Source organism: Delphinus delphis, chromosome 16 (assembly GCF_949987515.2).
Source record: "Delphinus delphis chromosome 16, mDelDel1.2, whole genome shotgun sequence".
Lineage (NCBI taxonomy): Eukaryota > Metazoa > Chordata > Mammalia > Artiodactyla > Delphinidae > Delphinus > Delphinus delphis.
Window position 1 is genome coordinate 24,495,593 of NC_082698.1, and position 144,179 is coordinate 24,639,771.

The 144,179-nt window shown below is 39.0% G+C and overlaps 2 protein-coding genes across 2 annotated transcripts; one reads left to right on the forward strand and one right to left on the reverse strand.

The window, feature by feature from the left end:
- The first annotated feature begins 2,143 nt into the window (after positions 1-2,143).
- Positions 2,144-101,443, forward strand: CFAP43 (cilia and flagella associated protein 43). Its single transcript, XM_060033571.1, has 38 exons — positions 2,144-2,264; positions 3,646-3,899; positions 9,624-9,720; positions 14,928-15,095; positions 18,181-18,331; positions 22,794-22,953; positions 26,305-26,372; positions 27,974-28,105; positions 32,416-32,532; positions 39,033-39,113; positions 43,491-43,639; positions 45,424-45,527; positions 48,928-49,068; positions 49,879-50,051; positions 51,188-51,337; positions 53,421-53,551; positions 55,245-55,392; positions 57,876-57,968; positions 58,728-58,805; positions 64,259-64,384; positions 69,622-69,726; positions 71,902-72,018; positions 72,913-73,140; positions 74,726-74,932; positions 75,861-75,950; positions 76,247-76,327; positions 76,955-77,080; positions 82,193-82,312; positions 85,132-85,239; positions 86,802-86,888; positions 87,575-87,663; positions 89,284-89,497; positions 90,596-90,708; positions 92,180-92,339; positions 96,892-97,056; positions 99,071-99,151; positions 100,353-100,506; positions 100,694-101,443. Exons 1-38 carry the CDS (start codon positions 2,200-2,202, stop codon positions 100,858-100,860), a joined length of 4,998 nt encoding a protein of 1,665 aa, XP_059889554.1. The 5' UTR covers positions 2,144-2,199; the 3' UTR covers positions 100,861-101,443.
- Positions 101,444-104,862: 3,419 nt separating this feature from the next.
- SFR1 (SWI5 dependent homologous recombination repair protein 1) lies at positions 104,863-108,484 on the reverse strand. Its single transcript, XM_060033572.1, has 4 exons — positions 108,433-108,484; positions 107,504-107,619; positions 106,487-106,897; positions 104,863-105,434 (listed from the first exon to the last, which is right to left on the reverse strand). The coding sequence occupies exons 1-4, from the start codon at positions 108,443-108,445 to the stop codon at positions 105,243-105,245; spliced, it is 732 nt and encodes a 243-aa protein (XP_059889555.1). The 5' UTR covers positions 108,446-108,484; the 3' UTR covers positions 104,863-105,242.
- Between the last annotated feature and the right edge of the window lie 35,695 nt (positions 108,485-144,179).

A 144,179-nucleotide genomic window follows, 5' to 3' on the forward strand; every position in this document is an offset into this window, starting at 1 on the left:
CTGATCGCAGCCAAGGTCAGTATTTGTTTCCCAGTGTCCACACTTCCTGCCCACCTTACATCCTCTACCTACCATTTACTCTGGGAGCAGCGGCAGGACTTGCCTCATCACATTCTTCTCTAGTGGTGGCTTTAAAATGCTCAAGTTGTAGTTAAAGGTATATTGTGTTTTGGGGGGTGGTGCATGGAGAGCTTGATGGAAATACAAATAAGCCAACTAGTGAGGGAGTAGCAACAGAAATTGCCCAGAGCTTAAGAAGCACTAGAGGAGAAAGCTTGACTGTTGTCCAAGACACTTCTCCCTGTGACTCAGCAATGTGGGATTTTGTCAGCCAGTTTTGTGTTTGACACTCGCACTAAGCACTGCCTGTGTTTGGCACTCGCATTTCAGCAAAGAAATGCTTCAAGGCAGAAACACAGAGCTCCACTCCTTCCTCATGCCACCTCAGCAAAGGACACAACCATCTCTGACTGTAATAATCAGACACCCAGGACCATCCTGGATTCTTCCTTCTCTCCTACCCCTCTTTATCAATCCATCAACAAAGTCTACAGGTTTTTACCTTTAAGATATTTGTAACACATGGACTCAACAGTGGCTTTCAACTGGGCGTGATTTTGTCCCCCAGGGGACATTTGACAATGTCCGTAGATATTTTTGATTGTCACACCTGTGGAGGTGCTACTGGCAGGGATGCTGCTAAACATCCTGCAAGGCATGAGACCCACCCCCACCCCCATCCAGTCCCAAATGCCAGTAGTGCTCAGCCTGACAGCCCTGCTTTGCTTCCCTTGTTGGGACCATGAAATCGACTCCTAGCAGATCTTCCTATTTCTATTCTCTCTACTCTCCTACACAATTGATAATCCTCCTGCAGCCAGAATGATCTTTTATAAACATAAATTGGATCATGTCATTCCTCTCTTTAAAACCATTTAATATATTTCTGTGGCTCTTAGGATAAAGACCAGAATTCTCAACTTGGCCTTTACCTGGTGCTGTGCTCCTTCTCCAGCCTTCAGTGTTTTCTACTGATCCCCCTCTGCTCCAATCACACTGCCCTTCCCAGTTCACGCCATCTGTTTTCCTGCCTTAATTCCTTTACAAAAACTGTTCTCTGCCCATTCCCCATCCTCTACCCACAGCAATCACTCCTCATCCTTGAAATCTCAGTGAAAACAGCATGTGCACACAGAAACCAGCTCTGACACTACCCATCCAACCAGGAGAGGACCACAACTTAAGCCCTATAATATCATGTTCCTTTTCTTCTTAATTCAATCTGTGATTCCTACATTTGTGTAATGGAGTGGATGTCTATCCCTCACTCCCTGGGCCCCACCAAGAAGGAAGTTCTTCTAAGTTCCATGAAGGAAGGAACTGTATCTGGTTTGCTCACTATTTTGTTCCAAGTAACTACCACAATGCACAGTAATACTGGGTAAATATTTGTGAATGAAACGAAGAGAAGGTGGCAAGATGGGAAGGAGAGACCTATAGAAAGGAAGAGGAGAGGACTGGAGAGGGGGGAGGGCAGAAGGAAAGTAGGGGAGGGCAAGAGAGTGTATGAGAGGGAAGGGAAGAGGCAAGGACAAACTGCTGACCTTTTGATCAGTTACTTCCAGAAGCTTTCTTCCTCCTTGAAATAGTTGAGGGTCCATTAGAGTGTGTAATAAGTAATTAAAGGCTTGAAGCTCTAGATTTAGACTAGATCTGGCTTTAAGTCCCACTCAGTTTTGTAGCCTTGGACAAATTAATTCTCTTATCCTGTTTTCCTTTTCTATAAAATGGGGCTGATTGGGGGGTTTGAATATTAAATGAAATAATATCTGACCGCGCTTGGAAAGACGTCTGGCACGGTCACCACTCAATATTAAAGTCTGCTACTGATATTTATTAATTTTGTAATTATATGCCCTGTACTGGGCCACTCCAGCACCCACCTTGGGGCCAGCCCCTCGCTTCGCTCTCCGCTCTCCCATTGGTCAAGACCCGTCAGCGCTTCCACCAATCCGCTTGGCTCGAGATGGAGCGGCTGAAAGGACAGAGCCAATGGGCGCAGGGGTTGCGGTCTCCCGGATACGATGTAAACAGTGGAGACCGCCAACCCAGCAGCCAGGGGTCTCGGTGTAACCGTTGCAGACACTGGCCTGGGTCCGGCGTTTGCTACCCACGGCCCGGCTGAGAGACACATGGCCCATGGCGCAAGGCCGGGAGCGAGATGAAGCCCACAACGTCGCCCTCGGCGCGTCCCTGTCTGTGAGGTGAGGCGTTCGCGGCCCCGCGACTGACTCGTCTAGTGGAAATTCTTCCCTCAGAACTGCATCCTCTCCCTATCCGCTTCCTCCCATCCCTGTAGACCTGCTTTCACGCAAATTCGACCTCTTTTCCTTCAACCCCCAATGCCTTCCTGCAGACTTCCTTTCTCTGTGACTTCTCTCCATTCCCCTCGTCCCCTTATTCAATGACCACATTTCCAGCTCTTTCCACGCCCCACCCCTCCGTCCCTCACTATGCTGTGACCCCAACCCTCGCTGGCTTACCCAGTACTGGTCTCCTCCACTCTCCATTTCTGCCTCCTCTTTTTGGCTATATTACCTTCAGTGATCCGTTTTGCTTTCATATATATTCCCCACTCCCCACCCCCATCCCAATGACAGCCCTCCTCCCATCCTAGTGGGCTTTGGTGATTTTCCCCGAAGTTAGGGCCGTCAATCCCTTCCTTCTATCTCCTATCCACCGACTCTGGATTTGTTTGCACTTATACTGGCCTTTGAAAAGCATAAAGCGCTGCCCAGGTGTAAGCTGGTATTGCTCTCCTTCCACATTCTAGAGTGTTACCAGCCCTATGTTCACACAGCATCCTCCACCAGTCCTGGCTGTACTCTCCATTCCCATGAAGTTTCTCTCTAAACCAGCGTCTTTCTCTTGCCCTCTCCACCATCTTTAAGCATATCTTTACTATTTAAATAGAGGTAGACTCTCCCCCTCTTCTCAGTCTCTCTCTCTCCTTGGTCTAGCTTACACTCACCAAACAATCCTTACTTAAAAATATGTTACTTTTGTGTTCTAATCTTTTCATTCATGTTGACTTATTCCTTTTACTTGCTGCATTTATCTCTACATTTTAGATCTAAAATATGGCTACACATGCTCCATCTTTGTAAAGAAGCAATTTCCCTACTGGGCTCACAACCATAAAGCAGGCAGTTCTATTCAAAGTTGTTTTTTTAACGTTTATTTTAAAAATCAAAACTAATTTTAAAGGTAAGGACCAGGATGCACCCTGTTTTCAATTAGGACCAAGCTCTTTTCTCTCTCTGTTGTTTTTCCTTTTTCTTTTCCGAGTATACAAGACCCCAGAAATCCTTCTGAGATTTTTTCAAGTTTGAACAGAGGTTGTGCTTCACTGGAAAAGCTCTCTGAAGAAGGTGCTTGAGACCTATGGAGCTTTAGGTGGCATTTAAGTTTCTGTAGTGCCTGGACTCAAACTGGTCTCACAGCAACCTTGTGTGTTTGGGCAGAAAGGGGGTGAAAAGAGAATAGATATGTTTCAAAAATTTTGATGATCTTTTGTTTAAAAAAGAAAGAAAGAAAAAGTATTTGAAATGTATTTTATTGATGTTGATGTATCTTTTCCCAAAGATGGGTGCAAGGATTCCCCAGGCAGAATGTTCATTTTGTCAACGACAGCACCATTTGCTACCCTTGTGGGAATTTCATAATATTTATTAATATTGAAACCAAGAAAAAGACTGTACTCCAGTGTATGCATGGAATCGTGGGTGTCGTGGCAACTAACGTTCCTCATGAGGTTGTGGCTTTTTCTGACCGGCGGCTGAGACCCCTCATCTACATATACAACTTTCCTGGATTAACCAGAAGGATCAGATTAAAAGGTATCTTACAAGACGCTTCCTCTGCCATGACTGAAGGATTTTGTTTTAAGATGTGACCAGATCTAGCTCTTATAAATGAAGTCTTTTTGTTTTTGAAGGATTGTTTTTTCAGTTTTGGTGGGTTTTTTATTTGTTTTGTTTTTTGGTAATACACATTTATAAGGAAGGAATCAGGCTGATCACTTAGAATTTAATTAAGTAGGCTAGAACCTTGCTACTTAATATGTGGTCTGCTTACAATTAGCATTGCGTTACCTAGGATGCTTATTATAGATGCAGAAACTCTGCTGTCATCCAGGACCTACTGAATTGTAATCTGCGTTTTAGCCAGATTCCTTAGGTGATTCATACGCACGTTAAACTTGAGAATCACTGGGCTAGAACACTCTGTTAGAGCACTAAATGTTGTTTGTAAACCTTTTTCAGAACAGTATTTTCTTTCCTTATGATTTATGGAAAATCTAACGGAATGGATGTTGTATAACTTCTAAAGATAAGTCTCTGAGCCTCAATTTCCTTATCCATGAAATGGGGATAATGGTATCTACTGTTAAGGCTGTGGTGATAATAAATGAAATTAAGTGTAACATATGTAATTATATAATACATTTCATATATATATATGAAGTGTATATATATATATATAATATATATATGTCATATATACAATGTCAATCAATGTTTCCTACAGTTTAAGTTATTATTGACTCATTCATAACATCTGACCCAGGCTGGGCTGTTGCACATATACTAGGGCCTCCATGTAACGATTCCCTCATTTAACACATCTTGGACAGAAAGCTTAGGAAGTCTTGAGGCTGGTCTGAGTTCTGTAGCTTATGATCAGAGAAGTGTTTGGATCATGCCAAGGTATTCACTGTACTTTAACATTTTATTTGTGGGGAAATTTGTCTGGGTTCTTAACAGACTAAAACAACATTTAAAACATAACCCATTCATACATTGGGAACCGTCTACAGGCATATCTTGTTCTATTGTGCTTTGCTTTATTATGCTTCATAGATACTGCATTTTTTACACATTGAAGGTCTGTGGCAACCCTCCATTGAGCAAGTCTATTGACACCATTTTTACAATAGTATTTGCTCACTTCTTGTCTCTGTGTCACATTTTGGTAATTATTGCAATTTTTCAAACTTTCCCCATTATTATTATATTTGTTATGGTGATCAGTGATCTTTGATGTTACTATTTTATTTGTTTTGGGGTGCCACAAACTACACCCAAATAAGATGGCAAACTTAACCTAAATTTTGTATATGTTCTGACTGTTCCACCAAACAGCCATTCCCCTCTCTCCCTCTCCTCAGGCCTCCCTATTCCTTGAGACACAACAGTATTGAAATTAGGCCCATTAATAACCCTACAATAACCTCTAAGTGTTCAAGTGAAAGGAAGAGTCGCACATATCTCACTTTAAATCAAAAGCTAGAAATAATTAAGCTTAGTGAAGAAGGCATGTCAAAAGCCCAGATAGACCGGAAGCTAGGCCTCTTGCACCAAATCGTTAGTCAAGTGGTGAATGCAAAGGAAGAGTCCTTGAAGGAAATTCAGAGTGCTACTCCAGTGAACACACAAATGATAAGAAAGCAAAACAGTCTCATTGCTGATATGGAGGAAGTTTTAGTGGTCTGGATAGAAGATCAAACAGCCACAATATTTCCTTAAGCCAAAAACTAATCCAGAGCAAGGCCCTAACTCGCTTTAATTCTGTGAAGGCTGAGAGAGGTGAGAAAGCTGCAGAAGAAAAGTTTGAAGCTACCAGAGGTTGGTTCATGAAGTTTAAGGAAAGAAGTCATCTCCATAACATAAAAGTGTAAGGTGAAGCAGCAAGTGCTGATGTAGAAGCTGCAGCAAGTTATCTAGAAGATCTAGCTAAGAGAATTAATAAAGGTGGCTACACTAAGCAACAGATTTTCAATGTAGATGAAACAGCCTTATATTGGAAGAAGATACCTTCTAGGACTTTTATAGCTAGAGAAGAGAAGTCAATGCCTAGTTTTAAAACTTCAAAAGACAGGCTGACTCTCTTGTTAGGGGCTAATGCAGCTTGTGACTTGAAGTTGAAGTCAGTGCCCATTTACTATTCTGAAAATCCTAGGGCCTTTAAGAACTGTGGTAAATCTACTCTGCCTGTACTCTACAAATCCTGGATGACAGCACATCTGTTTACAACATGGCTTAATGAATATTTTAAGCTCACTATTGAGACCTACTGCTTAGAAAAGAAGATTCCTTTCAAAATATTACTGCTTATTGACAGTGCACCTGGTCACCCAAGAGCTCTGGTGGAGATGTACAATGAGATTAATGTTGTTTTCATGGCTTGCTAATGCAACATCCCTTCTGCACCCCATGGATCAAGGAGTAATTTCAACTTTCAAGTCTTATTATTCAAGAAATACATTTTGTAGGACTGCAATAGATACTGACTCTTCTGATGGATCTGGGCAAAGTAAATTGAAAACCTTCTGGAAAGGGTTTACCATTCTAGATGCCATTAAGAACATTGGTGATTCATTGAAAGAGGTTAAAATATCAATATTAACAGGAGTTTGGAAGAAGTTGATTCCAACCCTGATGGATGACTGAGGGGTTCAAGACTTTAGCGGAGGAAGTAATTGCAGGTATGGTGGAAATAGCAGGAGAACTAGAATGAGAAGTGGAGCCTGAAGATATGACTGAATTGCTGCAATCTCATTGTAAAACTTGAAGAGATGAGGAGTTTCTTCTTATGGATGAGCAAAGAAAGTGGCGTTTTGAGTTGGAATCTATTCCTGGTGAAGATGCTATGAGGTTGTTGAAATGACAAGAAAAGGTTTAGAATATTACATAAACTTAGTTGATAAAGCAGTGGCAGAGTTTGAGAAGATTGACTTTAATTTTGAAAGGAGTTCTCCCCTGGGTAAAATGCTACCAAACAGCATTGTGTGCTGCAAAGAAATCGTTCATGAAAGGAAGAGTCAGTTGATGTAGTAAACTTCATTGTCTTATTTTAGTAAATAGCCACAGCCACCCCGACCTTCAGCAGTCACCACCCTCGTCAGGCAGCAGCCGTCAACATGGAGGCAGGCCCCTCCACCAGCAAAAAGATTATGACTCACTCAAGGCTGAGGTGATGCTTAGCATCTTTTGGTTATAAAATTTTTTAAATTAAGGAAATTATTTTTTTAGACATAATGATATTTCACACTTAATAGACTACAGTATAGTGTAAATATGACTTTTATATGCACTGGGAAACGAAAAAAATTTGTTACTTTATTGCAATATTTGCTTTATTGTGGTGGTTTGAAACCAAACCCATATCTCCAAAGTATGCCTGTACATGGACCGTAACTACCCTTCATCTTTAAAATTTCCACAGCTTTACAGAAATAGAGACCCAGATGTAGAGCACAAACTTATGGATACCAAGAGGGGTGGGGTGGGATGAACTGGAGTTTGGGATTGACATGTATACACTACTATGTATAAAATAGATAACTAATGAGAACCTGCTGTATAGCACAGGGAGCTCGATGCTCTGTGGTGACCTAAATGGGAAGGAAATCTAAAAAAGGGGACATATGTCTACATATAACTGATTCACTTTGCTGTACAGCAGAAACTAACACAACATTGTAAAGCAATTATACTCCAATAAAATATTTTTTAATTAAAAATAAAATTAAAAATAATTTCCCCAGCTTTATTATTTGTCTGTAGCCCTGTACAAGCAATTGAAAGTTAATTCAAACCAATAGCCAACATTAATATTGAATAATGAAACTCTAAAGACATTTATAATAAAATTAGGACTAAGTCATCAAGGATGCCCGTTGTTACCACTAATATTAAAACCAACGTGGAGTTTCTAGCCAACGCAACAAAATATGAAACTGAAAAATTATACCTATGGGAAAGGAGTTAATGCATAATAGTGTACTGGGACTAATAAAATAATGCTCAGTAAGATGCTGGTTTCAAAATAAATATCCATACAATTAGAAGATTTAAACACTTAGGAATACTCCAAAGAAGAAATGTGACTGACCTTAATGAAGAAAACTACAAAAATCACTGATACAAAATATTTAGGCATATTCCTGCATGGAGAGTCCAGTTATTATAAAAATATTTCTCATATCTTCACAGAGTATAATTCATAGGTTTATCATATGTTTTAGAGAGCCAGGAGTACTTAAATGAAATGAATATTCTTCCAGAACAAAAAGTAGAGAATGGGAATAATTTGAAAGAGATTGATGCCAAGGCAGAGGGCCCTCCTAGCATTATGGTGCTATATTTATGTATTGGTGCAGGAATCACTCCATCAATGGAAGAGTTGAAGGCTAGGGACAGACTCTAGAATATATACAGCTAAGTATATGATGAAGATGCTCCCCTACACATATGCACACAGGAGATGATATGGATTATTCAACAATGATATTAAAACTATGAGAACAAAAGTATCAAGTTAGGTACTCATATCATACTGTACATCAAAACATATATCAAACAAAAATAAGAGTTCATTATAAACAACAAACCCATTGAAAAGTAGAAAAAACGTGGTAGAAAACTGAAATAATTTGAGGATGGAAAAGAACTTTTCACGCAAAGGATAAAATTTTAAATAGAAAGACATGTTTTTGATTACATACAAATTTAAATCTTATGAACATCAAAAATACATGAAAAACTAACAGGCAAATAATAAACAGAGGGAAATATTTGGAACAAGGATGACCAAACATTTTCAGAGCATTTATGAAACAATAAGAAAAAAGACAGATATTCATTAGAACAAGGGAACTTGCCCAAACTATAAGACTACCAACGACCAAAAACATAAAAACTCTTCCATCTCAATATTCATTTTAAAAAGTGTCTTTTAAACCAAGATGAGATTATTCTGCTTATCAAGGTCACAATTTTTTTAAAGTTCATAATTGCTAGGCAGAGTGCAGTGAAATTGATAGCATTCTTTTTTGTGGAAGGTGGGGGTAAAAATTGATACAAAGACATGAATGTAAAGACAGACATAGGAGAAGGCAAAGCTTGCATCTATGGAACCACACTGAAGAGCAGATGAAGGAGAGGAAACCAGAGGCTCATATGCAAGGAGTCAGAAGCCAACATGTCCCTGTTTTAGCATCCTCATGATGCACATTTTAAACACGTTGTTGCTAAGACTTTTAATGTCATGTTTCATTTCTTCAGCTGTAGGTACAAATGAGAATAGACCTTTTACAGTTGTTCCAAGAACTAGAAGATACTAAGCTAAGGGCCAGATATGGCCTAAGAGTCAGAGATATGGAAGTAAGCTTGAATTACTACAATTCCCCAGGGTTTTTCAAGTTGTTAGAATAATTTTTCTAATTACTATGTTTCATATAGTTATGGAATATTTTATGGTTCTTGGGCCGTTTCAAGCCAAATGGGGACATACGTGGTGCAGCATGCTCAGTTTTGCACTGAAGACTAGAGAGAGTGACCTTGTGGTCTTAATTCACTCTAAAATCTTTTAAACATGTATCTGAACTTAGCTCATAGCTTTCTGTTAATAGTGTTAGAAATCAACCAAGACATCTCTTATTCCAGGAGCCAAATGCTTTTGAATTATGTAAAAATTATTAGCTAAGGGAAATTAAACTATAAAACTATAGTTAATATGAACATAATGGTTAAATCCTTGTAATGGATTTTGTATTTTAGGCAATGTTCTTCTGGACTACACTTTACTTTCATTCAGTTACTGTGGCACCTACCTGGCTAGTTACTCCTCCCTCCCAGAATTTGAACTGGCCCTCTGGTAAGTTGCAGCCTCCTGCAGAATTCCTTTCATTGGGTCACATTTTAATCCTGTCCTTCTGGATTGTATCAAAGGACATATACATGAAAAATCCAGAACAAGGAAAAATGGAAGGAATAAAAGTCCTAATCATAAGGTTTAATATAGTCACTACTTTCAGGCAGAAAATTGGCAGGGCAAAAGCTAAAAGAGATTAATTACCGTCTTTCTCTTTTTGTTAACCTGTTATAATATTTCCTTTGTCAGGTACAGAACACATGGATAAGTACATAAAGTTTCATCTTTTCTTAAAACAAATTGTACCTTTGAAGTATTTTCATATTTTCCACTAATGTTGAAATTAAGATGGTCTCTATATTAGAGCTCAGTTTGAGTAATTGTTTTTAGGGACATTGGAACAATTATATGTTCAGAGAATGGAACATTATATCCCATTTTCCAGCTGTAGAGGAAATACTTGTGAATAAGACACATGCCTGGTCTTTTCTGGGTCACTTCATGTGGCCACCTTCAAAGCTGCACTCACTCTTCCATCCATAATATAAACTGCTTCGGGGGGGAATTTATCTTATTAAGGGGAAATACAGAACGTTCCACCAATGGTTGAGGACACTCCTTACATACCCGCATTTCTCAGGAAAAAATGTAATAATCTAGATTCTGAGAACAACATTTAGTTTATGCAGAGTTACTTTTTGAAAAAACAGCTTTACTGAGGTATGACTGGCGTATAATATAATGCTCACACACACACACACACACACACACACACACACACACACACACCTTGATAACTCTTGACTTACCCATAAATCATCACCATAATCAGGATAATGAATATATCCATCACGTCCAAAAGTTTCCCTTTGCTCTTCAGACCCTTCCTTACTGGCTCTTGCCACACATTCCTGTACACCATCGTTGCCCTGCCCCTCGCCCCCAGGGAACCACTGATGTGTTTACTCACACTCTGGATTACTTTGCTTTTTCTAGACTTGCACACACATTATATACTCTCTTTTTTGGTCTGGCTTCTTCCATGCAGCAGTTATTTTGAAACTCTCTCATGTACTGTGTGTTTCAATAGTTCATTCCTTTCTATTCCATGGTATGGATGTACCACAGTTCGTTTACCCACTCACCTGTTGATGGTTGTCTTGGTTTGCTAGGGCTGCCATTAACAAAGTACCACAAACTGAGTGGCTTAAACATAGAAGTTTATTGTCTCACAGTTCTGGAGGCCAGAAGTCTGAGATCAAGGTGTCAGCAGGGTTGGCTCCTGCTGAGGACTGTGAGGGACAATCTGTTCCAGACTGTGAATAACTGTCTTTGTGTTCACATGGTGTTCTCCTTGTATGTGTATCTGTCTCTTAATTTCCCCTTTTTATAAGGATACTAGTCATATTGGAGTAGGGCCACGCTAAATGGCTTCATTTAATTCAGTAAAGACCCTCCTTCCAAATAAGGTCACATTCTGAGATACTGAGGGTGAGGACATCCACCCTTGAATTGTGGGGGACACAGTTCAACCATAGCAGTACTTAAAGGATGAGTAGGAATCAGCTTTGTGAAGAGGAAAAGGAAGAGGATTCTAAGCAGAGGAAAGACATGTGCAAAGGCCATGAGGTCAGAAAATATGGCGAGTTTGCAGATTTAATTAAGAGATCATAATGATGAGAACAAGAGATCAGCCATGACAGGCAAGCCCAGAGGGACAGTCTGAGGCCAGCTCACGAGCAGCCTTGTAAATATGTGACCGTGTAGTTTACCATCCAAATCAGGACGCTTGTGAGAGTGAAAGGGGTATGTTATCAATAATTAATACAGAAGGATACTCACCCTACGTATAAGTCATGCTAGTAGGCACATCCTTTATCCTAGAGACATTGGGAGACTATTAAGGATTTTAACCAGGGATGTGACATGATTAGATCTGCATGTAAGGACACTCCTAGTCACATCATGGAAGGATATTGGAGGGAAGTAAGCCATGAACATCAATTAGGAGGCTGTGGTGGTCCAGATGAGAGATGGTTGTGGCATGGACTGGGGTGGTGAGTATAGGGACAGAGAAAAGTGGAGATGTTTAGGAGGCAGTACCATGAGGCTTGGTGACCGACTGAAAGTTGGGTGTGGTGCTGACAGAGAGGGACAGTTGAGGGTTTTACCCAGAGTTGTGACTTGGGAAACTTGAGGACGTTGTGGTGCTTTTCAGAAAGATATAGAGAGCATGGGTGGAGGGAGGTAGGACGAGGCAATGGGGAAGATGAGTTGGGACAGCGGAGTGTGCCTGAGATAAAGAAATGGGGACGTCTAGTTGGCAGTTGATATATCAGTTAGGATTTAGGTTCAGTTGCTGTCACAGAAGCCCAAATCACCCTAAAGAGGTGGCTTAAACAAGACTGAAGTTTCTTTCCCTCCCATGCAGCAGTCCAGGTATGAGCAGCCCATGGCTGGTCTGCTGGCTCCCCAGTGTCTGGGACCTGTCCACCCTATTTTGTTGTTCTCCTACTCCTAGCGTGTTGCCCTCATCTCTAGTCTGAAGTGGGGCACCAGCCGTGTATTCTGGGGAGCCATGTGGAAAGGAAAAGCATAAGGGGAAGGGCACAAACATTTGTTGGAATGCCCAGCCTGGGAGCTGCACACACCACTGCCACTTAGATCCCACTGGCCAGCTTAGTCACAAGTCAAATCAAGCTACAAGGGAAGCTGGGAAATATGGTCCTCACTGTGGGTGACATGTGCCTGGCTAAAAACCAGGGGTTCTGTTACTCAGAGGAAGAAATGGAGAACAGATGTTGAGAGACACAATCTGTCACTGTCCTAGATAGCCAGACCCAGAGCACAGGAGAGAGGGCTGGAGTTTAACATTTGGGTGTTGTTACATCAGTTTAGTAACCAAAGTGCGAAAAGTGGATTAGAGCACCTACAGAGGAACCTCAGACAGAACCTAGAGGAAGAACAATAAAAGGGATTGAAAGAGGCAGAGGGATCTCACAGGACACTCAGAAGGAGCAGTCATGGAGCAAAGAGGGACAGAGGCATGGAGATTCCAGAATATGCCTCAGCCTGGATTCCAGAGAAAGCAGAGCCTGAGGCGGAAGCTCACCAGCGACTTCTTTAGGAGGGAGTAAAGTTCCAGGTGGGAGGCAAGCTGGAAAAGCGGGCAGGGAAGGGGAAGGAGCCAATGTGAATGCGCATTACTTTACTGGGCACCACTTGGCTGCTCTGTCCCGCAGGTGGTCTTCTGAGAGGCCGTAATGGACTCCTGTGAACATGGACAGTCCCTGGGCTATGACACAGGGGGCTGGCGAAGGGAGAGGAAGATATGGGAACTTACCCACCTACTCCCGTTACCCTATCGATCAAAGTTTCCCTGCCCAGGGTATTAACTCCGCCGTGCTTTCAGGTTTATTGCAACCTGGGATGGCCCTGTGCGTGTGGAGCAGGCATGAGGTGTGCCCGTGAAGTTAGTTGAAGCCTACACTGCTGGCCAGCCACCGAGTCAGCTAGGCAGAACAGGTGCTCCAGGTCCCAGAGACAGTGCGAGGCCGACAGGTATGGGGTGTCCCATGAGAGCTGTGTGACAGTCCAAGAGTCATCCCAGAAGGTAGTTGTGGTGAGCGGAGTCCAATCCTGCAGAAGTGGAGTTAGACAAGGACTGAGAAGTGCCTGCTGGGTTTGAGATGAAGGCGGATGTCAGTGGATCTTGGAGACACACCGCTTTGTCGATGGAATGGTGGTGATGGGAGGCACATTTCCTGGAATGAGAGAGTGGGCGTGAGAAAGAGGAGGCGGTGAGTTTAGAACAACTGGCTCGGGAAGTCTGGCAAGAAGGGAGGGAGAGAGACGTGGAATGGTGAGACTGAGGGAGGGCTTTTTTTTTTTTTTTTTTAAGATAGTACAGATGAGCGCTTAATTTAAGTGCTGACAGGGAGGAGTCAGGAGAGAGGGAGAGTCTGAAGATGCAGAAGAGAAGGGACAATGGATAAACTAACGTTCCTAAGAAGTCAGGACCTGTAGGGTTCAGAGCACAGGTGGTGAAATTGGCCTTAGGCAGGAGGAAGGGTATGCCTTCACTGTAACAGAAGAGGAGAGGGAAAGAATGATACAGATCCTGGCAGGTCACTACACTCGCTAGCAGAAATTTGGAGGAATTCTCAGCTGATGGCCTCTGTTTTCTTTGTGGAAATCAAAGCCATTTACTGAGAGTAAGAAAGAGGCGGAGGAGTTTGAGGCTTCAGGAAAGTGGAGAGTATTAAAAAATCAGCACTTTAGAGAACAGGAGAGAAAACCAACCAGAGAAACATAGCAGGACTGGAGGTGGTATAGAGGGTCCCTGGGGGTGGTAACCACGAATTCATAATGTCACTGACGCACATAGTCCTGTGATCTTTCTTGTTTTCTCTCAACTGCCCAGACTTTCAGTCGTATCCATCCAGGGTTCATGGGTTTTCCTAGGCATCTGAAGCAGAAAGTCAAAAAATCCAGGGAACCAGTGGTACCAGCAAGAGAATGGTTGATATTGATGGATGGGACCTTTGTGACGGGGATGGAAAGAGGTGGAAGCAGGAGGGAGCTGATAGACAAGGCGAGCTCCACACCTATTAGTTCCAATTCGCAAACCACAACCCTGAATGGAGTTCTGGCTCCATTCAGGAGCCAGACAGCTCAACATTAATTTTTTTTCTGTGTATGTCATCTAGCAAAGGAACTTGCTCGTGATAGGCATTCACGATATTCTCTCAAATAGGTAAATGATTTAGTCTGTTTCAAGGTACTAGTACTATGATTTTAAAAGCTCAGTAAATGGTCTACTGGCATCAGTGTGTACAGCACGTCTCGATCTATGAGGAGTACTCATGTGTACTAAGAGATTTAGGTACCTACACTTACTTCTCAGCAAATGTGATGATATATTCCATTTTCTAGATTTGAACGGGTCAAATCCAAATTTGATAAGGAGATAAAACAGCCTTAGTAGCATATTGAAGAGTAATATTTTAAAATAGTTATTTTGCTTCCCTAGGAGGGCACACTATAATAATAAGCATAATTATTTATAAATTTGATATTAAGATCATAGATTAATAAGCTATATCATAAATTCTCAATTTATGTAAATTGTTTTCAAATAATTAGATAAATGTTCTCAAGATATGAAGTTCAAACGAATTATTTTTCACCAAACTCAATTTTCCTCTCAGGAACTGGGAATCGGGTGTCATTTTGTGCAAGAAATCACAACCCGGTATAGATGTGAGCCAGATGACTTTTAACCCCATGAACTGGCACCAGTTGTGCTTGTCAAGTCCAAGTGCAGTGACTGTGTGGACAGTCGAAAGAAGTAACCAGGAGCATTATCTCGAAGCAAAGTAAGAGACTTCATTGCAACACAACAAAGGGGGGATTTTTGTTTGCATTCATGTAACGTGATTGGATCAGTCTGGTGAATTAAGTGGCTTTGTACGTGCATCCTTTTTTTTTCTGGTTGTTTTTTAAATACTTTTAAATTAAGTTTTATTGGAGTATAGTTGATTTACAATGTTGCGTTAGTTTCTGCTGTACAGCAAAGTGAATCAGTTATACATATACATATGTCCACTCTTTTTTAGATTCTATTCCCCTATAGGTTATTACAGAGTATTGAGTAGAGTTCCCTGAGCTATACAGAAGGTTCTTTTTTTTCCCCTTCCTTATTTATTTATTTTAAGCAGGTTCTTATTAGTTATCTATTTTATACATATTAGTGTATCTATGTCAATCCCAATCTCCCAATTCATCCCACCACCATCACCCCACGCCCCCTGCTTTCCCCCTTTGGTGTCCATACGTTTGTTCTCCGCATCTGTGTCTTTATTTCTGCCTTGTAAATGGGTTCATCTGTATATACGTGCATCTTAACTTAAAACATTCTTTCTACATATATCAATATAATTTCCTTGGAGTAGTTGTTTGCATTTCGAAAGGATTCTCTGTGCTTTGATTTCCCACTGAGTTTCTTTTAAATATCAAGCTTTTCCCACATGTTTTAAATCAAAATTGTATTTGCTCTTACTATTTCAAAACATGCCTATTGTATATATATATATATATATATATATATATTTTATAAAAAGGTCATGTTATCACTTTTTGCTCCTATTACTTTGATGCCCAACTGAAATCTCAAAAATAAGAAATTTTTAGATATGGGAAGTGTGTAGATTATACCTTCAGCCACATTATCTGTAAACAAAAGGGTAGTTGCATGTAGTGAAGTCATGGAATTGCCTGTTTAAATAGAACTGGGTCAAAGAGAAGTTCTATGACCAATGTCCTGGTGATAGCTGATAATAATGGTACCTTTGTTGAAAAGAATTCAAAGACTCAAGGTGCCCCTGAGCTGACCATTCTCATCATACTCCCCAAAGTCAAAGACTAAGGAAACGTTGGACATACACATCCTTGAAATTGCAGTTTTTGAGAAACTGCCTTCTTAAAGAGCAATGCAAAGCGAGTAAATGAAGTTTTCAAATGGAAAACCCTAAGAGAGGCACTTCTTTCTCCTCAGTATTCTTTATGTCTCAATTTCATTTTTACAAGAACCCATTGAATAGCCAAATCTGTCTCAAGGCAGAGTTGACAACACTGTACCTTTTTATAAAGTGGGTAATGTCTCTATCAGATCCTCGCCACGGCAGGCAAGTAATTTATCACATCTTTCTCTCCTTTTGCTTCCCTTGAATATGCTTCTTTAGTTCTGAATGTTGAGTTGTGATTTTTCTATAGGCAAATAAAGTGGGAGGCAAAGTGAGTGGATTGCCCTGGATCAGAAAACAAGCAGGATTTGAAAATACTTAGTTAACTAAGTCTTGCATTTGAGTAGTAAGTACTGTTTTTGCGTGATCATCTTTCAAAATTATTCATCATTCATAAAACATAACCAAAAACATTTTGAGTTTAACACATAAAGCCATGAATTCTCTAAACTCACTTTTATAGCCATGTTGTGGTTTAAAAGTAAATATTTGGCAAATCTGAAAGTAAATTCTTGATACTAGAGGTTGTAAAGGTAGCTGAATACAACCTACATTTACGTTGTTTTTGGTCCATGTGTGTTGCCAATATTTAAAATTTGACAAATTTCTCATAAATATACAGATTATGATTTTCTCTTGAAATTTTGGAACCAAAGGTCTCACAAGTCAGCAAACCCTCTTGGTTGGAACTGAGTGGTGCCTGCCAGCTTTAGGGGGTGTGTATAGAGAAAAAAACTCAGATTTTCTTTTTCTATGTAGGGAAAAGCCTAGTTCTTCCCTACTGTGTTTTTCTTCCCCATGAGTCTCCTTTACTACTCACAGTGAACACTTCAATTCTGACATTTGTGGAGGAGGTTTTTCCCGGCACCAAGCAAGTCTCCTTGATACCAGCTGGGTGTCTTACCATTCAACTCAATTCTGACGCTATCTACCCAGAGACAGAATCAGATTCCACAGGCTAAGGGTTCAGTCCTACAAGACTGTCCTCCCCTTTGCACTTCAGACGCTAGCTGCAGCCCAGGTTGTTACCTGTACTTCTGACTAAGTGGCTATAGATTAGAGGTTTCAATGACCCCCTCCTTGGGTTCCATTAATTTGCAAGAGCAGTTCACAGAACTCAGGGCAACAACACTTACTTACATTTACTAGTTTATTAAAGGATATGATAAAGGATACAAATGAGCAGCTAAATGATGAGACACGTAGGGTGAGGTCTTGGAGGGTCTTGAATGAAGGAATTTCTGTCGCATGGAGTTGGGCTGCATCACCCTCCCAAGTGTATGTGTTCACCAACCTGGAAGCTCTGCAGACTCCCTACCATTGTGATTTTATGGAGGCTTCCTCATGTCACATGATCAATTATTTGCTGCATTTCCAGCTCCTCTGCTCTCTCTGGAGGATGGGAGTTGGGGCTGAAACTTCCAAGCTTCTAGTCATGGCTTGGTCTTTCTGGTGACCAGCACCCGTTCCGGAGCCACCCAGGAGCCCACCTAGAATCGCCTCGGTAGCACAGAAGATGCTCCAAATGCTCTTATCACTTGGGGACTTACAAGGGTTTCAGGACCTCTGTGCCAGGAAACTAGGAAGAGACCTATATACATATTTTCCACTGTCTCACAGGAGGGAAACCACTTTCCCATCTGCCACAATCCTACCTGGCCACACACCACCTGCTTAACCCCTGTCAGTGTTCAAATTTACAATTCCTACTTTACATATTAACTTTTTGAAAAATCCCTATATACTTAATTTAGGACTGTGTATTACTTGTACTTTTATGATATATATTTTTAAATCTGCTATTTGGTTTCATCTGGTTTTTGCTAGGTTTTTTAATGAGTTGTAACACCTCCCATTCTGCTTACCGCTGATATGCAGCAGTTCCATCAGTGACTTATTTCTGTTGATCTGATTATTCTGACGTCTCTTTTTTCCACAGGTCAGTAAGACTGCCTTTGGAAGATGGGTCATTTTGTAATGAAACAGATGTAGTTTTTCCCCAATCATTGCCCAAAGATCCTGTCTATGGACCTGTGCTCCCTGTGTCAGCCATTGCCGGACTAGTGGGTGAAGAGGCAGAAACTTTCAGGGTAATGACTTGGCCCCTCTCCGTGTTTGCCTATTTGCGTTCATGACCATCCCATGAGACATGCAGGATAGAGAGGATCTTCCTGGTTTTTATTTCAGACTAGCCCTGGAGGCCACGAGAGATGAAGGCTCTGGAGTTTTGAGTTTGGGTGACTCGGAAGATGATGGCCTTGCTAACTGAAACAGGGGGCCCAGATGTGATTTCAGTTTTGGACATACTGACTTTGGAGTGCTGGGCAGCATCCAGGTGGAGATGCCAGGTGGAAGCTGGCAACTTGGACCTAGTGTCAGGGAGGAGAAGGCAGGGCTGGAGACACAGTGTGTGGTCAGAGTCATTCCCCCAGAGAGGATGGTGGGAGCGTGGCGGGGGGCAGGGGATAGGGGGTGAGGAAAAGGGAAGAGAGGGTGTCAGGGAAGAGAGCCGGAGAGGAAGGAGTCAGCCAAGAGACAGGAGGAAGAAGAGGAGCCTGAGGAGGAACAATCACAGAAGCAGGAGCAAATCCAGGAGGAAATGAGGCCGTGCAGAACGGTGGAAGAAAGCTTCGTAAGGGAGTTTGCCAACAGTTACTCAGTTTTTTTCATTCAGCAGATACTTATCAAGCTCCCTGTAGGTAGCAGGCACTGTTTCAGGCAACAGGGTCGTATGGCGACCAACCAGGCATAATAACCCTGCTTCTCGGAGCTTCCGTTCTACCAGGGAGACAAAGCGGCAGCGCCACCAACACCAGAAGTAAAGAGATACAGCAAATCGTTGCAAAACGTGACAGTTATTACAACAGGATAAATGAGAGGTGGGCGGGGAGGTGAGGGAGAGATTAACCTGCTGCTCAAGGAAGGCCTCTGGGGAGCTGACTGAAGGACAAGGAGGCGCTCCTCCTACTATAAGCAGCGTAAAGAGTGTTCAGGCAGAGGGAACTGCGCTCGCAAAGGCCCAAAGAAAAGAACTCAGTATGTTTGAGGAGCTGAGAAAAGAGCCCTGTGTCTGGAGCAGAGTAAGTGAGGGGGAATGAGGTGCAGTGATGGTCAAGAGCGAGGCAGGGAGCAGAGAGTGACACATGCAGGGCCTTTGGGATGAAGGTAAGAAGCTGGATTCTGCTGAGCCTCTGGAACCTGCGTTATGTGAATGCTTGTGTGAAAGCTCCAAGCCCAGAAGAACAGAAGTAGAGTTTCCCCAGTGTTTCTGAACACTGCAGAGAATTAAGCTATAGATGTTTAAAATAGTTCCATGTGATAATTAGTTTATCAAAAAATCTCTGGCCAGCAAGGGAAAAGGTTGTATGCTCTTAGTATTTCCTCTAAAGGATGACAATTACTCACTTTTTTAAATTACAGAAAATAACTAATTCCTTTTAATAGTACAGGTCCTATGCTTGGAAATGCAACCACATTCAGCCACAGTGGGGCAGCAAAGTAAAAACAAACACATCAGCCATCAAGGTTTACAACTTGAAACAATGTTTCTATGCTTAGTTTTTGATGCCAAAGAACCCACATTTTCAACCATCTCAGATTTGTGTGTGTGTGTGTGTGTGTGTGTGTGTGTGTGTGTGTGTGTGTGTGCAACAAATTTCTGTGGGAGCCCACATCATTCACCCTTTGTGCCAACTTGATGGTTCCTACATAAAACATTTAAAATACAAGCAATTGTTCTTGTTATTTGAAAAATGCTATGAAATGCCACCTTTAAATAAGTAAATGTGGAGTTACCATTTTTTAAAATGCTCATAATAAACAGACATCTTTATTTCCTAGGACTTTTGTAACTCAGTGCATTTTAACCTTTTTCTGAAAACAGAAATTTAATATTAAAATATGACATCTCTAAATCATACAGGGAACATTATTAAAGCCATTTACTTTACATTTAAATTAGAAATCAACTTTCTCAGTATTTACTTCTTTCATTTTATAGACAAATAAGGTGAGAAAAATTGCTAAAAACAATGAGTGGAAGCATAACTAAACTTAGATCTCAAATGTCTTGATTCTATTTCTTCCTGTGAATGAAATTTCTTGTGACCCAGTACCAATGGCAAAGAAACCAGTAATGACTTGACCTATTTAAGGGTCTTAAAAATTGACAAATGTGGATTTTTATAAAATTACAAATGTTAAATACTCCCCTATTTCTCTTATAGCTAACACTAGAAAGACACATTAAATAGGACTTTAAATAGGCCCGCATCACGTTACACAACTTATTTGGGGCATTAGAAATGGTATCCAATAGTAGCATGGGGGAAATCAAAGGCAGGTGTTATCTGGGCAGAATTGGATCCAAGATAGTGAATTTAATCTCAAGGGTCCAGTTTTCTTTTTCCATCTACTTTTTTTTTTTTTAAAGCAGAAGTTGCTAAACAGAAATTCCTTTTAAAACTCAAGCATTCTGACACATATTCAGATGCTTACAATTTCTAAAGCAATATTAAGTTGGGCTTGAGTTTTTTACATTTTGTCCTCGAGTGATCAAAATGTTTGATTCCAGAGGACTGAACAAGGAGGTGGTGTTACCAACAAATACTTTTAAACACTATTGGCACCTTTTCTTTTAAAATTCTCAAGTTCCAGGATTGAAAATTATTGTTTCTGCTTGCACCACATAATATTACATTCATTTTTAAATGGCACAGAACATATTTACTGATGAAAGAAAGTAATAGGAAGACAAGCCCAGGTTTCTCTTAAAGTAAGAAAAGCCACACACAATACTAGTTTAATATACCAAGGCAAGAAAATTCCAAGTTTTAATTCTCACCTTCTATGGCATACATACAGATTCACTGGTATTGTGAGAACCAGATATGTGTGGTTTTTTAAAGATTTTTGAGCCCATTGCCATACGAGGTAAGAGTCTGTCTTTTTGTGATTTATAGTCTAAGGTCATCAAGACAACCCAGGCAACTTTTAAATAATGATGATTAAATAATGATAGTCAGTGAGTAACTCTTTTCCCTCTGAGTCATATCTCAGTTTAGACACCACAAAAATGTCATTAATCAGCAACAGTTTAATCCTTTTGAGTGGTTTTGTCCCCTTTCTTTTCCTGCCCACTGGGTGGCGAAATTGTTACTCAAGTATTTATTTTCTAACAATCCAAGGCTATGAGGGCATGAAATAGGCCAATCATACAATTAAAGACAATGTATCCTTTAAAAAATTATCATATGGAGTGTTTCTATGTATGACTTCTGCCTTAGAAGAAGTCATATATGGGACTTATATGGGATGGACCTCATATTTCCAGGTCCATCCCAAATGATAATTCTCTCTCTGTCCACTTCCTTCACTCTACCAAGAAGAACAAATTGCTTTCTCATAGATTCTCTTGTAATAGTTAAACACTCTTCTACTATAGCCTACTATGTTTTCTTTTTTCTTTTTTCTTGTCCAAGAAGATGTTGGGGGTAGGAGTTTATTTATTTATTTATTTATTTTTGCCGTGTTGGGTCTTCGTTTCTGTGCGAGGGCTTTCCCTAGTTGTGGCAAGCAGGGGCCACTCTTCATCGCGGTGCTCGGGCCTCTCACTATCGCGGCCCTTCTTGTTGCGGAGCACAGGCTCCAGACGTGCAGGCTCAGTAGTTGTGGCTTATGGGCCTAGTTGCTCCGTGGCATGTGGGATCCTCCCAGACCAGGGCTCGAACCCGTGTCCCCTGTCTTAGCAGGCAGACTCTCAACCACTGCGCCACCAGGGAAGCTCCTGTTTTTTACATTTTTAAGTGATTTAAAAAAAAAAGGGATATGTGACAGAGACCTATGTGGTCTGCAAAGCCTATTCTCTACCTGGTCCTTTACAGGAAAAATTTGCCATAGACCCTTGGTCCATATTATTTTTAGTTCCCCAAACCAACATTTCTTCTAGGCACATCCCAAAGATTTGTGCATTTCTCTCTGAGTTTTCCATGGAATCAAAGTCAAGTAGGATGTTTCATGAGCTAGAGAGGCTACCAGAGGCAGATAAAGTGTCCTCTTATTCCCCGTGACAGTTAACCAAGCAGAGGATCGAGGCCAGCCTCTCCATAGCCACTCAAGGAAAATCACATTCATGCCCCCCTGCAGAACCAGGAGGGGAAAGGTTGACCAAAATCTTCCTCAAATGGTGTGATTTTAGCTAAACAATGACTTTCTTAGATCCAAGATATCAAAAAGTCTACCAAGAAACAGTGTAGAAGTTATTACTCAAGACTTTTGTGGGACTTCCCTGGTGGTGCAGTGGTTAAGAATCCGCCTGCCAATGCAGGGGACATGGGTTCGAGCCCTGGCCCAGGAAGATCCCACATGCTGCGGAGCAACTAATCCTGTGCGCCACAACTACTAAGCCAGCGCGCGTAGAGCCCGTGCTCCACAACCAGAGAAGCCACCGCATGTTCATCTATTTTGTCTTGGAAATTGTTTTTGCTGAGTATTTCTCTGGCTCTTAAGCCATGATTGTTGTCTTAACACAAGGTTTTAAATCTTTCCTTGAAGCCTAAAGACGATCTATATACTTTGGTTCACCCGACTATGCACTGCTGGACTCCAACAAGTGACCTATATGTTGGCTGTGAAGAGGGTCATCTTTTAATGATTAGTGGAGAAAACTTGAAGGTAACTGTGCTTAATAAGATAGAAGACGGACCACCAAGGGGTAAGAAACTGCTTTGCTTTATCTTCCCAGAAGTGTAGCCATTGGTGATGGTTTTGCACTTGACAATGGATGTTTTGTTCCCTATTTTTCTCTTTCTAGAGACATCTTTGATTCCTCCTTCTTTATCCTCTAGTTCATTACCGAGTCCTCTGGGTGTTTCTTGTAGCTAACTAATGTTTATTGAGTGCTCTATGCTCTAGACTTTCTGCTATCACTCTATATGTATATGTCACATAATCCTTAAGACAAATTTGTAAGGAAATACATTTTTATCTTCATGATATAGATGAGGAAATGGAGGCATTAAGAGGTTAAGAAACATGCCCAAATACACATAACTAGTAAATTATGGAGCTGACACCTGAACCCAGACAATGACTTCAGAGTCCAAGTTCGTAGCTACTATGCTATATCCTTTCCCATACATATATGCCTGTTGTGTTTAATCAGCTAATGTGCCTTCCACAATGACCCTTTCTCCACAAGACCTTCTTTTAAGACCAACTGCCGTCTTGAAAATTACTTTTTGTTGCTTGGTTAGAATTTCTGAGAGAATCTGACCTATTCTCCTTGGATCTGGTGTCCATTCCTGGTCCCATCAGCTGTGGCCAGAGTTGGGCCTGACTCAGAGAAGCCAATGTCACCTTGTGGGGGGCTACGTGTAGACACTTTGAGAAGGGATTCTCACCAGGGCAAGTTCTCCAACCTGACCAATGCACGCTCCACTCCAATTCCTCTTATTATTTCACACCTTGATTTCTGCAGCAACCTTAGGGCTGACTTCATTGACCTTAATCCGCAGCTGACCCAAATCAGGCATCTCATCCCTGCCAAACTTGAAGACCATTTTCAACATATAACTCAAGGACTACTTTGCCTTGATTTCAAGCCCTCTCTAATCTGATCTTACCTGCACCATTAATATTATTTTAATAATATTATTAAAATAAAAATATTATTATTTTAATAATATTATTTCCTGCTACTCCCCAGTATGAGTTTCTTGATCTAGCCAGTCATTTCTTCCCATCATTTTACAGACATACCACCCAGCTCATTCCCTTGCCACCTTACTCTCTGAATCCTCCAGTTCCCAGCTCAAACACCACATCCTACAGCAAGTTTTCCCAGCTGCATGTCCCTTATCTGCTCCCTCTCCTGTTCCCTGACTCACTCTACTGAGAAAGTGAAGCCATTAGGTTCAACTTTCCTACCCCAGTCCCCATCTCTCTTCCCTTTACTGTCACCTGTACTCTCCAGGCCCAGTCCACCCTCTGATCTCATGTCCACAATGCCATCCCTCAGCTCTCTAAAAACTAAGCCTCTTTTCTGGCCTATCTTTCCAGTTTCAGCTCTCCCACTTGATCCTTTTAGAAGTTCTTATCATTCCTGTGCTTTCTCTAAATTCTGCCTGCTGGCATTGGTAGTTACCTTTGTCTAGGATGCCCTTCTCTTCCTTGTCTACCTGGCAAAATTATCCATTCTGGAGCCTTCCTCTGTCCTTACCCCAACCTACAGGCAAAATCAGGTGCCCCATTTGGGGTTCCATCAGACTCACTTCTTTGTTAGAGCCTCTTCCTGTGCTGTTACAACGCCCCATGTGCCTGTCTGTCTGTCTGTCTTTGCCACTAGTCACCAACTCTTTGAAGTTAGGAACTGTGACTTACTCAAACTTTGGCTCTATAGTTTAATTCCAGAGATTGCTAGGGAGTAAATTGGCACTTCTGTGTGTTTGTAAAGTGAATTACCAAACAATGTTTCGCATTTCCAAATCCCTATCACACTTGTAATGTTTTACACAATTTAGGACTTAGTTGTACGTAGTCTTTTTTTTTTGGCCACACTTCGCGGCATGCTGGATCTTAGTTCCCTGACCAGGGATCGAACCTGCGCCCCCTGCAGTAGAAGCGCAGAGTCTTAACCAATAGACCACCAAGGAAGTCCCTGTATGTTGTCTTATATTGTTCACTATTTCCTTTCTGTACACTATTTTTTATTATTTTCATGATATATTATAAATACTTTAAAATAAATATTTATCTAGCTTCTACAATGTGGAGGACACTAAGCAAGGTGCCTCCAAGTTGACATAGGTGGCAAATATATAATCTCATAATCAGCACCTTGAAGGTGCTGATTTATATTTTATTAGAGAGAATAAGACAAGTTGACAAATAATTGCAGCCAGGAAAATTAAGATGTGAGGAGAACTTCATAAAGTGCTATGGGAATTCAGATGAGGGAAAACTGCCAAGTTAGGTCATTTTGTAGGTGGCATTTAATATAGCCCTTAAAGGATGGGTTCACAGACAGAGATGAGGGTAGGTGGAATTTGGGGCAATGGTATCTGCATAAACAAGAAAACATGGGGAAGGCTGAGAAAAAGAACTGGTCCAGTTTGTCTGGAGCATCGAGTGTTATGCAGGAATAGTGGGGAACAAAGGGACATCTATCTGATACCATATCTGACCTTGAATGTCTGACTAAGGCATTTATACTTAATTCAGCTGACAGTGGACTGACGTCAACTCCTGAATGGGGATGTACCCCAATTGGAATTGTGCTTGGGGAGATTAATTATCCATAGTTCAGGGAAGCACAATCCTAGAAGTGGGTGGCTATAAGTAGCAGGCACCTAGACTAGGCCAGGAGTCATAGCAACCTGGACTCTGGTGGCAGTTGGATTGGAAAGAAGAGACTGCTGGGGTGAATAGTCTTTGAGGAAAGGACAGTATGTGTCTTAGCATCTGGCGAAATGCCAAGCACGTAGTGTTCAGTTAGTAGAAGTCTGATACATGTCTCTGAGCCTTTGATCTTGTAGTTCTTGTGGTTTATCTACATAAAAGCTAATATGCTTTTTGTTACTTTCCCCAGGACAATATTTTATTAATAACAAAGTTCTTATAGATCACCTTTTCTTTTTACTTTTTTAAGTCCACTGTGTTTTATTTATTGAGGTATAAATTTATGTACCATAAAATGTACAAATCTTAAGTATACAGCTTAATAATAATACAGTTTTTGTCTTTTTCCTTTCTGACCCCTTAAAATTTCTGATAATTGCTTTCCTAAAAAAGAAAATATATTAACTATATAATTCCACAATGTTACTTCCATAGATCTGATGATACAGGACATTAAAAGAAAAAAACTTGTGTGAGTTACATCAGTAGTCATTGCAAAACAGCTTTTATTCTTCATTGTTTGAGAAGCATAGCACATATCCTGATAGGACGTTGATTTGTGGAAAGAAGAATTACAAAGAAATGAATAGTCCTAGGAAAGCAAGTGAGATTAATTACTCTGTACAGCACTTTTGATTACGTGTCACCTTGTTTTTCTTTTCCAAAGTTGGAAGAAATCTTGTCAGTCCAGTCACCGTGGCATATCAGAAGGGAGGCGTGCTTGCTTCTGGAATTGTAATGTATTTTTTTCTTCAAAATTAATTGCTTTCAAGAAAATATACAAACATCTGAAGCTAACACAATGTTGTAAATTAACTATACTTCAATTAAAAAATGGTTAAAAATTTATTTCAAATAGAAGGAAAAGAAAATATACAATTTCCATTTGCTTCCATTTTCTATGATGAGCCCTAATTTGGGATGTCAAGTTCTGTCAGGTTATTAATTAAAATTCTGTTTGGGGAGATGTTTATTGTAAAACTTTTTATTATGAAGAATTTCAAATGTATACAAAATTAGAGATAACAGTATAATGATCTATTATATGTCTATCTTAGTGCAAATAAGCAAAAACAGGATTAAAAAAATCCAACCCCCCAAACACACACAAACATACACACACACACACACACACACACACACACACACAAAGGAGTCAAGTCTTAGAGAGTTCACCAGCCAGTAAGTGGAGAAGCTGGGACTTGAACCCAGGTGTGGCAAACTCCAAAGTTCTTGCTCTCATTTATTAGGGCACATAGCCTCAGTAAGTATGAAAAGAGGCCAGACCAAGTTACATTTCCATGTGGTTGTAATCAATGCTAAGGTTTGGAGCTGACCTACACTAAAATCTCAGGTCTACTGGTAGCCATCCCAGAACACTGTTAGCTTTGTGTCATCTTTTGCCACAGATCACATCTCCAGGAACCTAAGGGCAGCTAGGCAATGATGTCAGAATGAGAGATGTAGCTCCACCAACAAGAAACAATCTGGAGCTCATTAACCTACATGTAGCTTGTAATCTCCTCTCCCCAACCTTGCAACGGACTACTTCCTCCTACATTTAGTCTGCATTTGTCCTTCTCAAGGCCACCCTTGGTGTGTTTTTTTAACCTATTTTAAAGGAGAGGTTGGAGCATCTGCTCTGGTGAGGGATGGAGAAGGATGATGGGCATGGAGAAAGCACCTTGCACATTTCTCCCCCCAGGTCTTAAGTGTGAACCCAGCCGTTTTTCTTGAGAGTAGTTAAATTAACCTAAAGCTGTTTACAACTAACTGATCAACATTTAACCAACCCTTTTTTTACTGGATACCTGCCCTGTTTCTAGCACTGTGTGAAAAACTAGAAAAGAAAATACAAAGGAAATAAACAGCACACTCCCTACCTTTGAGTCATTTAGAGATTTAGGAAATGCACATAATGATGATTATACATACATTAAGGCTAAGGACTTTGAAGTAAGGAGACTTCTGGATACCAGCCACACGATAAACTCTGCCTCATCTGCCCCACCTCCTATATAATGAAGAATGTGGTAAGAAGATAAATGCTAAAGAAGTTCAAAGAAAGGAGAGATCAGTAAAATTTTAGGTAATTGAAAAATGTGTCACAAAAGAGATAAAATTGAAAATTGACCAGGAAACATGGTTAAAAGTTGGCTAAATAAAGGTAAGAAGCCACGGCATTCTAGATAATGTAAACATAGATGATGATTCCAAAAATGAATAGTAGATGGTAATCAATAATTCTTAGCTTGTTTGATGAGGAAAGTATATTGAATACTATGCATTGATCAAGACTAATTTTCTTCATTTATCTCATTGTTTTTGGTGTCTAGGATGGCTTTGTGTATTCTTTTCTTATTAAAGATACAAATTACAAAGTAGAGGATTTTCTTGAGGTTGAAGAGCCTGTGGAACATTTGATGTTTTCTCCCAGTTACAGAATGTTGCTGATTCAGACAGACAAGGTATGCTAGAGGGTGGTTTCTTGACATGAAATTTCAGATATTATTATTATCATCATTGCATGACAGGAATGAAGGGCAGAGTGTGTTGCATAATGATAACACTACTAGCCAGGACTCTTTAGCTTGCAAATGAAAAAATACCCAGTTTAAAAGACCTAAATAACAGAAGGATGTTTGTTTGTTTTTGTGTGTATAACTGAAAGCAAGCAAGGAATTGATATAAATCCAGGAGCTCCCACGAGGCTGCATGCCTTGTTTTTCTGCCATATCTTGGCTCTGTTTCCTCTCTGCTTCCTCCTTTTCTATGCAGACTCGCCCCTGTGGTGTCAAGAGAGCCTTCTGCAACTCCAATTTTGTACTTTTATCCTCTTGGTGACCCTGGTAGAAAATACCAGTTGGAAAAAAATGTCCTGGAATCTAGACTCATTGTACTAACTTGGGTCACCTCTCTACCCCTGGGTCAAGTACTATGTCCAGAGGGATTCTAAACTCTCATTGACCAGGCCTAAGTCACATGTCTACCATTGGACCCTGGGTAGAGTCAATCCACCCAAACATGAACTGAGACTGGGGTCATGGGTGGTTCTCTAAGGAAAACACAGGTTCTGTAAGAGAAGAAGGGAGGGAAATAAATACAGGTTAAAATCAAATGCCCACCTGAATTATACTGTTGGGAAGACTCCTAGGTCAGGATATATTAGTTTATATTGTTAGGCAATGATTTTAGATGAATTACAAGTAGAGTTCAATGATTTTCTGCCTAAAAGAAATTTAAATTTAAATATGGAAAGACTTAAGTTTCTGTAATTACCAGAAGTTAAACTGTGCTAACGATGTTTTAATAAATGACAAATTTAAAATATCTATGGAGAACAGGAAACAATAAAAAAGTAACATAACAGAAGGGAGAAGGACACAAATAGAAGTTCTAAAAAATAAAAATATACTAACAAAGAAAAAATTAAATGAATATGTCTGACAGAAGACTGGAGAATCAATGAATGGAAGATAGATCAGAAGAAGTTGTCCAGAATGAACCCAAGTGACAAAAGTATGGGAAATACAGAAGGGAGGGTAAGAGAAATGAATGATACAGTGAAAAGATCTAACATGTATTTGATTGGAATCCCAAAGAGGAGAGAGAGTGAGATAGAGGTAATATTTAAAGAGATATTTTCCAGAACTGATTAAAGACACGAATTTACAGCTTCAAGAGGCCCAGTGAATCCCAAGCAGGAAAAATATACACACTTAGACTTAACAAAGTGAAATTTTTGAAAACCAAAGACAAAGAGAAAATCTTAAAAGCAGTCAGAGAAAAAAACAGATTATTTCAAAGGACTTTCAGTGACACTAACAGCTGACTACTCTGGCAATAATGTAAGTAAGAAAGAGTGGAATGAGATCTTCCATGTAGTGCAGGGGTCAGGAAACTGTAGACCCATGGGCCAAAACCAGCCTGCTGCTTGTTTTTGTAAATAAAGTTTTACTGGAACACAGTCAGACCCACTTGTTTATGTATTATCTATGGCTGCTTTCACACTACAATGGTAGAATTAAGTAGTTGTGAGAGACCACATGGCCTGCAAAGCCTAGTATATTTACTAGCTGTCCTTTTACAGAAAAAGTTTGCTGACCCCTGATTTAGTGAAATAAGGTTACTACCACCCGGAATTCTATACTCAGGGAAAATACTTTTCAGTACAGGGGTAAAAAAAGACTTTCTAGATACTCCAGAATTGAGAGTTTGTTAGCACATCATCACTAGAGAAAATTCTAAAGAATGTACTTCAGGCAGAAGGAAAATGACCCCAGGTGGAAGGACTGTGATGCAAAAAGAATGAAGAGCAGTAGTGAACGTGTAGAGAAATGTAAGTGAACACTGACTGTATAAAACAGCACAAATAATTCAAAGTTGGGTTTAAAAATAACATTGAATTAAAATTCCAGACAACAATAATGTCAGATGGAGGGAAAGGAGTAAATGGAATAATGTATTTCAAGTTTATTTTATTTCCTGGGAAGAGAGTAAATGTTTTAAGTAACTTCTGATATTTATAAGCTAAGTATGCATGTTCTGACTGCTAAGGTAACCATGGAAGAACTGAAGCATCAGATGAAATTTCCACATCATAGAGGGGGGAAGTGAAATGTTAAAAAAAAACGCAAAACAAGGTAAGAAAAGAGAGAAAAAGAAACACAAAACAAATGAGAAAATAGAAAGCATAAATTAAAATGTAATGTTTAATCTCAAATATACTAGTAATTACAATTAAAGCAAAACAGAATAGTTGGTCTAGTTAAAAGGCGAAGATTACCATATTTGATTAAAAAAGAATCCAGGGCTTCCCTGGTGGCACAGTGGTTGGGAGTGCGCCTGCTGATGCAGGGGACGCGGGTTCGTGCCCCGCTCTGGGAGGATCCCACATGCTGCGGAGCGGCTGGGCCCGTGAGCCATGGCCGCTGAGCCTGCACGTCCGGAGCCTGTGCTCCGCAATGGGAGAGGCCACAACAGTGAGAGGCCCGCGTACCGCAACACCACCACCACCAACAACAAAAAGGATCCAAACCTAACTCTGCACTGTTTTCAAGTGACATATCTAAAGCATAAGATTGAAAGTAAATTTTAAAAAATACAGTAACATTGAAAATAAATTAAAAATTGAAAGTAAATTTAGAAAATGGGAAAAGATATATCATGCAAACATTAACCAAAAGAAAGCCGTTGGAGATATATTAATATTAGGCAAAAAAGACTTATAGGCAAAGTTCATTACTAAGAATAAATGGGCTTATTTTAGAATAGGAAAAGGTTAAATTCACTAGGAATACATAAACTTTTAAAATATATATGTACCAAATAAAATAGCCTCAAAACATGACATAATGACAAGGAAAAACAAATTCATGATCTCAATAGGAGATTTTAGTATACTTTTCTCAGTACATGATAGAATAGACTATGTGTACTCAACATAGCAGCCAAAGTGAGCAAAGCATCTCTCTCTACTACTCAGAGCCCTCCAGTGTTTCCCCATGTTATTCTGAGTAAAAGCCAAAATCTTCACTATGCTTTACAAGGCCCTTCATGATGTGGACTCCACTCCCCACACTGGCCTTATCTCCCGCGACTCTTCTTATTCACCCTGCTTCAGTCATGCTGGTCATCATGCAGCTTGCTTACACGCACCAGGCATGCTCCTCCCTCAGAGTGTTTGCACTGGCTGTTCCTTCTGTCTGGAATGCGTTTCCCACAGAATCCACATGAATCCCTTCCTCATTTCCTTCAAGTCTTTTCTCTAAACACACCTTCTCTGTAAAGCCTTTCTCGGACACTCAGTTTAGAATTTCACCCTCTTATTTTGCCATGTCATATCCTCTTTCCCTGCTTTATTTTTTTCTTCTTATAATTATTGCTCTTTAACTTACAATATATATTATTTAGATATCTTATTCATTGGCCAAAGTCCCCAGTAGAATGTAAGCTCCATAAGGGCAGGGAACTTTTGTCTGTTTTGTCCTCTGATGCAGCCCCAGCATCCAGAGCTGTGTCTGGCACAGTGTATCCACTCATTATTTGTTGAAGGAATTAATGAAAGGTAAATGAATGAAAGGTAAAATCAGTAAATACCTACCAAATTTTAGACTTTACAGAGTTGTATTTTTTAGATAAACAGGAACGAAAATATTCATGTTTAACCTAAGTAAACTTGAAGAACTTGTGATCAGTTGAAAGCAGACTTCTTATCGCTAGTTAAATAAACAGACCGTATTACAGTTACTTGGCAGGGATGCATAATGTCCAGGATAGATTTTTTGGAGAGGTGAATTTGGAACCTGAGTATGATAAACACGTCATAAGTAACAGCTTCAGCCACACCTCTACAATTTTCACAAATGTACATTTAAAAGTTTTTGTTAGTGCCCACCATGGTCTAGTATGTGATAGAAGTTAGTTCATCTTAACAACTTTTCTGGTTTTCTACATTTTCCAAATTTTCTGCATAAGTAGACATTATTTTTAAAGTCAGGAAAAAGTGCTTTGATATGTATTTTAATCTTAAAAAAATGCTTGGAAATGGAGAAAAGAAGAAAGTCCTATTTATTGATTATGTTAATTGAGGAATGAATGAATGAATTAATAAACATTTATATTTTAAGCTCCTCAAGGTTAGGGCCTTACTGAGTTTATCTCTACTTTCCCACTACCTTTACTCACACAGTGCCTTGTTCACAGTAAGCATTTAATAACTGTTTGTTGAACTGAACACACAATTGCATTATTTTTTTCTTTTTTGGTATGTTTACAGGGATCTATTTATATTTACACTTTTGATGAGGAGCCAACCTTTGAAAAACTCCTAGCGGCTTGTGATGGGAAATTTCAGGCAACAGACTTTATCACACCTGGAAATGAATACTGCATGGTAAGGAATATGGTATTGTTTCACAGTAGGATTTAAGGGTAAGATTTTGGAAGTTCATGTGCAACCTGTTGTAAATCCCTGCATTGGGATTGGGAGCACGAAGTCTTAACCACTGGACCACCAGGGAAGTCCCCCAAGCGTACTCTTGAAGATGTGGTAGAAATGCCAACCACTTCCATCATCAAATCTACTCCCCAGTTAGAATGACATCGTCATATTGTGACTTCATAATATTAAGTCTCTGAACATGACCAAAGCAATTAAAATCTTAGGAGCCATCCTGTTTGTTTGTTTGTTTTTATTTTTTAAACTTTTTGTTTTATACTAGAGTATAGTTAACAATGTTGTGATAGTTTCAGGTGTACAGTAAAGTGATTCAGTTATACATATACATGTATCTATTCTTTTTCAAATTCTTTTCCCACTTGGGTTGCTACATGATATTGAGCAGAGTTCCCTGTAGGAGCCATCCTGTTTGTATTCACCATCCAAGCTTTCCAAGTCAGGTCGTTAAACACATTCATTGCTAATGAGTTGTCAACACTTATTAAACTATTAGTGTTTACCCTCTCAGAGTGATGCAGCCCGATCTGAAAATGAAAACGAAATAGTTGCCATGCACAAAACATGTATTCAGTCTACTTAGGAAAAAAAAAAAACTTCCCTCTACATGCAGAAAAGAAAAATTATTTCTGGTGTTTAACTGCTTACTTTTAGTTGGTCTCAAGAAACATATTTCAGTTTTCATATAATTCATCAACAAATCCATTAAGATTTGGGGAGTTCTAGCAAATAAAAAAATACATAGACTATGGAATAGGTAACACTTAAGGTTCCTTCCAATCTTCAGATTCTGATTATGTGATTTTTTTTTCTGATTATGTGATTTTTCTTCTAGATGTTCTCTGATAAGAATTATGTCTGTTTTTAGGGTTGTTTCAACTCAATAAAAAAGTTTAATACAAGATTTTCATGTTTAGGATTTAGATACTTGATCCATAGTATCATGTTACCCACTCCCTAGTATTCAAGAAACAGAATTTAAATTGTATCACATTGTAGTTACTTTAAGCTGCTTTCAGTCTTGATCCTGTGAAAGAGTAAAAATTATCTGTAAAAATGAATATGAACTTTGGGTTTCCAGTCCAGCATGTAAAGAACCTCACAACAAGAAAAAGCTGAATTGGGCTTCCCTGGTGGTGCAGTGGTTAAGAATCCACCTGCCAATGCAGGGGACACGGGTTCAAGCCCTGGTCCAGGAAGACCCCACATGCCGTGGAGCAGCTAAGCCCGTGCACCACAGCTACTGAGCCTGCACTCTAGAGCCCACGAGCCACGACTACTGAAGCCCGTGTGCCTAGAGCCCATGCTCCGCAACAAGAGAAGCCACCGCAATGAGAAGCCCGCACACCACAATGAAGAGTAGCCCCCACTTGCTGCAACTAGGGAAAGCCCATGCACAGCAACAAAGACCCAATGCAGCCAAAAATAAATTAATTAAATAAATTAATTAATATATCTTAAAAAGAAAAAAGCTGAATAAATTTAAAATCAATAATTCCTCTTAGACCCATCAGATAATTGAGGTCATAGGGAAAACCACTCCCCCCAAAATTATAGAGACAGACAGGCAGATGCAAAGAATTACAGCTTACTGGAGCAGATGCCCAGAAGTAGAAACTACCACTGGAGCCAGTACCCAGGGGGATTACAACTGGAGAAACTGCACATCTCAGACCAAAACAAGGACACCAGAGGAAATTTTAGTTTCTGACACATTCAGCTACAGCAATCAGTAAACACAGTCTAACTCCTAGCCAGATAAACATAAAACCTCACACTATAGCCTATTTAATTCATACTCTTTTACCCAGTACATCATGTCCAGCTTTGAACAAAAATTATAAGGCATACTAAAAGACAACAACAGAAGAGACAGAGCAAGCATCAGAACTAGACTCAGATATGACAGACACGTTGTAATTACCAGGCCAGAAATTTAAAACAAACTATGATTAATATACTAGGGATTCTTATGGAAACAGTGGACAACATGAAAGAATGGCTGGATAATATGAGCAGAGATGTGGAAACTCTAAGAAAGAAAAAAAGAAATATTAGAAATAAAAAGCAGTGTAACAGAAATGAAGAATGCCTTTGGTGGGCTCATCAATAGACTGAATTTTGCAAAGGAAAGAATCAATAAAGAATGTCAGTAGAACCTTCAACACTGGAATGCAAAGAGAAAAAAGAATGAAAAAGAAAGAATATCCAAGAACATGGGACAATTATAAATGGTATAACATACACATAATAGGAATACCAGAAGGAGAAGAAAGGAAGGAAGGAACAGAGGAAATGTTTCACATAATAATAGCTGAGAATTTTTCAAAATTAATGACAGATCCAGGAAGCTCAGAGAACACTAGCGGGATAAATACCAAAAAAATCTACACCAAAGCTTGTTATATTCAAATGATAGAAAATCAAAAACAAAGTAAAAATTTTGAAAAAAATCCAAAGGGAAAAAAAACCTTACCCTTGAAGAAACAAAGGTAAGAATCACAGTGGTCTGCTCTTCAGAAATCATGTAAGCAAAAGTAGAGTGAATATCTAAAGTGTTGAAAGAAAAAAAAAACAAACAAACCCAGGATTCTATATCCAGCAAAATTATCCTTCAAAAGTGAAGGAAAAAATATTTTCTCAGACAAATAAAAATTAAGGGAATTTGTCACTGGCAGAACTGCCTTGCAAGGAATGTTAAAAGAAATTTTTCAGAGAGACAGACCAGCAGGCAGAAGATCAAAATCATAGGTGAATTGAACAATACCATCAATCAACTGGATCTAATTGACATCTGTAGACTACCTCATCAAATGATAGCATAATATACATTCTTCTCAAGCTCACATGAATTATTCACCAAAATAGATCACATTCTTGGTCATAAAACATACCTTAACCATTTAAAAGAAATACGTTCTCAGGCTACATGGAATTAAATTATAAGTAAATAACAGAAAGGTAGCTGGAAACTCCCCCTACCCCAAAATAACTGGAGAGTAAACAACACACTTCTAATAACACATGGCTCAAAGAAGTCTTAAGAGTAATTAAAAATTTGAACTAAATGAAAATGAATATACTACATATCAAGATTTATGGGATTTTGCAGTGAATACAGGGCTTAGAGGGAAATTTATAGCGTTCAATGCATATATTAGAAAAGAAGAATGTTTAAGATCAATAATCTAAGCCCCCACTTTAGGAAATAGAAAAAAGAAATTAAATCCAAAGTAAGCAGAAGAAAAGAAATAATAAAAATGAGAGCAGAATGCAATGAAACTAAAAATAGGAAATCAGTAGAGAAAATCTAAGAAACCAAAAGCTGGTTCTTTAAAAAGATCAATAAAATTGATAAACTTCTAGCCAAGTTAATGAGGCAGTGGGGGGAGGGGGGAGAGAGAGAGAGAGGAGATACAAATTACTAACATCAGGAATGAAAATTAAAGAGGGGTCATTACTACTGACCCCAGGGACATTAAGAGGATAATAAAAGAGTTCAGTCACCCTTCAGTATTCATGGGGGATTGGTTACAGGACTCCCCGTGGATACCAAAATCCACGAATGGTCACGTCCTTTATATAAAATGGCATATAGTACAGTCAGCTCTCCGTATCTGCAGATGCAGAACCCACAGATACAGAGGGCCAACCATATTATGAACAACTCTATGCCTACAAATTTGATAATTTAGATGAAATGGACCAATTCTTTGAAAGATATAATCTACCAAAACTCATACAAGGAGAAATAAATAATCTGAGCCTATATCTATTAAATAAATTGAATAAGTAATTAATAATAACATTACAAAACAAAACCTCTCAGCAAACAACAAATAGTGGGTAACTTCTTCAGTCTGATAAAGGACATCTTTAAAAAAGAAAACCTTAATGAAATCAACTGGAAGTCCTAAATGCAATAAGACAAAAAAAAAAAAAAAAAAAGGGGACGTGGGGAATAAAAGGTATTAAGATTGTGAGGGAAGAAATAAAACTTTGTTCTTAGATGACCTGATTGTCTATGTAGAAAATCCCAGAGAATCAATAAAAAATCCTTCTGGAGCTAAGTGATTATAACAAGGTTGCAGGGTGCAAGTTTAATATACAAAAGTCAATTGCTTTCTTATACAAGCAGTGAAGAATTGGAATTTGAAATTTAATAGCATACAATAGCATTTATGTTAGCACTGAAAAAGTAAAATAGGAATAAATCTAACAAAATATGTACAGGATATATATGATAAAAACTATAAAACTCTGATGAAAGAAATCAAACAAAATCTAAATAAATGCATAAATATTTCATGTACATGGGTAAGAAGACTCAGTATTATTAAGATGTTGATTCTTTCTAACTTGTCTTATAGATTCAATGCAATTCCGATCAACATCCCAGTAAATTATTTTGTGGATATCAATAAACTGATTCTAGAACTTGCTGATTCTAGAACTTACTGATTCTAGAACTGATTCTAGAATTGGGTAGGACTAACACTACCCAATTTCAATATTTACTATAAAGCTACAGTAATCAAGACAGTATGGTATTTGTGAGAGAATAAACAAACAGATCAATGGAACAGTGTCTTGAAATATAGTCAACTGACCTTTCACAAATATGCAAAAGCAATTTAATTGAGAAAGCATAGATTTTTTCAACTAATGGTGCAGGAGGAAATGGACATTCACATGCCAAAAAAGAAAAAAAATCTAGTCACAGATCTTACACCCTTCACAAAAAATTAACTCAAAATGGATTGTAGACCTAAACGTAAAATACGAAAACTATAAAACTCCTAGGAGATAACAAAGGAGAAAAATCTAAGTGACCTTGGGTTTGGTAATGACTTTCTAGACACAACACCAAAAATGCAATCCATGAAAGAAAAAATTGATAAGCTGGACTTCATCAAAATTAAAAACTTCAGCTCTGCAAAAGACACTGTTAAGAGAAAGAAAAGACAAAGCACAGGCTGGAAGAAAAATCTTTGCAAAACATATATCTGATAAAATACTGGTATCCAAAATATACAAAGAACTATTAAAACTCAACAATAAGAAAATAAACAACCCCATTGAAAAATGGGGAAAAAATCTGAATAAACACCTTAACACAGAAGATATACAAATATATGGCAAATAATGATATGGCAAATAATGATGAAAAGATGTCCAACGTTTTTCGTCATTAGAGAATTGCAAATTAAAACAATACTACACACCTATTAGAATGTCTAAAATCCAAAACACTGACAATACAAAGTGCTAGTGAGGATATGGAGCAACAGAAACCCTCATTCACTACTGAGGCAAAATGGTACAGCCACTTTGGAAGACAGTTGACAGCTTCTACAAAATTAAACATACTCTTACCATATGATTCAGCAATTGGGCTTCTTAGTGTTTACCCACATTAGTTGAAATCTTATGCCCACACTAAAATCTGCATGTGAATGCTTATAGCATCTTTATTCATAATTGCCCAAACTTGGAAGCAATCAAGATGTCCTTCAATAAGAGAATGAATAAACAAACTGTGGTACATCCATACAATGGAATATTATTCAGTACTAAAAAGAAATGAGCTATAAAGCCATGAAAAGACATAGAGAAACCTTAAATGCATATTGCTCTGTGAAAGAAGGCAATCTGAGAAAGCTGTATGGTTCCCTCTGTAAGACATTCTGGACAAGGCACAATTGTGGAGACACTAAAAACAATCAGTGGTTGCCAGAGGTTCAGTGGGGAGGGAGGGAGGGATGAAGAGGTGAAGCATAGAGGATTTTTAGGGCAGTGAAACTATTCTGTATGATACTGTGATGGTGGTTACATGTCATCGTACGTTTGTCAAAACCCATAGAATGTATAACACAAAGAGTAAACCCTAATGTAAACTATGGCTTTAGTCCATAACACTGTATCAATATTGGCTCATCAATTCTAACAAATATACCACAATAGTGCAAGTTGTTAGTAACAGGGAAAATTGTATGGATATTGGGAAGGGCAGGGAGGGAAGTGCAACTCTCTACTTTCTGCTCAAATTTTCTGTAATCCTAAAACTGCTCTTTAAAGCAAAGTCTATTAATTTTTTAAAATACCAATTGTGATTTTCTATTTCTAGGCTTATTCACTAGGAAATTCATTGAATTTCCAAGTAACTTATTTCAATTATGTTACACAGAAAAAAAAAACTTTATTTCACTTTTCTAATCCTAATTAGTTATTATGTGTTACTTAAATTGCATTAAAGGTAATAGTTAATATTTGTTCAAATCAGAAGTATTGACGTTGAAATTGTAATTTTAATCCACATAAATAAAATGAAATTTTATACTAAATCATCAGATTGACATACTAGAAAGGAATTTAGAACATACTCCCATAGCAAAGTCTTGTTTTCCATTTGAGTTTTCTTTTTCTTTCTTTTACAGACTCTCACACAGTCAGGAGAAGTTTGTGTTTGGGGTATAGAGGATGGTGCTTGTGTCAGCAGGATTTATCTGAATATCCCAGTAAGTGTGCCTTATAAATGAATTTAAATATATATATATATTGAATTCTACTCCAACCTACTTTTTCATATTCACATGTCAATAGTCTGTGGAAATACTCATTACAGAGGCCTTATTGCATTTTTACCTTATATATTAGAGTAATTCTTGTGTATAAAGTATATTCCACAGCCCAGAGGGTGGAACATAAGGTACTCTATTGGTGTATGGTGGTAGTTATTCCTGAAACCCTAATGGTTTATATCTCACTCAGGCTGTAAGTTCATTGTGGATTGACAGGTTCTCTGCTCCACACGGCCTTTCAGGGAACAAAGTCGACAGAGGCTCCACCAGCTAATAGCTCCTCAGTGCCATGGTATGGGAAGAGTGCTGGAAGGTCTTGAATTAGCAGTTAAGTGCTTTTACTAAAAAATGATACATCTCCTTGGCCATAACTAGATAAATGACCCCATCTAACCTCAAGAGGATTGGTTAGAAATGAAAGAAAGGGACTTCCCTGGTGGCGCAGTGGATAAGAATCCGCCTGCCAATGCAGGGGAACATGGTTTCAAACCCTAGTCTGGGAAGATCCCACATGCCGCGGAGCAACTAAGCCCGTGCGCCACAACTGCTGAGCCAGCGCTCTAGAGCCCGCGAGCCACAACTACTGAGCCCGCATACCACAACTACTGAAGCCCATGTGCCTAGAGCCCATGCTCCACAACAAGAGAAGCTACCACAATGAGAAGCTCGTGCACCGCAATGAACAGTAGCCCCGCTCGCCAAAACTAGAGAAAGCCCACGTGCAGCAACAAAGACCCAGTGCAGCCGAAAATAAATAAATTAAAACAAACAAATGAAAGACAAGTACCACTCTAACCAACTTGAACCAAAAATTAAAAAGTGGGGGTTATTGACTCAATCAACTATAAAGTATAGAGTTTGTCTGGGCTCAGCTGTGGCTTGATCTAGCAACTCAAATGATATTACCAAGGATCTTGTTTTCCTCTCTGTCTGTATACTATGTCTTTAGTTTCATCTTAGGCTTCATTTAGTGGTACCCAAATGCCACAGGTAGCAACGTCACATCAGATCATCAGGGAAGAAAGCCTCCTACAGTGGGAGGAGGAAGAGAAAAGGTTTCTCCTTTTCAGAAGGCTTAGTAAATACCTCCTAATGTCTTAATAATAACCCTGAACTAATCACTGTAGACAGGGGGATGAGAAATGCTAACTGGCTTAAAGTCAGCCATGGAAATGGGAGTCAGATCTGTTCCACTCAGCCCTGAAAATAGGGGAGAGATGGTTTCTCAATGGATATTCAAGAAATTTTCCAGAAGGAAGGTGTGTTGATGCTGGGTGGCAAACCACAATTCCTTACCTAAACCTAACCCTAGCCTACCATAAGGTGATACCATTCTTTCCACCATGTTCATGGTGCATTTTACATAAAATAATATTTTAAAAAATATAAAAAGACCAAGAAACAGTGGTAATGCTATTTTTTCTTAAATTATCATTTTCTGTATTACACAGTTCTAGATGAGATATGGATCTTGGTAGGAGGAAGAGGAGTTATAATCCTTCTCTGTTATAAATTAAAATCTCAGTTATAATACAAGATGAAGCATCATACGTCACATAAGAGGATTACAAGATGCAAAAGGATGCAAGAGGATCATAAGATACATAAAATTCAATGAGATAAAAAACTCATCCTAAAAAGTAAAGATAAAAATTCTTACCTGAAAGAATACGTGTAGATTCCATAATCTATGTGACAAGGTTTATATGTATTCATTTCTGTTAGAATTACTAGAACTAGAAAAATCTTAAAGCTCATCTGATCACACCTTTTACAGATGAGAGACATAGAGATGTTTAACAACCCACCCAAGGGTCTGTATAATCAGGACTTACCTTGCACTTCCTGGCTAAGGAGGGATATAGGTACCACCAAAAGGCCCTCTTTCTGCTTCAGATATCTTCCCTTCCTCTGATCAGAGGGGAGAGATTCGGACGACTGTCACAGTTAATTAGACAATCCTTCATTGAGCTTCAAACCAGGCATTGTACACTCATGTAGTTCAGCTCTTATTGGGGAGAGCCAGTGGTTTCTCCTTACTGGAGGATACTGCTGCCCCGTGGGGAAATGATAAGTGTATTGACCCAGCAGTGCTGAGGCCAGATCTCCCTGCCTGTGCTGGGGACTGTGCTCCCCATGAACATTTTAGGCAGTGGTCCTTAGAGAACCCTGCTCAGCATCATGATGGCAGGATGCATGAACACTACTAGCTTCCCCTGATGGTGCCTGCTAGGGTAGCTACGACCCCTCCAAATATTGCTGTACATATTTAGCCTAGTCCACAATAGCCCTGGAATGGAGGGTAATTTCAACTGATTATTTTGAGGAAACACAGACACACAGACACACGTACACACACACACACACACACACACACACACACACACACACACACACACACACACACACACACACACACACACACACACACACACACACACACACACACACACACACACACTGAGATCTCCCATAAAGGCTTTTAGCTAAAAAAACAAACCCTCACCACTTCGTTTCCAGTTTCATACTGAGATACCACTAAAGATTCAAACTGGTTAAGGCTTGGAAAATTCACTTTAAAAAACAAAATGAAAACCTGCTCAATGGGGAAACTGTGCATTCTAATGGGGCAGGATACCTGAGTTTTCCTCTGAGCTTTGTTACAAGCTATGGGATCCTGGGGCAAATTGCTACATTTTTCTTTGCCTCTGTTTTCTAGTCTGCAAAACAGTGATCTCTTTAAGATCTTTTCTATTTCTAACATTCCATTATTTTATTCAAAACAAACTACAAAATGTAATTATGTTACCACCCCTTTCGAGTTGGGCCCCAGTAGGGGTCCTCTTCTCTGGTGTTGCCCGTGCCAATCGATTGAGACTGAGTTTGGTTCAGAAACAAAGGAAAGTTTTATTCTTTGATCGGAGAACGGAGAGGTGGGAGCTCTCGCTCTAGAGTACAGGTTTTTGGGACGGGGGATGGGTGGGGATGCTCTATATGGTTCTCCTCATTGCGGGGACGGGGTGGGGGGTGGGGTTGGAGCTCTCGCGGCGCTAGTGCAGCTGTCCTGCTTTGGTTTCACATCCAAGTTCTGGGTGCAGTGTCTCTGCGCACTGCCTGCCACTGCCGCCATCTTGAATTGCGGTGTCATTGGCAGCGCTTCTCCACACGGCCACGGAGTCGAGGTGTCACTTTCCTAGTCTGAAGTGCTGGGTGCAAGACTGCGGCACACAGCACCCTATAAGCAAGTGAAACTAGATGAAGCACAAAAGAAGAGGTTAGACCTTATCACCTAGATTCCATCTTATTTTTCCGGGGAAACCCAGTGGGCTTTGTCAGTGACAACTATAGAGGAATGAATCTGATTCCTTAAGTATCATGACAAAAAATTTATTCTCTTAGACATCATCTTCTGTAAATGATCGCGACATAAGCAGGAATCTGTGATGCATTTCTTTGGTGACAGGCCACATGGTCCAGTGATATATTGGGTTGGCCAAAAAGTTCTGTAACATCTTATGGAAAAACCCAAACAAACTTTTTGGCCAACTCAATAGTTATTTTCTTAAGTCTTCCTCAGTTATGCCAGCATCTCAGGATCTACCGTTATCCAGCAGTTGAATGCTGATTTTTAAAAATCGCTAACATTCTATAAAGATGTCCAAAAGATGCTAGGGATATATTTTAAATTTCTTATTTTATTTTTCATTATTATCAGGTATAATAATTTTGCAATCATTTAAGGATAGAAATGAAGCCATGGTTTAAAGTTCAAGCAATTTCCTTATATTTTTATCATTCTAATTTTAGGATAAAAGAGAATGATGTACAGATTGCTGTGACTTCTTATGCTATTGATTAGCTGAAGAATGTTGAGTGTATAATTTGTAATACCACACAACACTTGCCACTCTTCTTGTTCTGCAGGCTTTTCAAATAAACTGTAGAATTCTTATGTGAGGGAGAGCAGGTTTCATTTTCTGGCACAGTGAAGTTGAGCATCTGGGGGGTTATTTTATTTTATTTTATATTGAAGTGTAATTGATTTACAATACTGTGTTATTTTCAGGTGTACAGCATAGTGATTCAGTATTTTTGCAGGTTATACTCCATTATAGGTTATTACAAGATAGCAGGTATAATTCCCTGTGCTCTACAGTAGACCCTTGTTGCATATCTGTTTTATGTATAGTAGTTTGTGTCTGTTAATCCCATACCCCTAATTTGTCCCTCCCTCCTTGTCTCTTCCCTTTGGTAACCACAAGTTTGTTTTCCATATCTGTGAGTCTGTTTCTGTATGGCGTTTATTTTAAACAGGCAACAGTTCTGGCTTGCTCTCCCTCCTCCCTCTCTGCAGCCGTGGGGACCAAGGGTGGCTTTGTCCACTTCCTCGACATCCAGGACGTTGAATCCCCTCACTCAGTTCATAAGGCCTATCTCTCTGAATCGCCCGTGCAGCACCTCCTGTAAGTAATGCCTGCTTCTGGCAGCAACTTTGGCAGGCCTGTCTGTTGAGAATTCCAGTGAAGCCCTGATTTCTTTTAATTTTAAGTTTTACATGTATTGTTTTGAAAATTAATATACTGACTCAGTTCTACCTTCAAGAAGTACAGAGCAGTGTATGGTACAGTTTCCCACGCTTGTCCCTGAATACCCAGTTCTCCTCGCTGGAGGCAGCCTGTTACCAATTTCTCATGGATATATTTTATTCACAAGCAAGTAAAAAAAAAAGTACTTCCTTTTAATTATATGAATACATATCAAGCACTTAGAGTGTGCCAAGCACTTCTGTTGTATTAACTTCATGAGATAGATATTCTTATTGTGTCCATTTTAGAGATAAGGAAGATGATGCACAAAGAATTTAAATAATAATTAATATTACACGCATAGTAAATGGCAAGTTTTAGGATTTGAACCGAGGCAATTGGGCTCCAGAGTCATTGCCTTGGCTCTTACGGGGCAGCAAACCATATACAATGTTCTGCACCTCAATTTTTTCTTTTTTTTTCACTTAATGGTATGTCTTAGAGAAGGTCTTCTATCCACACATGAAGACCTTCCTCATTCTTTTTTACAGCTACATAGCATTCCATTCTATGGGTATACCATAATTTTTAAAAGACAGTATACTGATGGACATTTAGTTGATTTCCATTTTTTGTGTGTGTGTGTGCAGTACGTGGGCCTCTCACTGCTGTGGCCTCTCCCGTTGCGGAGCACAGGCTCCGGACGCGCAGGCTCAGCGGCCGTGGCTCACGGGCCCAGCCGCTCCGCGGCATGTGGGATCTTCCCGGACCGGGGCACGAACCTGTGTCCCCTGCATCGGCAGGCGGACTCTCAACCACTGTGCCACCAGGGAAGCCCGATTTCAAATGTTTTGAAGCAATACTTTTAAGAAGACAGCATAGAGCATTGGATTTAGATTCATGTTATTATTCTTTCTTTCGTTATATCATAATAGTATTAATAAGAAATGACGTTTACGCCCTGCTTTACAGCTTGAGGTGCTGTCACACACTGTAGCTTATTGAGTGTGATATTTGCCCCACATTCAGAAAAGTATTATGCTTGTTCCTATTTCACAAGTGAGATAATTTAGGTTCAGAGAGGTTAAGGGAAGCATTTGCCCAAGATTACTCAACTAGTGCCGGGAGGAGCTGGGTTTCCACCATCTGTGTTGTTCCTACAAGCTCTGCTGCCTCTGGCTCAGTGGGGAAGGATCTGTAGTCTCCCTCCATTTACATTCTGCTCCTCTGTACTGTATTTTTTGGTGCTCCTTTTTCAGATCTTTCTCTCTTACCCTAATTTGCATTTCCCACTTGTTCCAATTTGATGATAGGATAGAAACATTTCACTACATTCTTCCTCTTTCTGCCAGGATGGGTACTGAGAGGCATTGGAATGTTCCACTCATCACTACTTTGACAATTGCTTATGTCCACTTGAAATATTAAGAAAGCTTTACTGTCATATTGCATTTACTTATGATGAAATAGTTACCCATTTTTAGTGAATCTTCTTGACCATGTACTTATAAGTTGCAGTTGGGAAACAGTATTAGCCTAGAATGTAATGATTACATTTATATATAATCACTCGCCTTTTATAAGGTCTGATAATATTAAAAATCACAAACCATAAGAATAGCTGGTTTTGGATGCATCTCCATGCTGTCATTCAATAAAGTTGTTTACCATCTTATTAGTGAAACAAGTAGAATCTGATAATCAGATTTCTTCTTTTCTAGGTATGACCAGAGAGGAATATATCTATTAGTTGGAACATCAGAAGGACACGTCTTTGTTATCGATGCCAAACCCTCAAGCTTATTTCAGATTCTTGGATTCATAGGTACTTACGTAGAATGCTTATTAACTTAAAATATTGGTCACTTTATTCCAAAGAATTTAAAGTTGTGAAAATGGGGCTACGGTGAAACAATTACTTGTAGCATGTTTTCTAAAACAGAGATATTTAAATAACTGTTCAAAGTTACTTAAGAGAATTCCCACATCATATTTAGAGGTTTCGGTACATGTACTTGGTACATAGTTGATGGTAAATAAATCTTCTTGAATCAATTAATGAAATGGCTAAATGTTTCTAATGTTACTACAAAGGAATGTTGGGTTGGTTTATCCCTGAAATACTTTTTAAATAACATTTGATCTCTATTTAATTAAGATATCCAAAGAAAGTTTTGTTCCACGCATCTTTAGAGTTTCCTCTTTAAACAAAATGACATCCAGCTTTTGCAGTAATGTGCATCCAAACGCCCAGGTAAACCACAGATTTGGTAGGTGAGATAGCACTTAGGTGATAAATAATAAGAACTAATACTTTTCTTTCTGGCTTTACATACCAAATATGTATGTATATTTAAAAATCTATGTATTGATTTTTAAAAATTGAGTGCCTGCTAGGTGTAAGATGCTGAACCTAGGCTCTGTAGGAGCATCGAAAGGTCAAGGAGACAATTTAGTGGAAGAGTAATAGCAGAGATCTGTGTAGGCTCAGGGGAAGAAGCCATTAATTCTGCCATGTGTGAAGAAAGGAGTGGAAGTGATGGGGTGGCACAGAGGACTGGGGGAGAGTTTTCCAAAGACTTAAAGTAGTGGAGGATGGGGCTTGTTGGTATTCTAGCTTGGGACAAAAGTTTGAGCAAAGGCACTTGGAATGGTAAGTAGTCTAGTGTAACAGGTAAATAAGAGTTTACTAGATGATGATCATGGTGAAAAAGTCTGAAAGAAAGTGGAGCACGCTGAACATCATTCCAAGGAGTCTGGACTTTGTTCTGTAGTTAATGACACATCATCAGATGTTTTCAAGATGGGACTGGTGTGATTTGACTTGGTTTTTAGAGGATGACTCTGGCATCACTGTGAAGGCTGGAGCAGAAAGACAAGAGAATGGAATAAAAAAGACGAGTTAGGAAACTATAATATTACAGTAACTTAGGCAAGAAATGATATTAATCATAACAATAGCCAACATTTATTGAGGGATTCCTTGCCATGTGATAGCCAGTATTCTAAGTACTTGGCATGTGTTAATTCATTTAATTCTTACAGACAACTTTTATGAGGTAGAGACTACTGTTATGCCCAATTTAAACATAAGACAATTGAGGTACAATGAGGTTAAGTATTTGTTCAAAGCCGTGAAGGTAGGTGGTGGTGGAGCCGGGACTCAGACTCAGGAAGACCGGCTTCAGGGCTTGTGCTCTTTTCCACAATGTACGAGGCCATGCAGCAGTCATGGGAAGAGAAAGGAGGGGACAGCTCTGAGTGATGGAATTGGTAGGACTTGAAAATTGATTATATGTGAAAGGGAGTGATCAGCAATGACTCCAAAGTTTCTAACCTGGATGGTGGAAGTTTGTGCTGTCATCAATTGAAGTAAAAACTCAGGGAAGGGCTTCCCTGGTGGCGCAGTGGTTGAGAGTCCGCCTGCTGATTCAGGGGATATGGGTTCGTGCCCCGGTCCGGGAGGATCCCACATGCCGCAGAGCGGCTGGGCCCGTGAGCCATGGCTGCTGAGCCTGCGCGTCCGGAGCCTGTGCTCCGCAATGGGAGAGGCCACAACGGTGGGAGGCCCACGTACCGCAAAAACAAACAAACAAACAAACAAACAAAAAACCTCAGGGAAAAAGAAAGTTATGGAGGTAGAGGGATAGGGTGATAGCTCTGTAGAGTTGAAGCCAATGAACTCTTCATTTGGGAATCTTTACCATAAATTTGGAAATGAAGATTTGTAGTTCAAAGTTTAATGATAGAATTCTGATCTTGAAATCCTGGAAGCTGATGAGATAGATGGTTTAAGACAGAATTGAAGCAAATCCAATTGTTTAATGAGGTCAAACAGGTAACCTAAATATGTAAATTAGATGACATGGAATGTGGTAGGACCTATGGCTGACCTCGGAATGGGTACCAGTCCTGCCTAAATGTTACATTTTTCAACATATCTGGTCAGTCAGAGTGTGGGATGGGAAAAGCTACCTACTCTGAAGTTGTGGGCAGAGGAAGACAAGGCAGTGAAGAAAACTAAGGATGGGCCAGAGTAAAGACAGAACTGGGAGTCACCCACTCCAGGAAGAGCTTGAAGAAGGAAGGCTACGTGAAGGGGTGGATTGTGGCAGAAGTGTGAGTGGGGTGAGGGCTAGGATGAGGCAGTCAGTGTGTGAGCCCAGGGACAGCTACTCCTCTGGAACAGGGAGACAAAGAGGTTCAGGAGGGAGTGGAGGTCAGAAAAGGAAGTCAGTAAGTAGCAACTTCTGTTCTTAGAAATTTGCAGTGGAGAAAAGAGAATTAGTAACTTCTAAAAGAGAATTAGAATTAGCAGGGTTGAAGGAAGGTCCTAATTTGAAGATAGGGGAGTCTTGAGGACTGAATAGGGGAAGCCATACAAGACACAAGAAAATTAAAAGAGATAATTGATAGCCCATGGTGTAATAAGATATTAGAGGTGTGGGCTCAGAATCACAGATGGAAAGGGTTACATTTTGTTCCCACAAAAATGTCAAGAAATGAAGCAGGAAGATGGGTACAAACAGAGAGAAAATGTGAGATTCAGGATAAGAAAGTTGAGGTCAAGTTTGTGTCAGATGTTTTCTGTCTTCCTCGTTAAGTAAGACGAAAGGTCATCCAGTGAACACCTGAGGGGAGGGGCTGAGATGGGGCCTGAGAAAGTGGACATATGCTGAACAGTCCCTGGGGAGAGAGGCAGTAGTGAATCTGGAGAGAATTCAAGGTGGGCCCCAAGCACCTTGCAGAGGTCAGATCACCTGGGTTTCTGGAGGACAAACTCACAAAGGCATGTGTAATCCCACCACACCCGCAAAACCTTGACTACAGATGCAAAGAACACTGATGCCTGAGTTTATTCAGTATCGGGAATGGGCAGATGGCTGGAGGGTGCCAGAGCGTGCAAGAGGCCAGAGCGTGCAGCTGCTGCTGAGTGGGGTGGACATGGCAGACTCTGGAGGCCTCTCTGTCTGGAAAGAAGCTGAGTCCAACCGAGCTGGATTGAGTCTGCCAACCCAGACATCTACTGTGGAGAAGCCCCCATCTGTTCATCAAAAATGTTTCCATCACTTATGTTTAAAGGTCACTTAAATATCCAGTAAATAAATTTGGATCTAAAGATTTAGTGAAGGCAGTTCTGTAGTGTGATATCTTACCTGGGAGTATAAAAGATTCTATAAACTTATCAATGATGACTTGTGGTGTTGATTTCCATTTTCTTTCAGAGGTGGGCAAAGGCATTTTACAAATATCCACAGTGTCTCCTTTGGAAACAGATATAGTAGAAGTGATGGTGCTTTCCCCACTTCCAGAAACAGGAAGAAGCAGGCTGGAAATATTTACTCTGCCTAAAATACTACCACAAGGTAAAGAAAAAAATGATCAACAAATTCTGTCCTGGGCATCCAGTTGAAGAGCTGCTATAGCTTTCCTTCTTTTTTTTTTTTTTTTCCTGGTGATAGCATTTTTTTTCCTTTTAACATGTGAAGAGGTTAAAATGGCCACCACCTTTTCTGTGTCTTACAAAATGAAATTGATGTGGCTGCTAAATAACGTGAAATGTGGACTTTCCTCTAGGTCCTGTCATTCATATGAATCTGTCTTATTATCAGAGAAAAAACAGGACCAACTGTCACTTTTGTCAAATTGATTTGTCATTTTGTGATGTCTCTTTTTTGTAGCCTTAAATATACATAGTCAAATCAGATAGGTTACTTTGTAGTTACGTTCACTGATAAAATTATAAAGAAAGCTTTTGGGATAAAAAGGTCTGATAAAATAGACACTTTATTTTATCAATAGATAACAAATATATCTGGGTAGCTATTTTGCAAATATATAATTATAGAGTATAAAAGAGTCAAAAACCTCAAAGTACTTTTGTGTCTTAATTAAGACTCTAGACCATCATGAGTTTCTTTTAATGCTGTCTCTACTTAACTGATAAAATTAACCAAGGCTTTATAAAAGATATTTTACTCACTATTAATCATTTAATACTCAAGTATTTCTAATGGAGCCAAGTTGCTTTCCAATCATTTTTATCTCCTAATAGTTTCTGCATTAATTGAGCATTTAACTTTTTTATTTTGCTTTTCATAGTTTTCATAACAATTTTTTAAAAATAAAATCAATATATGGTGCAAGTGATTTCTCTTCTTCCCCAAATCTTATAGTTTCTGCAAGCTTTGCTGATGAACGAGGGAGGCTGAGAGATGCATTCATTCATAAGTTCGTGTATGAGATAGAGCATACTCTGTCCTCAGCTGTCTTGAACTTTCAAAGTAGCCGAATATATGGCTTCTGTAACCAAGTGCCATACATCTGCAGCTATCTTCTTCCTGAAAAAGTATGCCAAAACTTAAGCGTGCTATCATTTTTCTTAGCCGTCAAGATTGACACATCGTATCAATTAGATGTGATCCATGCTTTAACACTCTAGTCCAGTTAACAAATGTCTTTATTATAGTAACATAATTTCTTTGAATTAGATATATGTTAGCATGATTTGTTAATTCATCATAAAATACATTTGAGCAGCCTCACACTTACAACATCATACTTGTCAGATAAAAGTGCAGACGACATGATATCAGTTTAGTGCCTTTCAAAACTATTTTTTAAAAATCTATCATTAGAAAATCTATTCCACAGGTGTCAGCAGCTACAGGGTTGATGATTTTGGGTGGAACTTTGTACCTGAGTCCTAAAGAAAATTGCACAAAATACCTAAACTATGTTTCTGGCATCCTTTCATCATACTCTCCTCAAACTTCTCCCATACTGTGTCATTTCCTGCTACATGTACTGACCCAGGTTATCTATCACCCTTGCTTTTCTAAATCCTTCAATCAAAGGGCTTCTCTCCCAGAGTAGACAATGTCAGCAAGGTCTGAGACAAAGACATTCAGAGACGGAAGAAATGGTTTATCATAAGGAGGATTCAAGAGAAGCTTCCTGGTGGAAGTAATATTTGCACTGGACTTTGAAGAATAAGTCAGATTTAGACATGAGAAATATTGCGTGCAATCTTGGCAGGGAGGTGGGGTTCCTTATATAGGGAGGGGGGCCAAATTGGTGGGGATGGGTTGGGGAAGGGCATTCCAGACAAAAGCCACAACACATGCAGAGGTTTGAAGGTGGGCATACATGAGAAACATGGGGGGAAATTGACTCATTTATTTTGACTTGAGCACAGGGGTGTATGAAATGGATTAGTGAGAAATAAAGATTGTCAGTTGTAGGCTGGGATTTTTAATGGTAGCTAACATGCAAAGAAGACTTTTCTTAGTTGGCCAAAATGAACTTCTACTTGCAATCAGAGATGGAAAATGTGGTGCAAATACAGGTGCCCACTTTATCATGTATCAGTTTATTTCCAATGACAGTGTTTTTGGCTTTGAATCTGACTCGATATGCTCAACTGCAAACCCCAAGGTACCACTGCCCTGAGCTTTTCTATAATGTGGTCATTTCCTTTGGCAGGAGCATAGTGGTATTTGCATTCTTAAGTCATACCAAAAAGTACAAAGCAAGCAATATGGACCTGGAATGCTCTCTCTGTCTCCACATGGATTGTGGCTCATAACAATAGCTAAATGTGGAATTCTGTGTATCCGAGATATTCATACTTTGGTAAACTCCTTTTTCTTTTTTTCCAGTTATGGGATGTGTGTCTTGATCTCATATAAGGAACAAAAGCTCTTACAATAGGAATTAGAACTCTTAAGTAAATTGGCTCACAACTTATTTCAATTGACTCACAACTTATTTAGCTCTAATGGTGTTATTGATTCCAACACTGGGTGTATTTATGTGCTAAGGTTTGAGTCTCTAAGGGAGGAAATGCCAACAAATAGACTGAGACCTTGCAAAGAAGGAACATGGGGCTGGGATACAGTAGGTGAGCTCCAGCCCAGCTCCATCACCACTTACTGTGTGTCTTGGAAACTCACTGAGCCTCACTGAGCTTCAGCTGCTCCTCTGCAATTTTAGGGAAGCCTTGCTTGCTCTCACCCTGTGGGATTCTGGTGAGAGCTGGTGAGAGGGTACATGCAAAACTTCTTTGGAAATAGTGAATTGCTGTGCAAACCTAGGGTTGATTACGGCTAGCTCCCTGGCCTGGAGGGCCTCTAGGCTTGTTGCTGCCACCCCGCCACCTGACTCTTCATGTGATGCTAGAAGAGCATAAGGGAGAAGGGTGTGGCCCTTACTGAGTCCTCCCCTATCACTTGCAGACCTTGATGTCACCAGTACCACTACCATTTCTGATTTCCATTTTTCTCAGATCTCTGAAAAAATGAAAATAGTTTCTTCTCCCAAAAAAGTGAAAGATCCTTTTCTAGGTTTTGAGACCGAGTAGTACTGGTTATCAATTTAATTTAATTCGGTCAGTTATTTTTACCCAGGGATCTACCCCACACACCCAAAGCCTCACAATCACCCCACATGCCACTCTCCCATGGGGCCACAGGTAAACTGGGCCCTGGCTGTGCATATCCAGCTCTCCTTGCTCACTTGTGCAAGAAAGCATATTTGGAATATAGTTGGGCAAAAGTGACATTATTATTATATAGGAAAAATCTTAAATCCCTTAGAAATTATTTTTAGGTGAACAATGTGCAAACTCTGCTACATTGTCTCTTATTCAAATGATTTGTAAATGTACGCTACAACTGATAGTGGCAAGACGTCAGAGTTTTTCTGGGTGAGCCTATGCAAAGTACCTCATAGAGGAGGTTATTCATGGCAGTACTGTTTGTAAAAGCAACCTAATGTCCATCATCAGAGGACTGGATAAATAAATAATGGTACATAAACAGTATATAAATAAAGTATGGAATATTATGCTGTAATACAGAATGAGGAAATCTTTATGAAACGGTATGGAAAGAATCCCAAGATATATTGTTAAGGAGGAAAGGCAAGGTGTGTAATATACGTATTATGTTACAATTTATGTTAAAAATTGTTTGTATAAAAATTTGTTTATGTACATTAAAAAAACTCTGAAAGGATATTGGAGGAACTAATAATATTGATTGCCTTTGGGAGGTGTTGGGGAATGGGGGCAGGAAGGAGATTTCACTGCATACTCTTTTATAGTTTTTTAATTTTGAAACATTTGAATGTATTGCCTATTCAAAAAACTAAAAAATTTTAAAGGCATCATGGTTGATAACTAGTGTGACAAAGAAATCTCAGTTTTTAGTCAAAGAGTTTAAACCATTGCACTGTGTACCAGTTAGTGATTTGTTTGGGTTCTAATGAAACTGGTTTAATTGGCATCCTCTGTCATTCTTCACAGAGCCCATCACCTTCTCTCATCACACTCAGCCTCTCTGCACATAAAGGGAACTTGCCTAAAATCCTTGAAGGCATCTGAATTTGCCCGCACTGCTTGCTCAAGGCCCCTTCTCGTAGTCTTCAGCAAGTCCATTCACCTCTCTGTCTGATTTTCCTATTATAAATTGATGATAATAATCCCTCTTCTTCCATATTACACAGAAGGGAGAACAAACCAGTACTGGTGACTGTATTTTGTACTAGGAATTTTCAGTGCTATGAATTATTAAGAGGCTACTCCATACCAGCTAAAATGCTGTTGACAAATAGAAAAAGGTTTATCCACGAGCAAAAGTGCACGTAACCCCCTTAGAAAAACCATGTGGTAGAATCGCATTTGTAATTTCTGCACTTTGTTCCTAAAACTATTAAGGAAACATTTGTTCAGTGTCGGAGTCATTCTCACCAGGGGCATGGAATTCAGTCGGTGAGAATTTCAATGGATGGACAAAGCATTCTGGTGAATGGGAAGCATGACGGCACCCTTGTTAACCTGAAATGGAGGTAAGTACAGTATACAATAAGCAACCTCACATGATACGGTGTTTTAAAATAAAGATGTTGTTATTATTTAGGTAATAGCAAGGCCAACACAACAGGAGACAACTGCCATTGAAAAGATTGTTATACTAATCATCCCAAGAGGAGGGGGTGCTATGGGGGTGCCACATGGGGAAGCACCAGGGAGGGTAAGGAGGCAGAGGGAGCAGGGAAATGTGGGCAAGTGTCTTCAATATGGTTTCTATGGCAAGGAGCGGGAAGGTTTGGGACTGACTAGTTTGGATAATTTAATTGGGCTCTGGGCCATAGGGGCTGCTGCTAGTTTTCTGGTACTTGACCCAGGGATGATTAGGATAGAAATAGTGGCCCCAAGTGTGAAAGCCCAATAGAGGATTTGGTTGGGGATGTGGGCTCTGAGTTGGTGGGTTTGCATTTGAAAGGTGAGCTCCAGATGAGTTGTTTACCATCTCTATGAATTGCTGGTCCTGGGAGGGGCATTTCCTCCAAGGTTATTAGCAAGACCCCAGATGTCAAAGCATCAAAATACAAAAAATAAAAAGACCCAGTTAAGACCTATGAAGTGACCAGTCCTCCCTTTCATAAAATCTGTTGGAGGAGCACAAGGAATGAGGACAATTCTGAACAGTAGATCATTTTTATAACTCCTATTTATCTCTAAAAAACCTGACATAGGTATGTATGTATCTGTAAACACATACACGTTTACTTTCCTAATTAGACTTTGCCTAGACAATATTAAATTATTTAGACTTTGCTTAGACTAAAATTAAAATCCTAAATAAACAAATATTAGCCAAGCATACAGATAATGGCCAGGGCATAGAGAACATGAAGGTGACACCCTGGACTTGAAATGTTACCTTGTTTGATCTGCCGATGCACGTCACTAGTCAATGCGCAATTCATTTCCACAAAAATTTCACGGTGCCTCCTGTGAGCAAAACAATAATAAAACATGGCGTATCTCAGTGACACTGTGAAATGTTACATATTATGGAGGTTCTATATCATAGCAATTTTGGTCACCACTTATTTCAAAGACCCATTTGACGACTGACTGTATCATCATGCCCATTTTATACGTGGAATCCTGAATAAAACGCTAACCTGTATCTCACTATATAAATCCTAATGCATTCTTTGTAGTAAGGGATCACATAGCATCTCAGGCAACAGCAAACATGTGCTGGAGCCCTATTTACGGCAGTGAGGACATTTCCATCCATTGGCAGTTAATCTCATGGACCTCTGACTCAAAAACCGTTGAGTTTGAAAACTTGGTCCAGCACTGGTGACCTTAGGCATCTGACAATCCCTCTAAATCATCTATAACCATGTTATTCAAGGTGGAATCTGCAGCACCTGTGAGCTTGTTAGAAATGCATATTCTTGGGCCTCATCCAGACTTTTCGAATCAGAATCTCTATGGGTGGGGCCCAGGAATCTGTTATAACAAACCCTCCAGGCCATGCTGATGTGCCTGAAGTTTGAAATGCCCTGGTGTATTGAGTGGAAGTAATAATACTTTCCTGAGTGTGGGGAAATATGTGTGCAGAGAACTGTCCACATATTTCTTTGCATAGAAATGGTTAGGTATCTGGAAATAATACTGCTAAATGTGTCTTTTTCAAATTGTGATTTTGTAGCCTATGTGTTTTCTTTTTTATTAATACAGGCAGTTTGGAGGAAACTTAGCCAATGAAATTCTTGAATATAGCCAGCAACTTTCAACTTACCTGGAGAACACCATGGATGAGGAGAATGATTATTTAAGTATAGCAAAAAAAGATTCCTTGGATTTGGGATCAGAACCTGAACATGCAGTTGAGTTTCACTATAGTTTTCTTTCTCCTTCCTTCCTCCCTCCCTCCTTTCTTTCCTTCTTTTTTTTTAAATTTTATTTATTTATTGATTGATTTTGGCCATGTTTGGTCTTCGTTGCTGCGTGCAGACGGGCTTTCTCTAGTTGTGGTGAGCGGGGGCAACTATTCCTTGTGGTGCACGGGCTTCTCATTGCGGTGACTTCTCTTGTAGCAGAGCATGGGCTCTAGGTGTGCCGGTTCAGGAGTTGTGGCATGTGGGCTCAGTAGTTGTGGCTCGCGGGCTCTAGAACACAGGCTCAATAGTTGTGGCGCAGGGGCTTAGTTGCTCCGTGGCATGTGGAATCTTCCCAGACCAGAGCTTGAACCCCTGTCCCCTGCATTGGCAGGCAGATTCTTAACCACTGCACCACTAGGGAAGTCCCTGTTTCCTTCTTTTTTTTCTTCCTTCCTTCCTTCCTAAATCAGATATCAGTTTTCAGTTTGTGGTTTTCTTTGAGCAGATATTTTAGTAATGTTCCTCATTATCCAGCTACCTCATGATTTTCAAAAAGAGCGTGCACTACATTTAAGAGAAAATATTCAGCCTTTCTCAACACAAATATCACATTTCAGATCTCATTTAAACCATAGTACAAGATCTGTCTGGGCTTGCTTTAAAAAACAAATCTACTACAATTCTGGCGCTTGTTCAAACTAGTCTCTCTATACTTTTACATCACATACATTATTTAGGATGTGTCTAGCCAGAGAACATTTATTCACTCAATCATTTAACAAATATTTATCGAGTGCCTACAAAGTGCTGGACTCTGGGGGATACAGGCATGAAAAGATAGGAAAAGTTTCTGCTTTCATGGAGCTTACATGCTAATTGGGGGTTGGGTGTGAGCAGAGAGAGATAGATAAATAATCAAATAAATAAGAAAAAAATAGGTAGTAACAAGATCTATTTTGTTACCAAATAATCTATTTTTGTTACCAAACCAAATAAAATGGTTTGGTGTGATAGTGTTTGGCTGGAATAGCCCCTCCACGGAGAAAGGCTGTGATCTGACTTAAAAGAAATGTGCCAATATGTGGGGGAGGGGCAAGCACTCAGGGCAGAGGGAGAAAGAGCTTGGCACGTTTGAAGACTTAAAAAAGGCCTGTGCAGCTGAAGTGAGCAAGGGAGAGAGTGGTAGGGGATAAGATCCTGGAGGTGGGAAAGAAGGGCTTTGTAAAGCAGGTAGCATTTGGACATAATTTTACGTGTAATGAGAACCTATTAAAGTGTTCTGAGCAGAGGACTTACAAGATCTTATTTACGTTTTTGAAATGATTACTTCCGCTGTGTGGAGAATGATTCCTGTAGGGCACAAGAGTAGAAGCAGAGAAGGAGTTAGAAGGCTTAGGTACCAGTGATAGAGGTGCAAGAGTGTTGTGGAGAGGTGGTAGTTTCCAGGCAGTTTGCAGAGGTAGAGCTGACAGAACTTCTGATGAATTGGACATAGAGGGAAAGGGAAAGAAAGGACTCAAGGATGACTCCTAGATATTTTACTTGAAGAACTATGTAGGAGAAGGTACCATTCACAGAGAAGGGGAAGACTGTGGGGAGAGGAGCCACTGTGGGGAGAAAGAAGGGGATCTAAAATCAGTTCCCTGGACTGAGCATGAGAATACTGTTAGACATCCAAGTGAGATACCAAGTACGCTATTGTGTAGATGTTCTGGGGAGAGTCCAGGACTCGAGATGTTGATTTGAGAGTCAGGGGCATATGAATGGAATTTAAAGCCATAAAACTGAGTAAGATCATCATGGAAGAGTGGATGGTGAGAAACAGAAGGGGACCAAGATAGAGCAACTTCTAGAACTCCAGGAGAAGAATTCAGGGAGGCGAAGGAGATTGAGAAGGGGCAGCCAGTGAGGTTGCAGGAGAACCAGCAGAGTGTGACGTTCCAAACTCTTTCAAGATTTTTTGCTGCAAAGGGAGCACAGAAATAGGGTGGCAGCTAAAGGGGAAGGTGGTGGTCAGTGGAGAGTAGATTTCCTGGGACAGGAGATTCCAGAGCATGTTTAGATACTGTAGGGAAAGATTCAGTAGAAGGCAGAAATGGATGATGCAGAAGGGTGATGGAAATTTTTTTAAGTTCAGAGGCTTCAAGAAGAAGGAAAAGATTAAGATCCTAAGCACAAATGGTGGGGCAGGCCTTGATAGGCAGCAGCATTTGGTCTACAGTAACAGGAAGAAGGCCAAGAGTGATCTGGTGAACGTGTGACCTGTCTGATCATTGCTGCTTTCTCAGTGAAAAGTGTGGCTGATATAAGCACAGAATGGAAGGAATAAAATTAGCTAAACATTACATCTTGAGCAGGCAAAATGTTTGGTAGTATATTTTAAAATGCAACAAGTGAAGAGGGATTCAAAGCAATTAAAGTAGGGTAGGAGGAGAACTTGATGAATTTTTAATTTAAGATATGTCTGTCTTCTTCTAAGATAAATGAGAATGTGAGGTTAAGCGATGACTCATTACAAGAGGAATTAGTCAAAGTTGATAATACGGTGGAAATTCCCTGGATACAACAAAAAAACCAAGAGGTATTTATAAAACATGAGAGAAGTTTGAAATAATGCTTTGTAGGGGTGCCAAATAGATTAGTTTCCTGTGAAACCCCTTGGAAAGTTAGAAAGTGGAAAGAGATACTACTTGGCAGACCATTACATCGTATAAGTGTACCTTCCCTGAAAGCAGGCAAACACACTAAACACGGCCCAGTGTTTTAGATAAAGTTATGTGAGCTTTAAGTGCTGTACTTAGGCTAATACGAAACCCGAGAAAAGTGTCCACGTAGGCCAAAGCAAAGAATGAACTAACATACCTCATGCTGAAGTACATTTGGGGGGATGCTGCAAGGTAGCCTTAAATAAAAGGGGTGGGCCCGCAACAGAAGAGACATTGTGGCTTCTGATGTGCAGAAAGGTGACATAGGTGGCAGCCTGTGTCTGGATTTAGCTTGCTTATCTAGTCTCACTCAAGTTCCCAATAAAATAGCAGACTAGTTTTCTGTTAGCAACTGTTCTTTAATTTTTCACTAAATTATTTTCTTTCTGTTGGCCTTATCATTGACCTCAGTTCCAAGTTGCTTCAGCGGCCACTTACATAGTAGCAATTTAGATTTAAGCAAAGTATTGCAGTGGTATTATTTCATGTACACTTTATATTATTAGTCTTTAATTTTTTTCCTTATTTCTGTTTCTAGGGAAGTGCTATCTATGTATCTAAGTATGTATATATGTACCTATCATCTCGCTATCGTCCCTGTTGCTTGTTTAAATGATGTACTTTCTCCATTCCAGGCCATCAAAAACGAGGTTAAACTGTTTTCCAACAAAAGGAAAGAGATAAAAAGAGGAATCAAAGCACTTGCTAAAACTGTAAGTGTTGCGATTCCATAGACTAATACATTTGGCTCTCGGTCTAAAATTACATTTTGAACTTTATTTTGTTCAACCCAGCATGAGACACTACACCCCATTTTTTTCTCTGCCTGTAAGCTTAGTTTTCTTGGGCACTTTAATAGGGTATAATTTTTATCATACCATACAACATATAAACAGTGGTTTTCTTCCTGTCTTCCCCAAATACTGTCTTTAATACTTCTTTTTGTCAAAGTTATACATTTACATTTTTACAAATTAAATAATACAGAGTTACATAATTAAAAATAATGTTTTTGGGGCTTCCCTGGTAGCACAGTGGTTAAGAACCCGCCTGCCAGTGCAGGGGACACGGGTTCGAGCCCTGGTCTGGGAAGATCCCACATGCTGCGGAGTAACTAAGCCCGTGCACCACAACTACTGAGCCTGCACTCTAGAGCCCGCGAGCCACAACTACTGAAGCCCGTGTGCCTAGAGCCCGTGCTCCGCAACAAGAGAAGCCACCGCAGTGAGAAGCCTGCGCACCGCAACGAAGAGCAGCCCCTGCTCGCCGCAACTAGAGAAAGCCCATGCACAGCCACAAGACCCAATGCAACCAAAAATAAATAATAAATTTTAAAAAATGTTTTTTCTAGCAGCACCTGCTCTACTTTTCTTCACTATGATTCCTGCAGTCCTGAGGTAATTGTTTTCAGTTCTTTCAGCCTTTTTGTTTGGATATTTACCTCCATCTTTGTAATGGTCTTCTTAATACTGCTATTTCTTGGTATTTCTGTTTTGACACTCGCTGTGGGCTTTCTGGTGTGGAAGAGGAGTACTCAGGTTCTTTTACACCCTCCACCACTACTGTACGCACATAAATCAATGCTCAGTAGGTACACTGTTATAGTTATATATATATTCTTCAGAGCTGAGCCACATGGTATATTATGACTACATTTCCATTTTTACAACTTTATTTTTCCTGGAATTAGCAATTGCCTTTGTTTTAGATTAAGCCTTTCTATTCAGACTCTCTCAAAATGCTAGATACCTGAGGTAATCAATGTCAGTGAATTTTTGTGTGTGTGTGTGAGACCTCCCTTCTAGAGCTTTCTATGTTCCAGCACTAATCTACGCACCTTGCTCTCTAGACCAGGCACACAGCTGCTGTTCTAGGGACTTCTCTTGTCCATCTTCCTGGGAAATTGTCTCACCTGCCTCCTGAGTTAGAGCCCCTGTTTCCAGAGTCCTGTGTGTTTTTCTTTGTCTTCCTGGTGTGCATCTTCCAGTAGCTTTCTAAGCAGGACTGCTGTGCAGGCCCATACTTGGGAACATCATTTATCATGCAGCTGTGCTAGTGTCATTCAAATGTAATACAGTGTGAGTGGTGCCTGCCCCCTAGAGGTGTACAATGCTTTGACTCTGTTCTTGAGAAAGGGTACATAGGAGGTACATTTTTTGAGACGTGGTTTTTCTCAAATACAATGGTTTACCCTCAGAATTTTGAAGACTTGCTCCATTGTCTTTTAGCTTTCAGTGTTTGCTTTAGAGAATTCAATACATTTTTTTTTTTTTTTTTTTTGCGGTACACGGGCCTCTCACTGTTGTGGCCTCTCCCATTGCAGAGCACAGGCTCCGGACGCGCAGGCTCAGCAGCCATGGCTCGTGGGCCCAGCTGCTCCGCGGCATGTGGGATCTTCCCGGACCGGGCCACGAACCCGTGTCCCCTCCATCAGCAGGCGGAATCTCAACCACTGCGCCACCAGGGAAGCCCTCAATATCTTTTTGATTCCCAGTTCTCTAGGTAACCAGATTTTTATCTCTGGAAACTTACAGGATCATTTCTTTTTCTCTGGTGTTTGGAAATTTTACAATATGCACCTTCATACCTTTGATGGATACTCTTGATTTGCTGGTGCAGACTGGAATTACTCTTCACCCTTTTTCACCCTGCTCCTAGCCCCAAGAGGCTGGCCTCTGTGCATGGCATCAGTGAGCTCTTTTGCCTCTGTCTTCTGTTTGGGTTTAGACAGTGAGTGGCATCAGCAGACGATCAAGGGGCAGGAGAAGACAAGGTCAGTGTCTTTATTTCTCCAGTTTCCTCTCTGTGATGTTATGAGTTGGCAGTGACTGCTAGCCCTCTTCTACAGCTACTGATCTCCCCAGGTTCTAGTAACCACTTCCCATCCTTGCCTTTCAGACCTGGGAGTGGTGATAGCTTCCTGTGGTTGCTAGCTTGAGATGCTTTATCATGCCTTGCTGATTTCCCTTACCATGCCAAATCTGTTTTAAAGGTCCCTCTCCCCATTTATGCCATTTGAGTGTGTCATTCTGTTTCATACCAGGACCCTAGCTTGTTTGGGCTTTCTTGTCTCCTTCATGTGCTAGGCACTGGAGCACTTTTAACCAGAAACCTTTCTCTTTCAGGTCTGGGAAATGTTCTTTAATTATTTCTTTGGTAATTTCCTCCCCTTAATTTTTGTTTTCCTGATTACTAATGAGGCTGAACATCTTTTCATAACTCTGAAGACTGAATTTCCTCTTCTATAAATTCCCTGTTCATGTCCTTTGCCAATATTTCTATCGGGTTGCTGGTCTTTTTCTTGTTGATTGTAGAAGTTCTTTATTTTTATTTTTAACTTATATTTCTTTATAATCATTAGCGTTAGCTAAGCTGTGGTAACAAACAAACTCCAAAAATATAATGGCATAGGGATGAGAAGTTTATTTCTTTCCTATATAATAATTCTGGGTAGGTGTTCAGGTCAGCAGCTGCTCTGTTCCATGCAGTCATTCAGAGACCCAAGCTGACAGAGACTCTGCTGTCTCTAGCACATGGCTTCTAAGGTTGCCTTGCTTGATCTCATCCCACTCAGCTGGAACAGGAAAAGAGCACGGAGGCGTGCACTGGGCAAATCTGGAGGTAGCCCTTATTATTAGGTTGCACCACATGAGATTGCTGTTTTATATGGTTCAGCCCAATATACTACAAATATTTTCTGTTTTGTCTCAACTTTTATACTGTGCCTTTTAATTTATTTTTTATATGTATTTTTTATATAAATTTATTTATTTTATTTATTTTGGCTGCTTTGGGTCTTTGTTGCTGTGCGCAGGCTTTCTCTAGTTGCGGCGAGCCGGGGCTGCTCTTCATTGTGGTGCGCAGGCTTCTCATCGCGGTGGTTTCTCTTGTTGTGGAGCACAGGCTCTAGGCGCACAGACTTCAGTAGTTGTGGCAGGCAGGCTCAGTAGCTGTGGCTCACAGGCTCAGTTGCTCCGTGACATGTGGGATCCTCCCGGACCAGGGCTCAAACCCATGTCCCCTGCACTGGCAGGCGGATTCTTAACCACTGCGCCACCAGGGAAGTCCCTATACTGTACCTTTTTAAATGCAAAAGTTTAAAATTATTATCCGAGTGCACTGATCATTTATAGCTTTTGCCTTATGTGCATGATTTTTAAAGGCTTCCAAACCTCACGTGTTTTCTCCTGATACTCCTTTATTTCACCTGTAATTTACTTTTGTGAGTGGATATGAGGTATAGATCTAACTTTATTTTTTCAAGTAGGTAGCACACTTCACCAATGCTTTTTATTGAATATACCATCCTTTTCCCGCTGATCTGCAGTGCCTCCTTCATCAATCCCTGGATTCCCATGAATACGGAATTATTTCTAGACACTCTATGTTCTGATATTGAGCATGGATCTTTTCCTTAGCCAATTCCAAACTATTTTAATTGCTATAGCTTTATAAAATGTTTTTATATCTTGAAAGTAATTCTCCCTTCGCTCTTCACTTTCAGAAAATGTTGGCCTCTTTAGGCACACTTACTTTTTCATCTGAATTTTAAGGTTAGCTTGTTGAGCTCTGTAAAAATCTCTGATTTGATTTTAATTGAGAATAACTGCTTACAGTGTGATTTGGTGAAGAATTTATTTGCCATCTCTGAAATTTAATACATATATATAGTATATATTTATAAAATACATAAATATTATATATTACATATAAATAAATATATATCTTTATTCAAATTTTTAACAAGTTCTTTAGTGAAGTTTTATAGTCTAAAAGTGACTTTGTATACATCTCTTATGAGGTCTTTTGTGAGTGGAATATTTTCTATAACATTTTCTAATTGGATACTACTGGATATGAATGTTACTAATTTTATATATGACCACCTTGCTGAATTCTCTTTTTTTTTTGCTCTGTGCGTTTTCATTATTTTTTTTTTTACATCTTTATTGGAGTATAATTGCTTTACAATGGTGTGTTAGTTTCTGCTTTATAACAAAGTGAATCAGTTATATATATGTATACATATGTTCCCATATCTCTTCCCTCTTGTGTCTCCCTTCCTCCCACCCTCCCTATCCCACCCCTCCAGGCAGTCACAAAGCACCGAGCTGATCTCCCTTGATCTCCCTGTGCTATGCGGCTGCTTCCCACTAGCTATCTATTTTACATTTGGTAGTATATATAAGTCCATGCCACCCTCTCACTCTTCATAATTGAAATTCCCTATTATAATTTCACTATACCAGTTCAGCAAGCTTGGGAAGAAGAAGTGTAGGAGATCTGACTTCAGCAGGTATTCCATTCTACCTTTTGCTGAGCTCTGTCCTGGGGACCCATGGGGCCATGATGCATCATTCAGATCCAACTGATTTTCATCCTTCAGACTTTACAGTTTCCATGCTATTGAAGAATCCTTTTCTTCCCCCTCTTAATTGCAGTGTTGGATTTATTGATTTATTATACACTTTTTTTCCTCTTAATTTTATGGATTGGGGCAAGAAAGGAAGATTGTAAAGCCCATTCTCAGTCAATTTTGAAACTGAAGTCCTCATTTTTTTCTCTCATGTTGTCTTTGTTTTTTTTTGTTTATTTGTAAGGACTCTTTATATTTTGAAGATATTAATATTTTGTCATATATGTTGTAACGTGTGCTCTATGTCACTGAATTTTTTTGAAGCTATAAACTTTTAAAGATATTTTTATTACAGAAATGTTCAAATATATATAAAAGTGGAGGGAAAAATAATATAATAAATCTAATCACCAATATTTTTGCCTCTATACACCATCCACTATCCTCTCCCGTGCTTGTTTTGAAAAAAACCCCAGATGTCATATCATTTCACCTTTAATTATTTAAGTATATGTGTCTAAAAGATAAGAACTCTGAAAATACTTAATAATACTACTACTAGCACAGCTAAATATCAGTAATTCCTTAATATCATTACATATTTTTGTTGTTTTTAGATAAATGAGCTTTTATGGATTAAACCTTAAAACCTAAATAAGCCTATTACCTAATTCTTTATTTGATAGTTACATTTAGATAAACAGAATATCTATTTTTTTTTATTGGTTGCTGTCTCAAGAGACTCGGAAAACCATCCCTTTAAAGTTTAATTCTTTGCTTGTCTCCATCCTTTACTATTGGAAAATTCAGATTCTGGACATGATGGAAGAAAATGAAGCAGTAGATAATATTGCAAAATTAGAGCAACAAGAATTTGGCCTGGATCTTGAAGAACTGGAAAGACTCCACAATGAAAGTGAGGAAGAAGTGGCAAAGGTATGGAAAAATCTGATTTAAGCACCATAAAGATTTAATAAAGAAAGTAAAAAGAAAATAGGAAGGAGAACTTTTCTAGGATAATGCAAATAAAACAAACTTTTTCTAGAGTGATGTGAATACAGCAAATTTAGTGCATACAAATGGAACGAGTCGGAGAATTATTGAATTTGGGAGTCAGGGGAAAGAAGAACATCTAGACCAGCCAGACATCTGATGTTTGTCTCTCCCCCGTGACATTAATGCCAACCATCTTCCACCATATACTTGAACATTTTTAGAGATCTCCTCAGCCACCTCATACCAACTTCAAACATTTTTGGTTTAGTAAGCCCTTTCTTAATTAGAGTTGAAATCTTTCTCCCTGTACTCACTGATTCTTCTACTCTTTGAGCACCATCTCTATAGCCACTGTGAAAGTGGTTAGAGAAGACTAGCAATTACCATGTTTCCTATGTGTCTTGTCTAGGCTAACTATCCCAGCTCCTATGATATCATATACTGTAGTTTTAATAGTTTTATTATTATTGTAATTTTCCTCTAATTTCGTTTTATTTCTGTATGGCACCCACAAAAGAATTTTAATTATTATCTTTCCAGTTTAGAGAAAAGCATAAACTGAAACCTCCACTTTTCTAGGTACTGTACTTCTATTAATTCACCCTTTGCACTGTTTTGTGGCAGTCACAACACATTGCTTACTCATATGGGTTTTATTTTGGGTAAAAGCCTTAAGAGTGTTTTACACAGGATGTTCTTAAGCAACCTCTCTCTCAACCTGCACAGTACATTTGATTCTTTGAGTGTGCAAGTATAAAAACATTTTCCCCACTGAAAAAGAGAATTAAATAAAGCTGGATATAAGGACATTTAAGTGAATTATAGTCGGTTAAACAGCTACCCCAAAAAGAGACTTGTTATTTGACTGATGATTCTAGGAGAGAAATCTCCAATCATGTGGCCCAGGACTCTGTCCTGTTAAACATGTTTATTAATGACTGGAGTGAAGATGTGAAAATGAGGCAGATCTGTCCAAATGGTAAATGACATGAGGCTGAGAATGAGAGGAAATATATTAAATAACAGAATTAATACCAAAAGTACCTCAAGGGACTAACTCAAGGAGATAAAATTCACCTGGATGTTCATTCGCCCATCCATTCATTCATTCTGCAACATTTATTGAACACCTATTACATGCCAGGCACTACTGTAGGTGCTGGGGATACAATGAATAATACAGATAGGTCCTACCCACATGGGGCTACTCTAGTAGAGAACAGAGACCATAAACAAATCTCTATATATTATATGATGGAAACAAACCAGATTCGATAATAGATGTGGGGGATCTACTTCTGTGGTCAGAGAAGACAACTTTAAAGAGGGGACCTTTCAGTTGCAAACTAAGAGAAGAGAGGGAGCTGGCTATACAGAGATCTGAGGAAAGAGAATGTCAGGCAAAGGGAGCAGCAAGAACAAGGGCCCTGAAGCAGAAATTGCTCAGAGTATTCCAGGGCCAGAAAGGCCAGAAAGGCTGTAGCACAGTGGACAGGAGAGGGCCTCACAGAATGAGGTGGGAGAGGTAGGCAGAGGCCAGCTCTGAAGACCTTGTATGTTGTGGTGAAGAATTTGGCTTTTGTTTTTAAACATACAACAGGAAGCTATTAGAAATGATCCCTTTTTCTTATTATAACAGATAGGCACCAATCTAGGGGCTTTTTGAATGTTATTTGATCATCACAGCAATCCAAAAAGGTAGGTTATTGTTTTCCCCACTTAAGGAAACTAAGGCTTAGGTGGTCGAGTCACTTGGCTAGGAGCCCACAACTCGAGTCTGAGCAGGTAAGCAGTCCTGGTCTGCCCACCAGGCTTCTGGCTCATCCTCCTCGGCCCTGGCCTCACAGGCCTGGAAGGCCACCTCCTATTCTGGCACCAGGTCCTCCCAGCCCATTCATCTTGATCACTCTAAAATGAGTTCGGCTTAGGTGCCTGCCCCTATTCTCACCCTCTCATTGCTTTTTTCTCCAAGCTCTTGTCTGACCACTCGGCCCCATGAACCTGCTCCTCTGGACTGTTGACCTACTGACCACTGATGAAGACACTCTGCTCACCTGACCCCCACCCTGTGCCTCTGCCCCAGATGCCCCCATCCCTTGATGCTTATCAAATTCCCGTGCATCCCTCGAGGAGCCTCCTTGATCCTCTGTCGCAGGCTTTGGTACAGAGAAAGGTTCTTCACGTGCTCATTTCCCTCACGTTGTTTAGTTTTCCTGAGCTCCGGGCTTTTGAAGAGATATCAGCCCTAGATTGGGTGTGATAGTAGAACCAGACGGTTCAGGACAGAACAGTGCTAGCAGATGGCACCATAAATCCACCTGGGAGCAGAACACTAACCCCTGGGAAGAGCTAAGGATCCCAGTCCTAAAGGGACCAGGCTACTAGCCCACCCTGGCCAGGATCTCAACAATAGGGCAAAGACCAAAGCCCAGTAATGACCACCTAGACACAGTATTAGCATTATTCTGGAGGGATTGATAAATAGCCTCAAGAGTAGCAAGGGGAGGAATGGAGGAGCCTGGGAATCAGACAGGTTCTGAGAACTAATATGCCAAAACAGCTGTTTAAGAAAAAATAATTTAATACTACAAAGCTACAGTAATCAAGACAATATGGTACTGGCACAAAAACAGAAATATAGATCAATGGAACAGGATAGAAAGCTCAGAGATAAACGCACGCACCTATGGTCAACTAATCTGTGACAAAGGAGGCAAGGATATACAATGGAAAAAAGACAGTCTCTACAATAAGTGGTGCTGGGAAAACTGGACAGCTACATGTAAAAGAATGAAATTAGAACACTCCCTAACACCATACACAAAAATACCCTCAAAATGTATTAGAGACCTAAATGTAAGATCGGACACTGTAAAACTCTTAGAGGAAAACATAGGAAGGACACTCTTTGACATAAATCACACCAAGATCTTTTTTGATCCATCTCCTACAGTAATGGAAATAAAAACAAAAATAAACAAATGGGACCTAATGAAACTTAAAAGCTTTTGCACAGCAAAGGAAACTACAAAGAAGATGAAAAGACAACCCTCAGAACGGGAGAAAATATTTGCCAACGAATCAACAGACAAAGGACTAATCTCCAAAATATGTAAACAGCTCATGCAGCTCAATATTGAGAAAACAAACAACCCAAAGCAAAAATGGGCAGAAGACCTAAATAGACACTTCTCCAAAGAAGACATACAGATGGCCAAGAAGCACATGAGAAGCTGCTCAACATCACTAATTATGAAGGAAATGCAAATCAAAACTACAATGAGGTATCACCTCACACCAGTTAGGATGGGCATCATCAGAAAATCTACAAACAACAAATGCTGGAGAGGGTGTGGAGAAAAGGGAACCCTCTTGCACTGTTGGTGGGAATGTAAATTGATACAGCCACTATGGAGAACAGTATGGAGGTTCCTTAAAAAACTAAAAATAGAATTACCATATGACCCAGCAATCCCACTACTGGGCATATACGCAGAGAAAACCATAATTCAAAAAGACACATGCACCCTAATGTTCATTGCAGCACTATTTACAATAGCCAGGACATGGAAGCAACCTAAATGCCCATCGACAGATGAATGGATAAAGAAGATGTGGTACATATATACAATGGAATATTACTCAGCCATAAAAAGGAACGAAATTGGGGTGGATCTAGAGACTGTCATACAGAGTGAAGTAAGTCAGAAAGAGAAAAACAAATATCGTATATTAATGCATATATGTGGAACCTAGGAAAATGGTACAGATGAACTGGTTTGCAGGGCAGAAATAGAGGCACAGATGTAGAGAACAAATGTATGGACACCAAGGCGGGGTGGTGGTGGTGGTGGTGTGATGAATTGGGAGATTGGGATTGACATGTATACACTAATATGTATAAAATGGATAGCTAATGAGAACCTGCTGTATAAAAAAATAAATAAAATTTTAAAAATCAATGAAATCAAAAGCCGATTCTTTGAAAAGATTGATAAACTGAATAAGCCTATAGCTAAGCTAAGAGAAAAGAGATAGATACAATTACTAATGTTAGGAAGAAAAGAGGGACATCACTACAGATTCCATGGAAATTAAAAAGGAATAAAGGAATTCTATGTTTTTGAAATTCTATTGTTACATTCTCTAGCTCAGAGATTCTTTCCTCAGCCATGTCCAGTCTACCATTATGTCCAGAGCCCATCAGATACCTTCTTTATTTCTAAATAAAGAACATTTTTGATCTCTGAAAAAAAAAAGAAAAAATAATTGAAAACTGTATTAACCATTAACTCAATGGGTAAAATCAAAAATAAATAAAACGCAAATTAAACAAGGTATTTGTTCAGACAATGAATAAAATAAACATGAATAAATGAGTAAATGAATGAATGAATAAATAAATAAGACATTTTCTACTCTGGGAGATATTATTTTCAGCTAGTTTGCTAACGATCTGCCAACAAAGTGAAATGCCAATAAAAGAGGTTCTGTACAACATTGTAAATCAACTATACTTCAGTAAAAAAATTAAAAAAAAAAAGTTTCTGAAGAGGACCCTAAGGACTAAGGATTGTTGGGTGTCACTTTCATGCCAGCTCTTTTGGCAAACTTTATTAAAATAAGAATACTTAATCACTTAAGGAGGTAAAACTAATTGAGGTAACATATGTTTCTAAATGGCAAAAGGTACATCATACGATCCCCAAGAATAGTGGAACATTCATTTCACAGTGGACATAAACAATAGAAGAATATAGTGCAATAAAACCCCAAGACAGAGGTCACAAAATGCCACTTCAAATATGCATTGACAAGGAGTAAGCCAACATTTACATATTTCAAACTTTTCTAATAAAACAGGAAGACTTGGCACAGTGGGTTTGCTTTACCACCTTGTGCCAACCAGGCAGATCTGTGATGGTGTGTGTGTTAGCTATCCAGCTACCATGGCTGTGCAACTGCCCACACACCTGCCTTGGCTCCTGTGTAGGACCTGCCTGCCTTAGTGGTGTTTGTGTTGATACCCTAGTCCTCAAGGAATGGAACCCTAAGCCTCCAGACTAAACCAAAGACAGGGAAGTATCCCCCTCCAAGTGCATCTGGTTTTTACAATTGAGATTGTTTTTGAGGCCACATTTTCATTCTTACTTTTCCCTTCATTTGTGTTCCTTAAGATAAGAAAGGATGCTGAGATGCAAAACCTAGCCAAGAGATATTTGGCTGAACTTATCAAAGGAGAATGCTGGAATTCGATGGCTGTGAAAGGCCGAGCTCTTAAGGTAACAGATAGAACTTCAGGTACAACACCTTTGCCAATGAAAATTTTCATGGGAAGTCTCATGGCAGAAAATTTTAAAAAGAAAAAGTTTAAGAAGATCCATATATAGGAAAGCATTCGAAGCACACCTTGCTCCTTCTTGTACTGACTCCACCTCGATGTGTCATTTTCCCTTGTCTCGTTCTTTCCTCTCTGCTCAGTCCCCATGTGCTTCTAAGCCAGCATCTCTTAAGCTTTGTTTCAGCACCTCTTTCCCTCTTTCCTCTACGACACCACCTGCATCCGGGTCTCAATATCTGTCTATTCCAAACCGCCACTTCACTCACATTCCACACAGATTGAAAACTAGACATAATATTATTCACATTTCTTTTTTTTATATAAATTTATTTATTTTATTTATTTATTTTTGGCTGCGTTGGGTCTTTGTTGCTGTGCGCGGGCTTTCTTTAGTTGCGGTGAGTGGGGGCTACTCTTCGTTGCGGTGCATGGCTTCTCATTGCAGTGGCTTCTCTTGTTGTGGAGCACGGGCTCTAGGCGCACGGGCTTCAGTAGTTGTGGCACGTGGGCTCAGTAGTGTGGCTCACTGGCTCTAGAGCACAGGCTCGGTAGTTGTGGCGCACGGGCTTAGTTGCGCTGCGTATTATTCACATTTCTACCTGTACCTGCCTTCACATTTTCTTTTCCTTTTTTATTTTTTTAAATATTCACAATGAGATTTTTATGATCTTTTTTTTTAATTTATTTTTTTATTTTTGGCTGTGTTAGATCTTCGCTCCTGTGTGCGGGCTTTCTCTAGTTGCGGTGAGTGGGGTCTACTCTTTGTTGCAGTGTGTGGGCTTCTCATTGCGGTGGCTTCTCTTGTTGTGGAGCATGGGCTCTAGGCGCACGGGCTTCAGTAGTTGTGGCACGAGGGCTCAGTAGTTGTGGCTCGCAGGCTGTAGAGCGCAGGCTCAGTAGTTGTGGCACACAGGCTTAGTTGCTGCGCGGTATGTGGGATCTTCCTGGACCAGGAGTCGAACCCATGTCCCCTGCATTGGCAGGTGAGTTCTTAACCACTGCGCCACCAGGGACGCCCCTGCCTTCACATTTTCTAAAGGACTGTTTTTTGTGCCTTTTTATTGAGATTCCTCCCAACACAGTTTCCCTCTTTGTGTAGGGTGACCAAGAGTCCCAGTTTATGCCTGTGGTCCTAGAGTAACTATTGACAGCACCTTTTTCACTTTCAAATATGCCCCCTGTTTAGATAATGAAGTATTGATCACCCTCCATTTATGTGATTGAGTATTGCTCTAAAACAGGGTTTCTCGAGAACGGCACACTTGGGGCTGGATAATTCTTTGTTGTAGGGGCTGACCTAAGGATTGGAGGATTTTGCAACATCCCTGCCCTCTATCTACCAGGCCCCAGCAGACTCTGCCACCCCAATCAGTGACAATCAAAAAATGTCTCCAGACATTGCCAAATGTCCCTGAGGGGCTGGAGAGGATGGAGACAGTGGCCAGCAAAATCACTTCTGGTTGAGAAGCACTGCTCTAGAAATAAATCGTTCACAAAAGCACAGTATTTTTTATACAAAGTTTACACCAATACTGAAGGCATACATTGTTTTATTTTATTTCTTTTTTTTAAATTGAAGTAGAGTTGATTTACAATGTTGTGACAATCTCTGCTGTACAGCAAGGTGACTCAGTTATACACATATAGACATTCTTTTTTTATATTCTTTTCCATCATGGTTTATCACAGGATATTGAGTTATGTTCCCTGTGCTATACATTAGGACCTTGTTGTTTATCTACATTTATTCTAAATGTAATAGTTTGCATCTACCAACCCCAAACTCCCAGTCCATCCCTCTCCCTCCCTCCTTCCTCTTGGCCACCACAAGTCTGTTGTCTATGTCTACAAAATAGGTAAGTTCATTTGTGCCATATTTTAGATTCCACATATAAGGGGTATCATATGGTATTTGTCTTTCTCCTTCTGACTTACTTCACTTAGTGTGATAATCTCTACATTGTTTTATTTTAAAGAAAGCTTCCATGGGCCATTTCACTCATGCATGATAACCTATGGATTAATTTTGTTGAGAGAAAACATGCCCCACTCTGCCCCAGATACACACAATTGTTCTAAAAATGGATTTATTTCATTTTGCTCTTTTTTTCCCAAGTGCTTTCACATCCCATGTGTGGTTGAGAACTTCCCAATGAAAGAACGCACAGATGAAGAGTTGAAAGAATTGAAGAGAGTTGAGCAGCAAAAAGAGATTGAAGCAGAGTGTCTTAAAGTACAATTTTAAATATATATGTGTTTATATAAGTGACGTGTTTTCTTTCAGGATTTCCTTCATACAGATTTGAGTTGGAATACTACTTAAAATACGTTTAGATATTGTTTGTGTTTATATTTATATTCCTTGTTTATGTGTAGGAATATATTCTAATGAATATAGGAGCCTATATCCACGTAAGGAGCCTATATCCTAACAACATTGGCTATCCCTGAAATATGATGATATACTTTTAAAATTGAGATTTGGGATTTTGTTCTTGTCCTGGTCAGAAGTTCTTCATCCACACATACTCTTTTTACCCCCTCTTATCACTGAGGATTGTGTTTTAAGATAGTTGGCCAAGGATGAAGTAGAATCTGTTTTGGTGGGATTTATTGTTTTCCTAAAGCAATCCTAGCTTTTTTTTTTTCCCAGCAATCTCTGTCAAACCACTTAAAAACACTGCCCAATTGGTGTAGTTTCATTTTGGCCAGAACTTTGCATCCATTCTTTTTCTAAAACTAAAATGAAGTCATGCTTAATTCTTTTTACATACACATACCAGTCCTATGTGAATAAGTTCCTTTGTAAAATGTGAAGAGAAAGTATATTTTTTAATGCTTAAGTACCAAGAAAGACTCAAAATATTTACGAGAAGCTGTCATCCCGACAGAAAAATATGAATATTACACACTATCAAGAAGAATTTTTACTCTTATGATTTATCTACAGTCTATCAATTTCTGAGGCTTTCTCTTCAGCAGGTTCAGGACATCACTTTAAATTCAGTTGTTGGCAAGACAATTAACATCTTAAAATGATTATTGAAATAATTAAGTTGTCCCAAAATTGCCCTTTAGAGAATTCTTCTTATTGCATAACTTTCATTTCATCTTTTTCTATATTTAGCTACAGAAGGAAATTGTAGAGTTTCAGTCTGCAATTACGTTGGTTAAAAAGCATCATGAAGAGGAGGATGAAGAAGAGGAAGAAGATGGGACAGCAAAAGATACCAACTTGCCCAATTACCTGCTTGGTAGTCTGAGTACTGATTTTAGGGTACCTACCGCTTTGTTGTCAAGCCAACTGGAACTTCATTCCAGAGAGGAGAAAATCAACCAAATTATATTACTGAAAGTGGGTGAATTTTTTCTTTACCCTTGAAAATCTCTAAAACTTTCCATGAGGTGTCTTGCAAAGGCTCAAATTGAAATCCAATGCCAATCAAATGATGTCTTTAAAGTACACAGAGAAATATCCACATGGCTAGCATCCATGTTCTTTAAACAGAGCTCGTGGACAAGAGTTGTTTTCATCCATTTGGAGTGGGTTCTGTGACACCAGGTTTTCTAAAGAGCACCCTCCACTGGCTAACACCGCAAACCATTTTTCTACTTAGATCTTCGGGAAACTCAAAGATAAAAGAAATCCTTGAATGCCACCTTCTAGGTAACCCAGATGTCAATTAGAACCTCCTTGTAAGATCAAGATGTGAATGCTTATCTATCTCCTTAATCTAGGAAAATACAATTTCCTCTCTAAGATTTCTATAAGTGCTGGGGCTCAGGGATAAGGTATGGTGTCCTTCAGGCTCTAAGCTCCTACTCCTTGCTTTCCACCAAACAAGTCAGTTTCAGAACACACCTGTACATGCCACGCCTACTGAAGGTTTTCGAAAACTCAGTAACTGAGATTGCACCAATGCAGACGGTTTGAAATTTAATGTTTGGCCATTCCTATTCCTGAAGATCCTTCAGTCATGTCTGCAATTTGAGTTCTAGCCTCCTGCTGGGTTACTCTGCTCTCCCTTCCTATCTTTTTCTCTTCTTTGTCTCCTCCAATACCTAAAATTCCTGTGCATTTATACTGAGAACTGTTGAGTTATCCCTTTTGTTGCTTAGCTTCTGCTGACCTATGCCCTCAGTGTCTCACCTTCCTGCTGCTTTAGTAAGGTGTTTTCCTACACGAAAGTAATTTCAGCCTGAGAGAAATTCTGGTGCCAGCCGTTAAGATCATTTTCTACCCTGCTTTAATGGTTTCATCTTCAGTAGGATAGATATATAGACTGAAGTCTGACGGTAAAGTCAAGTCTACTTTTAGTTTGACCCATCATTCTACTCATCAGCAGAGCTAGGGGCAATCCAGTTGGACCCACATCCACCTTAGTAAATGGCTGATCCAACTGGGCAGCTTGGGTTCTCTTTCTACCTGAAAATGACCTGTCCATACAGAGTAAGAATATTGTGTGTAGTTGTGCTTCTCTGGAAGATTCTCCAGACCTCTATAGGCCATCTTTTCCTCACCTCCTCTCCTCAAACCTGGTTCCAAAGAAAAGATATTTCCCAAGTTTAATACTGAATATTTCTTTTAAAATATTTTTATGATGGATTTTTTTAAGAACATACACAAAAGTAGAGAGAATAGCCCAAAGAGCCTCCAAGTAGCCATTACCCACTTATCAATATACCTGCACACTGAATTGCATCGCACATTTCTGGAAGTATGTTGTAGTATAACGGTTATGCTGTTGCTTAACCTTACCCATGGTGGGATGCCACTATAGATTACTGAACCAAGACGTGACTTAATATAAACAGTATTTTAGAAAGATTACTTTGCTTATAATTTGTAAAGTGATTTTGGAGGGAAAGTAAAGCTGTGGGACCATGTTGCCAGGAAAGGTATAATACATGGTGTGTTTATAATAACATTGATATTTTAGGATATTATTTACAAGGTAAAAACTGCTTTCAATAATGAGTTTGATGCGGCATATAAACAAAAAGAGATTGAAATTGCACGTGTGAAGGAAAAAAATGTAAGAATTCAAGAAATCGTTTTGGATCTGGAGTTGGAAGAAACAGTCTGGCAACCAGAATTTGAGGACTGTGAGAAGCCAGAGAGAACCCTCATTGTGGAAAGTACTGAGGTACGATTATCCGTACATCATCTCTTCCCTTCTTTCTCATGACGTTTTCCAGGCTTTTATTTATTCTTCTTGTTTTTGCTACCAGAAGCAACCGTATAAGGTAGCATTCTTGGTTACAAGTAACAAAAACAGTTAACACAGCCCCAGCAATAATGGGGATTTCTTCTATGAATGCCATAGAGTCCAGAGAAGATTTGGACACCAAGCCTATAAAGAAGCAGGAACCACACACTGGAACCTTGTGGAGAGTCCAGAAGTGCTCTTTCTTCATCTCTTGACTCACTTCTCCCTGCATTTCAGCTGCCTCTAGCAGTTTCTATGTTATACCGCCTATGCTCAAGAGAGCAATTTGTCCAAACTATAATCTCTTAGCCCTAGTTCTGGATTCGCCTGGGAAGGGGCTTCTTGGTCCAACTTGGGTCCAGCACCTGTACCCATGGAGGCTGGGTCACATAATGGGAATGAGGCTGATGGAGCTCCAGTAATTATCTAGCCATTAGAGTAGTATGGGTCCCAGAGAAAGGGGCTCACTGGACAGCCTTCTTAAAAGGTGTTTGGCACAAATGCAGTTACAAATAAATGCTTAAAGAAGACAATTCAAATATAATCATATTTCATTTATAAAAAGTAACTCAAAGAGAACACCCTTGCTCACATGAAACCATCTTGATTACTTTGGGGCAAAAGATAATAGTGTTGCTTAGAAGTAATAACAAACACTCATATAGTCCCTGTTAACAGTAACCATCTATTTTTCTCACTCTCTCATTTTGGACCTCATCTTCATTCCAAGATAGGAAATTGGTTGCAAAATCTGGATAGTCCCTCTATCTCCTTAATCCCTTCTAACCTCCTCCCGGTGTGTGGAAAGAAAGTATGGCTTGAATTTTGTAAGAATAACAGCAGGAAACCACATTTTCTCTTTCAGATTACAGCTCAGAGACATATTAAACCACAGCAAAAAGTCAAAACAGAATTGCTTGTGACCCGTGAAATGGAGCGATTGCTTCTGTCACAGGTATGCGGTTTTTTTAAATGGTACCTAAGACCCTTTTCCTTTTAGGGATATTTGTTCCTAATTTGGTTGAATAGTCTTGTACTCCACCATAGAAACACATCAAGGCATTTGTTGTGGTCAGAGGTCACTGGAATCTCAGTGGCCTCCTCTTCTCCCCTCCATGCATGCCACTGCCCACCCTCCCCAATCCTAAATGCAGTCATTCTAACATTGGGGAGAGGGGGGCTGTCCCCAGTGCCACTGGAGTGTCAGACCTCTGTCTCAGTGACCCTCTCTGACCTTGGCTTTTTCCCAAGGGCTCCACCACAAGACGCCGAGCCCTCATGGACATGATGGGAGGAGTTCTGGAAGTCAAGAAGGAAGACATTTTGAGAATGGTGAGATTCCTGGTCATCCTTATGGAAGGTGGAATGGGATGGAAAGAGCTACTTAAATGTGACCATTTTTTCCCATGTGAACCTGAGTCGTAGAAATTCTACAGTGACAAATATACCACCCCCCAGTACCTTATAAACTTACCACATCAGGCAAAGAAGAAGACGTTTGAAACACCAGGCTTGCCTTCCAATCTGATGAAAAGCAAACAAATGAACAACAACAAAAAAACAACCACAGTTGTTTGGGTCTGCACAGAAAGTAGGGATAATACTGAACCTCTAATTTTCCAGATACACCAAGAAACATTCCCTTTGATACCTGACATAGGTATCCCTGGAGCTCAGGCATAGTTCTAGCTATGAAGATATCAACTCACACTTCTGAACTTGTCACCTAAGAGTCAGGGTACATCCCAAAATGCTTACCCTCGCTTAAGTGACAGAAAAACCGTTGTAACATTTTTTCATATCCTTTGGTCAAAGTGTTAGGTCGTTGCCTTGCCAATGTGAAGAACTATACCCTTTTAAAGGACTCTTTTTTTTAAAACTGTAACAATAACTCTGAGTTTGACTGTATTGCTATATTTATGTTTAACCTAGAATATATGCTTTCCTTTATATCTTCAGGTGATTCCTCAACCTGCTTTCATGTCAAAACCTGATGCTTTGTGGTCTGAAAAGGAAAAGAAACAATTCAAAGAGTATGAGAAAAAAGTCAAGGAATTAAATGAAGAAAGAGATAAGTATAGAAAGGTCAGAAGAGCAAAGAATATAACCTACCTTATCAAGGGTTTTGTTTCAGTATCTTTTCAAATGAAGTGCTCTTTATTTTCTCAGTGTCTTTAGTAGCCTAGAGATGGTGTTTGGGCTTAAATTCTCAAGAGAATTTGAAGAAGCGAGTGGAGATAAATTTAAAGGCCTACTACAATTTAAAACGAAAAGAACATGTAGCAATTTTTTAAAGTTCTTATTGATTTCAAATTTCACATCATTACAGTTCATTTGGTCCTTCACTCATTCTTCAAATATCTAATGAACACCTATGGTAGTATGTTCAAGGCACTGCAAGGGACTGCTCTCTATTGTCTACGTCAATTTGAGTTGTATACTGTTGCTTGACTTGCTCTCAATTTCAAGGAAAAGACTTGAGAGAAAAATGACACAGTCAATAAAGTTCTGATCTGAGATTTTTGCAATGCAGGTCTCCCACTTTTATCCTTCCATCACAAGGAAACATTCCCACATTAAAAGTGCTTACAGTTATAATAGAGATGTAAAAGGTGATGGTACACAACCAGGTAAATGTGAAGAAAGTAAAATCTTACCATCATTTGAGGCAGGGCAGTTTGTCAGCTTTATGGTGAACAATTCCTTTGAACGTATTGTTAACTTGTCCCTGTTTTTATTCACTGCAGTCCTCTAACAATGTCTCTGTGTATTATCCAAAGTGAGTAGTTTTGAATGCAGCAAAGATTTCAAGAAGTTACAGAGTATAGACGCCTAAAGCAGTGCCATTTACTCCACAGTCTCGCAGTGGGAGGTAGTCCGCTGCCCACACCTTCACCCCCGGCTCCTTGGCCACGCCCACCTGGTAAAACCTCAGCCTTGATTAAGCCAGGACTCAACCTTCTCTGCACCTGCACCGTGCCGTGTGTAAAGGAAAAACACTGACTGGTTTCAGTCTAATGACCTGAACCTTTATTGGGTCCCTAAAGCTACTCGACAATGCTATTCCCCCTAGCTTTCGATTTCCCCCTAGCTTAATCCACATCACCTGGGGGAGCTTTTTTAAAATACAAATTCCGAGTCCGTCATTCTGAGGACATAGAAGGACCCTGAGATTCTGCATTTCTAACAAGTAACCACATGGTGCAGCTTCTGCTGGTGGGTGGACTACAAGATCCTAGCGAGATCCTAGAGGGCCACTTCATGTGTTCTCCCCTATCCTCAAACCTCCAACACCTGACCGTCAACTCACTCTCACCTTATTTTCTTTTTCACTGGGAGAAGAAAAGCAACGAAAAGAGATTTTCCTTACGCCTCTCCCGCCACATCTACCACCCACCTGCATTGAATCCAGAGATCCTCCCTGCCTTTCTGTTCCTTATGGGTGAAATGGCCTTGCAACTGCCCAAGCCTGGTCTTCCACTCGTGCACTAGGTCCCATCCCATCTTACCTGTTCAGTGCTGTTACTCAGCAATTTGCCCCTTTTCCCTGCATCGTCAGTTTTCCCCCTCTACTGGATTTTTCCATAGACACATTGTATACATCTCTCATCTTATACAAAAGGAAAAAAGACTCCCTTGAACAGGATTCTGGAGTTCTTTCTATTATTCTTGTGACTTTGGGGTTAGTCTGAATTTATTTCAAAATAAAAAGTTAAAAGAAAAGAAAAAACAAACACTCCCTTGACTCCACTTTCTTCTCAATCCACTGCTCAATGTCTCCTTGAAAAACTGATGTTCACTGTCTCTAATTTCCCTCTTTTAAAAGAATCTTTTTTAAAAAAAACTTCTGTGTTATGGAAAATGTCAAACATATATAATGACGCCCTTATGCAGCTTCAACAATTATTGACTAATGCAAATCTTATCTCATTTTATACCTCTACCTACTTCCCTGACACTGAATTATTTTTTTACTCATTTGTAAAAAATTTTTTTTTTAATTTATATTTTGGCTGCGTTGGGTCTTCACTGCTGCGTGCCGACTGGGCTTTCTCTAGTTGCAGCAAGCGGGGGCTACTCTTCGTTGCGGTGCGCATGGGCTTCTCGTTGCAGTGGCTTCTCTTGTTGCGGAGCATGGGCTCTAGGCGCGTAAACTTCAGTAGTTGCAGCATGCGGGCTCAGTAGTTGTGGCACATGGGCTTAGTAGTTGTGGCTCATGAGCTCAGTAGTTGTGGTGGCCGGGCTTAGTTGCTCCATGGCATGTGGGATATTCCTGGACCAGGGATCAAACCCGCGTCCCCCGCACTGGAAGGTGGATTCTTAACCACTGGACTACCAGGGAAGTCCCGGGAATGGGAGAAAATCTTGGTGTGATGGATTCTGCATTGTATATTCATCCTTCCTACTTGGTCTCCCATCTCTCACCTCCCCTGCTTCTCATTTCTCAGCATCTGATACAGACATTTTTAGACAAAATTAGATTTCCCCAGGAATGTTTGAGGGAAAACTTGTGTTTTTAACCAATACTCCTTGAGTTCCCACTATGTGCACCATGTTATATCCAAGGGACACGTGGTGAATAGAAAGACACAGCCCTCAACCCTCAGTGTTCACTGTCTGGTGGTGAAGGGGGTTATATATTAACTGGACATCCACAAAATAATTATTTAACTACAGTGTGATAAATTAGGAAGGACAAGTTCAAATGCCATCTATAACAGTAAACACAGAGGCACTGACTTAGATCGGGGTGTTCACCTGGTCCCCTTTACAGGCTGGCCTGCCCATCCCTTTGCTGCTGTGAGTGCTGCAGCTAAAGGCTTATACCCAAGGCCACTGGAGTCTTGTCCTTGGCTGACCAAGGGGGCATTATTGTCCAGAGACACTGCAAGGTTATACCACTGCTCCCACCCAGAACGGCCAGCAATTGACTGATGAGATGAGAGTATGAAAGTCCAGCCCTCTCGGCTCAAATTGGGACAGGTCAGCAGAGCCTCTCTATTACCCTTATACCCCTGAGAATCAGGCCAGGGCTGGGCCACCTGAGAGCACATGATAGCTCAGCTCCTGCCCCTTCCTACCCGTTTCCCTCACTCCCGTATAGGTGTCAAAAGCATGTGCACTGGAATCCTGTGCCAGACTTTGCTGCTAAGACCCAAGATAGTGCCCAAGACAGGACCCAAGAAAGGCTTCCTTGAGAAAGTGGCATTTGTTCTCACATTAGAAGAATGAGAAAGAATGAACAGGTTGAAGAGTGAGGAAGGGACGGCAGGCAGATGGAAAAGCCTGGAGAAGGGCCTGCAATGAGAAGAGTGTGGGACATCTGAAGAACAGTTTTAGCAAAAGGCCATTTTGATATCATAAAAAGTTCCTTTCAGACCAGAGAGCTTCAAAGGCCTGAAAGCTCAGTGTTTTAAAGAAGGGTGCATAGGGGACCCTTGGACAATCTGGCCTCAGGAGGCTGTGTCTTTGGCCATTTGCCATATAATGATGCTTCCATTATCCAGAAACACCTGAACTTGATAAACAACTACTAGGAGGCCACTATTCATAGGATTTTTCCATTCCTATGAGATAGTGTCATAAATTATTATAAGCAAATTGGCCCAGAGCTGTATTTGTTTTATTTTTAATATTTCCTCATTGCTTAATTAGCGTAATTTAGGTGGTGTTTCTCCTTGTATCATATATTTCTATACATTTTGCTAAACTTCTGTCTCCATAATCTTCCCAGGGTTAGTCTCTTCCTTTATTAAACCAGCATAGAGAAAACTTGTTTTTTTTAAATAAATTTAAAATAATAACAACATTCTACCATCATAGTAATAATTGATTCAGGTGAGAATTATCAATGGATGCTAAAAGTTTGATGAGAAACAAGATTTTTTTACATAGTCTCAAAGTATTTTCCCACAAATCAATTACAAATGGAAAAGCGGGAACGGTACAACAGAGAAACTAGAAGACGCTACCTAACCCAGTGATCACAGTTAACATCAGCCAAAGTGAAACGAAGCAGCATTGTGTCTCCTGAAGTGGTGTACTGGGAAGGATACAACATGATTTGTGGAGCATTCGTGCTAGAAATGTACATGCTGGTCTGAGCATAGGAAACACCAGACAGACCTAACCTGAGTGGCAGACCCCAAAATAACTAGCCTGCATTCAAGTGTCTGCAGCTTATTCTGAAATGGTTGAAAGAGAGAGAGAGAGAGAGAGAGAGAGAGAGGAAGGGGGGGAGATTTAGCAAGCGATAAAAGAAATGGGGTAGAATATTAACCGTTGATTAATTTGGTTAAAAGCATATGAGAATTCTTTGTCCTATTCTTGCATCTTTTCTGTAAATTTGAAGTTATATCAAAATTTAAAAGTTACCAAAAATTTCTAAGGTAAAAATAGTTTGTAACAGTATGTCTAGGATTGATCTGCAGATGTCATTCTCTTTAAAAATGTAAATTTATATCTTTCCACTTACCTACTGTGTGCTTAGTGCTAAGTCTTGTTGGAATTTTAAAGAAGGAGGTGGTACTTTTTCCTTTTGATGTAGAACTATTTAGACGGAGAAAACATACAGAAAACAAGAGAGAGTATAAATAACGTAAATATGTATATATACAGTTCACCCCTAAATGACTCAGGCTTAGGGGCCCTGACCCTCCTCACAGTCCAAAATCTGAGTGTAATCTTACCGTTGGCCTCCACATCTGTGGATTCAACCATCCGTGGATGGTGTAGTACTGTGATACATATTTGCTGAAAAAAAAATCTGCGTATAAATGGACACACACATTTCAAACCCACGTCATTCAACCACCAACTGTATTCATAACTTAAAAAAACAAACCAAGATTTCTTAGGGCCAGATTGTGTGCCTGGAAATTTCTGTCCTGTTTAGAGAGTCAGAATTTTCTGGAAAACTTTGCTGCAATTTGTTTTACTGGACCTCTGTCTGCTTGCATCATTAGCCCTGATCAGTGATTTTAACTTTTTTTTCCCAGTGTAATCTTTTTTAAGCAAAAATCTCAGATTCACAATATAACAGACCCAGCAGAAACATCTCTGGTTAAAGGGGGAGCCCAGAGTACCTCACGAGGCCTGCCCTCCACCTGCCCCTTTGTTTTAGCAAAATGTAAACAACCACTTCCTAGGAATATTTGATGTTCCTAAATGTTAACTTTGCTGTTGATTTCCTTTCAGTCATTAGAAACAGAAATGAAGAAACTTCAAAACTCTATTCAAGAAAGCACACAGAATTTTGATGAACATTTGAAAAGACTCTTTGAAAGGAGAGTGAGGGCGGAGATGGCTGTCAGCCAGGTAAATAAAAGCTTTACTTATATGACTTGTTCTTTTAAGGAGCCTCCAGGGCCTGTCATTGCTCTTAGGACAAAGACCAACACCCTGGTCCTGCACTAGATGGCCATGACTCCTGCTCCAGCCTCATCTCTGGCGCCCCCCTCACTTGCCATGCTGAGTTCTCTGCCTCCTGTTCACATCTTCCTCCCAACGCGGCAGTAAGACTCTGCCCACTTCTCTGCTTCCTGGGCTACATCTACTCATCTGTCAGGTCCCAGTCTAGGTTAGATCTTCTTGTTATATACTCTGTTCTTTTACTTCCTATCACTTATTACAACTGAATTTTAATTTATTGTGAATCACTTTTTAATGCTCCCAAGACTATAATAAGCTCCGTGAGGGTAGGGACCGAGTCTGTCTTGTTCATTTTTGTATTTCCAGCAACTAGCAAAGGGCTGGGCTCGTCTTGTATGTTGAATGAATGAATAATATACATGCCCTAAAAGATCAGATGAAAAATCTGACTTAATTTGATTCAGCAGTAAGAATATAAATGAAGCATACAATAACTTAGAAGCAAGAAGACCAAAAATGAAGGCTTTAAATTCTGAGGGAAAATTATTCCTAACATTAGATTCTATACCTGACCAAACTATCAACTGAATGTGAAAGGAGAATAATATTTTGAGAAATGCAAGGTCTCAAAACTTTATATGCACCCATTCTCTGGAAGCTAATGGAAGATGTATCTCACCAAAGCAAAGGGGTCAACCAAAAAAGATGAGAGAGGTTAAGGAACCTCCAGGAGGATGTCTGTATTGTCAGGGTCCTAATAGGAATGGTACCCTGAAAGGGTTACATTTAAGAGAGGTAAAGCAGGGACTCTTCACTGAGGTATGGGCAGGGTTAAGAGAAACAGTAAAGAATGGTGAAACAGCCGGAGACTAGAAACGATGGGAAGCCAGTGTCATCCCTAGAGTTAAAGAGGCAAGGGAAGGGCACTATTACCAGGACCCAGCAAGACCCGTAGCCATGGGAGAGGGGCTGTTCCTCAGTTATCGTGGCCACAGATAGAAGAACATAATCACTGGCCCAGCAGGGAGGGGATGTATGCATATGGTAGTTAGGTGGGGGGAGATTGGGAATGAATGCTCCAGCATTAGTCTTAAGAGTGCATTAGTCATAATGGCCCAAAAGTAGAAATAATCCAAATGTCCAACAACTATGAATGGATAAATAAAATGTGGTTTATCCCTATAATGGCATATTATTCAGCTACAAAAAGAATGTAACAATACATTCTACAACATGGATGAACCTTGAAAACATGCTAAGTGAAAGAAGCCAGACACTCTAGGCCACATAGTGAATGTTTCCATATATATGAAATGTCCAGAATAGGCAAATCCATAGAGACAGAACGTTAAAGTTAGTGGTTGCTTTGGTCGGCGACGCGAAGGCCTCTGGGAGGTGTGGGGAGAAATGGGAAATGGCTGCTAACGGATTTCTTTTAGAAGTGATGAAATATTCTAAAATTGTGGTGATGGTTGCACAACTGGGAATCTGATTTTTAAAAGCCATTGAATTACAGACTTTAAAGGAGTGAATTGTATGGATCGTGAAATACATCTTAGTAAAGCTGTTATTTTAAAAAGATAGAACATCTTTTCATACAAGACAATGAGGAAACTATCAAAGACTACTAAGTAACATCAAAAGGACTCAGGAGTCAACTTTAAAAGTTCCCCTAAATGGGACAATTTAAGATTCAATGATAATAATAATTGCAATTAACTGAAACCTATCAAATTTGTTAGATTAATGAATGTGTGATATTTTAAAAATAAAAATGCCATCAAAGGATAACAACAAATTTATTATCTAAAAACTAATAAAGAGAAAGTGTCAAGTATTTACTGTTTTCCTGTATGAACTACACTGCTAGGTAACCAAATAGATAGGGAGAAGCATCCCTTTATAAGAGGATTTCAATCAGTAAGTGAAAAAGGAATGATAGAAATATAACATCACCATTTTGCAGCTCCCAGTGGATTAATGGACCCGAGCATTGAGATCTACAGTTGCTAACATCTCAAAAAGAAAGACAACTTGATACTACCTGTTTCCTGATCAAAAAGCACAATATCCTTTATGATCTTCATAAAAGGATCAAACATAAGTCTGATCTGTCCTCTGATTCAGCTGCCAATTTTCAGGAAATACATGGGATAAAGGACTCTGAAAAACTTGCCATAAGTGTGCAGTTAGCAAAACCCAGACTAGGTGAAACTACAGATAACTGCAAATAAATGTGAGGAAAAGAAAGGGCTGAAAGGGAACCTGTGGATTATAAGAGACTTTTAAAATGTGACAGTTTTTTCACCAGCATGTTATACAATAGTGCCTAGAGATACATATTTGGGTAATAATACTGCAAAGAAACATAAAGAGGTGATTACTATAAAAGTCAGGACAATGGTTATTATCGGGGTTGAGATTAGAATGGGGACACATGGAAAGGGCTCTGGTAAAGCGGTAAAGTTCAGTTCTTAATTGAGTGGTGATTACAAGGGTGTTTTGCCTTTATAATAACTCATTCAACTGTACGTTTGTTTTACGTATTTTCCTATGTATGTGGTTTATCTTACAATGAAAATTGAAAAAGGTAAAAACAACTGAGCAGTTATTGCAAGTTTATATTCCCTTTTCCTTAAAAAGAATTTCTCTTGCTTGTATGTCATAAACTTGCTTGATGAGTGCCAAGTCTGTGACCCTCAATAGGAAATCCTTTCAAAGGTAGGCATATTGATCATTTTCCCCCTTTTTAAATATTTCTGCAGGAGGAATTGAAAATAAACAACCTTGTGTTCTCCTTACTGTTGGATGAAGAAATAAGCTCCAGAGAAGCCTTCCTGAACAACTACCTTGCAAGGAAGCAGGAGGAGAAAGTAAGTATAGTGTCTGATACCTGAGTACAAGCATCTTCTGACAAAGGGGATCCCTCTTAACAGGAGCTCACGTGCCTAGCCCCTTCCTTCCTTCTACATTCCTACTCAACTGTGTGCTTTCCTTGGCTCCCTGTCTGGGACTTTGCCCCAGGGTCAGATGAAAGTGCCCACTCCAATCTGTTCATAAAGTTATGTGATTCTGCGTCTGCAATCATTTAGTCAAACGAACTATGTAACTTTCATATGACATATGGTTTATAAAATGAGGCCATGTGGCTTCATGGTTGAAGGGGCCCACTTTTAACCACTGACTAGCTATGGGACCTTGGACAAGACACATAACCTTTAAAGCTATTTTCAAGCTCTTCTCTAGGGAATATTGTTCTCTCTGGACCTTTTGGCACCCTAAGTTTCACTAAATATATAAGTAATGGGTTAGCTTATAGAATGAAAAGCTGTCATATTTTGAAAAGCTCAAATAGGAGCATGAATAGATATGTTTCATTAAAGAGACAATGAATACAAAATACATGTCACATGATAATTTTCAAAAGATGTCAGCTTTTATTAGTATTAATAAATGACATTTATGAATGATATAAAGTATCAAATGACATATGTAGTTATTGTTGCCAAGAGTCTGTTAAAGAGCATATGCAAAGCACCTCCTAAATACAACCCTACTCATAACAACCCTACAGAGTACGGGATTTCTTTTGTAGATGAGGAGTCCATCTCAGAGAGACTGGTAACAGGCTAAGTCACTCACTAGTGTGTGACATACCAGAAATTGGAACTGTAAATATAAATAAAGACCCTCCAAATGAGAATAAGCAGACTATTTATTCAGAGCTTGGTATAGTAAGGGAATCAGCCACCATCACTTGTGTTTGGCAGACACTCAAAGGCAGGCAGGGGATGAGAAAGCTTTATAATGAATAGAAGAGAGGGCTTCAGCTATTCCCTGATTCGAAGTTGTTGGCATGGAGAAGCCTGGAGCAAGTTAATTAGAAGCTTGGCAACCTATGTGCTTGGTTTAGGAAGGAGCTTTGGCTTTCTCTGGTTGGTCCTAAGTTGAAAATGGTGGCAAAAATTAGGAAAGCTGAAAGTTATTGACCAAGTCCTGGCGGTTTAGGGCCGATCGCTGCAGAGGCTGTGGTTTCCCTTCCTGGCTGGTTGTAGGTTATGAGTCAGGGCTCTATCTTTATATACGGTCTGGCTGTTGTCCATTTATATATTCAGTCTCTCAGAACCAAGGTCCATGCAACTCCCAAGCCTGTGCAATTTCATCGTCCATACTGCCCTGCCAAGAGTGTAGTGCGCTCCCTAGTCACTTACACACTCGCATACAGAGCTGGCTACCCTTTGAAACAGGTGAGCGGATGTTTGTCCTTTCAGTCTCCAGTCAGTTTGCTTTCTTCTGTGAATGTTATCTGTAATCGATACTTCACTTCACATTTATCTTGTACTAGGGAATTCCTTGTTCTTTTCAGTATCCCCAATATTTTTGTTTATCCTGAAAGATCTCCAGTTCCAATCTTCTATTCCCGATGTTATTATAGAGCCAGACTACAGAGGCCATCCGGAAATCTAGAGAAGACCACGATATGTACAAGGAACACTACGACAACTTACTGGCGGAAGACAAAGTGAGAGCTGTTGTCTCACCCACTCGCTAATGCAATAGAGTTGCTGCTGCCTGGATTTGGGGAAGATTAAGAGGGATATAATTTAATTTCCTCATAGATTTTTCTCCTACTGTAATCACAGTTACGGGTGTACTTCATTCTATGCCACTGTGTATTTCTAAAAATCACTGTGTAAAATAAATTTTTGTAAACTTCTCTTGTTCAAGCTCTCTCTTGTACAAAAAAGAGAGAGCACAGTTAGACTTTGGAGGTTTTTGAACTTCAGGTTGCAAGCCCCATTAGTTGGTTATGAAATCAATTTAGTAGGCTATGATCAGCAGATTTATAACGGAAAAGAACAGGATAGAAAAGCAAACTGAAGAATAGAATAGAACGGAATGGAATAAAATAGAGGTAACTTGCATGTTTTACAGGTAAATATCATTTTGTGAAACTTCAGTTCTGAATGATTTCTAAGACCTCTTATATGAAGTAATGTTTTAAATTTACTGAGGTGCTTCTTGTTCAAAGTAAATCTTTGTTAAATCCTTGCACAGTGAGTGGTCACCCTCTAACAAGGTTATAAACCAAGTTTTCATGGATTTTTAAAATCAAAGTGACACAACCTATATGTTAAAGAGTATTGTCAACAAATAAAAGCCTTCTGAACAAAGTTACAATCCTGTCAATGATATGTTTTCCCTTAGGTTCTAGATCGCAGCTTTAAAAAGGAATTTTCTGAAATTCCCAGTCATCAGGTGGATATACTCTACAAACTTTTTAAACGCCGACCAAGGTTTGTTTCCTCTTTGTTATCATGTTTTTGAGAAAAAAATTTGTAAGCATTATTAGATGTCAGCTTTTTCTCCCGATTAGTTTGTAATATTCAGTGTAACATCTTTTATGTGAAAATGTTCAAGTGTCTTGATCATAACTCAGTTTGTTAAAGATCATTCTTATATCTTACAGTAGGCAATGAAGACTAAGGATTTCTTTTTTACTATTTAAAAATAGTTAAGTATCTAAGTAATCATAGTGCTATTATAGGTTCTATTTTATACATGAAAGTAGTTCCTTGTAAGACACAAATGGCAGACAGATTTATAAACTGTTTTTCCCAAGATGTGTTCCAGCAAGTATGAGTCCCTTGCAGTATTAATTGGAATTACACATAAAAGTCTTCCAGGACAAAATAAGTTTAAGGAAATACTGGGCTGAAAAAGATAAAAGATTTTCTTTACTGAAGAACATTTCAGAACTTTTTGTAGCCTTTGCATCCCCAAGTATTAGAAATAGAGTAGGAAATGTTTTCCAGACTTATTCGACCACAAGTACCCTTTCCTCGGAGCATCTCATGTGATTTGTGTTCAAGATAAAGTTTGAAAAATGCCAGTATAAATGATTGAAAATAACCATTATCCGAAGAGTTCTAAAATATCTGATTTTTATACCGAGAGTAGCATTAGAACTACATTTCACAGATTTCCAAATTTTTATCAATTCAGATTTTCATAATTTTTAATCAGACATAATGTAGGAATCATGGAGTTTGTCACAAAGATATAGGCTCATTTGTGTCTGAGATGCAAACTCATTCTCTCACCTTTGACAGGTTACATGCAACCTGAGGAATTCAGTCTAGAGTAAGCCTTATGTCTTTTTTTCCCTATTTTTAAAGGAGTGAGTTACATAAGCCTGTGAAGAAAGAAGTGAGACCTCCCATATACTGGGAGGCAGCAGTGGAAAAAGCATAAACTCTATTGTCCAACAGAATTAGCTTTAAATCCTAACTCCACATCTATCAGACCTATGGCCTTGGCCAGTCACTTCTCTCAGAGCCTCGCTTCCTTCATCTAGAAAAAGAGGATAACAATAGTAACTTCACGGCGTATTGTAAAGCACCTTGAGAGTGAGTGCCTGGTACAAATCTCTGTACCCTTCTCTTCCCAGCTGCAGGCCAGGGAAACAAAAATAATCCATTAATGTAGATAAAAAGAGGCACTTCTCCAGTTGCACATATAGCTGAACATTCTCCAGGCTACTCACCTGCAACAAGGATACCAGCAGAGGATGTATGGGGCAGAACCAGGGGACATCCACACTTCCCTCAGGCATTTACTTACCTGCTTAAAATGCCCAGAAGGGAGACATTTTCTAGTGCAGGTAAAACTGCCAGTGCTGACAGAAACTGGGGACATCTATAGTCCAGCCAAGGTCATGTCTGGGGATCCAGAGGGGATGGAAGAAGGTCCAAGTGGGTGCTTTTCTCTTTGGGGTAATCCACCCACTAGCCACAGGAAACTGTCTTGCAGTATCACACCTCTGCTAAGGGTTACGTTAATTTAACAGTGATTTTTTTTTTTTTTTTTGTATGTGAGAATGTGAAAGGTTGATGGGCTTTTATTGGTAATACCAGGATTCACAAACAAAAAGTGCACTCAGATACGACCAGTCTTGTGCCTTTTGGAGAGCGACCAGGATCTGGGAAATTGAATAAGGATGCCTTTGCCCAGTTAATGAAAGCCATGGATGACTTGGACAGTATTAATAACATGCCACAAGGCTTGGACCCCTCCGTCTGGGAACATTTCTGCATGACCAGACGAGCGAAAGTGGAAAATGAACAGAAAGTATATAATAACATTTTATTATTTTATTTCATTTCATTTAGTGTACTAGTATCAAATATATAGTTTACGGTGGTCAGTGCTTCTAGAAAGGCTAGTTATTTAGGTTTTCGCACTAGGGTAATAGTAATATTAATAATAATGATAAAGAAATAAAATATTAACCTCAGTCCTATTGAAGGCTAAGTACTTGTAGACCCAAATTGACGGCCACTAGCCACACGGGGTTATTTTTTACTTGAAATAAATGTGGACAGTCCTAATTGAGACATACTGTAACTGGAAAATACACACAGATTTAGAAGACTTAGCGTGAAAAAAAGAAGGGAAAGTGTCTTAATATTTTTTATATTCTTTACAGGTTGAAATGATAATGTTTTGGATATATTGTATTAAATAAGATAATAAAATTAATTTCACCTGTTTCATTTCACTTGTATAATGTGGCTCCTACAAAATTTAAAATTACATATGTGGCTCGCATCGATGGCTCACATGGCATTTCTCTTGGACAACACTGTTGTAGATACAACTTCTCCTGTCTGCTCTGGTCCTGAGTAGTCCTCATCCCTTTTTGCATAGAAGAATTATATTTCACCAGAATCAGCTTTATAGTTTTGCTAGAATATTTTGTTAATGTAACAAAGGGTAGCAATTTGAGAGTGTGTTTAATTAGGAAGAGACTTCTTCCTCTTGCTGCTTCTTGACCACACCTTGCCCCCTGGCCCTGCCACCAGATTACCTAAATTGTGTGCCGCATGCGTCAGGCTGTCATATTTTTGTTAAAGTATCTATGATTGTAAAACTTTATCTAAGATGATAAGATATAAGAAAAATTCTAGTTGCTTGCGTATTGTCTTTCAGTGAGAAGCAAATTTGATACTTTTCTAATTATTCATGGGATGTACCATGTAAGTTTTGGGTTTCTTATATTACATAATGGCAGGATTTAAATTTTGGTTTATTTCTTAGAAAGTTGGACTTGTTAAGGTTTTGTAACAAAGTTAAAAGATGTATATTTTTTAAAGTTCTTTAAAATTAGTTTGCTTTTATTTCTAAAGCTCCGTATGTTCTGAGATGTTGGTGGTTTGGTTTCTTCAGGTAAAGCAGAAAGCAGCTGGCTTAATAGAAATGGTGGCTTTCCTCCAGAGGAGAACTGAGGATGATGAGAAGGTGCAACATGAAATTGAAAAAGTACTCCGTGAGCTCACCCTGTAATTTGAACCTTTCATTCATGTTCATTTATTCAAAATCTAGGGCTAAATTAGGTTGTGTTATCATGGGGAGAGAATGCTGACTCACTGGTTTTCAGCTGGCACTGGCTTACCTATATTCATGGCTTTATAACTTCTCCTTGAGAAAGTGCATTTTGTTACATAAGACCTTATTTCAGAATGAAATTTGCCTACATGCTCCACTGTTCTTACTGCAAATCGTCAAGTTTTTTTTTACTCTTCAATTTCTGTTTTTCCCTTTTTTAAAATTTGAAGCATAATTGACTTACAAAATTAGTTTCAGATGCGCAACATAGTGATTTGATATTCCTATACATTACTCAACGATCTCCATGATAAGTCGTTACCATCTATCATCACACAAAGTTATGACAATTTTTTTTTTTTTTTTTTGCGGTACGCGGGCCTCTCACCATTGTGGCCTCTCCCGTTGCAGAGCACAAGCCCCAGATGCGCAGGCCCAGCGGCCATGGCTCACGGGCCTAGCTGCTCCGCGGCATGTGGGATCCTCCTAGACTGGGGCACGAGCCCTTGTCCCCTGCATCAGCAGGCGGACTCTCAACCACTGCACTACCAGGGAAGCCCAAAGTTGTGACAATTTTATTGACTATATTCCCTATACTATACCTCACATTCCTGTGACTTAATCAAATAGGCAAACTTGGGGAAAATCTTTTATTTTAATCTCCTTCCACACGTGTTCCACAGAAAGAACACGTTTCTGCTGGTAAGTACTTTTAAGCTCAAGCCACACAAGCAAACTGTGTGGAAAATTAAGTAGATATCCAAGAAATTTCCATGTAGATGCCTAAGCAGCTAATATTTTTTCTTCAAGGGAGCTTGTTGTATTTTCCAGAGTAATTGGGATACTGTTTTAAGTCCTTGCTTCACTTTTGGCCATATTTACAGCCACATGGATAAATACTTCTCTGATGTTCCCAAATTCATCATTAAACATCATTTTCAGATCTAGGTGATAAGTAGGAATATGAATTACCTAAAAATAGATTTGATAAGTAGTATGCAGATTAAACATTGTTAATATAATATCAGAGATCAATACACAGAGTCAGAACTTTAACAGATTTGTTATTTGGTAGCATCTCTGTTTTTTCCACTTACATTCAAAACCATATTAATCTTTTCTTAATCATGAAGTAAAACCTTATGAATGTGTTTCTGTCCATACCATTCTTTGAGCAGCCCAAGTGTAATTCCACATCAGTAAGAAGAGGTACCATAGAGACCTCTAGGAAAGCTTGTCATTGGGAAAGTATTTTCCACATTAATCTCCAGCATGTTTTCCTTCAACTTAAGGAAAATTAATTTTGAATTTTATATTCAATTTTTATATCAGATATATTTTATCAAATTTATATATCAGATGATAGATGAAATTTGGAATATAAATGTATTACAACTACTTACTTTAAAGTCTTTTTCAATTTAGATTACAGGAAGACAAAGTGAAATTCCAGTTGAATTTGACAATCCAAATCCTCCTTAAACAAGGGCAAGTAGAACTGGAGAATTTCCAGTTACTGCTGGATTATTCTGATGCAATCCTCATCAACAAGAACATAGTTGAAGACTTGAATTCTGTGATTCGGGTAATTCTCATGCTTTAAGGAGAAAAAACCAACATATCACCTGCTGTACCAAATATTTTTCATATTCTCCCATTTCTATGGTAAATCATTCTCATTCAGTTGAACCAGTGGTTGCTAACTCTCACTCTACGTTAGAATCACCTGAACAAGTTTACAAATGTGTCCAGACCCCATCCCTAAGCATGGACATTTTTTTAAAGCTTGCCAGGTAATTCTAAGGTAAAAGAAGTTCAGGACCACGGAGTTAAATGTTCATCCTAATATACATACTATTATTTTGTTAGAGTCAATCTCCTCACCTAATGATAAGTTTGATAAGCTTAGAGAATTGATTTCAGACCTTGCTTGTTTTCTGATATAAACATTTAATGTTATAAATTGCCTTCTAAGCACTATTTTAGCTGCATTCTGCAAATTTTGAAATTTTGTATTTTTATTTTCTTTCCATTTAAAATATTATCTAATTTCCCTTGTAACTTCCTATTAGAAGTTACTATGGGTTATTTAGAAGTGTGTTATTTAATTTCCAAATATTTGAGGATTTTGTGCTATTTGGGAATTATGTGCTAATGTTGCTATACATATTACTTTTATAAATGCTCTTAACCCACAATATATTGTTATTATTGTTGCTATAGATAGTTATCTTTTAGAGTGATGAAAATAAGAAAAAAGCGTTTTCTATTCCCCTCCAATTTCACTATTTCAAGAGATCTTTCTTTGTATAGATTGAAGTTTCTGTCTTGTATTATATACCTTCTACTTAAAAAACTTCTTTTAACAACTGAAGTGCAAGTCTGTTGGTAATAAATTCTCTCTGTTTTTCCTTGTCTGAAATTGATTCACCTCTATCATTGAAAGATATTTTGCTGGGTTCCCTGGATTGACCGGTTCTTTCTTTCTCCCTCTCATTCTTTTCACTTTAAAGGTGTTCATCTTCTTCTGGCTTAACGGAACTTCTGACAAGATGCCTACTATATTTTTTTAATCTTTGTTCCTCTTAAAATAATGTGTCTGCCTTTGAGATTTTTCTCTTTATCTTTGGTTTTCAGCAGTTTGAACATATGTCTAGGAGTGTGTGTGTGTGTGTGTGTGTGTGTGTGTGTGTGTGTGTGTGTGATCCTTTTAATGTACTGTTGACTTTGGTTTGCTAATATTTTGTTCATGATTTTGTCCATGTTCATCAAGGATATTGACCTGTAATTTTCTCTTCTTGTGGTGTCTTTGGCTTTGATAATCAAACAGGGTAATGTTGGCCTCATAAAATGTTTGGAAATATTCCCTCCTTTTCAGTTTTTTGTTAAGTGTTTGAGAAGGATTTGTATAAGTTCTGGTATGTTACATTTTCACTTACATTCATTTTAAAATATTTTCTAATATCCCTTATTTCTCTTTTGACCTCACTGATTATTTAATAATGTGGTGTTGAATTTCCACATATTTGTAAATATTCCAGTTTTCTTTCTGTTATTGATTTCTAGTTTCATTCCCTTGTGGTCAGAGCAGATACTTTGTATGATTTCCATCTTTTAACATGTATTAGGATTCATTTTATGGCCTAACATGTGATCTGTATTTGAGAATGTTCCATTTGCACCTGCAAATAATGTGTATTCTGCTGTTATTGAGAGATGAATTCTGTATATGTCTCTTATGTCTAATTAATTTATAGTGTTCAAATCCTCTATTTCTATATTGATCTATATTGATCTATACTTGTTCTATCCATTAGTGGAAGTAAGATATTGAAGTCTCCAATTATGGTTATTAAAATGTCTATTTCTCCTTCAGTTCTGTCAATTTTTGCTTCATATATTTTGAAACTGTTTTTAGGTGCATATATGTTTATAATTGTTATATATTCTTGAAGGATTGGCCTTCTATCAGCATATAAAAGACAATTTTTGTGTTAAAGTTTATTTTGTCTGATGTTAGTATAACTATTCCAGCTGTTTTTTGGTTACAGTTTGCATGGAAGATATCTTTCCATCCTTTCACCTTTGAGCTACTTGTGTCATTGGATCTAAAGTGAGTCTCTTCTAGACAGAATATTATTGGATCTTTTTTTAATCCATTGTGTCTATCTTTGCCTTTTAATTGTAGGCTTTAATGCATTTACATTGAACGTAATTACTGGTAAAGAAGAACTTACTGCTGTCATTTTGGTATTTGTTTTCTGCATGTCATATTTTGTGGTTGTTCAGTCCCTCCATTATTGCTTTCTTTAGTAGATAATTGGGGTTTTTTGCAGAGTACCATTCTGATCCCCTTCTCTTTTCCTTTTCCCTATACCTTTCCTTTTCCGTATGCTTTCTTAGTGGTTACCCCTGGGAATTACAATTGACATCTTAATTTTATAACAGACTAGTTCAAATTAACACCAACTTAGTTTCAGTAGTATGCAAATCTCTGCTTCCATGGAGCTCTGTTTCTCCCCCAGTATGTTATTATTATCATGAATTACATCTTTATATACTGTGTGTCCATTAACATAGATTTTTAATTATTATTTTATGCATTTTTCTTTTAAACCACACAGGAAAAATAGAGTACTTACAAACAAAAATACAAGAATACTGGCTTTTATATTTACCTATGTAGTTACATTTTTTATTTAGGTTGTTTTTTATTTATTTCTTCTGGCTTTGAGTTACTATCTACTTGCTTTTTATTTCAGCTTGAAGGACTCCCTTTAGCAATTCTTGTAGAGCAGTCTAGTAACGATGGACTCCCTCAGTTTTTGTTTATCTCAGGAAGTTTTTAATTCTTCTTCAATTTTTGTTGTTAGGGTAAGAGCAACAACCATCAGATTTGTTGATGGACTGAATGTGAAGGGTCAGGTAAAGAGAGGGATCAAGAATAAATCTTAATATTTTGGCTTTTGAGCAACTGAGAAGGTGATGGTGTCATTCACTGACATGAGAAAGACTGAGGAGATGTAGCCTTGGCTGGGGACATAGGATGAAGAATGTTGGCTTTTGTTAAATTTGAGATACCTACAGAACACCCAGTGGAAATATCTAATAGCCAGAATTCAGGGTTGAGATACATATTTAGGAGTATTCTATATGTAGATCACATATATTTAACTACATATGGACTATTACATATAGATATCTGCATATAGATAATTTATGCCACAAGATTGCTTGAGACCACGTAGGAAGTGGGTAGATAGGAGGAGGGCATTTGGGCCAACACCCGAAGTCCAATTCTGAAAGATCTAGCAGAGAAGGAGTTAAGTGAGGAGACTGAGAAGGAGCTGCCAGTGAGATAGAAGGGAACCTAGAAACCATGAGAGAAACAGTTCCGAGGAGGAGGGAACCATACACTATGTCAATTACTTGACAAGAGCAGTCTTAGTGGAGGGTTGGGGCAGGAGCTCAATTGCTGATGGCTGAAGAAACAATATGAAGTGAGGAAGTTGAGACCAGGACTATAAAATAAATCTTATGACAAAGTTGACTGAAAGGAAAGGAGAGAGGAGATGTGGTAGTTCGACAGAAGTGTTTCTCAACCTCAGCACTACTGACATTTTGAGCTGGATGATTATTTGTCGAGGAGAGATGTCCTGCGTATTGTGTGAAGTTTAGCAGCCTCCCTGGCCTCTACCCACTAGATGCCAGTAGCAATGCCCCCCTACAGTTATGTCAGCCAGAAATGTCCCCAGACATAGTTGAATGTCCCCTGGTGGGGCAATATTTCCCACATTTGGGAAATACTGCTCCAGAGAAATGCTTGACCTTAAGATTTTGGAGCTGGCGATGACAAGATCAAGGGTATGATCATGGGAGCTGGGTGGCTGAGCAGGATAGAGAAGAGAGCATTGAAAGTGGGAAATTCAAGGAACTGAGCCCAAGCAGTGACCAAAAGATGAAAATAATTTTTATAAAGAGTAGCAGTTGGTATAGTCTAGTGGCATGAACTTGAAAAAGCTAAGTTCTTGAAGGAGAAGGGAGGAAAAATATAAAATATTAACTGATGGAACTCACATACAAATTTATTTTAGAGACATAGTAGTTTCACTGTTAGCAATCTGGGAGAACAACTCCATGAAAATATTCCTGAACTTCATGTAGGCAATTTGAAATGAAGTACAAAATATCTAGGTGTTTAAATATCATATTTAACCCATTGAATTTTTTTGCTTTTCCACTAGCTACCAACAAGATACTGCTGTGCCTAGCTGCATTAAATTACAATCCTTTATCTATAGTGTCAAGAAGCAGGGCAGACTAGGGGTATAAACGCATACAGATTGGTAGATCGGTGATGTCAAGAGGAGTTCCTGCCTAATCACTGACATAAAAGTAAATTGGCTATGCCATTCAAATGTATCTTACAATCCCTTCTGTTCAGTAACTACCATGCTTTATAGTGATCAGATTGTGCCCATCAAGTAATTTTTTAATATCTACTACATTTTAAGAAAGAGGATAGAATTATCTCTGCATTCCAAGCGTTTTCTAAGAAAAGCATTCAGCTTCAAATATTCTGTATCCTGTATGCAGAATCGTATTATATGAATATCGGAATGTACTTTTTCTTTAAGACTCAAGGACAAAAGAAAGTTGCTAGCATGATGGAAAGTAAAGAAGTCCACAAAGGAATATTTCAGATCGAGTGGGAACATAAGAAAATGGAGATGGAAATGGAAGATCTAAATCAGAAGGCTCGGGATATTCAGATGCTGTTTTTTTCAAGAGATCGTCAAAAGGTAGGTTCTCCCTGCCCCCCACTATATAATTTTAATTTCATTCATTAATGTATTCATTCATTCAACCAGTATTTAATAAGAAGCCTCTGTGACGTCAAGCATGTTCTATGCCAGAAGTAGTTCATAATGTGACTATGAATTCTGTCTGTTTCTTCTGGTAGTTTACATTTGCTGCCTCTGGTTCTTTGTGACCCATTCAGTAGTATAGTTCTGTTTTGCAGCTCACCAAGAATTTCCTAATTGTCAAATCTCGTGGTCCCTTTCCCAGTCATAACCATCCCTGTAGCATTTGTCCATCTTCTTTTTTTTTTGGGCCTTGTGGCATGTGGGATCTTAGTTCCCTGACCAGGGATCGAACCTGCAGTGGAAGCGCGGAGTGTTAACCACTGGACCGCCAGGGAAGTCCATCCATCTTCATTCTTTTTTTTTTTTTTTTTTGCGGTTCGCAGACCTCTTACTGCTGTGGCCTCTCCCGTTGCGGAGCACAGGCTCCGGACGTGCAGGCTCAGCGGCCATGGCTCACGGGCCCAGCCGCTCCGTGGCATGTGGGATCTTCCCGGACCGGGGCATGAACCCGTGTCCCCTGCATCGTCAGGCGGACTCTCAACCACTGCGCCACCAGGGAAGCCCCATCTTCATTCTTAATTGCCCATTGTTTTGGCTTTAATCATCCCTGTTTTCTCCTGTATTTCTTCCAACATGTCAGACCACTCTGCCTCTTTTCCTCATTTCTCTTTTGTTTCTCTTAAGTATAGCTATTTTTAAGATTCTGCCCCCAGCTCTGTGTTTCTTTCCGTGCCCTCTCCTTTGATGATTTCTCTTTTTCTGACTTTCATGATCACTGCTAAGACTCATCCAAGCTTTCTGGACTCCAATTAAATTCCAATTCCAATCTAAGCTCTCTGAACCTGACCTTTCTCAAGCTCTATTTCTGTATTTCCTACTTCCCAACAGCTCCTCTTCTTATTTTGCTTATTTCTGTTCTTTCAGCCATTCACTCAGGGTTAAAGTTGTTGTCCTCTTTGATTCCTCTCTTTCCCTTGTCTTCCAAGTCTTGACTAGTTTATCCATTTACTCCCTCATTCTCTATGCCCACTGCCTTTACCTTGCTTCAGTCCTTCCTTTTCAATGGTTTAGAGTATTTTATAATAATCTCCTAACTAGTCTCTTGACCTTGGGTTTTTCTCTTCTAATTATACTGTATACTGCTGTCACATTCCTATTCAGGTCTAATAACATTACTACTCTGCTCAAACATTTTAAAGTTCCTCTTCTTACCTGGCACATGAATTCTGAAATCCTTAAGTGGCGTTCAGTGTCCTTCAAATTATCTTTTGAAATTCATTCCCACTGTTCCTCTTACACATCAGTATTCTCAAACCAAACTGATTTTATATTCCAGGATTCTACCTCTGTGCCTTTGCTTATACTGGTTCTTCTACCTGCAATATTTTTCCGCATTTTTTTTTCACATCCCTAATCTATCTGTTTTTCAAGGTCTGGTTTAAATGCCACCTCATCCATAAAGCCTTTTGATTTCCCCAGTTCAGAGAAACCATGGCCCAACTCAAACCACCTTTTAATTTGCATGTCACCTTACATACTTTCTGGCAACTAATCATACTACACGTTCTCTTTTTCTTGAACTCTCTGTCATGTTATCTATCTTTGTTATCTCCCTCAGTATCTTTAACTGGGATATTGTTAATATGGGACTTAATGAGACACTCTCAAATGAGACACAATAAATATTTGGTGAGTTGAATAAGTGAATGAATGAATGAGAAGATAAACTCTAGGCATTTGTAACTATTAGTATATAGATGAGTGTATCAATAGCCAAATATAAGTAAATAGCATGACACTAAAGTCAAGTCAATCCTAACTTGGATAGATAATTTTTATGAGAAACAGTAACTTTCAAAACTAAGATAATCTTTATAAAATTATCTACTGAAAGAAATAGAGAAAAATATCCTTACATACATTGTGGGTTTTTTTCCCCCTCTTAAAGTACCTAAATGAACCAAACTATGAGACTATGATTGCCATTCAGATTGGAGTAATGGAGCAAACCATTGCTGTTTTAGATAAGGTAGGTCTCAAGGATACTGATCATTATAATTCCAGTAGTTGTGAAAGATTTGAACAAAGTAATAGTTTGCAAATCATGAATTCAAATAGAACCTACCAAAATCTTGCTCTTTTATACTGATATTCAGGATGTAATTAGAGGTCTCTAAATAGTGTCTTTGTAACTGTAACCAATGTGGTAGCCTGAAGCACTTCTTTTTTTTTTAATTTTTATTTTATATTGGAGTATAGTTGATGAACAGCGTTGTGTTAGTTTCAGGTGTACAGCAAAGTGATTCAGTTATACATATACATGTATCTATTCTTTTTCAAGTTCTTTTCCCATTTAGGTTATTGCAGAATATTGAGCAGAGTTCCCTGTGCTATACAGTAGGTCCTTGTTGCTTATCTATCTTAAATATAGCAGTGTGTATATGTCAACCCCAACCTACCAATCTATCCCTCTCTCCCTTCCCCCAGTAACCATAAGTTTGTTCTCTAAGTCTGGGAGTCTGTTTCTGTTTTATAAATAAGTTCATTTGTATCATTTTTTTAAGATTCTGCCTATAAGCAACATCATATTATATTTATCTTTCTCTGTCTGACTTACTTCACTTGGTATGATAATCTCCAGGTCCATCCATGTTGCTGCAAATGGCATTATTTCATTCTTTTTAATGGCTGAGCAATATTCCATTGTATGTATGTACCCCATCTTCTTCATCCATTCATCTGTCAGTCATTTAGGTTGTGAAGCACTTCTTTTAACATTTGAATTAACCCCTTGGGAGATATCAGAGTGTAGGTGAATTTCCTGTTTCACATTAGGTTACTGTAAGATTTATGTAGTAGAAGTGTTGATAGTCTTTCCTTTGCATTGTAAAGGCTTTGTTTTACCCTAATTGCCTAACAATGCTCAGTTTTGAGTGTTTAACATACATAAGATGGAAACAAAGTAATCTCAAGGCTATGTGTTTTTTAAATCTTCTCTTATTTCTAAGAATATACAAATTTTTTTCTAAAATGTGTATCAACATACCATTCTATCTTTCAACAAATAATTTAAGTACCCACTATGTGCAGGTATTATGCTAGGTACTAGGGATATGATGGTAAGATGTCCTACTGATGACAATGTATTTAAATTTTAAGAATAATGTCTTTATAAAATATATTTTTTTCAAAATTATTTCTGTGGGGTGTCATGGGAACAAAAATTTCAGACCCACAAAAAGAATGTGGAAAGCTGCAAAAAGCTGCTTAAAAAACTGAGAAGGTACAGCAATCAAAAAGATGTAGCAAATTATACCCTAAGCTGCAATTTACGAGAAGAACTGGTGGCTGTCTCAGAGAGAAAAGACATCTGTAATGCAGTGGGTAAGATTTTTTTCTTTAATCAACTGTCAGTTTCTTTAAAAGTGATCATAATTCCTAAAATCTGTACAGTGGTTATAAAGCTACCAGTATTTGTTCCATATGTTTAATTGATTCTGAGTGCTGTTTCTGTATCTAAAAGTATAGATAATAATCCAAATAATTCCTTCTTCTTCATTTCTGGGATAAGGGTCTACACTGACTTGTGAAAAGATTGCCAAAGAACGATATGAAAACATGATGCAACAGCAAAAGTTAACAAAAATTTCAAAAGAACAAGCTGAGCAGATTTCAATACTACAGGCTGAAGTTGAAAGATTAAGGATGAAAACATTTCCTGCTTTCGTTCAAATGTAAAACTGCTGGTGGGAAACATAAGACCAAATCAGTCATTTTAAAAATAATTTCATTTGGTTAAAATGATTTCTGTCTCTCTTATATAAGGAAATTTAAGTAGAGTCTCCTCTTAGTGGCATATTTTTAATAGCAAATTGATTGATTTTAGCCTTAGTCATTATAAAAATGTCCTGCATGAATAAATGTCTAAAATAACACGAATGATTTTTATTCAAGAATGAACACGATTTTAGCTCAGAATATATTCAAGATCTATTTTATTAAGTCTTAATTTGATCAAAAATTATTTTCACAGTAGTAATATAGAAAGTCTTAAAGACAAAAAATTATTTTTAGCCACTACTGGTATTTCTAATTTTATAAAATTACCAGAAATGTTATGAGATTATGAATGATTTTTATCTTTTATACTTTTCTGTATTTCCCATTTTCTTCAGTAAGCATTTCTCTATCATCAGAAAAAAAATTAATAGAATGTTTAAGATGATTCCCTGTCCTACCAATGGGAACGAGGCGAATTGTTTACTTTTACCAAGCCCTAAATCACTTGTAAATTACAACATATTTTCTTCTACATAGACGTTCTACATAAACATGACATAATCTTCTATATTCATATGTATTTGCAACAGAACTTAATTTTGTGCCCCACATGATAGTTTAGTAAACAGAAAAAAAAGCATTTTCTCATTTTGTGATATTGTGATTTATAATAAGAAATATATATATTTGGTCTCCGACACCATTCCTGGCACAGAGATCCTAAAACCCTCGGAATTTCCTAAGTGATGAGAGAGGTACAGGTGTCTTGTTATATTAATGAGGTGACTTTTGGATTGCACCTAAGGATGGGGGCTGTCTGCCAGGAGAACCAACCCTGTGTCCCAACCTCCCATCCACCCACCCACCCTTACGCACACCCACCCCCCACCCCCACCTCTAGGAAGGGTAAACGGGCTGGAAGTTGAATTGATCACCGATGACCAATGATTTAATCAATTGTGCCTATGTAATGAGGTCTCCATAAAAGCCCAGAAGGACAAGGTTTGGAGAGTGTACCCAGAGAGAGCAAGCAAGTCTGAGCTTTTCACCATAACTTGCCTTATGCATCTCTTCCATCCCGAGGTTCCTGAGTTAGATCCTTTTATAATAAAATGGTAATCTGATAAATAAAATGTTTCTCTGCGTTCTATGAACCACTCTAGCAAATTAACTGAACCCAAGGAAGGAGGGGGTCTTGGGAACCTCTGACTTATTGCCAGCCGGTCAGAAGCACAGGTAACAATCTGGTTTTTCAAATGGCATCTGAAGTGGAGGGCAGTCTTGTGGGACTGAGCCCTTAACTTGTAGAATCTGATGCTATCTCCAGATAGATGTGTCAGAATTGAGTTGAATTGTAGGACATCCAGATGGTGTTTTGAGAATTGCTTGGTGTGGAGAAACAGACACACACAAAGGAGTTTGGTGATCAGAATTCTTACATTTCCATGAAATAGTTTATCACTTTATTCATGTAGATGATGATAAATAAGTAATGAGAAGATTAACGGCTCAGAAAACTGCTTTGCCTTTCCATAGCCTATGGACTGCTGCATTCCAAGGTAATACCATTGGGATCATGAACCACAATCTCCAAAGGGTGTCAATGTCTCAATGTTCTGCACTTTGTGAATTAAATGTTAAGTTTAATTAGTAACACCATATCCAATGTACACTGGTGTAGGTAAAGCAAGAGAGCAATTATAAAACATTCTATTTAGAAGAAAAAATTTAGAAGTTTTAAAACCTTCTATTTAGAAATTGCCAGGATAGTACCATAATTGATCACCTGTATAGTGATCAGTGGTGGGAATGGTAAGGAAAATAGAACCAACATCATTTTGACAGCTCCCCCCCCTTAGACCTAGAATGATTCCTGAAGTAGTCGATTTGGCTGATTAAGCAGGGTAGTGCCTATTGGTAACATTTCCATGTCACCTAAGTTAGCTACTGGAGCCTCCATTTGCTACTAAGGCAAGGCCACAAATTTCGCTGGACAGTGCTCTGTGGATTCCCAGGTCTTAACAGCCTGTTTCGTTTCTTAGTGTCTACCCTGAGTGATTCTGGCAATGCTCCTTGCTTGAATGCCTCAGCTTTGAGGCATAGAGTGGAGGTTAGCAAGAGCCTCTTGCCCCCAAGCTGTATTCTAGTAGCAGCACTTTCAACAAGAGGCATCTTCTGCTTTGGGGTTATTGGCAGGTGCTTTGGAAGGGCACATGGGTCATGGAACCCAGTCCTCTCTCTTGATATGTTTATGGTACTGATTCCTCTCAGCTTCTGCTGAACTAAGAGCAATTATATTTGTATTTTTATAGCCCTTTAAGATATTATCTACATTATCAAGTAGTAATATATATAATTAATTGGGTCAAACATAACATGGTTATGAGCTCTGTTGCTGGGTTGCTTGGGTTCAAATTCTGACTGTCACTAAATAACTACTTAATCTTAAAATTTCCTCATCTTTAAAACTGGGATGTTGATAATTGTAAAACTCAAATGAGTTAACATACTTTTAAAACTGGCACAAAGCAAGTGCTAAGTGTTAGCTTTCATTTTAATGAATAAAAATAATTCTTATTCAGTAGTTCTTAATAAATATATCCTATTAAATGGAGGTAAAATTCAATAGAAATTATTAAAAAGGGGACTGCTTCATGGGCACCCCTAGGCCCCAAACTCTCCCAAAAGCCCCATCCATACTCCATGATCCACCTCCTCTTGTAGAAGTGCTCACAGAGCTGTTGGAGCCCTCAGCACCTAGCCAATGCCTTAGAAATCCCCATTGCTATACCACCAACTGCTCCCCAACTCTCCCAAAACCAGAGTCCCATTGATGCTGTAGTTCCCCCAAATGGACGTGTAAGGGTGACTCCAGGGGATGTGCTAGTCAGTAATGGGCAGCTGCAGTCAAATGCTGGCAACCATCACCAGGGAAACCACTTCTCCTGCCACATTTAGGACCTCTGGCTGAGCAGCAAGAAGCAGTGGAGGCTGGTCAGCACAGCTTCCCAGGGATGCCCATCTGGGAATCCCAGAGCCAGGGAAGGCCAGTCCTCTTGGGTTCACAGAAGCCAATGACAATGGCAGTGTCTAGAAGGCAAGAATTGAGGCCGGGGTGAGGGGTAGGTTACTGGCATGGGCATTAACAATTAGAATGCATGCAAGAGCAGGGTCTTGATATGCCAACATTAATAGTCTGTTGGATCATGGGGAAGGACTGGGCTGAGAGTAAGGAGCAGCTGGGGGCGGAGGGGGGAAGCTTAGGGTAGTGGCTGCTTACCAAGTAGTAGGGAAGTACTTTTCTTTTAAGATTGGGGGAAAAAAAACCCACAACTAAGTAAAGCTGTCTCAGCCCTTAAAAGGACCCAAGAGACTGGAAACCAGAACCAAGAAGCCACTGACCCACAAAGTTCTCTCTCCGTCATCTCTGCCTTCCTCTGTAAGGGCAGACTTAAGCACACCAGCTTTTCTGCTTTCAAGTTCACATACAACAGCTCCAGCCACAAAAAGAGATGGGCTTTCTTTTCTTGAGCTCAATTCCGAATTCTCAAGGACTGGGATGCTTGGGTCCATCTATGGCCAGGATGACAGATAACGGACAACATGGCAGCCAGAACCCCAACCCAGTGAAGGTGGGTTTCTGACTGAGGAGTCACTGTTAATGGAGTAGATACGCTAGCTTTTTACCTATTTCACAGATAAAATTAGAAAGGTAGATGAATGTAAAAGGCCCCGTATGCCGTGATGCCCTGAAGTGGGTGATGAGGACATGTGGTTTTATAAGAAACAGATGATCACTTCACTAACTGAGATGACGAATACAAGTAACAAATTTGAAGAGACAGAAACTAATGTAATTTTGAACATATGAGTTTACCTGCTAGACCATCCAGATGGAAATATGTGGTAAATGGGTGGAAACAAAGGAGAGGCATAAACTTAGGAGAGGCAGGCATTTTCAGACAAGTTTCGGTTTAGACATTCACTAGATGGACTGTTTTTTCACATTTAAAATAAAACTTTTACCACAATAAATAGAACAATGTATTAAAACTCACTTCCACAGTTGTCCAAATTATTTTTTTAATCATGACTTAATTTAAAAAAATTTTTTCACCTTTCTTTAACTGTCAAGTTTTCTTTGGCAAATTTATTCAAAACACTAAATTTTCATTTTAGAACCTAGTTTATACTTATATAACAAAGGCCCTAAATTGATCCAGGTTCACCAGGATACCTTTCTCTAAGCCCTAATGGTTTACATCTTCCTTTTAAAATGTATAAATATCTTTTAATTACATTGTCATCCACAAAGACATTCTGGAGAAAAAAATTATGAATTAAACACCTATAAATTCTTCTTCATTTCTGTTATAGTGTAGCAATTTATCATCTAACCCATAGTGGTCTATCAGCTGAGTAAGGCTTAGTTTCTTGTTCTCCTCAGACATAGCTGACTGCAGCTCATAAAGCAACAGCTGGCTACAGCTTCTCCACTTCTTTATTAACATCTGTAACTGAGACAGGTCATTCTGAAACAGAAAAAAAAAAAAGACATAAATGTGTGTCAGTAACTAGATAGCCATCCTAACTTACTTAATGAAAGTTGTCAAATCAGTCGATGAGTAGTAGGTTTAAAGGGTAACACATTTGGACATAAATGGGACTTCTACCCAGGAAAAAAGTAGGATGGTTTTAAGTAACTATCACTCAAATTGAGTTCTATGGCTGTTTTGTTTGGTAGAAGCTCTGGGCTATCCTTACCCTCAGGGAAAAATCGAATCATTAAATAGGGCAAAACTATGTAAAGAAGCAACAATATGGGTTAAAAAAAACAATCTACTTTTTCTACCACAGCTGTACTTTAAGAAATGATATTTAAATTAATATTTTTCAATGTCACTATCTCATAAAACTCAAGTAATTATATTTAGAGAAGTCCTAAAAATTCAAGAGAGCAAATAAGATACAGTATTCCATCATTTATGACACATTGCTGGGGAAGAAGGCGCAATTGCAATATACATGAATGATCCAGGTAAGTGAGGGTCATCTTCTTCCAAGTGCCCAAATTCTATTTTCTTCAACCTTATCTGGGTTGAAATCTAAAATCTAATATATATTTGTTGTTTTCTTAAAGAAAATGCTCGGAATATTTTAATAATTTGTTACACATAATTGAATAACAAAAGATCATTACTAAAATTACTTTTCATTGTACTCTGTGGTCCATTTTTAGCTTTTTTTCTCATTCACTGTCACTGTTGCTTCTGTTCTCATTGCCACTTGCAGCTAACATTTGAAGCTTCTAATACTGCTGTGGGCTGGAAACTAGATAGAAAGCTTCAACTGCATATGAAATAAGGGCTGGGACTTTTAAAAGTTATACCTGGTGTTTAGAGGCCTCTTCTGCTCTACTCTAAATCTATGACATATTTGAGTTAAAGCTGTTGGAAGCCAGGTTTCTGGATACTTGGCTTACTTCTTATTATGCTAAAATAAACTTTTCTTTTTGAAATACTTTCCTACCATTTATCTAAAAATAAAAAAATTAATTAGGCAATGGTTCTGAAATTCTTCTTACCTTTGATCTATACATTTTGACTAGTTTTAGCCTCCGAAGAAGTTCTTCTTTCTCCTGAATCTGCTTCACCAATTTTGCTTTTTCTTTGTTTAATCCATGTTTGGGAAGATTCTCACTCATAAAGTCATTCTGGAGATCACTGCATGACTCAGAATCAAGTGATTTAGATGCACATGCATTGATATTCTTGAAGGTATTTTTCAAATACGTACTTTCTTCAAATTCACTGTCTATGTGTTTAAAATTTTCTTGAAATTCCAAACAGTTTTCTTCTGTTGAAGGTGCTGGTTTCTCTGAAAAGGTCTGATCATTTTCTTCACTCTCTACTTTAAGTCGTTTTACCACACCATAACAAGAATTAAATGAAGATCTAGTTTTCCTTAATCGTTCCCTAAGGGTTGCACTCATAGGCTGAAAAAGGCATCAAACGTTAATAATGTTAATCAAGACTTGATATAAATAAATCTACTAGAAATCAAGACCTTACGTTTCTATGGCAGACACCACCAGATGACTTTCTGTCTCCATATATCTAAAGCAACCATCACAAAATATCTTTAGTTCCTGTAAGCTCCACTAAGTTTTAACCCCTTTTTATATTAGCAGAGCCGGCACCCTTCTAAAACAGTGCTGAAACACTTATCTCAGTAATCACAAACATTTGTTCAGCAATTGTGCCAAGCCTGACATGGTTAGGTGCTTCAGAGTTACAAATTAAGGAAACGACCTAGATCTTTCCCCCAAAGACCTTCATGATGTCAGATTCAAACTTCCTGTTTGGAATGCTGTAAAAACTTGAACTGAAACTAAATGAAAATAATTGGGTCAAGATGAAAATTTGAGGGGAAGGTCCAATACATTATCTAAGGGGAAAGACCTAAAATTATGTTAATAAAATTTTTACTTACTAATTTACACATTACGTTAACTGACAATGTTCAGTAGACTTGAAACCACCATTGCCACAATACTTAGAAATATAGACTAGATCCACTGAAAGAACTAAGATTTTCATACTTGTTTTCTTGAACTGCTTGTACGAGGAGACGGTGGATTGGCACCAGCCTGTGGAGTGCTAGGTAACACCACAGCTGAGGCTGATGGACTTTCCATCTTGAAATCTTGCTTTACTTCTAAAAAACAAAAAATAATCACAAAACGGAAATCAAATTAACCCACACCTCTATATATTCCTTAATTTTTATCAAAGAATTTTTTATTGTTTTACATAACATCACCAAGTAAGCCAGCCAACTTCCTTCTTTCACTTAGTTGTGATTCATTCTTCTTTTTTTTTTTCAGTTTTCCATTTACTTTCCTAAATCGGATTGTGTTGCTCATTATGGTGACTACTAGTTTTTTTCATGACAAGTTAACTAGCTAGCATCTCATATGAACAACTCCACATTTGTTTTTATTGATGGATAAAATCTGACAAAAATCCTCAAAATCTGACATATTCGGGGGGGTGAGTTGGATAACAACTTTGGATAGTCAGGAATTCTTTCATTTCATTACGCCAGCTTCACAATGAAAGGAAATGTAACTGAAATCTTGACTCAAAAAAAACATAGACCTGTCACGCTACCCTAAATCCTAAAGGCTGTGTGCCTAAAACAAATGACCCTCCAGGCCTGAGGAACAAGGAGCCCAAGCACAGGTAAACTTCCTCCTGTCTGCATCGTTTTCGATTAAGCAGCTAAGAGACCCTGAAAAGGAGAGACTGAAGTTTGCTTCTCAAACAAAGGCCATGAAACTTTACCGGGAAAAATACCACAGGGAGTCCTCCCTCCCCTCCCGCCACTACAGCAAGCCCTCGAGAGACCCCAGGCCTGAGGTGGAGCTGAGAAGTTCCCTGACCAGGGAAAGGGAGCGCTACTCGACTCCCCACCCAATCCCCGAAGAAGTCCAGTTCTCAGACGCCCACTCTATGCCCAGCACGCTACCTCTCTCCGCCATCCCCGGAGAGCGTAGAGAACTAACCCAGCGGCTGCCTGCAGCCGGGAGTCTGAGAGGCGGGGCCGCCCGGGAGGCGGAAGAGACCCGCGATTGGCCAGATTGACTGACGCGCGCAGCTCCACTCAGCCCCGCGCCCGGAGCGGCGGGACTGCGCGCGCGCGGCCGCGAGCCTCCGCAAGGGAGCGGGGCGAGGCCGCGCGGGAGGGGCCGAAAAGCGTGATTGGCCAGGTTGACCGAGGCGCGTAGCTCTGCTCCGCCCAGCGCCCGAGAGCTGCGCGCGCGCGCGGCCGCAATCCTTCGCAGCGGTCGGGCGCTCTCCGAAATGAGCTTGAAACGAGTAACCGATTCCGGGAGGGGCGCGCTTTTATTCACGGCTTCCCCTCCCTCCTCTCTCCTTGCTTCGCCTTCCCTTCCTGCTTCCTAGTTTTTGTGTTTGTGAAGGACGCCTGAGAATGCCCCTCCCGTTCTCCTGGCTCCCGTCAGTCCCTTCTCTGCGCTCCCCCCAGCAAAGGCCTTTCCTCAGACTCCCCGGGACCCAGAGCCGCGCGGCGGGCTGTGTGTTAAATTTACAGCTTGTGAACTCCAAAGGCAGAGACCACGAAAGAGCAGCGCGGGGTTCAATGGCTTGTTGACAGTCAAACACGTTAGCAGTCTCTCCGAGAGCCCCGGCGGATGCAGTTGAGCTCTTTTGTAGCCTTCGTTGCCGCAAACTCTGCGGTCCCGCCACGGGTTTTCTGCCGGATCTACCTCAAAAGTTAGATTTCTTAGTTTGGCTTCGAATCTTGTCAAATCTGAGAGAAAATGTAGCCCAAGGAAATCTGTTATGGTGCAACACAGGAAGCAGAACAATCACTTAATAAGATTGGGTTGGTCCAGAATTGGGGTGATTGAGGCAGATAGGGCCCTGGCTGAATACTGGGCAGCGGCATCCTCAGTCTAAAATAATCCTCCTCGTTTCCTGTGTGGTGATGTTTTGTTGCTGTATAGCAACCAAGTTAACTAAGTTGGAGCCCTGGGTTTAGGAAAAGACAGTTGAGTAATTTCTGAGTCGCGTGGAAGTTGGGAATTTTAACGGGCCAGTGTTTCGAATCCCAGTGAATGGCCATTTTAAACGTTGAGCCTGTCTTTTTACTAACATCTGATAGTAATGGCTTAGAGGTAGCTAGGATCCAGGAGGAATTCACTGAGTGCTAAACAGTGGGATGTAAATATAGAACCTGAAGACAACCTAATAAGGACATAAATGTTGGAGTCAAATTGCCGAGGTTCAAATCCCAGCACCAACATTTTGTGTGCTTTGTAAGGTAGTGTCGCTGTGCCTCGGTTTCCTCATCAATAAAGTGGGGATAATATTATCAATCTCCTAGGGTTTGGAGAATTAAATGAGCATTCATGACAGGCAGTGAAAAGCAGCAGTAGGTATCTAAGAAGCACTCGATAGTTATGCTAGAGATGCAACTATATTCACCATTCCCTAATTGATCTAAAGGAATGCATCATATAATCCTTTCACCCCTTCACTTACCTCCCCAAGAAAGGCCACAGATTTTTTTAAAAGATGCTGTGATGTGTAGGACACCTCACCACGTAAGCCATAAATAGCAGAAGACTTGGAGCTTCCACATATAATTGATAATATATTCTGATCCTTCTAAATTTTTCAAAAAGTATGTAAATTAATCTCAAGGAATTTACAAAATGAGAGAACTCATGATTTTGTGATACAGGTGTTACTCACCTCAGCAAGCCCCAGGTCCCAGTCTGTACAATTATTTCTCCCTTTACTCATCCATTGGCATCAGTTACACTGGAAAAAAGCGGAGTGATTTGTCCTGAAGCATAATGCACACTCTGCATATTCTTTACACTTTGGGTTGGGTTGTTTTTATGATTCTCTAAAATAAGCTGCTCCAAAAGCCTTTTATCATTATAACCTAAGCTTAGAGCTGTGTTTTTGCTGGCTCCATAAAGGAAAACAACATCTTGCCTGGCAAAAGTTCTGACTTGCTTATTATGTGAACTGGTATATTATAAGGGATTGTTTTAGCCAGATTTTCAGAGAACTTCAGAACATGTACTCAGAAGAACCTGTATTTCAGAAATGTGCATTTGTTGACCTACATCTCAGACTTTCACGTGTTGTTAGAATTGAATGATTTTCCCAAATACAAGTTTGCATTTTACTTACACCCATTATGTACCAAAATGGAAACATACCTTTCACTCTCAATTTAGTGTAAGGGATCTGGCATATAGCCCCTATAGTTTTCATTGTACCTTTAGATAAAGCCTAGCAACCATTTCCATGTCTTTAGGAACTTGAAATCTACTGGCCTATTAGGAGTTTGTTGTTTCTGACACATGACATTGTATGTTTCATCTGAAACTTTTTTTAAATCTTTTTTTAAAATTTGTTTATTTTATTTTTGGCTGCGTTGGGTCTTCGTTGCTGCGCGCAGGCTTTCTCTAGTTGCGGCGAGCAGGGGCTACTCTTCGTTGCGGTGCGCGGGCTTCTCATTGCAGTGGCTTCTCGTTGCGGAGCACATGCTCTAGGCGCGCGGGCTTCAGTATTGTGGCACGTGGGCTCTAGAGCGCAGGCTCAGTAGTTGTGGTGCACGGGCTTAGTTGCTCCACGGCATGTGGGATCTTCCTGGACCGTGGCTCGAACCCGTGTCCCCTGCACTGGCAGGCAGATTCTCAACGATTGTGCCACCAGGTAAGCCCCCATATGAAACTTTTCAGGCAGGGGAAAGTACTGCCCCAGAGAACCAGAAGGCAAGGACTCTTTACTCCACCATAGAGAATAATTTGGGCAATAGAATTCAATGATAATAGTAATTAATACTAACCTAAGGCAGGCTTTCTCTGTTTTTAACTTTCTTCAGTACACAAGGCTACTATTCACCACTTTGTTATTCATCAGGGTGTGGTAAAATGCTCTTCCGTTCATTCTTGTCTGTGATTATTGTTGGTGGGGTAATGACGTAAACCTAATAACCTTTATGAGGGTTTTTTCTTTTTTAATAGCAAGAAGAGAATAGTGAATAGTGTCTCTCTCCCTATCTCTCTCTCTCTGCCCCTCTCTCCATACAACCAAGCATACACACAGGCACACACTTTCAAGCCACAATTTAAAATTTTATGGCAGTAATTTTCGTGAAAATTCTTAGCTTTAGCATTACTTTAAAAATCTTAACAGTAATCTCAGGATGACCTAAACTCCATTCCATTGACTTTTCTGTATTGATAGGTAGTATCCGTAGCTATTTTTAAAGCAATTTAAAATATACATACACACTTCTAAAACTGGAATTAAAATCCACTTGGGTGAAGAAGAGCTATATAAAATCCACATGATTAAGATTATAAAGTCCATCAGGACAAGTTAAACTAAATTTATAACACAAGAAAGTCTACTACATTCTCTCAACTGGCTTTCAATATTTCTAATGACACTGATATGTAAGTTGAAAATCACCTTCAAAAACTCTTCTCTAGGTTTCTCTTGCCATAAATTCAAATCTCATCCTATAGGACCTATCCATGGTGAAGAAGATGTAGTTTTAGTCTCTGTCATCTCATAAATTTCCCTTTGAATAACTGACAAACTCATTCTGATTTTTTCTCTATTACCTAAATATTTCATATGGAATTCTACAGTGTAATTGGTTCACTTGTAAAGACTGTGGAAGACTTTGTTATCAAAAAGTGACCTTTGAGGGTAAACTGTTTAATATTTTTAGTCAAGTTAAACAAGAAAGGATTTTATTTTCAACTTCAAGGTGAAAGAGCCCTTGACTTAGCTATTAGGCATACCTGTGAGGTTGCCTCACTGAGCAGGATGGCTACTTCGAGCCTGGAAATAAGGGGAGGGTCAATGATAAAAACCTGTTCACCACCAGGTAACCAGAAAGTTGATCTGGGAACTAATATTGAGGGTAATATACTGAACAAGAACCTAAAGAACTCCTTTCACCTGAGTTCCTATCCTTTTATTCTATTAGATCTGGCATTTCATCAAGTCCATTAGAGACTAGAGAAGTAAGAGTATCTATGATTCACTGCTATTAGTGGGGTGTGTTCTCTTGGAGAAGAATAGAGTGATTCAGGTCAGATTAATAACGCAGTGAGGAAGGCGGTAGGATGTGGGTGAGTGGGAGGGTCACGGCAGAAGAGTTAGATGGTGGGAAAGTAATGGTAATAAAAGTATTGCTCAAGGCCACATCTTTCTCAGATCCTTTATTAACTCAGAAATGTCATTTGGAGAAAAAAGGCAATAGATGTCAGCAAATCCTTAAGCAACAGAACATGTCTTATAATCATCTTTAACCACCTGAAGTTTGAGAGGTAACAACTCCCAAGATAATTTCACAGTGTTGAAACCTTTTTGAAGTGCTAGCAAGAAGTCAGTTCAGTGCTCTAGCCTCACGTCTCATTACTGTTTTGGTCTTGAGAATCTAAAAGGTTTCTTTTTGGTGATGCTTTTTTAAAATGGGGGAGTAAGAGTGTCTATTAGTACCAATAAAATAAGGAGTTAAGATACCATTCTACCATATTCTAGGACACTACTGATCTTTTGGCCTCTGCTCTTCCACACCTTGGCAAAGTTTGATGGTAAGAACAGTAGTAGAGTGGATCTGTGCATTAGCCTATAACCAGGAATTTTCTGGCCCAGTTCAGGATCTAAGAGCTAGACTGAAACTTAATCCCTTCCCAAAGGCAACATAAAATATTTTCATCAGGGACCTTTATGAGCAGTACCAAACCCACTGAATGCTAGAACCCCTGACCAAGAGGTCTGACCCCCCGGGGAGGATCCCTTGCAGAGGCATGGTCAGAGGTGGGGAAGGCGGCTTGAGCAAAGGTACCTCTTCCTTGATCCTCTCCCTTTCCATCTCCAAGATCATGCCTAGTGCCCATTAACCCCACACTGTGTCTAAATTACACCACTAGTCAGTGATATCAACATTACCCACCTCTCCACCTCTCTGGCTCCCAAGAAATAATGTGTGAAGTTTAATGATGATGCTGGTGGCCCACACTTGGCAAATGTTATCACTGTTTTTTTATAGTGAAAATATATCTTTCCCATGGAAAAGAAGCTCTTGGAAAAGAAGCATAGAATGCAGCCTACACATGGTTCTCCAAGACTTCACTCAGCTATTTAGACTTTGTTAACAGGAGATTAAGACAGATAATACTTTTCCTTCGACAATGAACACCTTTAGCTCGAATTCTTCCCAACACTTCCACCTCCCCAAATTTCCCCTTATGTGTCACTCTGGTTATTACTATAGCAGCTATCAAGTACTGATATCATCTCAGTTATTTTTCACTTTTTGTAAGTGACTAGCTCTGAGTCAAATTATACTTTTCTTATGGCCACTTTCCAACTTTTATCTTTTTTTTTTAATCAAGAGAAGTTTACTTAATTTTTGCCAGTACTCCACAGTACATGGGAACGTTGGCTTACTCTATCTCCATTGTACTCTTTACTCTCTTTCTCACACTTTTTTATAATGTGTGAATCTATGCCCTTTTATGAATGCTGGATATTGAAAACTCAACCTCTATGCTGCTGAAGATCTGCTGTGAGAGGAATTCATACCAAGTGCAGGAATAACACTCACCAGCAAAGACGGTCTTCTTGACTTTTGAAAGCCTGTCATTTGGCAGATAGCATCCCTTGATATCAGAGAACACAGATTTGGGTTTTGGAGGGCAGAAAACTAATCACGTCCACATTTGTTAAGCAAATTCCTAAGAAACTATAAACTATAAACCACCCATAGGTTAAAAACAAACATACAAACAAACATTGCACTACTACAGGTTGGCATTATCTGAAATGCTTTCCTAGCTTAACTCTGGGCCATTGAAATAGGGTATTTTGAACCTGCATGTGCAAGTTTAAGATTTTTGTAAAGGTGCCAAATCTTTAATATAAAAACAGTTAGCATAAAGCTTGTGCAGTTAAGCTGCCCCAAGAGGAATGTGTTTGAATCTTTGGCAAGATGCTCCTCTTTTCAAAAAACAGTATCCCAGTGCATGTTATTTTCACTCAGAGCTATTTTCCTCAGGTTTTGAAGGTATGTAAAGCTGATTTTGTTTCATTCCAATAATTGTCTACAGGGATAGCAATTTATTTCCAGCCACTAGCTTTTAGGATGACTCAATCAACCAATTTTACCCACCCATACAGCCCTGTCTGCTATGAATACACTACCAAAAAATACACTATTTTTTGCTGGAGAGGGTGTGGAGAAAAGGGAACCCTCCTGCACTGTTGGTGGGAATGTAAATTGATACAGCCACTATGGAGAACAGTATGGAGGTTCCTTAAAAAACTAAAAACTGAACTATCATATGACCCAGCAATCCCACTACTGGGCAAACCATAATTCAAAAAGAGACATGTACCACAATGTTCATTACAGCACTATTTACAATAGCCAGGACATGGAAACAACCTAAGTGTCTATCGACAGATGAATGAATAAAGAAGATGTGGCACATATATATAATGGAATATTACTCAGCCATAATAAGTAACAAAATTGAGTTACTTGTAGTGAGGTGGGTGGATCTAGAGTCTGTCATACAGAGTGAAGTAAGTCAGAAAGAGAAAAACAAATACCGTATGCTAACACATATATATGGAATCTAGAAAAATGGTACTGATGAACCTAGTGGCAGGGCAGGAGTAAAGACGCAGACATTGAGAATGGACTTGAGGACACGGGGTGGAAGGGGAGGCTGGGATGTAGTGAGAGAGTGGCATGGACATATATACACTACCAAATGTAAAATAGGTAGCTAGTGGGAAGGGGCTGCATAGCACAGGGAGATCAGCTCCATGCTTTGTGAAGACCTAGAGGGGTGAGATAGGGAGGGTGGGAGGGAGGCTCAAGAGGGAGGGGTTATGGGGATATATGCATACATATGGCTGATTCACTTTGTTGTACAGCAGAAACTGACACAACATTGTAAAGCACTTATACTCCAATTAAGATGTATAAAAAAATAAATCTATTTTTATAAAAGATTACAGATTACTAGGCTTGTTTACTCCATACTACAAATTATTCTGTAGATTTAACCTGGGTTTTGATGTCCAAATAATAGCTCAAACACCACAAAGCCTGGGCCCACTTAATTAGGGCTAAATTCTGAGAAAATCATGATTTTTTCCTTAACGAGAAATGCATACTTCATGTTCTAAAGACCTTTTGATATAATTGACTAAAAAGGATTATGGAAGTTCATGATTCTATGATTAACATTTTATGATACAAATATGCATTTAGTAGATATACGTGTACTTTCTTAGGGCTGATAGAGTATTGTAACAATCATGTTAAACTTGACTGTATCTTGTAAGTGAGATAAACCACATTTTACAGTAGGTGAAGTTTTAAATGAGTAAGGCTGTAAAGCCACAGGCCTCACCTACTTGACTTTTCTTTGGCCTTCCAAACCCTTTCTTTGCTGATTTTTGTTGCTGTATACAGTGAACTAGAATTGGCTGTGGTCACAAATTGTGAAGGTGAGGTTGCTTAAATCTGTACTAAACATGACATAATCATGGGTTGTCAGTTTAAATTGGGGAAAATTGGGAAGCCGCTTGGGAGTTTCGTTTAAATACAAGTTTTGGTGAATACATTGATGTTTACAACTTTTTTTCTCTTACCGTAAGTTCTCAACAAATATATTTTGAATGGATAAATCTAAGGATGGATGGATTATTTAATCAGTAGCTCAAAAAGTGAGAATTCCAAACATGATAAGAAGAGAGAGTGACAGTGTAGCAATCCAATAGAGGCAGGGACGGGGAATATTAAGGTAGAATAGTGACAACAATGTGAATGTATTGATACTTAATGTTACAGAACTGTATACTTAAAACTGGTTAAAAGAGTAAATTTTGTATTATGTATACTTTACCACAATCCCAAAAACAATCTCCAGGGAAGAATATTCTCTAGCATAACTGATATCCATATTGAACAGCTTCTCTGAGGGGAAAACTTTCTCAGATCTAATCTACACCTTTCAGCTTCTTGTCTTATTATTTCTTATTGTTGCTTCTGTCATTGGACCAGAAAGGCTACTTGGAGACAAACACTAAGATGTGCTCCCTTTCTGGGTGATGCCACCAGCCCTCTTTGGAAATGGTGCCTTTGAGTTGCTGTATTCACAATGGGATGGGTTTTAACAGGCTTGTCTTTTCTGCCCCTTACTCCATCCTCTTGTGAAAGGCAGCATAATTTTCAGTCTGTGTAGCCAGGGAATAGAGTAAAGGTTAAGTCAGGTTCATGGAAATCCACCCATAACGTCAGTTTCGGGGAAAGGAGTCAGGTAGTGCAACAAGAAATGAATATATGTTGGGGTGCTTCAAAGAACGCTAATTCTATTAAATCTGCTAATTGTGCTTTATACCAGTAGTACCACCTCTGGAAAAAGTAGAGAAATGTGAACCTTTCAGGGACAACATAAGAAGTTAAATAAGTTTTATTTACTTGAAAAACTGAGATTACTTTTATTTTTCCCCATTTATTCATGTTATTTGCCTAAATATGTCTTGTACCTCACTCCTCCTCTTCAACGTCACTGCCACTGCCCAAGCTCAGTCTGGCCTGGATGCCTTCAAGAGTCTCCTGACACCTAGACTTGCGCCTTGCTTTCTCTGTGCATCTCATTTCCCAGGCCATCTGTTCTCTATATTACTGCCAGGATGATCATTCCAAAGATCTTAAAATCTTCCAATGATACCCAAACCTCTTCATGATAAAATCCAAACTCCTCACCAAATCACTTAAACATACTTTTCCAGCTTGACCTGGTGCCATTTCTCAGCACACACCCTGCACACAAGCCTTCTCGAATCATGTGCTCGCAGTTCCCATAACAGGCCAGGCTCCTCTCCTTATCATCTAGCTTCGTTCTTCTGCCTAGAAAACAGAGGCACATGTGTATGCATGCACACACGCACACCTACGAACACATACATGCCTCCATCTGCCTGATTTCTACTCCCAACTGAAGACTAGGATCAAGGGTCATAATCCCCACTCCATCTCACTTCCTTCCCATTGGCCCACGTTCTCCTTTTTCTCCCCCTCCCTCAAGTCTTCTACCTAGAGTTAAATGCTTTTCCTCTTTTACAGCACCCTGTAGGTATCATAATACACATTTCACCATGAGCTATTTGAGAGTAGGGACCATGTCTTTGATCTCTGTATCCCCAGCACCTGCACAAAAGACTTAGCAGATTTTGGTGGGTTCAATTGCGAGATAAAGCGCTAAGGGTACAGGGAAAGTGCTTAGGGAGTTCCCAGAAGGTTGAGTCAAGGAAGGCTTCATGGGAAAAAAATGGTATATGAACTATATATTATTGTCTTCACAACAATCCTGATAGAATCTTCCTTCTTACTTTTCAATCAACACCTCTTTTTTACAACTAATTCTGTAAAATATATTCTACAAGTATATAAAACCTGATTACAGGAGACAGATACTCCTTGTGTAATACAGTGATAGATTTATGACTGAGAAGTTTTCAAACACCAGATTTAAGGGCTTATTGACAGGCTTACAGAATACAATGGGTTGTTATTTTCCACTCTTGTTGCTATATATTTGGTCATGCAGGATGCATAGGTAGCAGTTAAGAGAATGGATAGTGGAGTCAGACATACCTGGGTTTAAATCTCAACCCTGCCTTTATAAGCCATGCTAATGATAACCTCATTAAAAGTGTTTCCTCATGCTATATCCCATGGGTAATAATATCTACTCCATTAAACCTAATGAAGCAGATAAAGTGCTTAATATGGATATTAACATATTAACACTGAACATATGGTCGTGGAGGTGGTGATTACCTTAAAGCAAGGATAGAGGCAGGTGGCAGGGGCAGTACAAGAGAGCTGCTTGATGAAGGAACTTTTCTTATCCCTTTCATTTAGCCAGAACTTCTCAGATTGTACTTCAAGAGAACATTAGTGTTCTGTGAGCTGGTCTGAGGTGTTTCACAGATAAAATCAAAATCAGGGTGATCTTTTCTAAATATGCAGGAAACATTAAAATAGAAGTAGAATGCTTCCAGTTATATATTTTTTTCTGTATACTCTTCTTAAAACTGTAGTGTCTGCCAATGGATGACAGATAACAGGATGAATAGGTAGAAAATGAATATTAAGAGGAAACATCAGTAAATGATTTATTTCAAATGTTTATTCAACATTTAACAAATACTTGTTTTATAAAAGGTTTTCTTTCTTTCTTTTTTTTTTTTTTTTTTTTTGGTAAAGACATGTAAACATGTAGTTTGGTCATTTTCTTTCTAATATTATTGCTCCTAGTGCCAAAATTAAATGTGGCTTTATCTCATGCTATTCTGCAAAGAGCATAAAATCCCCAAATCACCATGTCATCCAATGCTCCACCACTTGCAGGAGCACACGGTCTGTTATTGCCAGCATCCCACTGTCTGAAGCTTTAAAGTCCTGGTGTTTAGGGCACCCCTAAGACTTCACTGAAGGATCCATTGAGAGCCCAACCATTCATCTCTTAACTCCGTCTTATATTAGAGGAACACTGCCTTACAAATACAGACTTTATAAGAAAAAAGTCTTATCTGCTACACATTTCTGTTATTTATGGTATAATATATACCATGAACGAATAAGTACATCTGTACCTCCTGGAGTTACTGTATAGGAGGATATCCCAAAGAGTGGGAGTAGGAAATGGGAAATGTAGAAGAAGCATGTCTTGTTTTAACCTGTGCTCTTCACCAGTCATTCTCAAGAAGAGAGAATGGTAAAGCTCACAGCTAATGACTGAACAAGGTAGGTGCTCAAACTATGGAAAATACAAATGTTTAAATCTTGACTCATCTTCCTCTCAGAACCCCTCTGAGGCTCAGAGTAACTTGTCTATTTCTTGTTCTTGACAAGTAGGTGAGTCTAGCACATTTCTAGGTATTGACTGGCATGACTGATTTCTGAGGACTGCAGGAAGCCAATCTGCTAAGTAGCCTTGGGCAGCCCTCATCTCATGGTGGGGCTGCAGTGTTACTTCTCCCATGTCTACCCTACTAAGTCTTCCATGTTTATTCAGAGGATGGAAGAAAAGGATTTGGAAATCTCATTATCCAGACACAAATAAAATGGCTCAAAGAACATGGCATGAATTTGGGGACCCAAGTCTAGGTTTCTCCAGGCGCTTTCATACTGCTGAAGGCCTGGTCGGACACTTCAGTTCGAGTCAAGTTTCATTTTGCAAGTAATGCTTCACATTCAAGGACGTGTCATAATTTTAATTATATTTATTTTTACTAATTGCTTATCTCAAATGTTGGCTTCATTGCTGTGAAGTAGAATCTGAAATGCTAAAAAGAAAAAATTAGGAGTATCAGTCTCTCTTCCTAAGGGTTCTGTAACTCAGACCTCAGTTGGATTTACAAGAAAAGCTTGATGGTTAGCTTTAGTTTTAAGGTAACAAGCATTTCTATGTATTAACTATGTTAAATATATATATATATATATATACACACACACACATATATATAATTTTTTTAAATCCTTGTAGTATGAATAGACTATTTTTAGAGCACTTTAAGGTTTACAGAAATATTGAGCAAAAATTAACAAAGAGTTACCACAATACCTGCTCACTTCCTCTTCCCACCAACCACATAGTTTCCTCTGTTATGAACATCTGACATCATTAGTGTGGTACATTTGTTACAATTGGTGAGACAGTATTGATATATTATTATTAACTAAAGTCCATGGTTGACATTAGGTTTCGTTCTTTGGGATGTACATTCTATGGGTTTTGACAAATGTATAATGACATATATTCACCACTACAGTTGAATGGATTTTTAAATTTCTTTTTAGTTTAAGTTGGTATTTGGTTTCTTAGCTTCATGCAGTTTCCATAATGATTATTCTTTCCCATTGCTGATTGATTTTGTCTTCTTTATAATTACAGCTATTTTCCAGATAGGATGTAATTTTCTTTTTATGCCATTAGCCAATGGTTTGAATTAAGTAATAATCAAGTTAAGGATTCAGGGTCAAGTACTTGGGCAAGAGAAGTTGCTTCTTCTACCTTCCACTTGTCTTTGGCAGTTAGAAGGTGTATCAACATTCTGGTGAAAGATTCTATTATAATGTTTCAAGGAAGACTTGCCATGGGCCATTCTACCCTCAGCCCCTACAGTGAGGATCACTGAGTCACGCTCTGAATCAACACAAGACTCAGGACAGGATGTGCAAATTCTTACTCCTGGCACAGTCATCTTAAAAGGCTTAGTACACCCTACCATGTGAATATCAATCATACTCACCTGGAGAGGGTCTGGACAGCAGATTTCTCCTCCACTCCTTCCCAGGACAGCACCTCAGAAATGACTAACGTTATGACAGGAAGGGAAGATGACTGTTCTCACCTGCCTTAGTTTACTACGAAGAAGCAGGCAGTGGTGGTTTCTAGTAAGTATGCAGGGCTAACGGGGAAAATCTAAAGACTGCATTTTGGTATTAGAGTGAACTTTGCTGGATATGTAATTATGAGCACTGGATTAGAGAAAAATCCACTTTTTAGTCATTGAAAAGAACAACATACTGGGAGTGTCGATTATACATTGGAAGAAGAGAAAGCAGATACACTCAGAGGTGTTCAGAAACAACCAAAAAATTTGTCACATAAACACAATACACAAATAGAACTAACAAAATCCAAAGTCAAGGATCACATCAAAGGCAGCTCAAAGTTGTCATGAGACAGGATGTGTTTACCAACATTTTAAGCCAGATAATACCAAAATTACCACTGGTACAGTCTCATTTTAATACTGATTTTTCTAAATCAGAACTTGAGGAAGGATTGGATTGACATGTAATGACCTTAGGTTTAGTGAACTTTTTCTTCATGGAAAATATTAAAATGATAAAATTATGAGGAATTATTTAAGAAAATCATTTTTTAACTTTTAATTTTATATTGGAGTGTAGTTGATTAACAAGGTTGTGTTAGTTTTAGGTGTACAGCAAAATGATTCAGTTATACATATGCATGTGTCTATTCTTTTTCAAATTCTTTTCCCATTTAGGTTGTTACATAATATTGAACAGAGTTCCCTGTGCTATATACAGTAGGTCCTTATTGGTTATCCACTTCAAATATAGCAGTGTGTACATGTCAACCCCAAACTCCCTAACTATCCCTAATAAAACCATTTTGAAACACTTTAATATCTACTTGTATACCTACAAGCATGATGACAATTACCTATTCACTAAAATAGTGTCTTCAACCACTACAACAAAGCAGTGTGTTACATGAGTTTGAGGTACCGCAAAGCAAGAATTACATTCATTAATTCTGGTTGTCTCCTATATTATACTCCTTTGCATGAAGCTTATGGGAATTCTCAAAGTATCCCGAATTATATTTTTTCCATCACTCATCTTTGTTGTTTCCATCCACCAGATCATAAATCTTGTTTAGAAACAGCAAATATATAGACATCTCTTACTTTTCTGAAAACGTGCTTACCTAATGATACATCATGAACTGCTGGTTCAGGTGTGGCTGAGAAAGTCTCTGAGATACCAATAGGCGTCCTCATTCTGAGGCCAAATCTGTCCTCTGGTGAATCCTGTTAGCTGCTTTCTGAAATGCAAGGTTCTCAGATGTGTTTGGGTAGATCAAGCTGCACAAATGTAAACACTGGTAATGGAATGCAGGGTTCATCCACAGAGTTAGTGCTTTGTGGAATATCACACTCATCTAAAAATAAGCTGTGTGATAATTTCATTTACTGTGTGGTAGATGTCATTTGCTTTCTTAAGAATGAATGCCTTGTTCCTCTCATAGGAAAATGATTCTTGCCTCTGAATTCCAAATTTTTAGGACAACCTTTTGAGTTGTATGGGGATGTACTGAGCTCTAATCTATACTGTTTCCTAATTGCTTTGTGAGCACCACGCCTGAAGGCAACAAGCTGAACTGTGTTTTTATATTCATTTATATTAGAAACCTACAGAAAACTCTTAATACAGTCTGTACCATGTGAATAAGCATCGAGGAGTGCTTGTACTGTTTTGTTTAAAAGACTGCAAAAAAGAATATGCTTCAAGTCCATGGGCCAGGGTTTCAGCTGAAAGGGACTTCCTGCTGTTGGTTTTCACATCCTGCCTCATGTGTTGACTAAAGGGAGTTAGTTCACAAACTCTTGCCCATTTATATTTCAGTGAAATCCTCCATTCCAATGGAAAAACCTCTGCCAGGGATCCCAGGAATCTGGGGTGTACAGATTGATACTCAGCATGTGAAGGCTGCTGCCTTAGGAATAACAGTGCTTTCACTTGTTTTAAAAAAAAAAATCACAGGAGTCCTTTCAGCCTCTTTTTGGAACAACTGTTGAAAACAAATAATTTCTTTGGAAAATGCTCTTTTCATAGATCTAAGCACCCTTCAAAACTACCAGATGTCAGCATGATTTTACTGAGGCCTTCACAATGGCAGAATATTTCTTACACATTTCCGTGTAGGCTAGAATGTACCTCCCACAAATAAAATCAAGGAGTGCCTGCATCTTGCCTTTACCTGAAAATGTCTTGGGGTTACAGTTATGACATGTCATCACTCAGAGAGATTAGAGCATTAGACTTAAAATAAGCTGGCAACAGAACCCAAAAAGAAAACATACAAAAAGTTACAAGACTGTAAGAACTCCAGGACCAGAAGAACAGGCAAGATCTTGTCCCTCTATATACCTAAGGCAAAATAGGGAATCATTCCCCATGGGAAAAACAAATGAACCTCAACTCCAGACCTTTATTTAAGAGCTTCATCTTGAGAACTATGAGGTTAGGAACAGGCTTCTAATCACACTTTTTATTTTTGCCGACTGGTACACAGAATCCTGCTCCATAGTGGAAAATGGCCCAGCCACTCCTATTATCTACATGTGCAGGAATGGCCGAAAAGGTGGAAACATGCCTCTTAGTCCCTTCTCTCATCACACTCACAAAACACTGAGAGTCTAATCCAAACTGGAAGCAGTTAATACAACACTGGAAGGGAAGAGGAATAGTTGGAAATGTGTTCTAGTTCTTCCGTAGAGGGCTCAGGATGCATTCTGTCCCTCCCGATTTGAGGAAAACCAATCTAAGATATCCTTGTCACCATCCTATCCACCGTACTCCTCTCCTTTTCCTTCTTTTCTTTGTTACCTTCATGACTCCCTTCTTTATTTTACTACTTTTTCCTCATACTTCTTTTCTGTTGTCTTTTTCCTCATTTCTCTCCTCATTCCACTTTGAATATTTTCTGAATACTTACAGGGGACTTGATACAGACCATGCCCTGCAGACCACCACAGCCATGACTGAGGAGAGGTAAGGGGAGGTAACAGGTCTGGTTTGTAACATGGTGAGTTTAAGTGCCAGCAGGACATCTATGGAGGTACACAGTAGTAGGTGTAAATACTAATCAGGAGCGAGAGAGAGAGGGAGGGAGAGAGAGAGAGAGAGAGTGAGAGAGAGAGAGAGAGGAGTTTGATTGAATGCCTGTTATACTACAGGCACTGTGTTTGGTGTTGGGAATACAGTGAAACGATAAAACCCATCCCATTTCTCCAAGGACTTTAAGGAAACCAATATATTTGAAGTGTTTTGAGAAAATTCAAGTGTTAGAGGTGCATAGAGAAAAGTATGGGCAGGTGCTGAGGACATACACAGGACAAGTGGTCAGAGGTACGCCAGGTGGGGGAACAGGGTTAAGTCAGACTCTCAGCTTCGTTAAGCAGACCAGCTAGGATGGTGTCCATAGGCATTAAATTTGAGGTTGGCCCTTGAAGCTCTATCGATACCAAATTGTTCCAGCCAGTCTCACCCATGGGGTGTTAGCTTTTCTGATTTGTGTTCTTCTTTCTTTAACTGGGTACTGATGTCCGAGTAGCAGAACAATCTTCACCTTTATATGGGGAGGGTAAATCCATGGCTACCTGTAAGGTCTCCTCCCCAAGTTGTTAAAAGAAGCCTGTGTTTTTTAGCTTTACTGTCAGGCTCATCACTATACTGATTTTTCAAAATAGTCAGTGATCTCTTTACATTTCTTCCCATGAAATTCCTGGGCCCTAGAACAAGCCTGAGGGTATTCTGAGATGATAAAGCTGGCAGTCTGAGGGGCTGTAAAAACTGGGAGCACAAGTAGATCATTACTGTGGAGTTTTTCTCTGGTGTGAGATGAGATGAAATTAACTTTCTATTTCAGACTTTCCAGCTTTTGTAATGAAATCCCCTTCAACTATTAACTTATCAGATCTTGGAACTAATGGAAGTGTCTTTCCACCCTACCCTTCCCCAGCCCCACTTGTCTGAGCATCAGAGAAAACTCCCTTGTCTTTCATCAGTCTCCCACTTGTGTCTCTCTCTCCTTACCTAAAAAATCCTCATAGGCTGATTATGTTAAGGTTCATGTAAACAACTTAACTCACTCAGTCCTTTCTCAGATGCCCGAGTTAACCAAGACAAACCAAAAATGGAAAACCAAAGATCACATACCTGCTGCATTTTTATCCCTTTAAAGGAAAAGTCCCCTTTTGTGCTTTTCCTGTGCCAAGAACATTATTCTCTACCCATGAGTTATCCCTAAGAAAACAGGCAGCCTTGAATATTGGCAGGGCTTCTATATATAGTAAATCAATATGGCCAGCCATCAAGTGGGATATTTCTTCTCAGTCTGGGTTTGTTTTCCCAGGTTTTCAATTTAGATTGTTGACTTCCTTCCAAAACTACCTATTAAAATGTTATTTAAGTTATGGTAATACATTATTAATGGATCACTTCTTGAAACTTATTTATAATACTCTTGCAAGTTACATAGGATTATTATGAAATACTTTTGTTGAAGTTAAAGTTGCTTCCTGTTAGTTCTGGGGAAAAGGAAAGACTGCTTATTGGATCTTTATCTTTTTTTTTCCATTTAAAAGTTTAATTAAGTCCTCTAGCTACTCTGAAGAGGTGGAGTATTTGAGATAACCAGACATGATTAAATTTTAGTACCCCATTGCAGGTACTCTTCCTGTTGTGGCTGTTTTATTTATATAGATGAAATGAATATAATCTGATAAATGTGAAGTAGGTGGCAAAAAAGTTATCTTATAAAACATATTTGATTTTATGCCACACTAACTATCCTGCCCTTTCAAGTATCCTGTTACTATGTAGGATAGCTGAGCCCACTTCTTCCAAGAGAAAATAGTGGGTGGTAAAAATCATCAAGAGCAGGGCTATTCTGTTTAAGTTCATAATTGAGAATTGTTAAAACTTGCACAGGATTTTAATAGCATAGATTTGGGCCACATATTTTGGGTAATTCTTCAGGTTCCTCAGTATTTAGGATAGTTAAGAGCATCTTAAACAACTTTCCCAAATGCCATAGCAAAAAGAAGCAAACAAAAGATCTGTATCCTAGTCCTGATTCTACCGTTAACTACCTTCAGTAACTTATTTAGTTTATTTGGTTCTCAATTTTCTCACTTGGATCATCATTATTCGATCTCTAAGACCTCTTAGAGCTCCAAGATTTTATGATATTAATATTAGAACTATGCCCACTTTTAACTAAAATTAGCCTCAAAGAGTCTAGCGTCTTCTGAGAATGTTTAATTTCTTCATGGTACTTGTAAAAATTAGGTGTCTGTGTGGTCTTCACAGTGAGTGAGCTACATTTGAGTCTGCGTGAATCACCCTCAACCTTTGTAAATGTAAATATCTCTTCTTACGGTCAAAGTATTTTGTAGAGTTACACATCGTGATACTTGTACTTTTGGAATCAATTGATTGAAAAATTAGGCAATTCTGGAGGGCTACTTTGACTCCAATAACATTAAAAATGAACTTGTGCTTTATTATTCACAACAGCATCTACACATATTTAGAGAATACTATTACTTATTATGCATCTATATTTGGAGAAAACTATAACTTATTATTAGGTATATGTGAGGATGCTTTCAACTCCAATAACCATATTGACTTAAGTGATAAGGAAGTCTATGCTCGTACATGCAAGGGATCCAGAGGTAGGGTGGCTCCAGGACTGTTTATTCAGGTGCTCAAGTGTTGGCATTGAGGAGCAAGGATGTTTTCAATTCTCGTCACCTCACTGTGGAGATTTGACTCTTGTGGCTGTAGTGCTTTAGCAGTACCCAGATAACAATGTCCTGAAAAAGAAAAGAGTTGTCTCTCTTTTGTCTCCTTAGAAGCAGTAAGTCCCTGGACAGGCTTTCTTCATGTACCAATGGCCAGGAATGGATCACAGTTTCTTCAATAAATCCATCACAAACAAGGGCAATGGATTAAGATGAAGTTTGGGGAAGAAATAGGGAGGTAACCACCATGACAACTATAACAGGTAATACATTCTCAGTCAACAGTGTGCCATGCACAGAGCTGTGGTAATAACCCTACGTGTACTGCCCACTTCTGGAAATGCTTGGTCCATTCCTCTCTATAAGACCAAAGTCCATGAACACTCACCACACTATTAATGATTTGTATACCTCTATGGGGAAAAAATGAAATTAATAGTTCTGAAGTAAATCACCCTAACTTGTGTGTGCATCTTTCCTAGAGGACAAATCTCAAATATTTCAACAAATATAGTACTATGTACTGCTTTCTTACTAGTTAATGTAAAAGAAAAACAAAATAGCAAAAATCTGCCCACTGAACCAGTCTCAAATGAGATCACAGAGGTTATGGTTAGATATCATCACTGCCAATCATTTCTGCCACAAGAGTGGTAATAAAAGAAGTCAGAACATTTTTTTTTTTTTGAAGCAGTCACCTGATAGCAGGCAAAACCCAATGCATCTACTCCCAGTCGAAAAGTGGGTATTCCAGAACATCTAGGCAAAAAAAGAAGAAATCTCATTAGCCGGGAGCTGAAACACATATGAAGAAAAATTTGAATGATTTTAAGTATTGTATTGGGAAGATAATAAAGGAACAATGGACCACCCTTTAATTGCCTAAGTCTCTTGGTGTCCTAAAATTCCCACTCTATTTTTTTTTAACTTTAGGGTTTCCACATGTGCCTGGAATGTAAAAGCTGAAATAAGCATTGCTCCCATACTAGCAACAATAAAAATCCAGATGAAATACAAAATCATAAATTTGCTTCAACCTCTCAGAATGCTGAGTTTGCAGGGCAATCAAGCAGCCTGAAATTAAGGAAAAGCAGGGCTTTCTCCCAGGATATGGGATACAAGTACTGGTCACCTGTAGCAGCACACAAGGGAAAGACCCAATCACCTTATAAGGAAGTAAGAAAAATTCAAGTAAAATTTTAATCAGTTTCAAAAGTCTTTTTTCAAGACTTCTTCCCAGGACATAAGACAAACCTCAACAAATTTAAGGGAATTGCAATCATACCAAGTATGTTCTCTGACCACAACATAATTAAGCTAGAAATTAATAACAGAAAATATTTGGAAAATCTCCCCAATATTTTAAAATTAAATTACTCATGTGTCAAAAAGGAAGTCACAAGGGAAATTAAAAGCTATCTTAAATGAAATGAAAATACAATATATCAAAATTTGTAGGATGTAGCACATACTTAGAAAGAATATTTACTAGTAAAGTTTATAATAGATGAGAAGGAATATCTCAAATCAATTATCTAAGCTTCCATCTTAAGAGACAATAAACAAGGAATACCCTGGAGGTCCAGTGGTTAGGACTCGGCGCTTTCACTGCTGAGGGCCCAGGTTCAATCCCTGGTTGAGGAACTAAGATCCCGCAGACCTCTCGGCACAGCCAGAAAAAACAAAAACAAAAACAAGAAAACTAGAATCAAGCAGAAGGGAGGAAATAATAAAAGAGCAGAAATGAATGAAACTGAGAATATAATAACAATAGAGACGTCTGGTTTCTAGTTCTGCATGTGAGGAGTCATCATCCTTGGATTCCTAAGAGAGGGGAGGACACAGGGCAAACCACTGACCGCAAGATTGGAGAGGCAGACAGGTGAACACAGGGAGTTGAGGCTTACTGGAGCAGAGACTCATGAGAAGAAACTACCCCAGGAACCAGTGCTGGTGTAGGAAAACCTGAACTGTAACCAACCAACTGCTAGAGACTCAGTGTGGACAGCTCTGAGAGTTGAAAACTCCAGGGGGACCCAGTCAAAGGGGTCCCCACAATACTGTGAGATTAACCTCCAGGAGCTTGACCACATTCCCACAGTAAATATTGGAGAAAAATCCCTTCTTGCTTCTGGCAGGAGGAGGACAAAAGGAACCACGTTAAAATACACCAGAGCACTCTGTTCTCAACAAGGCCCAACCTCAGGGAAAACTAGTTAACTAGAGTCTAACCTCCTGGAGTATTTTTATGAGCCTAACTGACCTGGGGAAGGGAAATACCCAACTCCAACCAACTCCAGCTATTCTGTCCCACCTAAATGGGGAGAAAAAATCCACATTTGTAAAGTTCACAGTCCAAAGGCATAGGCTTTAAGACTGACACTCAGTCATAGGACTAAAGAATGCTCCCCCTCCCCCATACCTCACCACCACATTCCTAGAGGCCTATTTACAGCAGTTCCTTTTACCTAGTACATCATGTCCAGCTAGCAATAAAAAATTAAAAGACATACCAAAAGGCAAAAAAACACAATTTGAAGAATCAGACAAGCATTAAAACCAGATATGGCAGGGATTTTGGAATTATCAGACTGGGAATTTAAAACTACTATGATTAATATGCTACTGGCTCTAATGGATAAAGTACCCAGGATGCAAGAACAGATGGGCAATGTAGGCAGAGAGATGGAAATATTAAGAAAGAACCAAAAAGAAATCCTAGATTTTTTTTTTAAGTCATAAAAGAAATAAAGAATGCCTTTGACAGGCTTATTAGTAGACTAGACACAGCTGAGAAAAGAATCTCTGGGCTAGAGGATATAACAATAGACTTCTCAGAAATAGAAAAGCAAAGAGAACAAAGACTGAAAAATATAGGTCTGTGCGACTATTACAAAAGGTATAACATATATCTGACGGGGATACCAGAAGGATAAGAAAGAGAGAAAGAAGCAGAAGAAATATTTAAAGCAATAATGGCTGAGAATGTCCCCAAATTCATATCGGACACCAAACCCCAGATCCAGGAGGCTCAGAGAACACCAAGCAGGATAAATGCCAAAAAAAACTCCACATAGGCATATCATTTTCAAACTACAGAAAATAAAAGATAAAGAAAAAATGCTGAAAGAAGTCAAAAGAAAAGAATACCTTACCCATAGAGGAACAAAGATAAGAATTGTATCTGACTTCTCAGAAACCATGCAATGAGTGGAGTGAAATATTTAACGTGTTGAGAGAAAAAACCCACCAACCTATAGTTCTGTATCCTCTGAAATTATCCTTCAAAAGTGCAAGAGAAATAAAGAATTTCTTAGACAAACAAAAATTGAGGGACTGAATTGCCAATAGACCTGCCTTCCCAGAAATGTTAGAAGTTCCTTAGAGAGAAGAAAAATGATAAAGGTGAAAAAATGGGTCTACATAAAGCAAAGAAGAGCATGAAAAAAGGAATAAGGGAAGGTAAAATAAAAACTTCTGGAACTTTCTGACACCTCAATCCAGATGAAAACCTTGCTTCTTTGAACCTTACCCGAAACCACCCAGCCCACACCCAAACCCTATAGAATGCCTCACCTGACCGCCCTTCTATTGAGATGACTCGTGGTCCCCTGTGGTGTGTGAACAGCTTTTTGCAACGTTTTAAACTACAGGCTGAATAATGGCCCCCAAGACATCCAAGTACTGCTTCCTGGACCCTGTGAAGATGTTATCTTATCTGGCAAAAAGGATTCTATAGCTGTGAGGGAGTTACGGATTTTAAAATGGGAAGAGCAGCCTAGATTATCCAGGTGGGTCCAATGATGTAATCACAAGCGTCCTTATAAGAGGGAGGCAGGGGGAGCTACTACTCACTACTGCAGAGATGGAAGGCGGAGTGGTGACTGAGGCAAAATGTTATACTTTTGGCTATAAAGATGGAAGAACATCCAGGAACCAAGGGCTGCAAATAATATAGCTCTAGTAACTGGAAAAAGCAAGGAAATGAATTCTTCCCTAAAGCCTCCAGAGGGAGAGCAGCCCAGCCGACATCATGATTTCTGGCCAGTAAAACCGACTTCGGATTTCTGACATCCAGAACTGTAAGTGCATAAATGTGTACTGTTTTAAGTCACCAAGTTTGTGGTACTTTGTTACAGTAGCCGTAGGAAACTAATGCACTCATCTCTTATAAGCCTATAAAGCTCTCAGTTTCCCTCTATAGAATGATATAGCTGTCTACTCAGATTTTTTTTTTTGCGGTACGCGGGCCTCTCACTGCTACGGCCTCTCCCGTTGCGGAGCACAGGCTCCGGACGCGCAGGCCCAGCGGCCACGGCCCACGGACCCAGCCGCTCCGCGGCATGCGGGATCCCCCCGGACCAGGGCACGAACCCGTGTCCCCTGCATCGGCAGGCGGACTCCCAACCACTGTGCCACCAGGGAAGCCCTGTCTACTCAGATTTTCATTTATTGTGTCTTCATTTTCATTTAGTTCCAAAAAAAAGTTTTTTATTTACTTTATTTTTTTACTTGATTGTTGTGTTATTTAAAATTGTGTGGTATAATTTCCAAACACTTAGGAATTTTCTAGATACCTTTTAGATACTGGTTCTTTTTTTCTGTTTTTAATCTTTTTGTGAGGTGTGGTTGATATGTTTCAGGTGTTATGTTTCAGGTTGCTATGTTTCAGGTGTACAACATAGCAATTCACAATTTTTAAAAGTTATACTCCACTTATCATTATTATAAAATATTGGCTATATTCTCTGTGTTGTACAATATATCCTTGTAGCTTAATTTCACAGAGTAGTTTGTACCTCTTAATCCCCTACCTCTATCTTGCCCCTCCCTGCTTCTTTCTCCCTACGGGTAACCACTAGTTTGTTCTCAATTATATACTGATTAATTTAACACTTCTGTGGTCAGAGAATATATTCTATAAGTCATGTATTTCAGTATGGTTTGAAATTTATTGAGATTTGTTTTATGGCTTAGCACATGGTTTCTTTTGATGAAACGTCTTTGTGTACTTAAACTGAATGTGTTTTCTGTTATTGTTAGGCATAATGTTCTATAAATGCCAATTAAGTCATGTTGGTTAACTTGACAAGTTTTTCAAATATCTATATCCTGAGAGACTGTTTCCTGTTCTATCAATTATTGAAAGAGAAGTGTTAAAATAACCATGGTTATGGGTTTATGTCTACTTAGTACCAATTTTTATTTATTTTGAAGCCACTAATTGCATATAAATAGTCTTTCATAACTTCTTAAATAGTTGACTAGTTTTTTATTCTGAAATGACCTTTATATCTAGTATGTCTCATGGTCTGGAAGTATACTTTGAGATACTAAAAAATGCAGAAGTTTTCTCAGGAAAAAACCCTTGTTTCTCTTATTCTTAATTGATTTGATATATAACAGTTCAAAATAATACCAAAAATGTATTCAATTATGGATGCTTATCCATTGTGTGCGTGTGTATACACACTTATGTATGCTTATATAAGTTAAATGAAAGACAGCAATGATGCAAGGGACAGGAGAGAGGAGTTAGGATTATTTTGTTGTTATAAGGTACCCGTACTTCCCATGAAGTGGTATAGCATTATCTGAAAGTGGACTTTAGTTGTAAATGTATATGGCAAACTCTAGGGCAACCACTAAATAAAGTTAAAAAAGAAATATAACCAATATGCTAAGAAAGGAGAGAAACTGGAATCATAAAATACTCATTTAAAATCACAAAGAGCAGAAAGAGTGGAAGACAAAAATAGAAACAAAGAACAAGGGTAACAAATAGAAAACAGTAACAAATATTATAGGTATTAATCCAACTATATTAATAATGACTTTGAATGTCAGTGATCTAAATGCACCAGTTAAAATACAGATTGTCAGAGTGGATCAAAACACAAGACCAACGGTATGTTGTCTATAAGAAACCCACTTTCAATATAAAGATGCATATAGATTAAAAGTATGGATGAAAACTAGACAATTGAGAAAAATATAACATGCTAACACGAATCTAAAGAAAGCCAAAATAGCTATATTCATTTCAGACAGAGTAGACAAAGCAAGGAAAATTATCAGGGGTACAGAAGAGCATTATAAAATGATAGAGGTCAATTCTAGAAAAAGGCATGACAATTCTTAATGTGTATACACCTAACAGAACATCAAACTTCATGAAGCAAGCATTAATAGAATTGCAAAGAGAAACAGGTGAATCAACTATCATAGCTGGAGACGTCAGCATTCCTCTATCAGAAATGGACAGATCCAGCAGGCAGAAAACCAGTAAGGACATAACTGAACCCAACAACACCATTGATCAGCTGGATATAATTGACATCTATAGACTACTTCATCCCAAAACAACAAAATACACATTTTTTTCAAGCTCACACGGAACATTCACCAAGATAGACAACATTCTGGGCCATAAAATACACCTAAACAAATTTAAAATAGAAATCATACAATGTCTGCTCTCAATGACAGTGGAATTAAACTAGAAATCAGTAACAGAAAGATAACTGGAAAATCCCAAAATACATGGAAATTAAATGACATGCTTCTAAATAACACATGAGTCAAAGAAGAAATCTCAAGACACATTTTAAAATATTTAAACTAGGTGAAAATGAAAACACAAGTTACCAAAATTTGATGTATACAGTGAAAGCAGTGTTTGAGGGAAATTTATAGCATTAAATGAATATATTAGGAAAGAAGAAAGACCTAAAATCAATTGTCTAAGTTTCCACCTTAGGAAACTAGAAAAAGAAGAGCAAATAAAATCCAAAGTAAGCAGAAAGATTTTTTTGGTGATGGCCATTCTGACCAGTGTGAGGTGATACCTCATTGTAGTTTTGACTTGCGTTTCTCTAAAAATTAGTGATGTTGAGCATCTTTTCATGTGTCTCTTGCCCATCTGTATGTCTTCCTTGGAGAAACGTCTATTTAGGTCTTCTGCCCATGTTTTGATTGGTTTTTTTTTTTTTTGATATTGAGCTGCATGAGCTCTTTGTATATTTTGGAGATTAATCCCTTGTCAGTTGCTTCATTTGCAAATATTTTCTCCCATTCTGAGGGTTGTCTTTTCGTCTTGTTTATGGTTTCCTTTGCTGTGTAAAAGCTTTTAAGTTTAATTAGGTCCAGAGTGTGGAGGAAAGGGAACCCTCTTGCACTGTTGGTGGGAATGTAAATTGATGCAGTCACCATGGAGAACAGTATGGAGGTTTCTTAAAAAACTAAAAGTAGAACTACCTTATGACCCAGCAGTCCCACTACTGGGCATATACCCTGAGAAAACCATAATTCGAAAAGACGCATGAACCCCAATGTTCATTGCAGCACTATTTACAATAGCCAGGACATGGAAGTAACCTACATGTCCATCAACAGATGAATGGATAAAGAAAATATGGTACATATATACAATGGAATATTACTCAGCCATTAAAAGGAACAAAATTGGGTCATTTGTAGAGACGTGGATGGATCTAGAGACTGTCATACAGAGTGAAGTAAGTCAGAAAGAGAAAAACAAATATTGTATATTAATGCATATATGTGGAATCTGAAAAAATTGGTATAGACGATCTTATTTACAAAGCAGAAATACAGACACAGGTAGAGAACAAATGTATGGATACCAAGGGGGAAGTGGGGGGGGGGATGAATTGGGAGATTGGGATTGACATATATACACTATTGATATTACGTATAAAATAGATAACTGATGAGAAACTACTGTATAGCACAAGAACTCTGCTCAATGTTCTGTGATGACATAGATGGGAAGGAGGTCCAAGAAAGAGGAGATATATATATATGTATATGTATAGCTGATTCACTTTGCTGTACAGTAGAAACTAACACAACATTATAAAGCAACTATACTCCAATAAAAATTTTAAAAAAAATGATGAGTAGTCTCTAAGGGCTGGAAATGGGGGTGGACTACAGTGGAGCACAAGGGATTTGGGGGTGTGACGGAACTGTTCTGTATCTTGAATGTGGTGGTGGTTACATACCTATATGCATTTGTCAAAACTCATAGGACACTAAAAAATGGAATTTTACTGAATTTAAGTTAATCTGATTTACATCTGATTCTGGCAGATGGCAAAAATAAAGAAAAAAACCCAGGTCCTCCAAAACACAAGCTGGGAACCACAGGTGCAACAGTAATTCAAAAACTTTCAAATGCGTGTTATAATCAGTGGAATAAGTCAACAAGTATGTCAGGCAATGAGACCTGATTTTCAGTGTGAGTCTATGTACGAGAGATAATACCCGTGAGGAAAAGAGTGGTAATCACCAACCAGATAATGGGGTTCGGTCTTCATCTTAATGAAGATAGTCCTTGTGTGGACATGTTTTGTGAGAGCCAAGCCCATCTTCTGAATCATGGCCTACAGTACAAGATAATTCTCATCACCTGATACAGACCTTGTAGATCTTTGGGCGAAAAGCCAATAAAACCCAGTAATAAATCCCACTGTCAGGTGGTTTTCTGCTGTTTTGTTAAATTGTTTTTCCTTGCTTCCCAATAAGGATCAAGCCTAATACAAATTTTAAACAACTGGCCTACTTATATTCAAACACTGGAACACATCTTTGTCTATGAGCAGCATTGAGCTTTTCATCTCCTTGATGCTTCTGGCATACCTCCCATGTCATTTCTGAGCAAATAAAGTGCAAATATCTTGGCTTCCTCAGTTCGTAGAGAGGCTTAACACCACCAAGGTGGGCAGGTCAACAATGCCAAATATAAGACTAGAAATCGCTTCCCTCTCAGACAAGGGGATTTTCCTTTCTTCCATGATTGCGGGAAGCTTTCGGAATACCGGCATGTTTTTCTCTGATTATAAAAGGGTAGCATCTGCTAAGGCCAGCACTTCACATATTTGGTCCATTGCTGTCTTTTGATAAAACTAATCTATTAATGTTGAATTATCAGAAACAAGCTACAGATAATTTAGTAGGGCATGTGTTAGACGTAACGCATGGTGGTTTTTCACTAATTAAATGTATTACCTACTGGTGATAAATTCTAATATCCTATTGTCTTAATATCTAAATTCTTCAAGACAGAAAAGTAAATCATTTTTTTAAACCTCCCATTCGTAATGTGTTAGGTCATGAACACGGAACAAAATGGGGATGGGGAAGAACCCAAACCAAAAGGAGTAAACTTTTTTTTTTATCCTCCATTGAAATGTAAGCTCTACCAGGTGGACTTCAGAGGAAGGTAACTTGGCGGGGAAGGTGCTGTGGTCAGTGGTTGGTTTGGAAAACTCTAAGCATCATCCGAGGCACTGTCCTCTCTCTCATCCAAGAGCAATCACTAGGTGCCTTGTCTTGTCCCAGCCTCACTGATACCACCCCTGCCCCCGGGTTCCTTTCCTGTTTCATCTTTGCCTTGCTAAACTTCAGGCCCTTATTATCTTTCACCTAAACTATAGCTGCCATGTTGTTCTGATCAGCCCCCCTATCTCATCTCTATCTGTTCTGGTCCACTCTATACTGTCACCAGATTCATCTTTGTTCGGCCCAGTTCCCATCATTTTATTTTTGACTTCCCACAACTCCCCTTCACCCACGGAACAATGCAGACCCTCCTCAGACTGGCATTTCAGATTCCCCATGATCTGACTGGCACACCCTATTATATTGTATGATTTTTATCATACAATATATGATGATTTTTATTTTTATTTTAATGTGTAAGAATTCTTTTTTTTAAATCAGTGGATTTACTGTCCACAAAAGAGCTAAATCAATGATTGTAGATACTGAAATTATCTCACTAAATAGAAAATTTTCTTCTCTCACCTCAGCAACTTCACTTCATATTGTTTCTTAGGAATGCAAGGCAAATGTGTCCCAAAGCTTCAGGATCCCCAGATGAAAGTATCATAAAAACACCATATCACATATCATGTGATACTGTTTTATGAGAGGAGGGTCATAGAATAGGTAGAAATCCATCTATAGGGTTCACTCCTTTAAACCAAACAAAGAGAAATCAACATTCATGAAGATTGATGAGGTAGTGACTAGCCATTTGACGAAAACGCTCACCCTGATCACCAAAAACTGGATTTACACATCACTTTTCAGAAACTCATCAGCCATGTAAAACGGGGGCCACCTTTACTCTTGTCACTCAGCCAGGGATGAGAGTCTAGACACCAGGTGCCAATCTGGGCTACATGTAAACAGACATTTTTTTCTCCCCAACCTATTTAAAAGTCAGTAGATAATTTGGGCAGGGTGAATATTTTTCTGGTTACCTCTTAAGGAAATTTTCTTTCTGATGCATCAAAAATTGATTAAATATGACTCATCAACACAGCTCCAAATGGGGCAGGGAACAAGAAACACCTTTCCGGTGTCTTAGTCACTGCTATCTCCTATATCTTATTCTTCATTTTAGCAAGAATTTTGTTGTTTCTTGGTTTAATTTAAAACATTTAAAAGACAATTCTCCAGTACCAAGCATATTGTAGGAGCTTATTATATGAATGCTGGGTGAACATAAGGTTTCTTTCACTCCATGTACCAAGATAATGTCTTACTGTAAATGAGTTTGCTAAGCACAATAAACTATGAGGCTTGAGTAACTAGAATATAAGCACTTGAATTCTTTTAATTTTCTTCTCCCCCAAAGTGCCTACTACAGGACTCTGTAAGCAGTACTCAACACATGCACACATATGAACACGTGGGAACATGCACGAACATCACACACACATACATACATACATACACACACACAGGCTTAGTAGCTATTGAGTTAGCTTAGAGGATCCTGGATGAATTACATTGGGGTTTATCTATTTCAGATCTGACTTTTCCGTTGTCCCTGGAGAATACCACTACTATTACAAGAACCTAAGGGAAGGAAAAACCAGCCATGCTGATTCCCATGGTTGGTTAGCATGTTTGATTTTATATAGTAGTTATAGTTGAATAATAGATTCTATGGATGCCGAGTCCTAGTAGACAGATTTGTATCTTAAGTCATCAATAAATTATACCAACACCATAATGCTCTAGACCGAAACTGTCCCCACCGTTCCAATGGTTTTAGTTCTTATTTAAGTTGTCATTTGCCCACAGCCTGATCTGTTTTGATACTATTTTCTTTCAATGCAAAGCTATGGGCATACTTATATTTTAATTTTTTAATTTTATTTTACACAAGGTGTTGGGAAACAAGGGTTCAAAAGTCAAGTGGGTTATAGGCTCTGCCACTGTATAAAAACCTCCCCGTCCTCCTCCTGTTTTTCATTACTCTCACACCACTACCACACTCAACACTTCTGATACCAGATGTGGGTTTTTTCCCCACACCAGCCAGTTGTGCTATGCCAGTCAGGTATCCAAGAATTCAATAAATACTGACACTCTACCTGGAGATAGCAACAGATCCCACAGGTTAAGGGCTCAGCCCCGCAAGACTGTTCCCCAGCTTCCGGTGCCCATGGCAAGTAGTAGGTCCCCAGGTTACCTACAACTTCTGTTCAACTTGGCCACAGATTGGAGTTTTCCATTACCCTCTCCCCCTTGCATTTGATTATTTGCTAGAATAGCTCACAGAACTCAGGGAAGCACTTATTTACATTCACCAGTTTATTAAAAGGTATAATAAAGGATAGAGATGAACAGCCAGCCAGGTAAAGAGATGCATAGGGCAAGGTCTGGGAGGGTCCCAAGAGTGGGAGCTTCTGTCCCCGTGAAGTTGGGGGTGTGTCACCCTCCCAGTGTGTGGCTATGTTCACCAACCTGGAAGCTCACTGAATCCCATACTATTGGGGTTTTATGGCGGCTTCATCATGTAGGCATGATCAATCATTGACTCCATTTCCAGCTCCTTACCTATTTCTGGGGCCATACTAGATGTAAGATCTTTGGCCCTGGTGACTCAGCCTCTCTGAATTTCACTCTTCTCAACTATAAAATAAAGATGATAATAGTATACACCTATTAGAGTTACTGTAGGGATTAAATAAGATGAAGTATGTAAAATATCTGGCACATAATAGACCTTAGAAAAGATTAGTTCCAGTCTCTCTTCTTTCTTAATAATACAAACACTCAAGAGAGTGCCTGTATAGAGTTAATCCTTAATGTCAATTTAAAGACATCTGTCGGGGACTTCCCTGGTAGCGCAGTTGTTAAGAATCTGTCTGCCAATGCAAGGGACATGGGTCTGAGCCCTGGTCTGGGAAGATCCCACATGCTGCAGAGCAACTAAGCCCATGTGCCACAACTACTGAAGCCCACGAGCCTAGAGCCCGTGCTCCGCAACAAGAGAAGCCACCGCAGTGAGAAGCCCCCACACAGCAACTAGAGAAAGCCCCTGCGCTGCATCAAAGACACAACACAGCCAAAAATAAATAAATAAAAAGACATTTGTCAGTACCAAAACACACCTCCCTAACACAGCTCTTGAGGTGTTGTGTGATCTAGCCGCTGCCTATCTCTCCAGCTTCTCTTTCACTGCCACCCTCTCTTCCACCGGTGTACTTAAATACATTGGCCTCATCACTCTTCCTTTATAGTAGTTATCACATTCTTAATTGTACATTGGTACACACTTGCTTGTTATGTAGATAATTTGTTATGAATTTGTCTCTCCTCAAAATTCAGATGTTGAAGCCTAGCCCCTAATACCTGAGAATGTGATAGTATTTTGAGATATGGCCTTATAAGAAGCAATTAAGTTTAAATGAGGCTGTTGGGTGAGCCCTAATCCAATCTGACTGGTGTCCCTGTAGGAAGAGGAGATTAGGACACACAGAGAGACCAGGGATGCACATGCACAGAGAGGACCACGCAAAGACAGCAAGAAGATAGCCATCTGCGAGCAAAGAGCGGCCTCAGGATAAGCCAAACCTGCCAGTACCTTGATCTTGGACTTCTAGCCTCCAGAATTGTGAGACAATTAATATGTGTTGTTTAAGCTGTTAAAAAACAAAACAAAATTACACTGAGTAAATTTGAAGATCTAATTTGTTTTATTCAATGTTGAATCAGGCAGCATCCCATCCAGTAAATAGAAAGTTTCTCCTGGGGATTGTACAAAATGGAACATTTTTATAGGCAGAAGGAAGGTGGGGCAGGTATGTTATTAGCTTGGAAAAAAATAAATTGTTCCAGGCAGGGTCATTTCCTACTGGGGGGAAAATGGCCAGGGTCTCATTATGCAGATTACCTCACTAGGGTTGATAAGGACATTTCAGATTGCATGTTTAAAGATCACGTTCCTGGGAGACGTGGAAATTGCAGTAAGTCTTGTTTTGCTGTTGTGGGGGCAGATGACTCCGTTTGGGGCTTGTTACATCTTTTTAACAAATCCCCCTTTTGATAAACTCTCAGCCCAACTGAGAGACATGATCAAAATTTAAGGAATTAGCACCACTCTTGGCTACCACTCCGTAGTTCTTGCAGCTTTGTTGATCTTGGGTGTGGTATCCAGAGGACATGGTATTTTGTTTAATCCCTGTGACATTCACGGGTCACAATCTCAGGTTTATAATCCTCAAACTGGTCATTCTCTCATTCCTTTTTAATTTTTTTAAAACATCTTTATTGGAGTATAATTGTTTTACAAGGGTGTGTTAGTTTCTGCTGTATAACAAAGTGAGTCAGCTATACATATACATATATCCCCATATCTCCTCCCTCTTGCATCTCCCTCCCACCCTCCCTATCCCACCCCTCTAGGTGGTCACAAAGCACTGAGCTGATCTCCCTGTGCTATGCGGCTGCTTCCCACTAGCTATCTATTTTACATTTGGTGGTGTATATATGTCCATGCCACTCTCTCACTTCATCCCAGCTTACCCTTCTCCCTCCCCGTGTCCTCAAGTCCATTCTCCACGTCTGTGTCTTTATTGCTGTCTTGCCCCTAGGTTCTTTAGAACATTTTTTTTTTTTTTTAGATTCCATATATATGTGTTAGCATACAGTATTTGTTTTTCTCTTTCTGACTTACTTCACTCTGTATGACAGACTCTAGGTCCATCCACCTCACTACAAATAACTCAATTTCGTTTCTTTTTATGGCTAATATTCCATTGTATATATATGCCACATCTTCTTTATCCATTCATCTGTTGATGGACACTTAGGTTGCTTCCATGTCCTGGCTATTGTAGATAGAGGTGCAATGAACATTGTGGTACATGACTCTTTTTGAATTATGGTTTTCTCTGGGTATATACCCAGTAGTGGGATTGCTGGGTCATATGGTAGTTCTATTTTTAGTTTTTTAAGGAACCTCTATACTGTTCTCCACAGTGGCTGTATCAATTTACATTCCCACCAACAGTGCAAGAGGGTTCCCTTTTCTCCACACCCTCTCCAGCATTTATTGTTTGTAGATTTTTTGATGGTGGCCATTCTGACTGGTGTGAGGTGATACCTCAGTAGTTTTGATTTGCATTTCTCTAATGATCAGTGACACTGAGCATTCTTTCATGTGTTTGTTGGCCATCTGTATATCTTCTTTGGAGAAATGTCTATGTATGTCTTCTGCCCATTTTTGGATTGGGTTGTTTGTTTTTTTGATATTGAGTGCTTGTAAATTTTAGAGATTAATCCTTTGTCAGTTGCTTCGTTTGCAAATATTTTCTCCCATTCTGAGTGTTATCTTTTCGTCTTATTTATGGTTTCCTTTGCTGTGCAAAATCTTTTAAGATTCATTAGGTCCCATTTGTTTATTTTTGTTTTTATTTCCATTTCTCTAGGAGGTAGGTCAAAAAGGATCTTGCTGTGATTTATGTCATAGAGTGTTCTGCCTATGTTTTCCTCTAAGAGTTTTATAGTGTCTGGCCTTACATTTAAGTCTTTAATCCATTTTGAGTTTATTTTTGTGTATGGTGTTAGGGAGTGTTCTAATTTCATTCTTTTACATGTAGCTGTACAGTTTTCCCAGAACCACTTATTGAAGAGACTATCTTTTCTCCATTATATATTCTTGCCTTCTTTATCAAAAATAAGGTGGCCGTGTGTGTATGGGTTTATCTCTGGGCTTTCTATCCTGTTCCATTGATCTATATTTCTGTTTTTGTGCCAGTACCATATTGTCTTGATTATTGTAGCTTTGTAGTATAGTCTGAAGTCAGGGAACCTGATTCCTCCAGCTCCGTTTTTTTTCCCTCAAGGCTGCTTTGGCTATTCGGGGTCTTTTGTGTTTCCATACAAATTGCGCAATTTTTTGTTCTAGTTCTGTGAAAAATGCCATTGGTAGTTTGACAGGGATTGCGTTGAATCTGTAGATTGCTTTGGGTAGTATAGTCATTTTCACAATGTTGATTCTTCCAATCCAAAAACATGGTATATCTCTCCATCTGTTTGTATCATCTTTAATTTCTTTCACCAATGTCTTATAGTTTTCTGCATACAGGACTTTTTTCTCCTTAGGTAGGTTTATTCCTAGGTATTTTATTCTTTTCATTGCAATGGTAAATGAGAGTGTTTCCTTAATTTCTCTTTTAGATTTTTCATCATTAGTGTATAGGAATGCAAGAGATTTCTGTGCATTAATTTTGTATCCTGCAACTTTACCAGATTCATTGATTAGCTCTAGTAGTTTTCTGGTAGCATCTTTAGGATTTTCTATGTATAGTATCATGTCATCTGCAAACAGTGACAGTTTTACTTCTTTTCCAATTTGGACTCCTTTTATTTCTTTTTCTTCTCTGATTGCTGTGGCTAAAACTTCCAAAACTATGTTGAATAATAGTGGTGAGAGTGGGCAACCTTGTCTTGTTCCTGATCTTAGTGGAAATGGTTTCAGTTTTTCACCATTGAGAACAATATTGGCTGTGGGTTTGTCATATATGGCCTTTATTATGTTGAGGTAAGTTCCCTCTATGCCTACTTTCTGGAGGATTTTTATCATTAAGTGGGTGTTGAATTTTGTCGAAAGCTTTTTCTGCATCTATTGAGATGATCATGTTTTTTCCTTCAATTTGTTAATATGGTGTATCACATTGATTGATTTACATATATTGAAGAATCCTTGCATTCCTAGGATAAACCCCACTTGATCATGGTGTATGATCCTTTTAATGTGCTGTTGGAATCTGTTTGCTAGTATTTTGTTGAGGATTTTTGCATCTGTGTTCATCAGTGATGTTGGCCTGTAGTTTTCTTTCTTTGTAACATCTTTGGTTTTGGTATCAGGGTGATGGTGGCCTCGTAGAATGAGTTTGCGAGTGTTCCTCCCTCTGCTACATTTTGGAAGAGTTTGAGAAGGATAGGTGTTAGCTCTTCTCTAAATGTTTGGTAGAATTCACCTGTGAAGCCGTCTGGTCCTGGGCTTTTATTTGTTGGAAGATTTTTAATCAGTCTCAATTTCAGTGGTGATCTGTCTGTTTATATTTTCTATTTCTTCCTGGTTCAGTCTTGGAAGGTTGTGCATTTCTAAGAATTTGTCCATTTCTTCCAGGTTGTCCATTTTATTGGCATATAGTTGCTTGTAGTAATCTCATGATCTTTTGTATTTCTGCAGTGTCAGTTGTTACTTCTCCTTTTTTATTTCTAATTCTATTGATTTGAGTCTTCTCCCTTTTTTTCTTGATGAGTCTGGCTAATGGTTTATCAGTTCTGTTTATTTTCTCAAAGGACCAGCTTTTAGTTTTATTGATCTTTGCTATCATTTCCTTCATTTCTTTTTCATTTATTTCTGATCTGATCTTTATGATTTCTTGCCTTCTGCTAACTTTGGGTTTTTTTTGTTCTTCTTTCTCTAATTGCTTTAGGTGTAAGGTTAGGTTGTTTATTTGAGATGTTTTTTATTTCTTGAGGTAGGACTGTATTGCTATAAACTTCCCTCTTAGAACTGCTTTTGCTGCATCCCATAGGTTTTGGGTCATCGTGTTTTCATTGTCATTTGTTTCTAGGTATTTTTTGATTTCCTCTTTGATTTCTTCAGTGATCTCTTGGTTATTTAGTAGCATATTGTTCAGCCTCCATGTGTTTGTATTTTTAAAGATTTTTTCCTGTAATTGATATCTAGTCTCATAGCGTTGTGGTAGGAAAATATACTTGATACGATTTCAATTTTCTTAAATTTACCAAGGCTTGATTTGTGACCCAAGATATGATCTATCCTGGAGAATGTTCCATGAGCACTTGAGAAGAAAGTGTATTCTGTTGTTTTTTGATGGAATGTCCTATAAGTATCAGTTAAGTCCATCTTGTTTAATGTGTCATTTAAAGCTTGTGTTTCCTTATTTATTTTCCTTTTAGATGATCTGTCCAGTGGTGAAAGTGGGATGTTAAAGTCCCCTACTATGATTGTGTTACTGTTGATTTCCCATTTTATGGCTCTTACCATTTGCCTTATGTACTGACATGCTGCTATGTTGGGTGCATAAACATTTACAATTGTTATATCTTCTTGGATTGACCCCTTGATCATTCTGTAGTGTCCTTCTTTGTATCTTGTAATAGTCTTTATTTTAAAGTCTATTTTGTCTGATATGAGAATTGCTACTCCAGCTTTCTTTTGATTTCCATTTGCATGGAATGTCTTTTGCC

Coding starts and splice junctions, on each gene's coding strand:
- SFR1 (XM_060033572.1), bottom strand. Junction 106,898..107,503: donor CAAGCAGTTCAAGAAAACAA/GTATGAAAATCT, acceptor TGCCTTTTTCAG/CCTATGAGTGCAACCCTTAG. Junction 105,435..106,486: donor TCAAAATGTATAGATCAAAG/GTAAGAAGAATT, acceptor TTTCTGTTTCAG/AATGACCTGTCTCAGTTACA.
- CFAP43 (XM_060033571.1), top strand. CDS start 2,200: ATGGCGCAAGGCCGGGAGCGAGATGAAGCCCACAACGTCGCCCTCGGC. Junction 2,265..3,645: donor GGCGCGTCCCTGTCTGTGAG/GTGAGGCGTTCG, acceptor CTTTTCCCAAAG/ATGGGTGCAAGGATTCCCCA. Junction 15,096..18,180: donor GAGCATTATCTCGAAGCAAA/GTAAGAGACTTC, acceptor TTTTTTCCACAG/GTCAGTAAGACTGCCTTTGG.